The 143,336-nt window shown below is 48.0% G+C and overlaps 4 protein-coding genes across 5 annotated transcripts; 2 read left to right on the forward strand and 2 right to left on the reverse strand.

Annotated features, from left to right (window-relative positions):
• Positions 1–7,858: 7,858 nt before the first annotated feature.
• LOC140190008 (caveolin-2-like) lies at positions 7,859–16,522 on the forward strand. Its single transcript, XM_072246400.1, has 3 exons — positions 7,859–8,111; positions 13,441–13,628; positions 14,145–16,522. The coding sequence occupies exons 1-3, from the start codon at positions 7,965–7,967 to the stop codon at positions 14,293–14,295; spliced, it is 486 nt and encodes a 161-aa protein (XP_072102501.1). The 5' UTR covers positions 7,859–7,964; the 3' UTR covers positions 14,296–16,522.
• A 228-nt stretch (positions 16,523–16,750) lies between these two features.
• On the forward strand, positions 16,751–30,164 carry LOC140190199 (caveolin-1-like). Of its 2 annotated transcripts, XM_072246734.1 has the most exons (3): positions 16,751–16,995; positions 25,127–25,309; positions 29,542–30,164. In XM_072246734.1, the coding sequence occupies exons 1-3, from the start codon at positions 16,888–16,890 to the stop codon at positions 29,617–29,619; spliced, it is 369 nt and encodes a 122-aa protein (XP_072102835.1). In that variant the 5' UTR covers positions 16,751–16,887; the 3' UTR covers positions 29,620–30,164. The 2 variants fall into 2 exon arrangements, with proteins under 2 accessions (XP_072102835.1, XP_072102833.1); XM_072246732.1 differs by lacking the exon at positions 29,542–30,164 and having other exon boundaries at positions 16,758–16,995; positions 25,127–26,689.
• A 2,866-nt stretch (positions 30,165–33,030) lies between these two features.
• Positions 33,031–117,297, reverse strand: LOC140190198 (SLIT-ROBO Rho GTPase-activating protein 3-like). The gene is given in 25 exon segments (XM_072246731.1): positions 33,031–33,888; positions 36,678–36,822; positions 37,448–37,612; positions 39,000–39,077; positions 40,031–40,202; positions 44,791–44,855; positions 49,852–50,079; positions 51,957–52,062; positions 53,784–53,915; positions 57,683–57,760; positions 58,784–58,844; positions 59,052–59,154; positions 63,390–63,417; positions 64,110–64,194; positions 65,203–65,397; positions 66,007–66,108; positions 87,743–87,964; positions 88,290–88,418; positions 89,323–89,472; positions 110,637–110,699; positions 111,759–111,883; positions 111,886–111,920; positions 113,230–113,425; positions 116,192–116,411; positions 116,920–117,297. Coding segments are annotated over 24 exon segments (2,985 nt in total). The 5' UTR covers positions 116,253–116,411; positions 116,920–117,297; the 3' UTR covers positions 33,031–33,627.
• Positions 117,298–132,786: 15,489 nt separating this feature from the next.
• LOC140189934 (U8 snoRNA-decapping enzyme) lies at positions 132,787–142,730 on the reverse strand. Its single transcript, XM_072246292.1, has 3 exons — positions 142,539–142,730; positions 140,608–140,883; positions 132,787–133,849 (listed from the first exon to the last, which is right to left on the reverse strand). Exons 1-3 carry the CDS (start codon positions 142,677–142,679, stop codon positions 133,667–133,669), a joined length of 600 nt encoding a protein of 199 aa, XP_072102393.1. The 5' UTR covers positions 142,680–142,730; the 3' UTR covers positions 132,787–133,666.
• Positions 142,731–143,336: the final 606 nt, after the last annotated feature.

Here is a 143,336-nt window from a genome sequence, read left to right on the forward strand (position 1 = left end):
GAAAGGATGTTTCCTAAAGAGGCAGGGTCTGGGATGAAAGGGCAGCCTCAGAAGGACAAACCTTTAGAACAGAGATGAGGAGGAACTTCTTTAGCCAGAAGATGGTGTATCTGCGGAATTCATTGCCATAGACAGTTGTGGAGGCCAGGTCATTGGATATGTTTAAAGCGGAGATTGATAGGTTCTTGATTAGTCAGGGTGTCAAAGGTTATTGGGAGAAGGCAGGAGAATGGCGTTGAGAGGAATAATAAATCAGCCATGATGGAAAAACAGAGAAAACTTGATGGGCTGAGTGGCCTAATTCTGCTCCTATGTCTTACAAATCACCTCGGCTCCATTTCAAGTGAGGTTGCCATCTTGTTGACTCCATCCTACCAGCCTGAAGAAAGAAAAGTTCAGGAACTTGTACTAGGCCACCTGCTTCACCTCGCTGTGCACCAGGATGGTGTGCCAGTCTATCTTGTAAATGTGTGAACATGGCACTGAGCCCAGCCTGATGCAAATGGCTGAGAAATGTCCACTCTGATGGGTTCCATTGACCATGGTGTGTACATCTCCTTCAGGGGTGACTTCAATTGTACCCTCAAGGAGAGGGATTGCTTCGGTCTCCAGAGTCCCCGAGCGTCAGTGTGGAAGTTAAGGGAACTGGCTGTTTCTTTGTCTTGGTTGATGTCTGGCGGAGCCTTCACCCTGACTCCTGTGCTTTCTCAAGAAGGTCTGGAGGCTTGCGGATTGACCACTTGTATGTATCCCAAGTGCCGGCAGCCTCCCTGTGGCCAGTTCCATGCTCCAATTGCCACATGGTGAGGGGAAGAGCACAACTGGCTGCCTGCACGGGTGGCGTCCGCGTACTGACATTTCAACAACCAGCTGCTGGAGGATGGCCGATTCTGGGATTCACTTCGCCATTTTTGAGGGACTCGGAGGAAAGAACAGGGGAGATCCCCCTCCCTGAGACTCTGCTGCGATGTGGGCAAGGTTCATGTCCAATTGTTATGCCAAGGGTCCACCAAGTGGTAGGTATCTGGGATTGAGCAGCTCAAGAAGGAGCTGATCGATTTAGAGGGGAATCCCACTACACAGGAATCTGTGGGAGGACTTGCCAAAGCTTAGCCCTGGGGGTGCTAAGTGGCAGGATGCCCCACTATCTTTGGAGGAGCTGACCTGTGCCAGTGCCCTCAGCCAGCTGCAGAGAGGCAAGTCCGTGGGATTGGACTGACTAACAGTTGAATTACTCTGGGCCTTCTGGGACATCCTGGGAGGGCGTAAATATATCAGGGTATTGGGAGAAAGCCTGATGACAGGTGAGATGCCATTCTCTTGGCACAGTTGTAACTCTGCTGCCAATGGGGGAACTCCATTGCCTGAGGAATTGGTGCTCACCATCTCTCCTCAGTGCGGAGTACAAGATCCTTGCCCGGGCTCCGTGGCTGGCTCAAGTGGTCCACCCTGACCAGTCCCACATGGTCCCAGGATGGATGATCCAGGACAATGTCCACCTTGTCCACCTGTGGTGGATCTGTTCCCCTGCTGGGCTGTCCGTAGCGTTTCTTTCCCTTGACCAAGAGAAAGCTTTTGACCAGGTAGACCATTAGTACCTTTTGGGATCCTGCATGCGTTTGAGCTCGGACCACATTTTGTGGCCCGTATCTTATTATTCTGTGCTGCAGCGGAGTACCTCATTAAAGTCACTGTTCTTGACAGCGCCTTTGCGCTTCGGGGGGGGGGGGGTTACATCAGGGGCACCAAATGTTGGGTCTGTTGTATTCTGTTTGCATGCATTCCTGCGTCTTCTCCGTAGGAGGTTGATGGGTTTGGTTTTACCGGAACTTGGAAGTTGTCTTTTTGTCTTATGCCAGTCCCATCCTCCTCATGATCACTGACCCTGTTGACTTGCAGAGGATGCGAGACTGCCAGCAGATCTTCTTGGTCGTGTCCTCTGCAAGGGTCAACTGGGAAAAATGTGCTGGGCTCTTGGTGGGTCAGTGGCAGGTGGATTTTTTCTGAGGCAATAGGAGGATCTGGGTCTCTGCTATGGTCCTGAGTCTTCCAAATGCAGAGGGCAGTCAGTCACTGACTTGTGTGTGCACCCAGCTGGCAGTCTTCACCTCAGAACCCTGTGGAGATACCTGTATACTGACCACCCTCAGAGATGGGATGCAAGCACCCGACAGATCACTGATGTGGGGTACCGCGTTAAGGTTACTGGGTCCTTGTGCTCTGGGAAAGGGGTGTGTCGGGGCAGTTGCACTCGGTCTGTGTAGAGCCATTCCTGTGCCTCCTCTGTCAGAGTTGACGGGTTTGTTCTACGCAAACCAGAAATAGAGGTCGTTCTGTCAGCTTATGCCGGTGATCTCCTCCTCATTGTACTGACCCTATTGACCTGCAGAGGATGCAAGACTGCCAGCGGATCTTCGTGCAGGCCTCTTGGTGGTCAGTGGCAGGTGGACTACCTACTGGAGAGGTTGAGGCCATTTGCATGGAGCACCACTCACCTCCTCTACTTGGGGGTCTACCTGAGCTCGATGGAGGAGCCCTGACCAGCGAACTGGCAGGACTTGGAGACAAAGACCTCTGCCTGGCTGGGATGCTGGTCAGGTCTCCTTTGTATGATCTCATACCAGGGTCGCCTCCATGATATGGTACCAGCTGATTACTTTAGTCCCGCCCACTGCTGTAGTCTCCAGGACCCAGAAGACGCTGGTGGACTTCTGGGGTAATAGGAGGCATCGGGCCTTTGCTGTGGTTCTGAGTCTTCTGATCGTGGAGGGCGGTCAGTAACTGGTGGGTGTGCACACCCACCTGGTGGCTCTCCACCTCGGGACACTGCAGAGATACCCGTACTGTGACCACCCTCCAAGATGGCATACATCGCCGATGTGCTTTCTCCACCAGGGACACTGCCTGCAGGAGAGCACTTGGCTTCCAGCAAAAAGCATCAGCTGGGCCGTTCGTAGGGAACTGTCTTGCTTTTACCGCGATCTGTTCAGGGTATGGGGTCTAGTCTCGTTCAGACTGGGTGCTCCTATGCCAGTGGGGGATGGTGCTCTAGCTGTGAGGGGGACTGGTCCCCATCCTACCACGGTGGGTGTCGAGGGGACTCGGGGAAGTAGAGAGGTTCCGGCTACACCACCATCTGATGGGCCAGAAGTGCTCGTTGGACCCAGGCCTCGAGATACCACGTGGGAGACGGTCCCACACAACACGAGCTGTCTCGCACCCATCCTGCCCTTCCAAGACGCACCAAAATGTTTCCTGTACAGGCTGCTCTTGCACATTTTTCACTTCAGCCCCAAGTTCCTCATATACAGGCACCCAGTATGGAAGGGGGGTGGGTCACGAGTAGGATCTACTGGTGGGCTTGCTCCTGGGCCTGGCCAAGGTAGCCATTCACAGGCCCAGGCTGTAGGAGGTTGAGGGCCATGCCCCTCTTCCAAGGATATGTTTGTGCCTGGCTGAACTTGGAGGGGGAACATGCAGTCACAATGGACACAGAGGAGGATTTTCGGGAGCGGTCCCCCCCACAAAAAATTGACTGTTTTATAGACGGTAGTAATCATATTTTAATTGGAACTTATTCACAGTCTTGTAAATACTGAATATTTGTACATTGGGTATTTTTGCACAACAGCACCTTTATTTCCTGCGGAGCATGAAGAAAGCTCACCTCTGTCCCAGGATACTGATGGACTTTTACCGCTGTACCATTGAGAGCAGACTCACCAACTGCATCTCAGTGTGGTATGGCAATTGTTCCGTATCAGACCGCAAAGCACTCCAGCGTGTGGTGAAAACTGCCCAGCGGATTATCGGCACCCAATTGCCTACCATTGAGGACATCTACCATAAACGCTGCCTATGCAGGGCGAAAAGCATTATCAGGGATGCATCTCACCCTGACCATGGACTTTTTACTCTCCTCCCATCGGTAGGCGCTACAGGAGCCTCCGCTCCCACACCAGCAGGCACAGGAAGAGCTTTGTCCCTGAGGCTGTGACACTGCTGAACCTCTCATCACAGCGCTAAGCAGTATTGCATCCGTATTGTACTGTCTCAATACTTTTATATTTGTGTGCTGTAGCACTTTTTTTATTCGCAGTTATTTTGTAAATAATGCTATTCTTTGCATTTCTGGTCAGATGCTAAATGCATTTCATTGGCTTTGTATCCGTACTCGGCACAATGACAATAAAGTTGAATCTAATCTGATAAACTTTTATAGTTTTGCAAAAAAAATGGTCTCATTGTGGAAATGGGCAGTACTGAGGGAAGGTTTCACTGTGGAGGATGATAGTGAGGGAGAATCTCTCTGTGGGAGGGGTGGTACTGAGGGAAGGTTTCACTGTGGGAGGGGTGGTACTGAGGGAGAGTCTCTGTGGGAGGGGTGGTACTGAGGGAGGGTTTCTCTGAGGCTTAGTACTGAGGGAGGGTCTGTGGGAGGGGTGGTACTGAGGGAGGGTCTCTCTGTGGGAAGGTTGGTATGAGGGAGGGTCTACGTGGGAGGGGTGGTACTGAGGAAAGGTCTCTGTGGGAGGGCTGGTACTGAGGGAGGGTCTCTGTAGGGGGTTGTACTGAGGGAGAGTCTCTATGAGAGTGGTGGTACTGAGGGAGGGTCTCTGTGGGAGGGGTGGTACTGAGAGAGGGACTCTATGGGAGGGTCAGTACTGAGGGAGCGTCTCTGTGGGAGGGTCTCTGTAGGAGGGATGATACTGTGGGAGGGGTGGTACTGAGGGAGGGTATCTGGGTGGGGTAGTACTGAGGGAGGGTCTCTGTGGGAGGGGTGGTACTGAGGATAAGTCTCTGTGGGAGGGCTGGTACCGAGGGAGGGTCTCTGTGGGAGGGTGTTACTGAGGGAGGGTCTCTATGAGAGTGGTGGTACTGAAGGCAAACTCCATTCTTGTCAAGCTGCACCTGTTCACTAACATGTTCCCTAACTTCCCATTGGGATTTCGAAAGCACCAATCCTCATTACGACCCTTCTCCAAACACGTGGAGGAGAGAATGTGACATCAGGACAGTGTTTGACCAAGCGTGGCATCAGTTAAAAGGAAGGGCACCAAGGAGAAACCACTTTAATGGCTAGAGTCTCACAGTTGGTCTGGAGATTGTAAACATCAGGGATTCTGCAGGTGCTGGAAATCTTAAACAACACACACAAAAGGCAGGAAGAACTCAGCAGGTCAGGCAGCATCCATGGAGGGAAATAAGCAATCGATATTTGGTGCCGAGATCCTCCACTGGGACTGGAAAGCAAGTGGGCAGAAACCAGAATGTGAGGGAAGGGAAAGGGGTCGATCATGCACATCCCAGAACATCCCTGTGGAACCTCAGCAGTGTCCCAGACATAAGAGTATTACAACACAGTAACGGGCCCTTTGGCCAAGGACCCCATATCGAATGAGTTGTCCCACCAACCCGCACCTGGACCACTGCCCTCCATACCTCTCCCATCCATGTAATTATCCAAACTTCTCTTAAGTGCAGCAATCAAACTCACATACAGCGTTCCACACTCGCATCCGAGTGAAGTTCCCCCTTAGTGCCCCATTATTTCATCTTCCACCCTTCCAGTTGTAGTCTCACCCAAGCTCAGTGGAAAAAGCCTGCTTTAATTTACCCTCTATACCCTTTAACGACCTACTCCCTCAATGGCCTTCCTTCCAACACAAAGTCAGGACTGACGATCATTTCCCTTTTACATGCAATAGTATTCCTTTCGACATGCTGGGTGGGGTGGGGTTACTGAACAACGGGCCACATAAGCACCACGGCTTCTGTTGAGTTGACTCATCTCCTGACACCCATTTTATAAGGCACTGGTCAGCAGTGCGGCGAAATTATTCCACTTGCTGGATAACCACCGTGGCAACAGCTCTCAGGAAACTCCACACTGTCCAGGACAATACACCCTGCCACTCCCCACCGGCCACAAAATGGACCGCAGCTGCCCACCCCGACAGTAACTTTCCGAAACCAACACTTCCTTCCTCCGCGGTCGAGAGCAGCAGGCGCGGGGTAACACCGCCACCTGCAGGCTGCCCGCAAAACTGCGCACTATGATAAACGCGAGATAATCAGCAGACTCTGGAAATCCGAAGTAACACACCCAAAATGCTGGAGGAACTCAGCAGGCCAGGCAGCGTCTATGGAAAAGAGTAACCCTTTTCCAGAGTTGCTGCCTGGCTTGCTGAGTTCCTCCATCACTTCGTGTGTGAAACTGCGCACTATCCTGTCTTGGAAGTACCTCAGCGTTCCTTCATGCCCACGGAGTCTAAGTCCTGGAACTCCCCTTCCCAACAATCAGGATATCAGGAGGGGGACTCCCCACTCATCCACTCACCACTTCAGGGGCACACATAAAACCCTGATCCTTTCAGCGCATCCTGCCAGGTGGAGGACTGGAGACCTCCAGAGGGCAGTGATTCGCCTTATACTGTATTCGAACAGCTCAGTGCACTAGACGGCCCTTGTGTATTTCTGCATCGTTATTGTTTTACCTTATTCTAGCTCAACGCACTGTGTAATGATCTGATCTGTGTAAACAGCATGCAAGACAAGCTCTTCAGTGTATCAATGTTCAAAGTACATTTATTATCAATACATACGTTATACAATCTTGAGATTTGTCTCCTAACAGGCACCCACAAGGCAAAGAAACCCAAAAGAATCCATAAAAAATGTGCAAAGAGAAAAAAACCCACAAATTATGCAAACAATAAGGGCAAGCAAATAGTGTTTTGAACTGAAGTCTGAGACCTATAGTTCAGTGCAGAGTCAAGTAAACCTCACAGAGCAGCAAGCTGAACCGACCCATCTCTTGCCTCAGGTCCCGACACCCTGACCTTTTCAATCTGGCCCGCTGCCAAAATCATTGTCAAAAGATCGGGTTCAGTTGCCTCGATACGCTCTGGGGCCTGGACCCCACCTCCTCGATTCGGCTCGCACTGGGACAGTGATAAACCAACCACCTTAAACAGCTCTGACCAGCTGGGCCGAAGTTTCTGCATTGCATCACCGCTGTGTGAATTAGACAAGCTCCAAATTATTATTGAATAGTGAAAGGCCTAGATAGAGAGAATGTTTCCTATAGTGGGGGAGGGCACAGAAAGAGTGGATGTGGAGAGGATGTTTCCTATAGTGGGGGAATCTAGGACCGGAGGGCACAGATAGAGTGGATGTGGAGAGGATGTTTCCTATAGTGAGGGAATCTAGTACCAGAGGGCATAGATAGAGTGGATGTGGAGAGGATGCTTCCTACAGGGGAGTCCAGGACCGGAGGGACATCCATTTAGAAGAAAGATGAGGGTGAATTTCTTCATCCAGACGGTGGTGAATCTCTGGAGTTCATTGCCACAAATGACTATGGAGGCCCAGACAATGGGTGTATTTGAAGAAGAGGTCAATAGGTTTTTGATTACCCAAAGCATCAAAGGTTACGGGGAGAAGGCAGGAAAATGAGCTTGAGAAGGATAATAATTCGGCATGATGAATGGTGGTGCATATTTGATATGCCAAATGGTCTAATTCTGCTCCATTCTTATGGTCTTGTTGAGGAAATTTAAATTGCACTGAGAAGGTGGTGTAGATATAACCGCTGTCTCTGGCTGGGTCTTTGAGCTTCCAGCCTAGTGTAAAATCATTGCTCCATGATGAGCACGACTCACTCAACAGCAGGGCATCGCCTCCTTGCACCTGATGGAGGAGATCGAGGAGCCAGGCAGTGACGTTAAGTCAAGGGGTGACAGGCTTGGTGGGGGGGGGAGGGAAGGAGGGAGGTGTCCCTTTAAGTGGTCACAGCCCTGGCCTCCATGTCAGCAGAATACTGGGCACGAATTAACTCTGCCTCCCAAAATAGAACGGTCCACTCGACAGGAGACGAGCACAGACAGGCAGGCAGGCAGGGTCGGGCTGGGGGACAACAACAGGTCCAAGTTTGATTTAAGTAACCTTTGCCTCGGAGAGCCATGAACGGAGACTATACGAAGATCGAGCTTGACGACCAGCCTCGGGGCCCTGGAGGCAGTGGGGAGGGGACCCCACAGCCCGCCCCGGCTGACAGCTCGCCAGGCCAGGAGAACAGGGACCCAGAGGGGATTAACCAGCACCTCAAGGTAGTATACTTCAATCTGCCCCCTCCTCCTTAGGGGTAGAGAGCGGGGTTAGCGACTTCACTTGGAGCCTGGGATTTGTTCCCACTGGGATCTGTCTCAGAGCTTGTAAAATATGCAAGATAGCTGCCAGCTTGCGATTCATCTGGGATTGAATGAGAGGCGTTAACTACATTGTACAGCAGGGAAACAGGCCCTTTGGCCCAACTGTTCCATGCTATCCCACCTAACCTAGTTCCACTTGCCTCTGAGCCACTTAAATGCTATTGAAGATGGCACCAGTGATCTGTTGCAGTTTTATGCAATTTTGATCAGGGCGGACTACCACTGTAGGAGACGTGGCACTGGATTGAACTGAAATGAGATGAACAGAATGTGCCAGGAATCTTAAGGTGTCTTTGTGATTTGGTGTGTTGTATCGTGTTTCTCGTTTGTTTTTTCCCTGCCATTTGCGCAATTTGTTCTTTTTTTGCGTGTTGGGGTTTTGATGTTTTTCTGTACCATCATGGTGATCCATGGTGGTTCTTGGTTTCGTGGCTGTCTCTGGGAAAGATGAATCTCAGGGTTGTGTACTGCATACATACTTTAGTAATAAACACAGCTTTGGCTTCAAATCTTTTGACATGCCCGCTTCAACCACTTCCTCTGGCAACTCTCGCAATGTCTGCGTATCTGAGCTTGCTGCAGGCCAGAGGCTGAACAGGGTGGCGGTCCTGGGGCTGTGTGTGTGGGAGGGAGGAACAGGGCTTGTTTCGCTGCTGTTGTTTTGTTGGTGGTTGTGTTCTGTGTGGTTTTGCCGAGCATTGTGGGAATACTGTGTTGGCACCAGAATATGTGGCGACACTTGGCCAGCCCCCAGAGCGTCGTTAGGTTGCGTTGGTTGTTGTCGCAGACGATGCATTTTTCACTCTTAAGTTTCGATGATGTGATAAATCAACTTGAACCTTGAATCAACTTGCTCCACAAATGGACCCTTCTCTGGGTGAAGAATTTACCCCTCAGATTCCAATTAAATCTCACCCTCCCTGACGTAAACCAGTTCTTAACTCCCCAACCCTGGGGAAAAAGACAATTCTCCTTACTATAACCCCTCATGATTTTACACACATTTCCTTGCAGTCTCCCAATGAGAAAAGTCCCAACCTGCCCAATCTCTCTCAATAACTCAGCTCTTTAAATCCTGGCAACACCCTCATAAAATTAAAGAGGCTAGGCGAGAGGAGGTTAGTTCACTACAGGGGGATGGGAACCAGTGCAGAGAGGCAGAGGGGTGTAAAGTGAGGGTAGAAACAAAAAGTACTATGGAGAAAAGTAAAAGTGGCAGGCCGACAAATCCAGGGCAAGCATTAAAAAGGCCACTTTTCAGCATAATTGTATAAGGGCTAAGAGAGTTGTAAAAGAGCGCCTGAAGGCTTTGTGTGTCAATGCAAGGAGCATTCGTAATAAGGTGGGTGAATTGAAAGTGCAGATTGTTATTAATGATTATGATATAGTTGGGATCACAGAGACATGGCTCCAGGGTGACCAGGGATGGGAGCTCAACGTTCAGGGATATTCAATATTCAGGAGGGATAGACATGAAGGAAGGGGAGGTGGGGTGGCGTTGCTGGTTAAAGAAGAGATTAACGCAATAGAAAGGAAGGACATAAGCCGGGAAGATGTGGAATCGATATGGGTAGAGCTGCGTAACACTAAGGGGCAGAAGATGCTGGTGGGAGTTGTGTACAGGCCACCTAACAGTAGTAGTGAGGTCGGAGATGGTATTAAACAGGAAATTAGAAATGTGTGCAATAAAGGAACAGCAGTTATAATGGGTGACTTCAATCTACATGTAGATTGGGTGAACCAAATTGGTAAAGGTGCTGAGGAAGAGGATTTCTTGGAATGTATGCGGGATGGTTTTTTGAACCAACATGTCGAGGAACCGACTAGAGAGCAGGCTATTCTGGACTGGGTTTTGAGCAATGAGGAAGGGTTAATTAGCGATCTTGTCGTGAGAGGCCCCTTGGGTAAGAGTGACCATAATATGGTGGAATTCTTCATTAAGATGGAGAGTGACAGAGTTAATTCAGAAACAAAGGTTCTGAACTTAAAGAAGGGTAACCTTGAAGGTATGAGACGTGAATTAGCTAAGATAGACTGGCAAATGACACTTAAAGGATTGACGGTGGATACGCAATGGCAAGCATTTAAAGGTTGCATGGATGAACTGCAACAAATGTTCATCCCAGTTTGGCAAAAGAATAAATCAAGGAAGGTAGTGCACCCGTGGCTGACAAGAGAAATTAGGGATAGTATCAATTCCAAAGAAGCAGTATACAAATTAGCCAGAGAAAGTGGCTCACCTGAGGACTGGGAGAAATTCAGAGTTCAGCAGAGGAGGACAAAGGACTTAATTAGGAAGGGGAAAAAAGATTATGAGAGAAAACTGGCAGGCAACATAAAAACAGACTGTAAAAGCTTTTATAGATATGTAAAAAGGAAAAGACTGGTAAAGACAAATGTAGGTCCCCTGCAGACAGAAACAGGTGAATTGATTATGGGGAGCAAGGACATGGCAGACCAATTGAATAATTACTTTGGTTCTGTCTTCACTAAGGAGGACATAAATAATCTTCCAGAAATAGTAGGGGACAGAGGGTCCGGTGAGATGGAGGAACTGAGCGAAATACATGTTAGTAGGGAAGTGGTGTTAGGTAAATTGAAGGGATTGAAGGCAGATAAATCCCCAGGGCCAGATGGTCTGCATCCCAGGGTGCTTAAGGAAGTAGCCCAAGAAATAGTGGATGCATTAGTGATAATTTTTCAAAACTTGTTAGATTCTGGACTAGTTCCTGAGGATTGGAGGGTGGCTAATGTAACTCCCCTTTTTAAAAAAGGAGGGACAGAGAAACCGGGGAATTATAGACCGGTTAGCCTAACGTCGGTGGTGGGGAAACTGCTGGAGTCAGTTATCAAGGATGTGATAACAGCACATTTGGAAAATGGTGAAATGATCGGACAAAGTCAGCATGGATTTGTGAAAGGAAAATCATGTCTGACGAATCTCATATAATTTTTTGAGGATGTAACTAGTAGAGTGGATAGGGGAGAACCAGTGGATGTGGTATATTTGGATTTTCAGAAGGCTTTTGACAAGGTCCCACACAGGAGATTAGTGTGCAAACTTAAAGCACACGGTATTGGGGGTAAGGTATTGGTGTGGGTGGAGAGTTGGTTAGCAGACAGGAAGCAAAGAGTGGGAATAAACAGGACCTTTTCAGAATGGCAGGCGGTGACTAGTGGGGTACCGCAAGGCTCAGTGCTGGGACCCCAGTTGTTTACAATATATATTAATGACTTGGATGAGGGAATTAAATGCAGCATCTCCAAGTTTGCGGATGACACGAAGCTGGGTGGCAGTGTTAGCTGTGAGGAGGATGCTAAGAGGATGCAGGGTGACTTGGATAGGTTGGGTGAGTGGGCAAATTCATGGCAGATGCAATTTAATGTGGATAAATGTGAAATTATCCACTTTGGTGGCAAAAATAGGAAAACAGATTATTATCTGAATGGTGGCCGATTAGGAAAAGGGGAGGTGCAACGTGACGTGGGTGTCATTATACACCAGTCATTGAAAGTGGGCATGCAGGTACAGCAGGCGGTGAAAAAGGCGAATGGTATGCTGGCATTTATAGCGAGAGGATTTGAGTACAGGAGCAGGGAGGTACTACTGCAGTTGTACAAGGCCTTGGTGAGACCGCACCTGGAGTATTGTGTGCAGTTTTGGTCCCCTAATCTGAGAAAAGACATCCTTGCCATAGAGGGAGTACAGAGAAGGTTCACCAGATTGATTCCTGGGATGGCAGGACTTTCATATGAAGAAAGAATGGATGAACTGGGCTTGTACTCGTTGGAATTTAGAAGATTGAGGGGGGATCTGATTGAAACGTATAAGATCCTTAAGGGATTGGACAGGCTAGATGCAGGAAGATTGTTCCTGATGTTGGGGAAGTCCAGAACGAGGGGTCACAGTTTGAGGATAGAGGGGAAGCCTTTTAGGACCGAGATTAGGAAAAACTTCTTCACACAGAGAGCAGTGAATCTGTGGAATTCTCTGCCACAGGAAACAGTTGAGGCCAGTTCATTGGCTATATTTAAGAGGGAGTTAGATATGGCCCTTGTGGCTATGGGGATCAGGGGGTATGGAGGGAAGGCTGGGGCGGTGTTCTGAGTTGGATGATCAGCCATGATCATAATAAATGGCGGTGCAGGCTCGAAGGGCCGAATGGCCTACTCCTGCACCTATTTTCTATGTTTCTATGTTTCTATAAATCTCCTTTGCATTCTTTCCGAAGTAATGGCATCTTTCCTCTAGCAGAGCGACCAAAACTGAATGCAGTATTTCAAATGTGGCCTCAACTTCTACAACTGCAACATAACGTCCTAACTTGTATACTCAGTGCGCTGACTGATGAAGGCATGTGTGCCAGAGGTTTCCTTCACCATCCTGTCTACCTGCTGCGTCACGTTCACGCACACCTAGGTCTGTCCATTTCAGGACTGCTGCTCACTGTGACAGTTCGACTTCCTGAAGTGTTACACCGATGTGAAACTTTGGGACTTGAGTTTTAGACAAAGGTTGAACAGGTTCGGACTTTATTCCCTGGAGTGAGGAAGAACAAGGGGAGATTTGATAGAGGTATGCAGAATTATGAGGGGTATAGACAGGGTTTTTGCACTGAGGTTAGGTGACAGTAGAATGAGAGGTCACAGGTAAAGGGTGAAAGGTGAAATGTGCAAGGGGAGAATTTCTTCACTCAGGGTGGCGCAGGCTGAAGTGGTGGATATGGATTGGATTTCAATGTTTAAGAGATGTTTGGATAAGCACGTGGATGGGAGGGGTACGGATGGATTGGATCCAGGTGCAGGTCGATGGGACTAGGCAGAATAACAGTTCGGAACGTGACGAATGGGAGAAAGAGCTGTTTCTGTGCCGTAGTCTCTATGACTCCACATAGGATGTTCCCATTCCTAAATGCATGTAAGATAAGCACATCGATGCTGGGAAAAACTGAAGCATTATGTGTGAGTGGAGGGTTAGAGAAGGCCAAAGAGTCGGTACAACATTGTGGGCCGAATGGCCTGTACTGTGCTGTACGTTCCAAGCTTTAAACACCGAGCTGTCTCCATTCTGATTCTATCCCACCAGTTTGGGAAGGAGGCCCACCCAGTGTTGAGTGAAGCCTCTCCTGCAAGGGTCTCAAGCTAGAAGGAGAAAGGGTGAGGAGCTATCCAGGAGGGCCCAGGTCTGAGAATGCACAATCTGGGGAGTGTTCTGTCTTGGTTGCAGGTGGATTTCGAGCAATTGATCGGAGAACCGGAGAGCGCCCACAGCTTTGACAAGGTCTGGGCGTGGAGCAACATCTCCTTCGAGGTCTGCAAGCTCTGGGGTTACCGTGTCATCTCTCTGCTGTGTGCCATCCCGGCCTCCATCGCTGCTGGCTGCCTCTTCGCACTCGCCAGCTGCCTGCACATCTGGTGAGCAGAGAGGGAGAGGACTGGGACGGGAGTGTGGGTAGGGTGGAGCAGGGAAGGGGAGATGGGACAGGAGTGAGGGAGTGGGATGGGGAGGAAGACGTATGGGAGTGGGAATGGGGTGTTGGTTGAGGAAATGGGAGAGAGGTAATGGGTGGTGAAAGGGGAGGGGGAGGGTGGAGGGGAAGTGGGGAGAGGGAATAGGGAGTGGGGAGGGGGTGAGGGAGAGGGAGAGGGAGTGGGGGAGGGGTAGGAGAGTGGAGAGTGCGAGTGGGGAAGGGGGAGGGGAGGGGAGGGAGAGGGAGAGGGGGTGGTAGAGGGGAGGGAGAGGGGGGGAGGAGAGGGAGAGGTAGAGGAGAGGGGGAAGTAGAGGGGGAGGGAGAGGGGGAGGGGGAGGGGAAGGAGAGAGGAGGGGGAGGGGAGGGGGAGGGGGAGAGAAGGGGGAGGTACAGGAGCAGAGTGGGAGAGGACTTGTTGCCCACCGGCTCTGACCTTTACCTTGCTCCTGCTGCCCACCAGGTGCCTGGTTCCCTGTGCCCGGATGTGCCTCCTGTGCCGGCCCACCTGGCAGAGTTTCTGCCTCATCGTGACGGATGCCGTCGTTGCTCCCTTCCGCACCAGTGTCAGCCATTGCTGCCGCCGTGTCCACCTGCGGCTGGCCCACCTCTAGCCCCAGGCAGCCTCACCCCACCCAGCCCCACCCGCAGTGGGTCTCGGTCAAACAGGCCCTGGGCCCATTACTTTGCGTTGATCTTCTAACCCTCCCCTCCCACATAGTCCTCCCGTTTTCTGTCATCTGTGTGCTTATCTAAGAGTTTCTTAAATGTCCCTCATGTACGTATACCATCCCTGACAGGGCATTCCATGTACTCACCACTCTCTGTGTAAAAAAAAGAACTACCTCTGACACTCCCTCTATACTTGCCTTCAATCACCTTAAAATTATGCCCCTTCTTATTAGCCATTTCTGCTCTGGTAAAAAGTTTCTGGCTGCCCAATCTATCTATGCCTCTTATCGTCTCGTACACATCTGTCAAGTCACCTCTCACCTTCCTTCGCGCCAGGGAGAAAAGCCCTAGACCACTTGACCTATCTGCATAAGACATGCTCTCTAATCCAGGCAGCATCCTGGTGAATCTCCTCTGCACCCTCTCTAAAGCTTCCTGGACACGCTTCACACTTCACACACCCATCTTTGCCCCACCTACTGCCCCTCTGCTGCTCGCAGGAGCACTCACACCCTCCCTCCAAGAACCCAACTCCACTATCCAGTCCCAGCCCCCACCCCCAGTCAGTGCAGTTGCCCCACACGAGGTTTAGCAATGGTCCCAATGTTGAGGCTGGAGGAGTACAGATGATGCTCGTTCCTCAGCCCCCCGCCTCCAACCACTGGAGGCAAAGGGCATCGAAGTGAGAGGCGACAATGAGAGAAGAGAGGCAGCCCCCACCTTCTGGCAGGTCCCTCCATCCTGGGACACCAGTTTCTGCCCACGAACTTTTAGCTTGATGTCACCATGAACCAAAGGGATCATCCTTTCCCTCCCCACCCCTTCCCTCTCCCCCCAATGCTCCTTCCCCTTCACCGCTCCTTCCCCCCATTACCCCCCTCCCCTTCCCCCTCCCTTCACAACCCCTTCCCCTCCCCCTCACCGCTCCTTCTCCCCTCTCACAGTCCCTTCACCCTTCCCTTTGCTGCCCCTATCCCTTTCCCCTCCCCTTTCCCTCACAGTCTCTTCCCCTCCCCACCCACAGCCCCTTCCCCTCCCTCTTACAGGCCCTTCCCTTCTCTGTGTCTTCCCCCACCCCTCGGTGCCCCTTCCCCCTTCCCCACCCCCCACAGTCCCTTCCCCTTCCCCTCAGTGCCATCTCATGTCCCATGAAACCGTTTGGCCTGTCGAGTCTGCTGCTTCATTCACTCAGGATTAGGCCATTCAATCCTTCTCCTGCCCTTCCCCTATAACCTTTAGCGCCCCTACTCATCGTGAGGCAATCAAGCTTGGCCTCCACAGCAGTCCGATACAATGAATTCCTCCTCATCTCGTCTCTGTTCTAAATGGGCGTTCTTTGTTTTCTGAGGCTGTGTCCTTTGGTCCTGGACCCTTGGGCTCTCCCCACAATAAAAATATCCTCTCCATGTCCACTCTATCTCTCCCCTCACTATCCCTTCGCTCTGCTCACCAACCTCATTTCCCTATCCCACCTCTCCCCTCCCTGCCACTCACTACCCCTCTCTTCCTCTCCCCTCCAGCCACCGGCTCGCTGGGCTTGCTCAGGCTCCCTTGGCTGTGCCAAGACAGGAGGTGACAGGGACCCCGAGCCAGTCCAGTTCTGACCCCCAGGTGCCGGGCGATAGAGAGGCTCCCAGTGTAGGATGAACCATGGTGTCAGGGGAACCTAATAAAGTTACTATGATAGTAATTGTGTCTCTGTTACTATTGACAGAACTCCACACAACTGGGGACCAGGATGGGTGCTGCTATTCTCCATCTCCTCACTTTCCCTCTCTCGATCTTCAGTCCTCATTCTCTTTCTTGCAATAGCTTCGTCTCCCTCTCTACATCGCTGCATTGGGATCAGTCGGAACCTCCTTGCTCCCTCTCTCCCACACCCCTCTCTCTCTCTCTATCCCTCTTCCCCCTCTCTCTGCCTCTCTCCTTCTCTTCCCCTCGCCCTGTCTCTCTCTCCCTCCCTGTGTCTCTCCTCTCCACCTCTCCATCTTCTCTCCCCCCTCCTTCTCTGCCTCTCTACTTCATTCTCCCTCTCTCTGTCTCCCTGACTCTCTCTCCACCTCTCTCCCCATCTGTCTCTCTCCTCCTCTGTCTCTCTCCTCTCCCCCTCTCTCTGCCTCCCTCTCCAACGTCATGTCAACTGCAGATCACTTGGTAACTCACGATTCAAGAGTTTGGGGGGGCGGTGGGGTTGCAAAGACGCCAGTTCGGATGCCTGGGCTCGCACCGCGGGAGGGGGCGTTGCGCTGTGGGAGGGGGCGTGGTGAGAAGGGGAAGTGGGGTGAGGAAGGAGGGAGCGCCGTGCAGCCAGGGGGGGCGGGGCAGTGAGGAGGGAGCACCACTTCGCTCTTTCTCTGCCTCTCTCTCTCTCCCTCCCTCCCTCCACCCCCTATGTTTTCACCACACATGTCAGGTTACAAAGCATCCCAGGACTCTTGGCGAGGTTGCTGACGGGGCGGGGAGCAATCGCTGGGCTGTGCTGACCAGCCGGTCTCGCTGAGCCTGAGGGAGGCAGGTGCCCAGCAGCGGGGAGCATGGCCGAGGAGGTGCAGAGGAAGGAAGCCCTCCACGCTGACACCCACACCAAAGAGATCGACTTGGTGAAGAGAGACCCCAAGCACCTCAACGATGAAATCGTTAAAGTAAGTCCTAGCAGTATGACTCAGGCAGGCCGATGACTGGGTCTCGTTCTATATTTAGGTAGCATCTGGCTGGCTTTAAATATATATGTACATAGGATTCATCTATCTAAGGCTGGATGAGGTGGGGGAATGAGAGGGTCGTAACAGTGCAGGGGGGGAAGCTGTTGTAGTCACTGGGGCAGGCCCTTCAGCCCGACTAGTCCGTGATGGAATTCATAAACTGAAGAGATGCTGGAAGCCCAGAACAATACACACAAAATGCTGGAGGAACTCAGCAGGTCAGGCAACTATGGAGGGGAATACACCTTTGGCGTTTCGGGCCGAGACCCTTCATCAGGACTGGACCTGAAACGCCAGCTGCTTGTTCCTCTCCCCGAGATGCTGCCCGACTTGCTGACTTCCCTCAGCGGTTTTTGTGTGTGTTAGTCCATGTTGGCCTTATCTTCTGCCTGGTCCCCCCCCCCGTCCTGCCTTCCTTACCCCTCCCTGTGGCCAGCTGGTGGTGCAGTGAGATCAGCGCCGGATGCCGGAGCGAAGGTTCCCAAGTTCGAATCCTTACCCCTCCTATACATGTAACTATCCAAACTTTTCTAAACATCACAACTGAACCTGTATCCACCTCTCCTGCTGGCAGCTCGTTCCACATTCTCACTACTCATTCTTAAATATTTCACCTGTAACCCTAACCTAGCCCTTTACTTCCAGTAAATGCTGGCTTCTTTTAGAGCAATGTATGAAGTTAAGACATTGTAGCAGAATTAGGCCATTCGGTCCATTGAGTCTGCTCACCATCCCATAATGGCTGACATTGAGATTTCATAAAGCACTGGTGAGGCCTCACTTGGAGTATTCTTGGAGTATTGTGAGCAGTTCTGGGCCCCTTACAAAGGTTTTGCTGAAATTGGAAGAGGGGTCAAAATAGGTTCAAGAAAATGATTCCAGGATTAAACGGCTTGTCATATGAAGAGCGTTTGATGGCTCTAGACCTGTAATCACTGGAATTCAGAAGAATGACGGGTGACCTCATTGAAACCTATCGAATTGTTAAAGGCCTTAGTAGAGTGGATGTTTCCTATAGTGGGGGAGCCTAAGACCAGAGGACACAGCCTCAGAACAGAGGGGCATTCTTTTAGAACGGAGATGAGAAGGGATTTCTTTAGCCAAAGAGTAATGAATATGTAGCATTCATTGCCACTGGTAGCTGTGGAGGCCAAGTCTTTATGTATACTTAAGGCAAAGGTTGATTGATTCAGGGCATGAGGGGATACCAGGGGGCGGGAGAGGGGGGGAAGCGGGAGATTGGGGCTGAGAAGAAATTTTGACCGGCCATGATGAAATGGCAGGGTAGCCTCGATGGGCCAAATGGCCTAATTCTGCTCCTATATCTTGCGGTCTTATTTATTATCTCTATCCCATTCTCCTACCTTCTTCCTGTAACTTTTGATACCCTTATGAACAAGAATCTATTAAACTCTGCTTTAAATATACCCAATGACTTGGCCTCCACAGCTGCCTGTGGTGATGAATTCCACAGATTCACCACCCTCTGGCTAATGAAATTCCTCCTCATCTCTGTTCTAAAGGGATACTCCTCTATTCTGAGGCTGTGCCCTCTGGTGCTAGACTCCCCACCAGAGGAAACATCTGGCCCACAGCCATCAAATGCTGCTGATACATTAACCCTTTAATCCCTGGGATCAAGCTTGTGAACCTACTCTTGATCCCCTCCAATGTTAGCATATCTTTTTTAAGACAAGGGCCCAAAACTGCTCACAATACACCAAGTCAGTCCTCGCCAGTGCTTTATACAGCCTCAGCATGACAACCTTGCTTTCATATTCTGGTCCTCTCAAAACAAAAGCTAACATTTCATTTGCCTCCCTTACTACTGACTCAGATTGCAAGTTAACCTTCAGGGAATCTTGCATAAAGACTCTGAAGTCCCTTTGCACCTCCGATTTATGAATTTTCTACCTATTTAGAAAATTATCTGTGTCTTTCTTCCTTCTACCAAAGTTCATGACCATACACTTCCCAACACTATATTCCATCTGTCACTTCTTTGGTCATTCTTTTATCTGTCCAAATTATTCTGTAGACCCTCTGCTTCCTCAACATTACCTGCCTCTCCGCCCATCATCCAGAAACTTGGCCACAAAGCCATCAGTTCCATCATCCAAACCAATGTGAAAAGAAGCAATCCCAAAACAGGCCCCGATGGAACACCACTTGTCACCGACAGCTAACCAGAAAAGGTCCCCCTTTATTCTGACTCTTCCTCCTGCCAATCAGACACTGCTTTACCCATACTAGTATCTTTACTCCTAATACCCTGGGCTCTAATCTTGTTTAACAGCCACACATGTGGCACTTTGTCAAAGGCCTTCTGAAAATCCAAGTACACGACATCCACTGGTTTTCCCTCAAAGAATTCCAACAGATTTGTCAGGCAAGATTTTCCCTTGAGGAAACCGTACTGACTACAGCCTGATTTATCATGTGCCTCCAAGTACCCTGAGATCTCATCCTTAATACTGGGCTCCAACATCTTCCCAACCATTGGAGTTAGGCTAACTGGCTTATGATTTCCTTTTGCCTCCCTCTCTTCTTAAAGAGTGGAGTGACATTTGCAATTTTCCAGTTCTCCAGAACCATTCCAGAATCTGGTGATTCTTGAAAGATCATTACTCTACAATCCACAGTCTCTTCAGTCACCTTTCTCAGAACCCTGGGGTGTAGTCCACCTGGTCCAAGTCACTTCTTTACCTTCAGACCTTTCAGCTTCCCAAGTACCTTCTCCTTAGTAATAGCAACTACACTCACTTCAGTTCCCTGACACTCTCTAATCTCTGGCATACTGGCAGTGATTTCCACAGTGACGATTGACACAAAATACTTACTCAGTTCATCCGTCATTTCTTTCTCCCTCATTATCACCTCTCCACTGTCACTTTCCAGTGGTCTGATATCCACTCTTACCCCCTTTTCACTCTTTATATCTCTGAGAAAAACTTTTGGTATCGTCTTTTAAATTATTAGCTAGCTAACCTTCATATTTCATCTTTTCCCTCCTTATAGCTTTTTTTAGTTGCCATCCAACACACATAAAAATTGCTGGTGAACGCAGCAGGCCAGGCAGCATCTCTAGGAAGAGGTGCAGTCAACGTTTCAGGCCGAGACCCTTCGTCAGGACTAACTGAAGGAAGAGTGAGTAAGGGATTTGAAAGTTGGAGGGGGAGGGGGAGATCCAAAATGATAGGAGAAGACAGGAGGGGGAGGGATAGAGCCAAGAGCTGGACAGGTGATAGGCAAAAGGGATACGAGAGGATCATGGGACAGGAGGTCCGGGAAGAAAGACGGGGGGGGGGACCCAGAGGATGGGCAAGAGGTATATTCAGAGGGACAGAGGGAGAAAAAGGAGAGTGAGAGAAAGAATGTGTGTATAAAAATAAGTAACAGCTGGGGTACGAGGGGGAGGTGGGGCATTAGCAGAAGTTAGAGAAGTCGATGTTCATGCCATCAGGTTGGAGGCTACCCAGACGGAATATAAGGTGTTGTTCCTCCAACCTGAGTGTGGCTTCATCTTTACAGTAGAGGAGGCCGTGGATAGACATGTCAGAATGGGAATGGGATGTGGAATTAAAATGTGTGGCCACTGCTTTCTCTGGCGGACAGAGCGTAGGTGTTCAGCAAAGCGGTCTCCCAGTCTGCGTTGGGTCTCGCCAATATATAAAAGGCCACATCGGGAGCACCAGACGCAGTATATCACCCCAGCCGACTCACAGGTGAAGTGTTGCCTCAACTGGAAGGACTGTTTGGGGCCCTGAATGGTGGTAAGGGAGGAAGTGTAAGGGCATGTGTAGCACTTGTTCCGCTTACACGGATAAGTGCCAGGAGGGAGATCAGTGGGGAGGGATGGGGGGGACGAATGGACAAGGGAGTCGCGTAGGGAGCGATCCCTGCGGAATGCAGAGAGAGGCGGGGAGGGAAAGATGTGCTTAGTGGTGGGATCCCGTTGGAGGTGGCGGAAGTTACGGAGACTAATATGTCTATCCATGGCCTCCTCTACTGTAAAGATGAAGCCACACTCAGGTTGGAGGAGCAACACCTTATATTCCGTCTGGGTAGCCTCCAACCTGATGGCATGAACATCGACTTCTCTAACTTCTGCTAATGCCCCACCTCCCCCTCATACCCCATCTGTTACTTATTTTTATACACACATTCTTTCTCTCACTCTCCTTTTTCTCCCTCTGTCCCTCTGACTATACCCCTTGCCCATCCTCTGGTTCCCTCCCCTTGTCTTTCTTCCCGGACCTCCTGTCCCATGATCCTCTCGTATCCCCTTTTGCCTATCACCTGTCCAGCTCTTGGCTCTATCCCTCCCCCTCCTGTCTTATCCTATCATTTTGGATCTCCCCCTCCCCCTCCCCCTCCAACTTTCAAATCCCTTACTAACTCTTCTTCAGTTAGTCCTGACGAAGGGTCTCGGCCTGAAACGTCGACTGCACCTCTTCCTAGAGATGCTGCCTGGCCTGCTGCGTTCACCAGCAATTTTTATGTGTGTTGCTTGAATTTCCAGCATCTGCAGAATTCCTGTTGTTTTAGTTGCCATCCATTGGTTTTTAAAATCTTCCTAATCCTCTAACTTCCCACTAATTTTTGCTATTATATGCCCCCTCGTTTACTTTTATGGTGTCTTTGGCTTCCTTCGTCAGCCATGGTTGCCTCATCCTGCTTTCAAAGTACTTCTTCATCTTAGGGATGTATCTACCCTGCGGCTTCTGAATTTCTCCCAGAAACTTCAGCCATTGCCGCTCTGCTGTCATCCCTGCTAATGTCCCTTTCCAACCAGCTTTGGTCAGCGCCTCTCTCGTGCCTCTGTAATTCCCTTAACGCCGCAGTAATACTGATACATCTGACTTCAACTTCTCCCTCTCAAACTGCAGAGTGAATTCGATCATATTATGATCACTGTCTCCTAAAGGTTCTTTACCTTAAGCTCCTTAATCAAATCTGGTGCATTACACGACACCTGATCCAGAATTCCCTTTCCCCTTGTTGGCTCAACCATTAGCTGTTTTAAAAAGGAATCTTGTAGAAATTCCAGAGGTTCCCTCTCTTGGGATCCAGCACCAACCTGATTTTCCCAAGCTACCTGCATATTGAAACCCCCCATGACTATTGTAGTGTTACCCTTTTTTACAGGCCTTTTCTATCTCCCACTGTAATTTGTAGCTCACATCCTGGTTGCTGTTCAGAGGCCTGTATATAACTCCCCTCAGGGTCTTCTTACCCTTGCAGTTCCTTAACTCTACCCATCTTCTGATCCTTTGTCACTTCCTTCTAAAGATTTGATTTCATTTTTTTAACCAATAGAGCCACTCTACCCCCTCTGCCTACCTGCCTGTCCTTTCAAAACAAATGTGTATCCTAGGATGTTAACATCCCAACTATGATCTTCATTCAGCCACTGACCCAGTAATGCCCACGGCATATTCGCCAGTCTCTAACTGTGCTACAATATCATCTACCTTATTTCCGTATACTGCATGCATTCCAATATAACACCTTCAGTCCTGTATTCATCACCCTTTTCAATTTTGCCCCCCTGTTCCACTGCAGCACATATCACAGACCACAATTTTGCCGTCATCTGCCTGTCCTTCCTCACAGTCTCACGACAAACTGGATCAACTTGCACACTAATATCCTCAGCCCCATCACTCTGGTTCCCATCCTCCCACCAAATTAACTTAGACCCTCTGCAACAGTTCCAACAAACCTGCCTGCAAGGATAGTGGTCCAGGTGTAACCCATTCCTTTTGTACAAGTCATACCTTCCCTGGGAGAGATCCCAATGATCCAGAAAGCAACTCCTCAGTCACACATTCACCTGCCAAATCATCCTATTCTTACCCTCACCGGCATGAGGCATAGGCAGAAATCCAGAGATTACTAGCCTTGAGGTCCTGCTTTTCAGCTTTCTACCTAGGTCCCTACATTCTCACTGCAGGACCTCATCCGTTTTTCTACCGAGGCCATTGGTGCCAATATGTACCACGACTTCCGGCTGTTCACCCTCCCCCATTAGAATGGTGCGGACCCGATCTGAAACATCCCTGACCCCGGCACCTGGGTGGCAACATGTGTCTCTTTCATGTTCACAGAATCCCCTGCCTGCTCTTCCAGGAATGGAAACCCCTATCACGACTGCACTCCTTTTCTCTCACCTTCTCTTCTGAGCTACAGCGCCAGAGACAAGGTTGCTGCAGCTTCCCCCCACCAGGTAACCCTCCCACCCCTCCCACAGCAGTATCCAAAGTGGTATACTTATCCCATTCTCTCACCCTTCCACATCTCACCCTGCTCCATTCCATTCAGGGAACTCAAAGAACCCACATGGTACGCTGCAAGTGTTTGATGAGATGGTGTGGAGGGAGCTTCACTCGGTGTCTGACCCCGGGAGTGTGTGATGGGACAGTGTGGAGGGAGTTTCACTCTGTGTCCGACCCTGGGAGTGTGTGATGGGACGGTGTGGAGGGAGCTTCACTCTGTGTCTGACCCCGGGAGTGTGTGATGGGACAGTGTGGAGGGAGATTCACTCTGTGTCTGACCCCGGGAGTGTGTGATGGGACGGTGTGGAGGGAGCTTCACCCTGTGTCTGACCCCAGGAGTGTGTGATGGGATGGTGTGGAGGGAGATTCACTCTGACCTCTGCATACCTTGGCAAGAGACCAGCTGGAGAAACTGATTCCTCCACATAGATGAGATAGATGTGACCTGCCTTGAAAGTGTAAGAGAGGTGTGGGGAGGAGGAGGGGGGAGTGTGATTGAAGGCCACACATGTGAAGCCTCTCAGCAGAACATCACACCAGCTGTGGTCAACTAACTCCCAGTGGGAGCAGCACTAAATGACTGTTAGAGCACTGCAAAGACAGAGGAGCACTGTGTCACGGACACACGGCAGAGAGGAACCCTGTACAGTGTGTGTGTGTGAGTGTGTATTGTGTCGGTATGAGTGGGTATGTTATGCTGTTTGTGTGTGTGAGTGTGTGTTGTGTCGGTATGAGTGGGTGTGTTTGTGTGTGTGTGTTGTGTCGGTGTGAGTGGGTGTGTTTGTGTGTGTGTGTTGTGTCAGTGTGAATGGGTGTGTTGTGTTTGTGTGTGTGTGTGTTGTGTTGGTGTGAGTGGGTGTGTTGTGCTTGTGTGTGTGTGAGTGTGTGTTGTGTCGGTTAGAGTGGGTATGTTGTGTTTGTGTGTGTGTGTATTGTGTCGGTGTGAGTGGGTGTGTTGTGTTTGTGTGTGTGTGTGACTGGGTGTGTTGTGTTTGTGTGTGTGTTGTGTCGGTATGAGTGTGTGTGTGTGTGTGTGTGAGTGGGTGTGTTGTGTGTGTGTGTGTGTGTGTGTGAGTGTGTGTGTTGTGTCGGTATGAGTGGGTGTGTGTGTGTGTGTTTCGGTGTGAGTGGGTGTGTTGTGTTTGTGTGTGTGTGTGTGTGTGTGTGTGTGTGTGTGTGTGAGTGGGTGTGTTGTGTTTGTGTGTGTGTGTGACTGGGTGTGTTGTGTTTGTGTGTGTGTTGTGTCGGTATGAGTGTGTGTGTGTGTGTGTGTGAGTGGGTGTGTTGTGTGTGTGTGTGTGTGTGTGTGTGTGTGTGTGAGTGTGTGTGTTGTGTCGGTATGAGTGGGTGTGTGTGTGTGTGTTTCGGTGTGAGTGGGTGTGTTGTGTTGTGTGTGTGTGTGTGTGTGTGTGTGTGTGAGTGGGTGTGTTGTGTGTGTGTGTGTGTGTGTGTGTGAGTGGGTGTGTTGTGTCGGTATGAGTGTGTGTTTCGGTGTGAGTGGGTGTGTTGTGGGTGGGTGTGTGTGTGTGTGTGAGTGGGTGTGTTGTGTTTGTGTGTGTGTTGTGTCGGTATGAGTGGGTGTGTGTGTGTGTGTGTGTGTGTGTGTGTGTGTGTGTGTGTGTGTGTTTCGGTGTGAGTGGGTGTGTTGTGTTGTGTGTGTGTGAGTGTGTGTTGTATCGGTATAAGTGTGTGTCTGTGTCTGTGTGTGACCCTCCCGGGATGGGATGGAGATTTCGGTGCCCCCGTGTGTGAAGACTCCATTTGCCATGCTCTTTCTCTCTCTCTCCTCGCAGGTGGAGTTCGAGGAGGTGGTGGCCGAGCCCGAGGGATACCACAGCGTGTCACCAGTGTGGCGCCTCACCCACACCACCTTCACGGTCTCCGAGTACTGGTGTTACCGGCTGATGACCGCTATATTCGGAGTGCCAATGGCCGTCCTCTGGGGCTTCCTCTACGCCTGTGCCTCCTTCTGGCAGGTGTGGGCGGCCGTGCCCTGCCGGCGCTGTGCCCTGATCGAGCTGCACTGCCTCGCCAGCACACTACCGGCCTGCCTGCGTGCTGTCTGCGACCCGCTCTCCCACGCGGCCGGAGGCTTGCTGCTCAGTGTCCGTCTGGCCCTAAGGAAGGACAGCTAGGCCAGCCCCACAGCCCCCGCCTGCCAGCGTGGACCACCCACCTTATCCAGGGCTTCCTCTTCAGGTCGCCACCCTCCCACTCCTTCCAATACCCCTCCCAGTCAATTTCCCACCACTGCCCTCTCCCTCCAAAACCTCCCCATTCCCCAGCTCCCTCTCCCTTCCCCCATTCCCCCACCCTTTCCTCCTCCTTGCATCCCTCCCACTCAGCTCCCCTTCCAATTCCCTCTCCCCCTCAATTCTTCACCTAACCCCATCACTCCCTTCTATCTCACCGATCCTCCACAATTGCCACTCTTCCCCAATCTCTTATCCCCTTCCATCCCATCACCCCTCTCCCCTCCCCTTTAATTCCCCACAACCCTCCTTTACCCCTCTCCATCCACATCCCTCAACAATCATCTCTCCCCCTCCCTCCAATGTCACACACATATCTCCTCGCTCTCCAATTCTCTCCACCCCTTCACCTTTCCCTCCACACCCCTCCCCACCTCCCACTCACCCTATTATCACCCCCCCACTCAATACCCCACCTCCCCATCCGTCCCTATCACCTCTTCACCCCTCCTCTCTCCACCCCACTCTACGTCCTACCTTTCCAATCCTCACCTCCCGCTCCACCCCTTTCCCAACCCCTCTTCACTGCTGTCAATATATGTACCGGTGTCTCTCAGCAGCATAACCCTACACTGACTAGTGTCTCAGTCCCTCTCCTTCAGTGGAGATCTGTATACTGACCGGTGTCTCTCAGTCCCTCGCTCTCAGTGGGAGATCTGTATACTGACCGGTGTCTCTCAGTCCCTCCCTCTCAGAGGGAGATCTGCATACTGACCGGTGTCTCTCAGCCCCTCTCTCTCAGATCTGTGCACTGACCAGTGTCTCTCAGTTCCTCCCTCTCAGTGGCTATCTGTACACGACTGGTGTCTCTCAGTCCCTCTCTCTTAGGGGGAGATCTGTACACTGACTGGCGTCTCTCTGTCCTTCTCATTCTATCTCATTAGTTCTCACTAAAGAACCATCAACACTTCAAATAACACATGAACAATCTCACACACTGAAAATGTTTTGTATTTAAAACTCATTATGAGTAAAGACTTGACGATTCTATTAAACTCAATGAATCACTGCACCTTGATGTCATATCAAGGACAAAAGATCACAAGGAACAATGGTCAGAATTGTGGATTTTATCAAAGTCATAGTGAGAGGTGTGGGGTGTGTTGGTGGTACAGTGAGGGGTGTGTGGGGTGTGTCAGTGTCACAGTGAGGGGTGTGTGGGGTGTGTCAGTGTCACAGTGAGGGGTGTGGGGTGTGTCGGTGTTACAGTGAGGGGTGTGGGGTGTGTTAGAGTGAAGGGTGTGGGGAGTGTCAATGTCAGACTGAGGTGTGCGGGTTGTGTCAGTGTTACGGTGTTACAGTGAGGGGTGTGGGGTGTGTCTGTGTTACAGTGAGGGGTGTGGGGTGTGTCAGTGTTACCACGAGTGGTGAGGTGTGTGTCTGTGTTACAGTGAGGGTTGTGGGGAGTGTCAATGTCAGACTGAGGTGTGCGGGTTGTGTCAGTGTTACGGTGTGAGGGGTGTGGGGTGTGAGGGATGTGTAGTATATCAGCATCTCTGTGAGAGAGGGTTGAGTGTTGAGTGTGAGCGTGAGTGGAATATGGGACGTGAATTGGACTGTGTTGGTGCTGGTTTGAAAAGGGGGGGATGATGTTCTGCTTTGATATGTGCCTGCCTCGGCAGACAGGCAAGTTGGTCTAAGATCTTTTACGAGATCATTTGCAGAGCCTATACTGGGGCAGAGAGATGACTGAAGCACATTGACAATGCCAGGGTGGGGGAGGAAGTGCATTCTGGGACTTTCCAGAGACACAAGGATGCTGTACCCAAGTTCCACAATCTGGGCGTGTATGATGTCAACTTCTGGGTGGTAGGGAGAATTTAGGGCAAATGTGTGAGGCTAAGAATATTGGGGGAGGGGGAGTGATAGAGCTTGATATGATATGAGCAGGAAAGGAATGGGAGTGAGGAAGAGAGTGAGAGAATGCACTTTCACCAGTGAGAGAGTCACAGACTACGCAGTGAGGGACTGGTCATTTAACACTGGTGCATGGAGAGATTTCTTTGTGGAATTCTCTGCCATGTGAGAGAGGATGGAGACCAGAGCACTTTCATTTCGAGAGGACGAGAATATACAAGCAAGGATATAATGTTGAGGCATTTTAAGGCATTGGTCAAACCACACTTGGCATATTGTGAGCCGTTTTAGGCCCCTTCTCTAAGAAAAGATGTGCCAGCAATGGACAGAGTCCAGAGGTTTTCGAGAATGGTGCCAGAAATGAGCATTTGATGGCTCTGGGCCTGTATGCCATGGCAATTAGAAGAACAAGGCTGGGGGGAGGTGTAAATCTCATTGAAACCTAGAAAGACCTCGATAGAGTGGGCGTGAAGAGATTTTCCGATAGTAAGGAAGTCTAAGAACAGAGGGCACAGGCTCAGACTAGAAGGACGTCCCTTTAGAAAAGAGATGAAGAAGAATTTCTTTAGCCAGAAGGTGGAGAAACTGTGGAATTCATTGCCTCAGACAGCTGTGGAAGTCAAGTCATTGGGTATATTTAAATCAGAGGTTGATAGGTTCTTGTTCATAAGGATGTCAAAGGTTACAGGGAGAAGGCAGGGACATTGCCTCAAGATTCAGGGGAGAAAATTTAGGACCGAGATGAGGAGAAACTGTTTTTCCCTGAGAGTGTTGAATCTGTGGAATTCTCTGCCCAGGGAAGCAGTTGAGGCTTCTCCACTAAATATATTTAAGAAACAGTTAGATAGGTTTTTACATACTAAGGGAATTAAGGGTTATGGGGAAAAGGCAGATAGATGGAGCTGAGTTTACAAACAGATCAGCCATGATCTTATTGAATGGTGGGGCAGGCTCGATGGGCCGGATGGCCTACTCCTGCTCCAATTTCTTATGCTCTTACGAATGCTGTTGAGAGGGATAATAAATCAGCCATGATAGAATGGCAGAGCAGTCTTGGAGGGACGAATGGCCTAATTCTCTTATGATCGGTGGGGGGGGAGCGCGGTTGGTGTTTGTTCCTTAAGATTGTTGTTATAACTGGGGGTTGTAATGAGTTAAGCTCCCACTATCCAATACTGCATCACAAATAGTCTCCAAGTCCAGCTCCTGGCCTTCATGTGTGGCTTAACTATTAAGCCCAGTGGAACTGTATATCCGACAGGAGAAGGGTTAAGGGTTACTGCACCTTAATATCAGTCACTTCAGGCAGATGGGGATTGTCAGCCATGATTGGCAGATCATCTAGAAGAAAAACTCTGATCTCAAACTTTTGCTGCCTGCAGCTATACCCACTCATGGGGAAGGCTTTGGAAGTAAACCCTATGCTGAGTTCAATGCTGCCTGGCAATTCTTGTGATGCTTTTGGTGCCAACCTGTATTGGTCTTTGTTGTTCCTTTGGATTCATCAGCTGCGTGGAGAGGCAGAGCTTGCTACATGGGCATTGCTTGCTCTGCATATCATACTGCCCTGGCTTACGCATCACATAGACAGCTGGGACACAATATCTATGGTCGACCCTGACCAACAAAGGGCCTCAAGGTGCTGTAGACAAGTTGAGAGCTTGTGGGGAACTGGAACAGGGAGAGTTGAGATGGGTGTATTGGATGCCAGGGCAGGCTTGAGAAACCGTGGCCTTCTCCTGCCCCCACATTTTTTCTGTGTTTTTGTGAGAATGTGTGAAGAGAGAGCGCAAGGAGGGACAAAAGGTGGGGAAGGTGAGAACGGAGTAAGTGAGGAAGGAGGGAGCACAGTGGAGTGAGGAATAGTGTGATGGCACAGGGAGGAAGGGTCCCTGTTCGCCAACTGATAGAATTTTATCCCAAGATTTACAGTGACCGAATTCAACCTGGGACCATAAACCTGGATAAAGTCACAAAGAGATGAGCCGGCGCTGGAAACCATCAAAGACTGGCTAACAGAGAAAAAATTAATTTGGGGCTATGAATCACATGTCTCATTTTAACACACAGAAATTTTATTTTTTATTTATTTTATTAAGAGATACAATGTGGTAAGGCACCCTTCTGGCCCAACAAGACAATGCCACCCATTGCACCCACATGACCAATTAACCTGAACAGCTTTGGGATGTGGAAGGAACCAGTGGAAATGCATGCAGTCGCTGGGAGAACGTGGAAACTTCTCATGGCCAGTGCTGGGAAAGTAACCCCGGTTGCTGGTGCTGTAAAAACGTTATGCTAACCGTGCAGCACTAAACTGGAAAAGTGGCAGGGCTCGGATCCAAGAGTGAGGAACAGGCAATTTAAGCACTGGGCCAGATTAAAAAAGGTCAGTGTGTTGGATGAGCTGGTTCAGCTCGCTGATCCACGAGGTTTACTTGTCTCTGTGCTGAACTCAGACTGACTTCATGGCTGTGGACTCATTTTTGTGAACTTCAGATGTCTGCTCACTTTTGTTGCACAATTTGTTTTTCTTTCTACACGTTGGGTGTTTGGCGGTCTTTATTTTAAATGGATTCTACTGGGTTTCTTTGTTTTGTGGCTGCCTGTAAGAAGGCAAATCTCAAGGTTGTATGTAGTATACATACTTCAATAATAAATGTACTTTGATTTGACTTTGGCTCCACAGTGGCAACTGAGAGAAGTGAAATATATACTGATCGAAGGGAAATTATGGTAATAATCCAGACAGAGCAATAAGCCATGATTGAATGGTGGAGCAGACTTCAATGGGCTGAATGGCCTAATTCTGCTCCTATGTCTCATGGACTGGTTTTGTCTCAAAATGTACAGTTTCAGTTGCCTGATTACAGAAAAGTCCTGGTTAACTGGAAAGAATTCCAGGATGGATATTTCCCAGAACTGATCTGTAAAGGACAATGGGCAAGTCAGGTTTTTCATTGTACCTTGGTACACATCACCACAATAAACAGAGGGATTTAGGTACACATGCATAGCTTGTTGGAAGTGCTGTCACAGGTAGACAGGGTGTTTAGCACATTGGCATTCATCGGTCAGGGGTAGGGACATTATACTGCAGGTTGTAAGTCGGTAGTGAGCACTGTGCATAGTTTTGGTCACAGTGTTACAAGGAAAGGTATGGTCAAACTGAACAGGATTCTCAGGAGATTTTTGAGAATGTTGCCAGGACTTAGGACCTGAGTTATATGGAGAAGCTGACCAGGCTGGATCTTTCCTCTTCAGAGCTCAGGAGACCTGTAAAATTATGACAGGCATGGATAAGGTGGACGGTAACAGTCTTTTCCCCAGGGTGGCAGAGGAGACTAAAATGGGAGGGGGCATGGTTTAGGGTGAGGGGAGAAAGATTCAAAGGGGACATGAAGGCAACCTTTTCACCCAGTGGATGGAACGAGCTGCCAGAGGAAGTGGTTGAGGCATTTAAGAAGCACTTGGATAAGGCATGGAGGGGCAGGACTTATTTATCGAGATAAAGCGTGGAGTAGGCCCCTTCGAGCTGCACTGCCCAGCAACCTTCAGTTTAAACCTAGCCAAATCAAGGGACAATTTACAATGACCAATTAACCTACCAAGCAGTGTGACTTTGGACTATGGGAGCACCCAAAGGAAACCTATGCAGTTACAGGGAGAACAGACAAACTCTTTACAGGTAGTAGCGGGAACTGCTCCCATAAAGTACTGTGCTAACCACTATCCTACTGTGCTGTCCTAATGCAAGCTGAATGCAAGAAATTGGAACTAGCTGGGTGGACTCTATGGTCAGCATGGGCTAGTTGAGCCGAAAGGCCTGCATCCATTCAGGACTGCTCTAATACTGTGATTTGAAGGAAAGCGGGAGTAGAATCTCGGGGTGTTTGAAGTGGGAACATCAAAATATTCTTTAGGAATGTGAAAACATTAAGGGGTTGACCCATCCCATACTGAGAAAAGAGGGATTTTACTGGGAATGCCAGAGGAATTAGGGACAGCACAGTACTGTTACAATGCCAGCGGTGAACCAGGGTGCGGCCGCTGTCGCATGCAAACAGCTCCTTGGAGCCTCAGGTGAGAGCTGAGTGTCCGGTGGGGACCAAAGGTGAGGTGACAAGACAAGCTACCCCTCCCTTCGACAGGTAGGCTAAATCAGGTGAGGGTAGCCAGCAGCCTCATACTACACTAAGATAGGGACATGCCTGTCCTAGAATGTGAAGTCAGCTCCGGATGAGATCTACAGTGAGATCCAACGGCCAGGAAGGAGGCACTGCAACACTTCATGGAGAGTGGAGGGCAGACAAGGTATAGAAGGCATCATGGTCATTCACTGCAACCAAGGAAGATGCCAGCATGTGACGCTTGTTTGTAACACTGGACCTGAACTTCCGAGGTCAGGAGCGTGGAACTGCGCAAGGGCAATGACTTTTCCACTTTAAAGAACTCTCCTGTACAGGTTTCCTGTCATGGTTGGACAGAACGGACAACCACCATTACAATGCCAGCAACCGGAGTTCAAATCCCGCTGCTGTCTGTAAGGAGTCTGTACATTCTCCTCCGGTTTCCTCTACTTTCCACAGACATTGGTTAATTGACCACATGAAAGTACAGTAATTGGAGTCCTTGATCCAGAAGGACCTGTTACAGTGCTGTATCTCTAAATCAAATAAACTATAATAAATCTTAAACCTTACATGTCTGCCTCACAAACTAAGCAGGAGCCTCCCAGAGGTCCAGTGTGAGAGGGACAGATGGGTAGAAACTGGCGTCAGTGAAGCAACGATCTACTGGAAGAACTCAGCAGGTCAAACGGCAGCTATGAGAGGGAAGGAATTGTTGACATTTTGGGTAAAAGCCCTTGAAATGTTGACAATGTCTACCACTCCCCCTGCCCTACAGATGCTGCTTGATCTGCTGAGTTCCTCTAGCAGATTGTTCATTGCTCCAGCATCTGCAGTTTCCTGTGTCTCGCAGTCCTTTGTAAATACTTGGCATGGGAGAAGTAAATGAGAACAGATCCCAAGACCTGAAATGTACGAATTTATGCAATCACGAAGAAGGCTGTTCTTGATTAGTAGTCTGAGGAGATTTGGTATGTCACTAAAGATTCTTGCAAATTTCTACATATGTACCATGGAGAGCATTCTGACCGGTGGTATCTTTTTCTGGTGTGGAGGCGCCAATGCCCAGGAGTATAAAAAGCTTCAGAGGGTTGTAGACTCAGTCAGCTCCATCACAGGCACAACTCTCCCCACCATCAAGGACATCTTCAAAAGGCAGTGCCTCAAGAAGGTGGCATCCATTTTTAAGAACCCTCACCACCCAAGACATGCCTTCTTTTCATCACTACCATTAGGGAGCCTGAAGACACCAACTCAACATTTTGCTGACCAGCTTCTCCCCCTCCACCATCAGATTTCTGATTGGATGATGAACGCTACCTCACTTATTGCACTATTTATTTATATATATATATATATATATATATTTCTTATTGTACCACTGTAATTTTCACCTTGCACTGTACTGCTGCCGCAAAACAACAAATTCCATGTGTCAGTGATAATAAACATGACTGATTCCGATTCTGGTCTTTATTGCAAAAAAAAACTTGAGTACAAGAGTTGAGACATCTTGCTCCGATTAAACAGAGCCTTGGCAAGACCACACGCTTGCCAAGCTTGCTTACTGGGTGTTGATGTCTCCTTGAGATAATATGACAGAGGGATCACTGGCTCAATTCCTTTGTCCAGCGAGGAAAGGTTAAGCAGACCAGGCCTGTGACTCTCTCGAGTTTGGGGGCAAATGAGAGGGGGGTTTCTCATTCTCGTTGTTGCAGAGGAGCATCATTCTGGAACCGGTGTACATGGTATCAGGCAGAGGGCTTGGTTACTCGCAAGGAGAGGTTGCTTCACTTGGAAGGGTGGTGATTTGGCCATCCAAAAGCAGGGGGTCAGAACCGGGTGGTGCTTGGGGGGGGTGCGCCATGAAGAGATTAGCACAGAGGGAAGAGGTCAGCTGCAATCTGATCGAACTGCAGAGCAGGTGACACACAGCCGGGCGTTAGCTGCGGTAAGCACGATTGAGATGCGAGGCAGGATGGCGTCATAGCCCTTGATGTCCGGCGCGGAGGCAAGGGTTAGTGAGCTCTTCGGGACCACCCATCGCCACAGCCCTCAGGAGTTTACCTTGGAGGCGCTGTCCGCAGATGCCCCGCTGCTCGGCTTGAAGAGAGCGGCCGCCCTGGCTTTCATTCCAGATTTGGAGGAGGTACCCTGTTTCTGGGGGGACTTCTCCATCGCCCCGCTGCTGCTCCTCCGCACGCCCAGCTGCGTGGCAGAGGGTGTTCCGGGTTCCCCGGCCGCCTCCGAGGTTGACTTGGCTCGCTTCTGTTGCAGCAGCTCGCGGAACACGTTGTCCATGTTCTTTATGAATTCCTGCAGAAAGGAATGAGTCCCGTGTCAGCGTTCGTACTGCCGTTAACTTTCTGGCCTGGCAAAGGGGGCTGTGCTGCGGAAAGGGTGATGAGGAGGGATCATCACACTGTGGGAAAGGTGGTGAGGAGGGATTGTCATGCTGTGGCAGGGACAGGGAGGAGCAAGTGCCGCTCTGTGGGAGGGGTGTTGAGGAGGGAGCACTGCGCTGTGGGAGGGGTGGAGAGGAGGGTGCGCTGCGCTGTGGGAGGGGTGTCGAGGAGGGAGCACTGCGCTGTGGGAGGGGTGGAGAGGAGGGTGCGCTGCGCTGTGGGAGGGGTGTTGAGGGAGCACTGCGCTGTGGGAGGGGTGGAGAGGAGGGTGCGCTGCGCTGTGGGAGGGGTGTTGAGGAGGGAGCACTGCGCTGTGGGAGGGGTGGAGAGGAGGGTGCGCTGCGCTGTGGGAGGGGTGTTGAGGAGGGAGCACTGCGCTGTGGGAGGGGTGTTGAGGGAGCACTGCGCTGTGGGAGGGGTGTTGAGGGAGCACTGCGCTGTGGGAGGGGTGGAGAGGAGGGTGCGCTGTGCTGTGGGAGGGGTGTTGAGGAGGGAGCACTGCGCTGTGGGAGGGGTGGAGAGGAGGGTGCGCTGCGCTGTGGGAGGGGTGTTGAGGAGGCAGCACCGCTCTGTGGGAGGGTAATGAGGTGGGAGTACTGTGCTGTTGGGGGGGTAGTGAGGAGAGAGCACTGCTCTGTGGGAGGGGTGGAGAGGAGGGAGCACTGTGCTGTGGGAGGGGTAGTGAGGAGGGAGTGCTGTGCTGTGGGAGGGGTGGAGGGGTAGAGAGGAGGGTGCGCTGTGCTGTGGGAGGAGTGAAGAGGAGGGAGTGCCATACTGTGGGAGGGGTAATGAGGTGGGAGTGCTGTGCTGTGGAAGGGGCGGTGAGGTGGGAGTGCCACACTGTGGGAGGGGTGGTGAGGAGGCAGCACTGCTCTGTGGGAGGGGTAGTGAGATGGGAGTGCTGTGCTGTGGGAGGGCGGTGAGGTGGGAGTGCCACACTGTGGGAGGGGTGATGATGAAGGAACGCCTCTCTGTGGGAAGGAGTGCCATACAACTAATTCTGATTTTTTTGGATGTCCTCTCTGCCTTGTGGACAGTGGTGGCAGCCCAACCATTCCATGCCAACTACAGTGCCTACCCACTCGTCCCAATTACCTGCATTCGGCCCATAACCCTCCCCTCCACGTCCCTATTCCAGTGCTTCTTAAATGATACCTGCCTGAACCAATTCTTCTGGCAGCTTGTTCCACACACTCACCACTGTCTATGTGAAAAAGTTGCCCCTCAGATCCCGTAAACATTTTTCCCCTTTCCCCCAGCTTTCTTTCGTCTCTCCTATCCTGGGGAAAAAGTCTATTACCGTTCACCTCTCATAATTTTACACACTTCTCCAAGGTGGCCCCTCATTTTCCTGTGTTCTAAGAAATAAAGACTTAGTCTCAGCAAAACCCTCCCTATAACTCAAGCTCCCTAGTCCTGGCAATATCCTCATAATTCCCTGCACTGAGGAGGAATCTCTTCAGCCAGAGGGTGGTGAAGCTGAGGAATTCCTTGCCACAGGTGGCTGTGGAGGACAAGTTTTTGAGTATATCTAAAGTGGAGGTTGATAGATTCTTGATTGGGAAGTGGCGGTCAAGGGTTACATGCAGAAGACAGGAGAATGGGGTTAAAAAATGAGCCATAATGGAATTATGGAACAGAATTGATGGGTTGAATGGCCCAAATTTTGTTCCTATATCTTACGGTCTAAGGAGAGATTGAATTGATTCATTTCAAATGACACGGGATGCGGATGTAGGGACAGTTTTCAGTAATTAGGAGTGATGAGAGGGTTGAGGGAAATTGGTAAAGAGGAAGGGGTTATAGAGAGATGGCAGGAGAGGGATTGAAAATGTCAGCCATGACTGAAAGATGGAGCTGAATGGTCAAATTGAATGGCCAAACCTTGTGGACAGAGAAGATCTATCCTGGGCACAACATAGTGATGCAAACAGGAAGAAGACATGCCAGCAGCTATATTTCATTAGGAGTTTGAGGAGATTTGGTATGTTACCAAAGACTAGCAAATTTCTACAGATGTACCTTGGAGAGCATTCTGACTGGTTGCATCACTGTCTGGCATGGTACAGGATCAGAAGAAAAGCTGTAGAGGGTTTTAGACTCAGCCTGTTTCACCAGGGATACAACCGTATCTCCACCATCAAGGATATCTTCAAGAAGTGACATCTATCATGAAGGGCCTTCAGCATCTGGGACAGAGCCTCTTCTCATTACTACATTAGGGAAGAGGTACAGTAGGCTGGAGATGCACACTCAATGTTTTAGGAACAGCTTCTTCCCCCCACCATCAGATTTCTGAATGCTGCACGAACCCACCAACCTCTCTTTTTGCACTAATGATTTACTTTATATATTCTTATTGGCTGCAATGCACAGGATTGCAAGAGGCTGCAGAGGGTTGTGGACTCTGCCAGTTCCATCTGTTCCTCTTGCAAAATATTTATTTACTTATTTTTTATTGTAACTTATATTAATTTGTTATGCCTGCACTGTACTGTAGCCGCAAGACAGCAAAGTTTACAATATTGTCTATGACAATAAACCTGATTCTGATTCCGAGGCGGGCAGAGGTCGGCACGAGCGAGGCGAGCTGAAGTGTCTGTTTCTGCTCTGCTTGGGGTGACGGGGCTGGAGTGAGGGGTAGGGCTGAAAGAGAAAATTCAGGCCCAGTGGGGTTGGTCCTGCCAGCTGCTCACCCACCTTGCTGGGTTCAGGGACTGACTTCTCAGAGAATTGGCGTTCAACTTTGCCTGTGGCCAGGTGCACGGGCACAGGACTGTGGGCCGTCTGCACCGAGTCCATGGTGTTTCTCCGCTCCTGTTTGCCCATCCTAGAGGTTGGCTTGCTGTCCAAAAAATCCAGAGAGCAAAGTGAAATATGCAGAGCACAGGGGAAAACTCAAATCCCATCCCTAGCCAGTGGCACAGAAAGCCTGTCTTAAGAGGGCTGGGTTAGAGAGGGGGAATCAGCCAGGGTTCCTGCTCCCCATCACTGTCCAATGACCTCTGGGTTCAAAGGTTCATTTTATTGTCAAAGTATGCATTACAATACAACTCTGATATTTGTCTTCTCCAGATAGCCATGAAATACAGAAAAAACATGGGAGTAGTTGAAAGAAAAGACATCAATCGCCCTCCGCATAAAAAAACAAAAAGAAACAAAACTTGCAATCCCCAACCCCCCCACCTCTCCCTTGCACAAAAACGAATAGATGGTCCACACAGAAAAACTGCAGCTAGAACATCAAACCCAAAATTCCTCCCTTGCATAAATATAGCAACAATAACATCAAATCGCCAACCACCTCACTTGCAAAAAAACAGTGACAACAGTACCAAACCCCCAACCCCCTCCCTCTCACACATAAAGAACTAATAGATCATCCACACAGAAAATCACCAACAAGAACATCAGGTTAGACAGATAAGGCTCCTGTTCCGCTGTGTATTCTCTTCAGTTTGGACACTCACCTTTCCTCCTGTCCCATTGTACGGAGAGGCAGCAGCTTTTGCCCGCCAGGCAAAGTGGCTACACTCCGCTTTGGATTCTCGTTAAACATGCTGGTGATCTTCCTGACAGGACTGCTCCCGCTCCTCTTCCTCAGCAAGGGCTCGTGGTCTGAGTCGCTTAACAGCCTGATCACGTCACAGGAGCAAAGATTACACACAGAGTGAAACTCCCTCCACACCGTCCCATCACACACTCCCGGGGTCAGACACAGAGTGAAGCTCCCTCCACACCGTCCCATCACACACTCCTGGGGTCAGACACAGTGTGAAGTTCCATCCACATCAACCCGTTGTAAATTGTCACGTGATTAGGTTATGGTTAATTGGGGTTTGGGGTTTAACTGGGGCGTTGTGGCACGAAGGGCCTGGAAAGGCTGACTCCACGCTGTATCACCAAATAAATACATAAATGAATAAAAGGACGAAGAACAGGCAGTGGATGTTGTTTACCTGGATTTTCGGAAGGCCTTTTGATAAAGTGCCACACATGAGGCTGCTAAACAAGGTCAGAGCCCATGGTTACAGGAGAGATACCAGCACTGGGACCGCTTATTTTAACATTTTACATCAATGATTTGTATAACAGAATTGATGGCTTTCTGGCCATGCTCGTAGAGAATACGAAGATAGGTGGAGGAGCAGGTCATTTTGTGGAAACGGAGTCTGCAGAAGAGCTTAGACAGATTAGGAGAATGGGCAAAGAAGTGACAGATTGAATATAATGTAGGGAAGTAAATGGTCGTGCACTTTGTCAGAAGGAATAAAGGCACAGACTATTTTCTAAATGAGGAAAATTCAGAAATCAGAGGTGCAAAGGGACTTGGAAGCTCTCATGCAGGATTCCCTAAAAGTCAACTTGCAGAGTAAGATAGAGTAAGAAATGCAAACGTAATGTTAGCTATCACTTTGAGAGGAGTAGAATATGATAGCAAGGATGCAATGCCGAGTTTTATGAGGCATTGGACAGATTGCACCTGGAGTACTGAGAGTAGTTTGGGCCCTTTATCTAAGAAATGATGTGATAGTATTGAAGAGAGCCAGAATGATTCTGGGAATGACAGAGTTACCATGCGAGGAGTGCTTGATGGCTCTGGGCCTATACTCACTGGAGTTTAGAAGAATAGGGGTGGGGGATCTCAGTGAAACATATCGAATATTGAAAGACCTAAAAGAGTGGATATGGAGAGGATGTTTCCAAGGACCGGAGGACACAGCTTCAGAATAGAACATAGATGGGGAGGAATTTCTTTAGACAGAGGGTGATGAATCTGTGGAATTCATTGGGAGGTCAAGTCATTGGGTGTATTTAAATTGGAGGTTGATAGGTTTTTGATTAGTAAGGATGTCAAAGGTTAAAGGGAGAAGGCAGGAGAATGGGGTTGAGAGGGATAATAAATCAGCCATGGTGGAAAAGCACAGCAGACCCGATAGGCCAAATGTCTTATGGTCTGCACTGACCCATCACACAGTGCTGGGATCAGACACAGAATGAACGTCCCTCCCGCTACAATACCTGCAACGCTCTGTCACACCCTCACTGGAGATCAGTTCCTGTCCAGCATCCACCGGTAGGTCCAAGTGACCCTCAGCACTGAGAGAGAGAAGGATTCAATTTCAGCAGGTGTGGCCTGTTGGCAAGAACTTTGAAGCCCGTGGTCAGGGGTTGGGGAGAGAGACGGGATTAAGAAGATATGTAGATTAACGAGGGCAGAGGGACGAAGGGTGATGAGAGGGGATGATCAAAGGACAGGTAGACAGGAGTGACTGGGAAGATATGGATATGGAAAAAGACAATGGAATAACTGGAGAGACAGGGATTGGGGGGGATGGTGAAAAGGGTAGAGAAGAGGGAAGAGGGAGAGATAGGGAGTGAGATTGTGAGTGAGAGAGAGTGAGATTAAGAGTGAGAATGAGAAAGAGAGAGAAAGTGAGAGTGTGTGAAAGAGTGAGAGAGTATGTATGAGAGCAAGACAGTGAGAGTGTGACAGCAAGGTAGAGTGAGAGTGTGACAGTTTAAGAGAGCGAGAGTGAATGAGAGATTGTGATAGAGTGAGTGTGAGAGTGAGAGAGGGGAGTGTGTGAGAGAGAGTGTGTGACAGTGTGAGAGAGCGAATGTGAGAGAGAGCGTGAGAGAGAGTGTGAGAGTGTATGAGAGAGAGTGCGTGAGGGACAGTGTATGAGAGAAATTGTGCGAGTGAGAGTGTGTGAGACAGAGTGTGTGCGAGTGTGTGTGAGGGTGTGCGAGAGAGTGAGTAAGTGTGAGAGAGTGTGAGAGTTTGAGAGAGGGTGAGTATGTATGAGAGACAGTGTGCATGAGTGTGTGAGAGATTGAGAGAGGGAGAGAGAGAGAAAGTGAGAGAAGGAGTAAGAGAGGGAGTGAGAAGGAGAGTGTGAATGAGATACAGAGCGAGAGGGAGACAGAGAGCAAAAGAAAATAGAGCAGAAAATGGAGGCACAGAGAGGAGAACAGAAGACAACCCACAGAATCACAGAAGTTATTTGTGCTGAGGACCCCTCTCCTTTTCTCATAACTCAGTCACTCACCTCTCTGTCAGCTCGATGTACTTGTGGGGCACGAGACCCTTCACCCCTCCGACCTGCCCTGACCACCAGTCCTCACTCGCCCTCTCAAACAGGAGCACCGAGTCCCCTTTCTTCAGGCAGAGCTCCTTCGCAGAGCGAGGTGTGTAATCAAACAAGGCCACCGCTTGTAGCTCTGTGGGGAGGAAAGCAGGCAGGAGCCAGTGTCACTCTGGGTACCTTTGAACCACTCATTGCAGAGCGATGGACAGAGGGAAGGATTCCCCACAAGCCTTGCTGGAAGGAGGGCAGACGTGTAAGAGAGGACAAAGTTGTGGGGTTGAGGTAGAGTTGGGGCGGTGAGATGGAGAAGAGTGAATGGACTGGGAGTATGTGAAAAGGAGAGGAAGAGAGGGGACAGAGATGGCAGAAATAAAAAATGAGGGCAGAGAGAGGGGGAAAATGAGGTTAGGGAGAGAGAGGGAAGAGAGAATGGACAGAGAAAGAGAGGAAGAGATAGGGCAGAGGGAGAGGGGGCTGAGGACAGAGAGAGAGAGATAGAGAAACAGGGAGAGGTAGCGAGACAGAGAATACAGTGTAGAGGGGCAGGACAGAAAGAGCAGAGGGAAGAAAGAGGAGACTCAGGAGAACAGAAGTGAGTGGGGGTGAGGGAACTGTGTATAGAGGAGAATGAGAATGGCAGAGGGAAATAGATCCAAAGCGGGTGGAGATGGATGAGAGAGACAGATGAACAGACAGTGACAGAAAGATGGAAAAATGTGACAAGGAAAGGGAGAGGGGGAGGGGGGAGAGGGGGAAAAAACCAAAGATAGGGAGGGGTGGGAAGAGAGAAACAGTCAAAAAAGAGGTGATGAGAGAGACAAGAGGGATAGACAGATAGAGGGGAAAATAGATGCAGACGGGATGGTGAGAGGGAGTGTAAGGGAGGGTAGGGACAGAGGGAAGAGAAGACGATAGGTGAGGGAGCGAAGGAAAGAAGGGAGATATTGACAGAGTCAGCAGGGAAACAGTAGGAAGGAGGAAGATATAGTGGGAAGGAATTCTGAGAGAAGGGAAAATATGGAGGGAGGGGAGGGGATGTGGCAGAGGAGGAAGGGAATTTGGAGGGGAGCAAGGAGGTGGAGGGAGGGGGTTAATGAAAAGAGAGAAGGGGAGAAGGGAAGGAGAAGGTAATTGAAGGGGGAGTAGGAAATGCAGGGAGGTCCAGGCAGGGGGTATGACACAGAGGGGGAGGGGGAGAAAGGGAAGGAAGAGGAGAAAGGAGAGAGAGAGGAAGAGATGGAGGGAAGGAGGGGAGGGGATATGAAGGTAGGGGGAGAGATGGGGAGAGCTGGGGGAGAGACTGAGGGAGATGTGGCAGGGTGATGCACAGGGGGAGAGACGAGAAGGAGATAGGGGAGGGGGAGATGGGGAGACATGGGGGTGATGCACTGGGGGAGAGCCAGGGAGGAGGGGGAGAGAGAGGGAGGGGGGGGGAGAGAGAGGAGGTGGGGGGAGAGAGGAGGTGGGGGGAGAGAGAGGAGGTGGGGGGGGAGAGAGAGGAGGTGGGGGAGAGAGGAGGTGGGGAGAGGAGGTGGGGGAGAGAGGAGGTGGGGGAGAGAGGAGGTGGGGGAGAGAGGAGGTGGGGAGAGGAGGTGGGGGGGAGAGAGGAGGTGGGGAGAGAGAGGAGGTGGGGGGAAGAGAGGAGGTGAGGGGAGAGAGAGGGAGGGGGAGAGAGAGGAGGTCGGGGAGAGAGAGGAGGTGGGGGGAGAGAGGAGGTGGGGAGAGGAGGTGGGGGGAGAGAGGAGGTGGGGAGAGGAGGTGGGGAGAGGGAGGAGGTGGGGGAGAGAGGAGGTGGGGAGAGGAGGTGGGGGAGAGGAGGTGGGTGAGAGGTGAATGAAGGAGGGTAGGAGGGAGGGGTAGAAAGGTTGAGAGGTAAGAGAAGGAGGTGAGAGAAGGAGGGGTAGGGGAGAGGGAGGGGAAGAGATGGGGTAGACGGAGGGAGGAAGGGGAGGAGACGGAGGGAAGGAGGGGATATGAAGGAATGGGAGTGGGAGAGAGAGGGAGGAGGGGAGGGAGGAGCAGACGGAGGAGGGAGACGGAGGGAGAGAAGCAGAGAGATGAAGAGATGAAAGTGAAGGAGAGAGGGAGGGGAGACAAGGAGGGTAGGGAGACAGAGGGTGGGGCAGACAGAAGGAGGGGAGATGGGGGGAGATGAGGGAGGAGACGGATGGAGTGAGACAAAGGGGGGAGAGATGGGGGTATGAGATGGGGGGTCAAGATGGGGGAGAGACTGGGGAGATGGGGATAGAGATAGGGAAACATGGGGGGTGATGCACGGGGAGAGATGGAGGGGGAGAGAAAGAGAGAGGGAGAGACGAAGGGTTGTAGAGATGGAGTGGGGGAGACGGAAGAGGAGAGTTGCGGGGAGACAGAGGGGGGAGATGAAGGGGAAGTTGGAAGGGGAGACGGAGGGGCTGGAGTGGAAATGGGAGGAGACGGGGTGGAGATAAGGGAGGATTGCAGGCAGTGGGGGGTTGGAGACTGTGAGGGGTTGGAGCGGGGAGGAGGGAGCAGGAGGGGGAAGGCGGAGGGGGCGGCGAAGAGATGGAAGTGAAGACAGAGGGAGGGAAGGGAGACTGAGGGAGGGGGAGACAGAGGAGGGGTGACAAGGGGAGAGATGGATGGAGAGGGACTGATGGAGGGAAGGGTGGAAGGGGAGACAGAAGGAGGGAAGAGGAGTTGGAGAGAAGGAAGAGGACAATGAAGGAAGAGGACAATGGAGGAAGGGAAGGGAAGTTGGAAGGAGGAAAGGTGAGATGTGGGGAGGGAAGGAGAGACTGAGGGAGGGAATGCACAAGACAGATGAGGGGTAGAAAGATGGACGGAGATAGAGAGAGAAATAAGAGAGAGAGAGGAAGGATATAGACACATGGACGTAAGGTTGAGGTAGGGAAGGATGGAGTGAATAAGGTTCAGTGGGGCGTATAAGTGAAGCAGCAAAGAAAAGGAAAAACTGAGGGAGAAAGTATGGCAGAGAGGGGAGGATGGAGACAGTGAGGGAGGGTGAGAGGGAAGGAGGGATGCAGTGAGGGGAGATGGAGACAGTGAGGGAGGGAAGGAGGGATGCAGAGAGGGGAGGATGGAGACAGTGAGGGAGGGTGAGAGGGAAGGAGGGATGCAGAGAGGGGAGGATGGAGACAGTGAGGGAGGGTGAGAGGGAAGGAGGGATGCAGAGAGGGGAGGATGGAGACAGTGAGGGAGGGTGAGAGGGAAGGAGGGATGCAGTGAGGGGAGGATGGAGACAGTGAGGGAGGGAAGGAGGGATGCAGAGAGGGGAGGATGGAGACAGTGAGGGAGGGTGAGAGGGAAGGAGGGATGCAGAGAGGGGAGGATGGAGACAGTGAGGGAGGGAAGGAGGGATGCAGAGAGGGGAGGATGGAGACAGTGAGGGAGGGTGAGAGGGAAGGAGGGATGCAAAGAGGGGAGGATGGAGACAGTGAGGGAGGGTGAGAAGGAAGGAGGGATGCAGAGAGGGGAGGATGGAGACAGTGAGGGAGAGTGAGAGGGAAGGAGGGATGCAGAGAGGGGAGGATGGAGACAGTGAGGGAGGGTGAGAGGGAAGGAGGGATGCAGAGAGGGGAGGATGGAGACAGTGAGGGAGGGTGAGAGGGAAGGAGGGATGCAGAGAGGGGAGGATGGAGACAGTGAGGGAGGGTGAGAGGGAAGGAGGGATGCAGAGAGGGGAGGATGGAGACAGTGAGGGAGGGAAGGAGGGATGCAGAGAGGGGAGGATGGAGACAGTGAGGGAGGGTGAGAGGGAAGGAGGGATGCAGAGAGGGGAGGATGGAGACAGTGAGGGAGGGAAGGAGGGATGCAGAGAGGGGAGGATGGAGACAGTGAGGGAGGGTGAGAGGGAAGGAGGGATGCAGAGAGGGGAGGATGGAGACAGTGAGGGAGGGTGAGAGGGAAGGAGGGATGCAGAAAGGGGAGGATGGAGAGAGTGAGGGAGGGTGAGAGGGAAGGAGGGATGCAGAGAGGGGAGGATGGAGACAGTGAGGGAGGGAAGGAGGGATGCAAAGAGGGGAGGATGGAGCCAGTGAGGGAGGGTGAGAGGGAAGGAGGGATGCAGAGAGGGGAGGATGGAGACAGTGAGGGAGGGTGAGAGGGAAGGAGGGAGACAGTGAGGGAAGGTGAGAGGGAAGGAGGGATGCAGAGAGCGGGATAGAGAGGGAGGAAGAAACAGAGGGTAGGAGAGATGGAGAAAGGGAGATTGATAGCTAGGGAGAGAGGGAAGGTGGGATGGGGAGAGTGAAGGAGGGAGAAAGACAAGAGAGGGACATGGTGAGAAGGATAGATAGAACAGGAGAGAGCGAGGAAGGAATGGAGAGGGAGAGGATGGGATGGAGAGAGAGGATGTGGATGGAAGGAGAGATGGTTACATTGGGAAAGATTGGGGGAGTGGGAGAGAGGACTGGATAGAGAGAGAGGGAGAGAAGGAAAGAGAGATATACAGAGGGAAAGATCGGGAGAGAGATGGATAGAGAGCGTGGGAGAAGGAGGGAATGATGGGGAGAGAGGGATGGATAGAGATTGAGGGAGAGAAGGAGAGAGATAGAGAGGGAAAGACGGAGAGAGGGATGTATGGAGAGAGGGAGGGAGAGAGGAGGAATGAAGAGTGGGAGAGACTGGAGAAGGAGGGAGAGATGGAAAGAGGGATACAGAGGGAAAGACATTGAGAGAGGGATACAGAGGGAGGGAGTGATACACACAGAGCAACTCACCATCCTCATGTAGCTCCCCGATGACATCAGGCTCCTCGATGATCGGCTCTGTCTGGAGGCCGTCACTGTTTCAATGAAACGTGAGAATTCAGACCTGCTTCATCCATCTGGTTTATGCCCTGCACCCCCATAGCTCTCCCCGTTGGTCAAGGGCTGGAATACCATCCAGATATCAGCCTGGCCCACCCAATCCAAAACACACCCACCTCCCCCAGCCCAGTAGCAGCCTCTCGCGTCAGCCTGATATGGCCAGAGCCCCAGTGTTGTAACACCACCCCCTTCCTTATGAAAGAACAGGTGAAGGCTACTGTATTCATCCCAATGAGATTATGCAAGCTCCTTGTGGAGCAACTCCAGTGGCTCCATTTTCCCTCTTCATATTTCCATGCCCTCTGAAACTCTCATCATCTCCCCTCTAGCTTTTTCACCTCACCCATGCGCTAGGGCAATTGACCTACTGACCCCACAAATTGTTCGGATGTGGGAGGGAAACTGGAGCACCCCAGGGGAAACCCACAAGGTCACAAGAATGTCCAAGCTCCATACAGGGACACACACACACACACACACACACACACACAACATAACAACAGACACACTCACAGAGCCACATACATGCACACACACAAACACTCCTCTCTAAACATCCTGCCAAGCAACACACACACACACACACAGTACTGGAGATCGTGATCGAACCTGGCTCTCTGGCAGTATGAGGCTGCAGCATTAACTGTGTTCCATCTCAGCCCACCCCAATTTCACATCGACCCCGCAAACCACACCCCCCTCAAATACCTTGTGGCCATGCTCAGAATCCGTACCATCTCTGATCAGAGCCCGGGCTGGGATTAGGCTGGAGAAGGGTGAATCTCCCACCCCCCACCCCGACCTGAGGAGGGAGGTGGGTGTATTTATGGATTGATACAGTATGGGAACAGGCCCTTCGGCCCACCATCATTGTGCCAACCATTGCACATCTATACCAGTGCCTATGATTTGCACTTGGTTCATAGCCTTCTGTAGCTTGGCAATTCAAGTGCCTCTTGAGCGTTAGGAGAGCACCTGCCTCCACTACCGACTCTGCCCGCCTCTTCCTGAGTGAAAAACTCCTCTCTAAACATCCTGTCAATTTGGCAGGTTCCTATTAGCCCTCACAAATTTTATCATTGCCCCACAGAAAACACCCTATTTGGATGCACCATGGTTTAGTACAGCAAGAAACTTCAGAGAGTTGTGAACACAGAAAACAACAAAACAACTACAGCAAAAACAAGTTCCATTCCTCCCTCCTACTCTCTCACTCATACACATACATACAGGCTGTCTTCCCACACATAACCCTAACCCCTAATCTGACCCCTAGCTCCCCACGTCCCTGTCCCTACACCCTAATCTGACCACTAAATCCCCACATTCCTGTCCTTAAACCCTAAACTGACCTTTAACTCCCCACAAACCTGTCTCTAAACCCCAATATAACCTCTAACTCCCTACATCCTGTCCCTAAACCCTAATCTGACTTCTAACTCCCCACGTCCATGTCCCTAAACACTAATCTGATCTTTAACACCTTTACAATCCTGTTCCTAAATGTTAATCCGACCACTAACTCCCCAAATCCCCGTCCCTAAACCCTAATCTGATTTTTAACTACCCACATCCGTCCCTAAACCCTAATCTGACCTTTAACTCTCCCATATCCCTGTCCCTAAACCCTAATCTGACCTTTAACTCCCCCATATCCCTGTCCCCAAACCCTAATCTGACCTTTAACTCCCCACAACCCTGTCCCTAAACTCTAAACTCTAATGGCGGGAGGAGAAGATGGCAGCGCGCCGCGCGTGCGCAGCTGTCCGGTGAAAAATGATGTCGTATCTGTTAAGTAGGGGCCGTGGACAATTCTAATTTGATGGAGAGTGGACGTGAAAGCACAGAGGAACATCTGGAGAAATTTCTGAAATGCCCATCCACTGCTGTCGTTACTGTGTGATCAGGGATCTTTCGGAGGGTAGGCCTCAAAATCCCTGGCCTTGCCTGCTTTTGGCGACTGAGAAGAAGGTCGAATCGTTCGGCAGAGATGCCGCTCAGTACTCGGTGTCGGAGAGCTGATCAGAGCTCGAAGTTTTCGAATGACTCAGAGTCGGACTGTGGTCGGGCATGGCAGGGAGAGTTTTTCTTCCTTCTCCCGTCTGCGTGAGATGTGGGACATTTGAGAAATTTTGAACTTTACGGTGCTCACGGACTTTCTTCATCAAGTTATGGTATTGTTGCACTGTTTGTAACTATATGTATAATTATGTGGTTTTGTCAGTTTTTTTCAGTCTTGGTCTGTCCTGTGTTTTGTGATATCACACCGGAGGAAATAATGTATCATTTCTTAATGCATGCATTACTAAATGACAATAAAGGGGACTACGTGTCTTCATAATCTAATCTGTCCCCAAAGGCATCCCAAAAACCTAAAAGCTAACCAAATGCACATAAAACAAAATCCATTCTCTGTACATACAAGTGCCTGCCTAAAAGCATCTTAAATGCCTTTATCATAATTCTTCACTTCTGGCAGTACATTCCAGGCACTGGATAAAAATTGCCCCGCAGATCTTCTGTGAATTTACCCCCCTTCACTCTAAAAGTCTGGCAATTAAAGACCCAAACCACCTGAAGGCCCCAGTTTACATTACTGATGATGTGTCCCAGTGCACACCGGGTTAATTAAACCAAGCGGTATTGGACCAGGTTAATGAAAGGCATGGGCCAGATTAAAGTGGCTCAGCAACCTTATCTGCCACAGTCCCACATACCTCACCACACTAAACTCCACAACCCTATATCTCCCAGCTCTAAACTCAAAACTAATCCAAACGTCCAAGGGCTCACACACCCCAACTAATCCTGGCCACACCCCCACAAACCAGCTGACTTGTGTAAGGAGGTGGGAGATCCGATAAAGGCAAGTGTTGGACCTGATTAATGAAGGTGGGGGCCAGATCAAAGTGGTAGGGCTCATTTCAGGGAGGTAGCAACATCAATTTGCGGGAGACTCCCGGAACTTCCGGGAGAGGTGGGATGTCTTCAATAGAGTAGCTCCTTAGCAGCTAGCCAGCTAGTTTAAATAACGTTAGCTATGCTAATGAACGAATGACACTTGTTAAACTCACCTCAACATGTCTTTTACAGTCTTAACCCACCATGGGCAATAGAAAAGTCACTGTTGTAAACAGTGCAGCGAGCAACACTATCATTATTTTTGACCCCTATTAGGCAGGGGTACACTTTAGTGTAGTCTGGGGTGACGTACGTTTTATATTTTCTTTTTTTGGAACACTCTGCCATGGCGCTCTCTCGCTCTCATGGTCGCTCCCGCACTCGCTCTCTCTCGTGCACACACTCTCTCGCTCTCGTGGTCTCTCTCTTGCTTTCTCTCGCTCGCTCTCAAAAAAATTGATTTCCGGGACATTGTATATAATTTGCGGGCATCAGGGAGCCACTATTAATATGCGGGAGACTCCCAGATCTTCCAGGAGAGGTGGGATGTCTGGTGATGATTTTCCCACTGCCCAAATAATCACATCCTAACTGCACAGTAACAACATTTTCATTTCCCTGATCAATGAAACGCCAATAAAAAAGCTGAGATACCAAGAAGATGAGGCGACAAGTTGGGACCACAGAAAACAAGTCCACACTAAACTCAAAGTGACAGAGTGGAGTGACACCGAACCTCTAGTAAAACCTGTTAATTTAACCCATGTAATCCCAGGCATACAGATGGAAGATAAAGACCAGTGTAAATTTAAAGTAGGGAAGTTGAATCTTACTTTGAGATGAAGCCTCAAAACTGGCCTCAAAACATTCCTCTCCCCAGATGGTCAAAATAAAACCAAATAACGAGGTCTAAAATGCCCCACCCCTTGAAATAACATGCCTCTCATTCCTTGGTCCATGGGATAAACATAAGCCAGGCCTGATCGACCCTGGCTGAATCACCTGGGTGAAGGTGTCTCGTGATTAAAGACTCGAAACACTTGCAGAACCCAGGTTACGCTATTGATGACATGTCCCAGTGCACACCCGGGTAATTAAATCAAGTGGCGTTGGACTAGGTTAATGAAAGGCATAGGTCAGATTGAAGTGCCTGCCTAGCCCTATCTGCCACAGTCCCACATACTCCACAACCCTACACACCCCATGACACTACACAACCTTACCTCTCCCAGCCCCACATATATATCCTCCAAACCTACCCTTAACCCTAATCCTAACGTCTAAGGGCCCGCAGACCCCAACTAATCCGAACCGCACCCCGACTAACCCTGGCCACACCCCCACAAACTAACTGATGTGTAAGGAGGGGGAACAATAAAGGCAAGTTTTTGACCTGGTTAATGACTTGGTGCGGGCCAGATCAAAGTGGCAGTGTTGCGTGGCACTGAATCTCAAGTGGCGAGATCAAGAAGCACAAGATCGATGATTTTCCCACTGCCCGCATTATTATATCCCCACATCCCTGTCCCTAAGCCCTAATTTGGCCTCTAACTCCCCCTCATCCATGTCACCAAACCCTAATCTGACCCCTAATGTCCTATTCTGTCCCCAAATCCATCCCAAAACTGAAGGGCTAACCAAATCCATATAAAACACAATACATATCCTTCCATATATTTGCCATTCTAAAAGCATCTTAAATGCCTTCATCATAATTAATGGCACCGCCACCTCTGGCAGTAATTTCCAGACACTGGAAAAAAATTGCCCCACGGATCTTCTTTGAATTTACCCCCCTTCACTTTAAAGGTATGCCCTCTAGTAACAGACATTACTGGTGACAATAATAAACTAACTAACCAATTTATACCACCCCTCCACCATGGGGAGAGATTCATAACATCTACTCCCTCCAATGCCAGCTAGCACATCCCTTCTAAGTTCTGGAGAGCACAATCCCAAGAGCTATCAAACACCCAATGGATCAAAAGGGAGTGGGATGTCCTTCAGTTTGCCGATAACCATGGATTGTCTGGTCATGGCATTCAGCCCACGAGCCCACTGACTCACCAGTAATCACCCTTCTCAGTCATACACTTCTCGTAGGCGGGCCCGTGGAGCTGGTCGTGCCGGGGGAATATCAGGTCGTGGTGAATGATGATGGTCTTCACCACCTCGTTGACCTGTGCCTGGCAGGCGACGGGGTCCTGGCCCTCAGGCACCGTCACCAGGGTGGGTCCAAAGCACACGGCCAGGTTGTAGGGGTCCATCATGTTCTCGTCGCTGAACTGTGACAGGCTGGCAGGGGGATGGGGTAAAAGAGGGAAGAGAGTCAATGCATGAGGGTCAAGAATGTGTTCTTCCTGGTTGGAGGCCACCCTCCAGTCCCATCCACCTACCCTATGTCTCCCCAGTGGCCCCAACCCCCCATCCCTGCCTGAATGTCCTTGCGGAATATGCTTCCAGATCACGGAAACTCCCTGATGGGAGTAGTCAGTTTATCTAGTTTGGCATGGACTAGGTGCTGAGGAGAAATATTCCCCAGCTATATCCAGATCCTCCCACCCCTGGAACAAATCTCTTCCTAGGTACTGTCCAATGTACTTGTCAAGCCTTGCGCCCCCTGTTGGTCTTCCCTTGACCTGCTTGACATCGACTGTTTACTCTTTTCCATAGATGCTGCCTGGCCTGCTGAGCCCCTCCAGCATTTTGTGTGTGGTACTCTGAGGTACGTTGGCATCAGAATGTGGCGACACTTCCACAACACACCCTCAGGAGTTTTGGTGTTTCATGCAAACGGTACATTTCACAGTATGATTCGACGCACATGTGACAAATAAACTTGAATCTTGACTGTGTTTCCCTCCCCACCAATGCCATCTGACCAGTTGAATAATTCTCACATTCTCTGCCTTTATCCCAGATTCGCCAGTCACTCGGTGGGAGAGGAGACACATCCTGGTATGAAAACACCAATTTCTCTCCTCTCCCTCTCTCACCGTTGCCCGGGGAAAAAAGTCTTCAGAATGTGATGGATAAAGTTCAGTCCATCACAAGCAAAACCCTCCCCACCACTGAGCACATTAACATGGAGTGCTGCCACTCACCCTGAACCTTCCCTCTTTCCCCCTCCTCATGGGGCAGAAGATACAAAAGCTTGAAAGCATGTCACACCAGGCTCAAGGACAGTTTCTACCCCACTGTTATCAGACTATTGAATGGTCCCTAGTACAATAAGATGGACTCTTGACCTCATGATCCACCTTGTCATGATGCCTGCAGCTTATTGTCTGCTTGCACTGCACTGTCTCTGTCACTGTAAGACTTTATTCTGCATTAAAGTCATAAAAGTACAGCACAGAAACAGACCCTTCAGCTCATCTAGTCCACACCAAGCCACTGAAGCTGCCTACTCCCATCGACCTGCCCAAGACCATACCCCTCCCATCCATATACCTATCCAATCTTCTCTTAAGCATCGAAGTCGAGCTTGCATGCACCATTTGTGCTGGCAGGGCATTCCACACACACAACCCTCTGAGTGAAGAGGTTTCCCCTCCAATTCTCCTTAAACTTTTCACCTTTCACCCTTAAGCCATGACCCCTGGTTGTCACCCCACCCAACCTGCTTGGAAAAAGCCTGCTCGCATTTACCCTCATAATTTTGTACACATCCATTAAATCTCTTCTCAATCTTCTACGTTCCGAGGAATAAAGCCCTAACTTATTCAATCTTTCCATATAACTCAGGTTCTGCGGTTTCGGCAACATCTTTATGAATTTTCTCTTCACTCTTTCAACCTTATTTACGTCTTTCCAGTAGGTAGGTGACCAAAACTACGCACAATACTCCAAATTAGGCCTCACCAACGTCTTATACAACTTCAACATAACATCCCATTTCCTGCACTCAGCATTTTGATTTATGAAGGCCAATGTGCCAAAAGCTTTCGTTATCACCATTTCTGTTACTGTGCTATCTCAATGCACAGATGAGATTATCTGTATGGATGCCATGCAAAACAAAGCTTTTCATTGTACCTCATTACATGTGACAAAAATAAACTTGCAATAATGATAATAAAGTTCTGACGTAACCGCCTTGCTTTGGGCCAGGGTCTGGTCTCCATGGCGAGCGAAGCAGGCGTGCACCTACAGATTCTCGACTAACTTACTGATTCAGAAACGCAAACAGGTATCGCAGGACGACAATGATACTCGGATCCAGATTGCCCACCACCTCCTTAACCTTGCTGGCACGGTCCAACTGGTCTTCTATCTCTGGAAGAGGAGCAGACACTTCACAATCTGCACAGTGGGCAGAGGCAGAGCTTGGGGGAGTGGGAACGGGAGGGATGTAAATGCGGACTGGAGCTGGATTCATGCCGGCATCTGCAGACCTTGGAAAGGGCCGGGTAAAGCTGTGGAAGTGTTACTTGCTGGGAACGTGAGGAGGGGAGGAGGAAGAGGCAGAGGAGGAGAGGGGGAGAAAGGTGGTGAGAAGTAGGTGGAAGAGGAGGGCAATGTGGTGGGAAATGGGAGAGTATGGGGAGGGTTGAAATGGGGAATGGAGGGAGATACAAGTAATGAGAATGGAAATAGAGTGGAAAGAAAGGAAAAGGAGGAGCAGAGGGGAGGGGAGAGGGACAGAACATGGGAGAGAAAGGGAAGGAAAGGGGAGAGACAGAGGGAGAGGAAGATGAGAGGGAAAGGGAGACAAGAGGGGAGAGGGAGGGGAGGGAAGAGGGGAACGGAGGTGAGTGGGGAGGGGAAAGGGGGGTGGGGAGATAAGAGGGAAGGGGAGAGACAGGAAGGGAGTTAGGGACGGGGAAGAGGGGAGAGGGAGGGGAGAGAGGGGAGGGGAGAGGGAGAGAGGGAGGGGAGATAGGGAGAGGGGAAGGGGAGGGAAGAGAGAGGGAGGACAAAGAAGAGAGAGTGGGGAGAGGAGAGAGAGGGGAGGGGAAAGAGAGGGATGGGAGATGAGGGGGAGAGGGAGGGGTGGGAGGAGGGGAATGGAGGCGAGTGGGAAGGGGAAAAGGGGGTGGGGAGATAAGGGGGGAGAGAGAGGGGAAGGGAGTTAGGGAAGGAAGGGGAGAGAGGGGAGAGGGAGAGGGAGGTGAAGGGGGGAGGGGGAGAGTGAGGGGGAGAGGGAGGGGAGGGGAAAGGGGAGGGGAGAAAGAGGGAGGACAAAGAAGAGAGAGTGGGGAGGGGAGAGGAAGGGGAGGGGGTAGAGGGGGAGGGGAAAGGGGAGTGGGGAGGGGAAGAGAGGGATGGGAGATGAGAGGGGAGGGGAGATGAGAGGGGTGGAAGGAGGGGAATGGAGGCGAGGGGGGAGAGGGAGTGGCGAGATACGAGGGGAAGGGAGAGAAAGGGGAAGGGAGTTAGGGAGGGCAGAGAGGGGAGAGGGAGGGGAGGGGAAGGGGAGAGGGAGGGGGAAGAGGGAGGGGAGGACAAATAGAGAATGGGGAGTAAAGGGAGGGGGAGAGCAAGGGTAGAGAGGGAGGGGGAGAGGTGGGAGGGGAAAGAGAGGGAGGGGAGATGAGAGGGGAGGGGAGATGAGAGGGGAGGGGAGATGGGGGGAGGGGAGATGAGAGGGTAGGGGAGACTGTAGAGAGGGGAGAGAGGGGGCATCTGAGCAAGGGAAGTGAGGGGAGAAGGGAAAAGGGGGAGAGGGAGGAGAGAAGCAAGGAAGGGAAGGGGAGGAGAGAGAGAGGGCAAGGGAAAGAAGAATGGGAGAGTTAGAGGTGGTGGACGATGGGAGGGGAAGAGGGTAGGGGAGATAAGGGGGAGAGGGCAGGGGAAGATGAGAGGGTTGCAGGGTGAAGGGAAGATGTTCTCAGGTAAAAATTTGGGGAGGAGCAGGGGAGGTGAGTGAGGGATATGGGGCTTGGGAGGAGAATGTTCATGACGATGGTAGTGGTGGCTGGAGGCAAGGGAAGGGATGCAAGGTATGAGGGTAGCTGCGGAGGAATGCAGGGGGAGGCTGAGGGTGGGACACTCACCCACACAGGCGATGAGGCCACAAAAGCATTCAGTGGGGAAGATGGGCTTGCTGAGACCCCGGAAGTAGAGCTTGAGAACTCCTGCCACTGAGTCGATGTTGTGGGCGTTCATGGAATCGAGGGGGTCATCACCTGGAGGCAGGAAGGAAAGATAGCATGAGGCAGAGGGAGAGGAAGGAGTGGACACAGAAGAGTCCAACACTGGACAGGCCATTCGGTTCAAAACATTGCGTCATTCTTGTAATCAACACTAATTGTCCTCCAGTATTTCATCCATATATTTCCATGCCTTTAATATCCACGTGCCTACCTAATTGCCTCTTAAAGACTCCACCGAACTGCCTGCTTCCACTGCTACCCCTGGTAAGCCATTCCAGCCACCCACCACTCTCTGTGAAAAATCTTGCCCCTCATTCCACCTGTATGGTTGCAGCCAAATGTCTGTAGGTCCAAGTCTGTGTCTGCTGGAGGCTTGCTCTGGGGGTTAAAGAACCGTATACGTGGGTGTGTGGGAGGGAGGAATGGGGCTTGGTTTCTTGTGTTGCTTTGTCATTTGTTGTGTTTTGTGTTGTCCTGCTGAGCATCATGGGAATGTTATGTTGGTGCCAGAATGCACGGTAACACTTGCAAGCTGACCCCAGCTCACCCTCAGGTTGTGTAGGTTGTTAACATGGCATTTCATTGTATGTTTCAATGTGCAGATGATTAATAAACTTGAAACTTGACTCATTAAACTTCCCCTGTCTAACCTTAAAAGCGTGTCTTCTGGTGTTTTGACACGTTTATTCTGGAGAATAGATTCTGACTGTTTACCCTATCTACACCTCTCATCATTCAAACAAAAATCCTACCAGTCTCTAATGCTCCACAGAAAACAACCCATGTTTGTCCAGCCTCATACCCTCTAATTCAGGCAGCATCCTGGTGAACCTCTCCACAGTCTCCATGCCCTCTTTGTAATGGGGCGACCAGTACAACACACAATATTCCACACTGCACCAGACTGTCTGATTCCAGCACTGCCCCTAGTAACCTACACCAGCCACCCACCACCCTCTGCGTAAAAGACTTGCTCCTCACATCACCTTTAGACGTCTTCCCTCTAATCCTGAAAGCATGTTCTCTGGTGTTGGATATTTCTACCTTGAAAGATTCTGTCTACCCTATCTCTGCCTCATACAATTTTAAAAACTTCTGATGGCTTTGGGAGACCAACCCACATTTGGCCAATCTCTCCTTACAAATCATACTCTCTAATCCAAGGCATCATCTTAGTCAGCGGTTCCCAACCACCGGGCCGCGGACTGGTACCAGGCCACAAAGCATGTGGGCTACCGGGCCGTGAGGAAACGATATGAGTCAGCTGCACCTTTCCTCATTCCCTGTCACACACTGTTGAACTTGAACATGGGGTTGCCAACTGTCCCGTATTTGCTGGGACATCCCGTACATTGGGCTAAATTGGTTTGTCCCATATGGGACCGCCCGTGTCCCGTATTTCCCCCGCTAAGGTAGAGCGTTCCTATGAAACCTTTTGTGCTGAAATGGCGTAAAGCGAAGAAGCAACTACCATTAATTTATATGGGAAAAATTTTTGAGCGTCCCAAGACCCAAAAATAACCTACCAAATCATACCAAATTACACATAAAACTGAAAATAAATAACACTAACACATAGTAAAAGCAGGAATGATATGATAAATACACAGTCTATATAAAGTAGAAATAATGTTTGTACAGTACAGTTGGGAAGATGAAGGCAAAACTGATTTGTGGGGGGAAAAATCGGCACGTACGCGCATGTGCACATCACATGCTCATGTCACGTACACGCACACAGGTGCCCGCGCAAGGCTTCATGGTCATGGTAGTCTTTCCTGGGATAAAGTGTCCTGGGATTTGACTGCTACTTTTGTCCCTTATTTGGGAGTAAGAAAGTTGGCAACCCTAGCTGTAAAAGACATGTTGAGGTGAGTTTAACCCCACTTGAACACCCCTCCCCCCCCCCGGATCGACTGGTCCACAAGAATATTGTCAATATTAAACTGGTCTGCGGTGCAAAAGAGGTTGGGGACCCCTGATCTTAGTAAACCCCTTCTGAGCCCTCTCCTCGTTCTCCCTATAGCAGGGAGAGCAGAAATGTGCACAATGTTCAACTACAGTTTGACTAGTTTTATACAGCTGCAAAATGGCTTCCTTACTCATACTCAACACCCTGACCACACAGCACCACCTTGTTCACTTGTGTAGCCACTTTCAGTGAACTACGGACTTGGACCCCAAAATCCCTCTGAACCTTGATGCTAATAAGGGGACAACCAAATATACCATGTACCAATTTAACTGGTATGGAGGCTCCAATGCGCTGGGTCACTAAAAGCTGCAGAAATCTGTGAACTCAGTCAGCTCCATCATGGGCACTTAGCTTCCCCTGCGTCGAGGACACCTTCAAAGGGCGATGCCTCAGAAAGGTGGCATCCATCATTAAGGACCCACATCATCCACGACATGCCCTCGTCTCATTGCTACCATTAAGGAGGAGGTACAGGAGCCTGAGGACACCCACTCAGTGTTTCAGGAGCAGCTTCTTCTCCACCATCAAATTTCTGAATGGACGGTGAATCCATGAACACTACCTCACTCTTTTTCCTCTCTTTTTGCATTACTAGTTAAACTTAATTGTATTTATTGCAATTTATAGTTTTTAAATTATGCATTGCAATGTACTGCTGTTGCAAAACAGCAAATTTCATGACATTTGCCAGTGATATTAAACCTGATTCTGACTGCTAACTTCCACCTTTTATTTGACCTCGTACTTGCTGGAATTAAACTCCATCTGCAACTTCTCTGCCCACGTCTGTAACTAATCTATATCCCACTGTATTCTGAAAGGGAAAAGGTGAGGAGTGCAGGGGAGTGAGGACAAGAGAGAAATGGGAAAGAGCAACAAAAAGAGAGAATGGAGTGACTGGTAGGGAGAGGAAGAAGTGGAGCCTGGCGAAGATCTCGGAGAGAGCTCAACAGAGGAGGACAGAGGGACAAAAGGGGCAGTGAGAGGAGAAAGTGAAGGGTGGACATAAAGCAGAGGGAGAGAGAAATAGATTAGGGGAGTGAGAGAGAATGAGAGGGAGAGAGAGAGAGAGAGAAGGGAACAGAGGAGGAAAAGGGAGGGGGAGTGGGAGGTAGGGAGAGGAAAGAAAAGAGTGAAAGAGAAAGGGAGAGAAACCCTCAAATAGCAGATCTAGAGATGCCCCATCCCCAATTCTCTCTCTCTTGCTCTCTTCACTCATGATCACTCCAATCCACCCTTCTCTCCTTCAATCTCCCTTGACTAAATTTTCCCTCCTGACACTCACCTCTAGTGTCAATCTCTCCTCCCCCACCTCCTGTCCCAGCTTCCTCAATCTATCACTTCTCTCTTTTTATACTCTTTCCACTCTCCTGTCTCTCCTCTGTTCTCTCTCATCCCTCTAATTCTTATACTGTAATCTCTCTCTCCTTGCCCCATTGCTTTCCCTTCAACTCTCTCCTCCTAGTCTCACCAGCTCTTTCATCCCTCACTCAGACTCTAAGTCTCCACTATCTTGTCCCCAATGCCTCCCCACTGCCTCTAGACCCTTGTCAGTCTCCTTCTGTCTCCACTCTCAATTCTCAATTTCTCTCTCTTCCCCTACCATGTTCGTCCCAGTCTCCCTCTCCAACACTCACTTCCTCTTTCCATTTTAACATTCCTCTTTTGCATCTCACCCCTGCCTCCATTCACCATTCGTTATCCCACCCACCCCTCTCCTCTCCTTCCCACACACCCTTCTCCCATCAAGCGTTTGTTACCCCACCAACCCCTCTCACTCCACTACTCCCCATCACCAGTTATCCCACCCAACCCTCTCACCCACCTCTCTCGAAGGCATTCTTGATGTCGTTGACCTCAGTCTGGGAGCCAGGAATGCGGAAGATACCCTCGTGGTGCAGACCTAACAGGAAGTCCAACGGTGAGTTGTGACTAGAGTGGGATTCAGATGGAATCTATCATATCTCCGGGGAGGGTGCGGGAGTGGAAGGGAGCTTTATTCACTGGGTGTGTGAGGGGGGAAGGAAACAGGGAGGGGAGAGCTGAAGGTGTGAGGGGTTGGGCAGCAGGGGATGGTTGGGGAGTATGGGTGGAGAGGGAAGTGGGGAAAGGAAAGGGAGGCGTGAGGGAAAGAATGAAAGTGGAAGGGGAGGCGAGTCTAGGGTAGTGGAGTACAGGGGAGGGGAATGTAGGGGAGAAGAGGGGAAGGGAGTGTAGGGGAGTATAGAGGAAGGGAAAGGAATGCAGGGGTAGGGAATGTAGCGGAGCAGACTGCATGGGGGGCCGGAGTGCAGTGGAGGGGAGGGGAGTATATGGGGAAAGGAGAGTTTAGAGGAGGGGAGAAGTAGTGGAGGGGAGGGGAGGGGAGTATATGGGGAAAGGAGACTTTAGAGGAGGGGAGGAGTAGTGTAGTGGAGGGAAGGGGAGTATATGGGGAAAGGAGAGTTTAGAGGAGGGGAGGAGTAGTGGAGGGGAGGGGAGTATATGGGGAAAGGAGAGTTTAGAGGAGGGGAGGGGAGTATATGGGGAAAGGAGAGTTTAGGGGGAGTGGTGTAGTGGAGGGGAGGGGAGTATATGGGGAAAGGAGAGTTTAGGGGGAGTGGTGTAGTGGAGGGGAGGGGAGTATATGGGGAAAGGAGAGTTTAGGGGGGAGTGGTGTAGTGGAGGGGAGGGGAGTATATGGGGAAAGGAGAGTTTAGGGGGGAGTGGTGTAGTGGAGGGGAGGGGAGTATATGGGGAAAGGAGAGTTTAGAGGAGGGGGAGTGGTGTAGTGGAGGGGAGGGGAGTATATGGGGAAAGGAGAGTTTAGAGGAGGGGAGGAGTAGTGGAGTGGAGGGGAGGGGTTGGGAAGGTATGGGAGAGGAAGAGATAGGAGTGTAGGGGAGCCGGGGAAGGATGGTGGGGGTGGGGGGTGATGGTCACTCACCATTCAGGTTAATAAATCGGATGCAACTAACCACCACCAGGGGGATGGGCTGCCCGGAACTCTGCACACAATGGAGACGGTTCGTGAAAGTCAGCAAGGACCATGTAGTCTCACCTTCTTGCCTCCCCCCCTCACAAAGTTAACCCTCACCCTTCTGTCTATCCAAACCTGACCCTCACCCCTCCCTCCCACACTTCTCCTGTTCCCCAAGCCCGTGTTCCCGGTGGACACCGAGCCGGAGATTGAGTAGCACCACCCCCCCAGTTACCAGGATGAACATCTGTAAGTCTCCGTTGAACAGCTTCTGGTTGTACTGGGAACATGGCCGCGAACGCCTCTGTCTCTGGGATCGTCCCAGCGTTGCCTGAAACCTGCGGGCGAGGAGGGAGAGGGAGAGGCGTAAAAATTCTATCAGGCTCGTCAGCCATTTCCCACCCTTCTTCATAGGTGCTGCCTGGCCTGCTGAGTTCCTCCAGCATTTTGTGAGTGTCACTTTGGATTTCCAGCATCAGCAGATTTTCTCGTCAATGTAGTAAGCAGCATTGTTTTAAGATGTTATTAAAAATCTATTGATTCCTCAAAATCAACAGAACCCAGACAGCAGAATCAGGTTGTGGGTGCAGCTCTCCTTTAAGAAAAAGGAAGCAGGAAAGGTGTGCTGGGCTACAGGTATGATTGCAATGCAGGGACCTTAGACCCCTACTGCCGACTATCCTGAAGGTAAATGTAGTCTCTGGAAAGTAAAGTTAAAGATCTCAAGACTGTAGCACCAAGAGACATCAGGGACCACTGTGTACTTTGCTCCACAGAAATATGGCTCAGCTCTGCCACTTTGGATGCAGCACTGCAGCCCGATGGCTTCACCCGATGCAAAGGTTGAATCTTTTAAAGGCGGGGGGTGGGGGCGGAAGGAAATATGCCTCATGAATAAGTCATGGTGGTGTACAGATATTAAGGTTCTCTCTCAGTCCTGCTCACTGAACTGAAACATCCAGAGGTCAAGGGTTATCCATTTTATTGGCTAAGTAGTTTTCTGTCATAATCCTGATAACAGTGTGTATTCCACCTCAGGCCAACAATGTCAGACAAGCTCTGGAGGAGCTGAGCACCCATGATCAGCAGTCATGAAATTGTCCACCCTGATGATTTCCCTATCATTGCAGGGGATTTCAACCAGGCAAGCTTGAAAAAGTCTTTGAACAACTACCACCAACATATCAGCTGTGAAACCAGAGGAGCCAATCCACTTGACCACTGTTATAGCACCATCAAGAACACTTACCATGCCCACACTTTGCAAAGTCCGATCATCTAGCTGTACTTCTATTCCCAGCATACAGGCAGAGAACAAAGAACACAAGACCAGTGGTGAGGACCAACAAGGTCTGGTCAAGGGCAGAGAGAAGTACTGACAGGACAGCTTTGAATTGGTGGATTGGACAATATCCAGGGATTCATCTTCAATTCTGAATGAATATACTATAGCTGTCACCAACTTCATCAAGGCCTGGGTGGATGAGTGTCTACCTTCACAAACATACCGGACATACCCAAACCAAAAGCTGTGTATCAGCCAGAAATTTCATAGTATGCTGAGGGCTAGATCTGTGGCATTCAAGACCAGTGATCCAGAATTATACAAGAAGTCCAGGTAAGATATATGGCAAATTATCTTGAGCGAAAAAAAACGAATTCTGATTGAAGTTAGAGGATAGAATTGGAAACACGCCAGCTCTGACAGGGTTTGTAGGCCACTCGTTTCTACAAGGCGAAACCTAACATCATGAATGGCAGTGATGCTTCATTCCCAGATGAGTTCAACGCCTTTTATGCATGCTTTGAAAGGAAGAATAAAACTACACCTGTACGAACCCTCGCAGCATCTTGTGACCCTGTGATCTTTGACTCGAAGGCCAACATCAGAACATCTTTCATGAAGGTGAACCCTCGCAAGGTGTCATGCCCTGATGGTGCACCCAGTAGGGCACTGAAAACCTGTTCCAACCAACTGGCAGGAGTGTTCAACAATCTTTACTCTCTCACTGCTGCAGTCAGAGGTTCCCATCTACTTCAAAAGGGCAACAATCATACCAGTGACCAGGAAGAGCAGGGTGAGCTGCCTCAATGACTATCTCACATCTACTGTAATGAAGCGCTTTCAGAAGTTGGTCATGGCCAGGATCAACTCCTATCTAAGCAAGGACCTGGTCCAGCTGCAATTTGTCTATCGCCACAATAGGTATACAGCAGATGCAATCTCACCAGCCTTCCATTTGGTCTTGGATCACCTGGGCAATAGCAGTACCTGTCAGGCTGCTGTTATTGGTTACCGCTCAGCATTCAACATCATCATACACTCAATATTAATCAACAAGCTCCAAACCCTGGGCATCTGTACCTCCCTCTGCAACTGGATGCTTGATTTCCTCATTGGGAGACCCCAAGCCGGTGCAGATCTGAAATAACATCTCCTTCTCACTGACAACACGGGCATGCCTCAAGGATGCACATTTAACCCACAAATATGTGGCTAGGCACGGATCAAACTCCACCTGCCAATAACACAACCATTGCTGGCAGAATTTCAGATGGTGATGAGAAGGCATACGGGAGTGAGGTAGATCAGCTGGTTGAGTGGTTTTGCAAAAGCTTTGAACTCAACCATCAATTAGACCAAGGAATTGATTGTAGATTTCAGAAAAGGGAAGTTGAGGGAACACACAGGAGTCCTCATTGAGGGATCAGCAGTGAAAAGGTGAGAACTTTCAAGTTCTCTGAAGACTTATCCTGGGCCCAACACATTGATGCAATCACAAAGAAGGCACGACAGCAGCTATATTTCATTTGGAGTTTGAGAAATCTTGGTATGTCACAAAATACTCTCACAGCTTTCTACAGATGAACCGTGGAGAGCATTCTAACAGGTGTATCACCGTCTGGTATGTAGGGGCTATTGCATGGCATTGGAAAAAGCTACAGAAGGCTGAAAATTTAGCCAGTGCCATCATGGGCACTACCTTCTCCGGCATCAAGGACATCTTCAAAAGGCAATGCCTCAAAAAGGCAGCATCCATCATTAAGGACCCCCATCACCCAGGACATGCCCTCTTATTACTACCATCAAGGAGGCGGTGCAAGAGCCTGAAGACATATACGCAATGCTTTAGGAACAGTTTTTCCCCACAGCGATCAGATTTCTGGAATGGATAATGACCCATGTATACCACTTCACATTTTTTCTTTGCTCTCTTTTTGCAGTAATTTAATTTTTAAACTATATATTTCTTATTTCAATTTATAGTTAAACAAATTGTGTACTGCTGCTGCAAAACAACATTTTTCATGACATATGCCAGTGATATTAAGCCTGATTCTGAGTGTCCATCTCTGTCCGCAGACCCCTCCCAACTGTCCCATACTGAACTCCCTCAAACTGAGAACACCTGTCAGAGGCAGTATCCTCCCCTCTTTCCCTCCCTCTTTTATGGAGTCACAGAGCAGTACAGAACAGCAACAAGCCCTTCGGTCCACCTGCTCAGTGCTGAACCCAGCTTCTGCTGAGTCCCATTGACCTGCAGCTGGACCACTGTCTTCCACCCATGTACTTATCCAAAGTTCTCTTAAATGTTGAAATCGATCCCACATCCACCACTTCTGCTGGCAGCTCATTCCACACTGGCACTATCTTTGGAGTGAAGAACTTCCTCCTCATGTTCTCATTAAATATTTCACCTTTTACCCTTAATCTATCATCTCTAGTTCTGGTCTCTGACCTTCTCTCTTCCCACCCCCTTCTTTACCCTCCTCTTTCAGCCTCTACTTTCTCTCTCAGTCTCCCCACTCTCACATCTCCCTCATCTCTCTCCCAATCTCTAGCAGTCCCCCAGATCTTTGTTTCCCCTCTCTCCTAATATCTCCACTCTCTCCCCGGCTCTGCACTCACCCTAATCTGCTACCAACGCAGACTCACCCATATTGCCCCTCCTAGTCCCTCCCTAGTTTCTCCCCACACTCTGTGGCTCTCACTTTTACCCCTCCTGATGTCTGTCTCTCCCTCTTCTCCCCCAATCTCCCCCTTTCCTCCTCCCAGTCTCCATTCCCTCTCCTTCTCTCCTCTCATCCCAGTCTCCTGTCACCTCTCTGTCTCCCCTATGTCTCCCTTCTCCCAGTCTTTCACCCCAACCTGTCTCTATCCTCTCCCTGTCCCCCCTCAGCCTCCAACTCCACTCCCAGTCTCGCCTTCAACTCTGCTCCCAGGCTCTCCCCCACCCCATCTCCCCTCTCTCTGTCACCACCCTCCCAGTCTCTCCCTCCAGCCTCATCTCCTTGTCTCCCCTATCTCAGCATCCATTCCCTCTCCCAGTCTCTTCCCACAATTCCATCTTCCCATCCATCTCTCTCCCACCTGTTTCTCCCTCTCATTCTCCACCCCTTCTCCCTTTCTCTCCTAGTCTCCCCCACCCATCTCCCCTCTCCCCTTGCTTTCACCTCGCTCACACAACCAGCTGTCCTGTCATTCTTGGAGTTTAATTGGTGGGAGTGTCTGTTGCCCCCTCGCGCCTCTGAGGCCACCCTCCCTCTCTGCCCGAGCACTGGGTGCACCTACCTGAATGTGCTGTTATCGTCAACAATCCCTGTGGGTGAGAGATGAGGTGAGGGTTAGCTGCAGGTAAGGACCAGTTCACTGCGACCACAACCGTCACAGGCCTTTCTGAAGACTCTGGCGTTCGAGGGACCATCAGTCGGGGGAGGGTGGAGAAGAGAATGGGGAGGAGAGTCTCCATGGGAACTCGGGATCAAAAGGAATGGAGTTCTGCAGAGCAGAATGGAGGGAGTGCTGCTGCAGGAACAGGAATAGGGTACTTTCATAGGAACAATGGATGGTTCACTTCCATGGGAATGGGAATTGAGCATCTCCAAGGGAATGCTGGTTGGAATGGCCCCGCAGGAACAATGATGAAGAATCTCCATGAGATCATCTTCATGGGAACAACAGATTGAGCTTCTCCATGGGAACAATGCATTAAGCGTTTATGGGAATGATGGATTAAATGACTCCGTAGAAACGATGGATTGAGAGTCTCCATGGGAACAATGGATTAAGCATCTCTGTGGGAATGATGGATTACGCGTCTCCGCGGAAACGATAGATTGAGGGTCTCAATGCGAAACGATGGATAATGCATGCGTCAGAAGGATCATGAGGTCAATAGGAACCAGATTGTTATGGAGATACAGTGGGTGGGGGGAGCGGGACATCTCGTCGGGAATGAGCCGAACCAGTAACCAGCCTTGGACTGCGTCAGGCCGCTGTCAAAGTGCTCACCCTTGTCAATGGCCGATTTCAGTAGTTCATACTTGGCCTTGAGTTTGGTGATCCTGGCATCACCTGTCACCGAATCCTTCAGCTTCTGAGGACAGAGGGTGGGAGCAGTTAGCATGGCTGCAGGGGAAACCCACCCACCCAGCCGGTGCGCGGACTCAAGGGAGCTGTGGTCTCAGGGGCACAATGGACGCCATTCAGTCAACTCCTCCAGCTTCTCGGCTCAGCTCCCAAACCTGACACCATTTTGCAGCAGAATTCCACTTATTCCCTCCTCTCCCTCCTACGAGGGAGGTCTTCCCAGCCCTCCCCTCCCAACTCCTAAACTATCTGCTCCCTCCAACCCAAAATCAGGGAGGGAGAAAGAGAATGACAAGCTGACAGAGAAAAGGGGTGCCACTATAGTGTAGTGATTAGTGTGACACCGTTACAGCTTGGGGTGTTCCAGAGTTCGATTCCAGCACTGTCTGAAAGGAGTTTGTAGAATCCCCCCCATCAACCACATAGGCTTCCTCTGGGTGCTTCCTCCCACAATCTAAAGACATACTGTACTGGATAGGAGGTAAATAGATGGGTTGCTTAGTGGATTGGAAAGGCCTGTTCCACACTGTATTTCCAAATAAAAAAGAAAGAAATACTAATGTTCAGAGGGAAGAATGGAGAGAGAGAGAGAAAAACAGAGAAGGGGAGGGAAGGGAAAGGAAAAGAGAGAGAGAGAGAAGGAGAAAGAGGGAGAGAAGGAAGAGAGGGGGAAGGAGAGAAGGGAGAGAGAAGGAGAGAGAGGGAGAGAAGCAAAAGAGAGGGAGGGAGAGAAGTGAAAGAGAGGGAGGGAGAGAAGGAAGAGAGGGGGAAGGAGAGAAGGGAGAGAAGGGAGAGAGAGGGAGAGAAGTGAAAGAGGAAGAGTGAGAGGGAGAGAAATACATGGAGGGGTCAGAGACTACACAGATGGTGAGAGTGACAGAGAGAGACTTTCTCCTCTATTTATCTCCCTCTCTCTTTCTTCCCTTCCCCCGCCTCACAGTAGCACTGCTCCCCAACAGCTCTGTGCTATGAGGGTCCCAGATGGAGCCCACACCCACAGCCACCCTGCCCGTACGGTGAAGTAGTAGGACTCGGTCTCCTGTTGGTTGGCTCGACGCCGGTTGATGTTGGCCTTGGAGCCGGAATCGGTGCCGGCGGACTTCACCGACTCGAGGGATTGGCTACTCTGAAAGGCGTCGGAGATGTCGAAGTCATCGGCAGGGGTCTGGTTCTGCAGGTTCTGCAGGGTTGTCCGCAGCGTTTTGTTAATCTGCAAGTGGGGGTGGGGGCAGAGAGAGAGCATCAGTGTTGACATAAAGTTAAGCCATGGGGGCGGGAGGAATCAATATCAGCACGGTTAATCAGTGAGGGGGAAACAGGAGGGTTTCTGCATTACAATGCAGTTAATCTGTGGGAGTGGGGGGGGGGTGCATCAGCACAGAACTAACCTGCAGTGGTGGGAGCATAGAGCAAATGGGAGAGGGAGGAAGTGGAGAGTTTTGGTGTTGGCACAGAGTTCATCTGCAGCATCACCCCTGCCCACTCCAATGTGCACATGCGCGCGCGTGCGTGCGCGCGCGCACACACACACACACACACACCCTCGCCAATGGACAGGCCCCAAACCTCTTTTTTTTTCCTTTTCTCTCTCTCTCTCTCTCCCTCTCTCTCTCTCTCTCACACACACACCCAGATCCTCACTAGAGGACAGGGCTCAAACCTTTCTCTCTCTCTCTCTCTCACACACACACACACATACACACACACACACCCACCCACCCACCCACTCTCTTGCTCACACACAATTGTTCATCAGCACAGGCTACGGGAACACCTGTAATCATCCAGGGTTTGGCACAACATTCGAGGCTGCCCTCACCTCCTCCGTCTCCAGCCTGGCAGTAGCTAGTGTCCCTTGGAGGCTCTGGAAGCGTCCCTGCAGCTCATGGTAGACAGCGGATGTGGTCTTCACCTCCCGTACCTAGCCCAGGGACAGCAGACAGCAGTCAGAGCAAGCACTGTGTATTTGTTTGATCAATTCATTGCAACACAAGAACAGAGGTAGCAGGAGCTGTAGTAGTCACTCAAGCCCCAAAGACTCTTGCAAACTATATAACCATATAACTCCTACGGCTGGGAGCATTCTGACTGGTTGCATCATCGTCTGGTATGGAGGCTTCAAAGCAGAGGGTCACAATAGACTGGGGAAGGTTGTCGACTCAACAAGCTCCATCACCAGCACAACCCTCACCAGCATCAAGGACTTCTTGCAATTTTAAGAAGACAGCATTTATCATTGAGAGGCCTCACCATCTGGGTTATGCCCTCTTCTCATTACTACCATCAGAGAGAGGGTACAGCAGCCTGAAGACATACACTCAAAGTTTTAGGAACAGCTTCTTCCCCTTTGCCAGCATTAGGAGTTTGAGGAGATTTAGTATGCAACCAAAAGACTTGAGCAAATTTCTACAGGTGTTCAATGGAGAACATTTTGACTGGTAGCATCGCTGTCTGGTGCAGAGGGACCACCGACAGGACCGGAAAAAGCTGCAGAGGGCTGTAGACTCGGCCAGCTCTATCACAGGCAGTGAGCTCCCCTCCACTGTGGACATTTTCAAGAAAGCAGCATCCATCATGAAGGACCCTCACCAGTTGCTTCTCCCCTGCCACCAGATTTCTGAACAGTCCATGAATGTATGAATGCTATCTCACTATTCCTTCTTTTTGCACTACTTCTTTATTTTTCTGACTTATAGTGATTTTACATTCTTGTACTGTTCTGCTGCCACAAAACAGCAAATTTCACATCATCTAAGTCAGTGATAGTAATTCAGAGGTCTTTGTAAATTCATGGCTGATCCAGTGTCTTAGATGACTTGCCCACCATTGATCTCAGCCTTCAATCTAAATTAAATTTATTATCAAAGTACATATATGTCACCATATACAACCCTGTGATTCATTTTCATGCGGGCATTCACAGTAAATACAAAGAAACACAATAGAATCAATGAAAAAACACACACAAGATGGACGACCAATGAGATGAAGAGTCCTTAAATGAGAACAGTGTTGTGGTGAGTGAAGAGGCTGCTTCAAGAGCCTGATGGTTGAGAGGTAGTAACTGTTCCTGAACCTGGTGGTGTGAGTCCTGGGGCTTCTGTACCACCTTCCTGATGGCAGCAGTGAGAAGAGAGCGTGACCTGGGTGGTGGGAGTCCCTGATGATGGATGCTGTTTTCCTGCGACAGCGCTCCGTATAGAAGTGCTCAGTGATGGTGAGGGCTTTACACATAATGGACTGGACCGTATCCACTACTTCTTGTAGGATTTTCCGTTCAAGGGTGTTGATGTTCCATACCAGGCTATAATGCAACCAACCGTATACATCTATATAAGTTTGTCAAAGTTATAGAAGATATGCTGAATCTTGGCAGACAGTAGAGGCACCTAATCAGGTCCTATTTGGCCCACATCATGCTAAACCGGGGGTTCCCAACCTGGCGAACACAGACCCCTTGGGTAATGGTAAGTCATCATGGCATCAAAAAGGGTGGGAACCTTGCTCTAGACTATGTGCTTTCAGCCTGTCTATGCCCCTTGAGATCTTATATGCCGCTATCAAGTCAGCCCTTAATCTCATGGTCAACGTAACCTCCCCTTGCAACTCTGGCCTGCAAGTCCAGGCAGAATCTTGGCAAACCTTTCATGCACTCTAAGTTCAAAGTAAATTTGTTATCAAAGTATGTATATATTTTGGAATTTGAACTGCAGCCAATCAGTGAAAGGGAATGTGAGAAGAGGAGGTGACTTCGCACAGGTCCGCAATTGAAGATTGAAAAAGCCACTTTTTGCAGCAGTTTTTGGAGTTTGAACTAAGGCCAATCAGTGAATGAAATTCATTAGCAAGAGAGCGGCCATTGTGTGAGTGGGGGGGCTTTGGTGAGATCAGGCTTGGGCGAGGTATGTATCTGGTAAGTTTCTTCTTCTTTATTCCTCATTCCTCGTCTGTTAGTACATAGTTGGTGCAGTGAGAATGGCTCCAGTTGCTGTACTGTGTTCTTTGTGTGAGATGTGGGCTTTCTGGGATTTCTCCAGCATCCCAAGTAATAACATTTGCACCAGGTGCACGAAGCTGCCGCTCCTGAGAACATTTTAAGGAACTGGAGCTACAGCTCGATGATCTTCAACTCATACAGGAGACTGAGGAAGTGATAGAAAGGAGCTCTAGGGAGGTAGTCACCCCTCGGTTGCAGGAGGCAGGTAACTGGGTGATTGTCAGGAAAAAGAAGGGAAATAGGCAGCCAATGCAGAGTACCGCTGTGGACATTCTCCTCAATAATAAGTATAATGTCTTGGATACTGTTGAGGAGGACAACCTACCGGGTATCCAGCATTGAGACTCAGAAGAGAAGAGGAGTGAAGAGGAATAGAAACGAGATTCTGTGGATGTGATAGAGGCACCCTGATGGTATGTTGCCTCCCAGATGTCAGGGTCAGGGATGTCTCAGATCAGGTCCATAGCATTCAAAAAGGGGACGATGAATATCCAGGAGATGAACATCCAATGACATAGGTAGGAAAGGTGAGGAGGTTAGGAAGAGAGATATTAGGGAGCTAGGTAGAAAGCTAGGATAGTAAAATCTGAATTGCTGCCTGTGTCACGTGCCAGTGAGGGTAAGAATAGGAACATTTGGCAGATAAATGTGTGGCTGAGGAACTGATGTAGAGTGCATGGGTTCAGATTTTTGGATCACTGAGATCTCTTCTGGGGAAGGTATGACCTGTACAAACGGGATGGATCACAGCTGAATCTGAGGGGGAATAATATCCTTGCAGGTAGGTTTGCTGGAGCTGTTCAGGAGGGTTTAAACTGATCTGGCAAAGGGATGAGAACCAGACTGATGGGGCTGAGGATGGGCAGTTGGTTTACAAACACAGGCAATGTGTAGTGAGGCTGTTAGCAAGGACAGGCTGACGATAGGGAAAAATTGCAGTCAATGGGATGAGCTGCAGTGCATCATGGGGGCAAAATTGAAGAGTAACGAATACAGGACTGATGGTATTATATTTGAACACATACAATATACAGCATAAAGCAGATGAACTTGCAGCACAGTTATAGATTGACAGGTATGACTTTGTGGGCATCAGTAAATCATGGCTGAAGGAAAATTAATTGCTTGGAGCTTAACATCCAAGGATGTACATTGTATCAAAAGGACAGGTAGGGAGGTAAAGGGGGTGAGGTGGCTCTGTTGGTAAAAAATGAAATCAAATCCTCAGAAAGAGGTGATAAAGGATTAGAAGGGGTAGAATCATTGTGGTTATAGTTAAGGAACTGCAAGGGTAAAAAGACCCTGATGAGAGTTATATACAAGCCTCTGAAGAGAAGCAAAGATGTGGGCCACATATTACAATGGGAGATAGAAAATGCATGTCTAAAGGACAATGTTACAATAATCATGGGGATTCCAATATGCAGGTAGATTGGAAAAATCAGGTTGGTGCTGGATTCCAGGAGGGGGAATTTGTAGAATGTCTTCAAGACGTCTTTCTAGAGCAGCTCCTGGTTGAACCCACTAGGGTATCAGCTAATCTGGATAGGGTGTTGTGCAATAGACCGGAATTGATTAGAGAACTTAAGGTAAAAGGGGCCAGTGATCATAACCTGATAGAATTTACCCTGTAATTTGAGAGGGAGAAGCTAAAGTCAGATGTATCAATATTTCAGTAGAGTAAAGGGCATGGGAGAAGAGCTGGCCAAATTTGATTGGAAGGGGACACTAGCAGGGAAGACGGCAGAACAGCAATGGCTCGTGTTTTTGAGGGCTATTCAGAAGGCAAAGGATAGATACATCCTAAAGAAGTATCCTAAAGGCAGGATGACGCAACCTTGGCTGACAAAGGAAGTCAAAGCCAAGATAAAAGCCAAAGAGAGGGCATATAATTAGTGGGAAGTGAGAGGATTGGGAAGCTTTTAAAAACCAGCAGAAGGCAATTAAAAAGTCATAAAGAGGGAAAAGCTGGAATACAAAGGATTCAAAATATTACAGAGGATGCCAAAAGAAAGAGTAGGAGAAAAGTGAGAATAGATATGGACTGCTAGAAAATGATGCTAGAGAGGTAGTAATGGGGAACAAGGATATGTCAGACAAGCTGAGTAAGTATTTTGTCACAGCCTTCACTGTGAAAGGCACTATCTGTATGGTGGAAGTTCCAGGTGTCAGAAAACACGAAGTGTGGGAAGTTACCATAACTAGAAATAGGGTTCTTGGGAAACTAAAAGGTCTGAAGGCAGGTAAGTCATCTGGACCAGATGGTCTACACCCCAGGGTTCTGAATGTTTGAGAGATTGTGGAGTCATTAGTAATTATCTTTCGAGAATCACTAGATTCTGGCATGGTCCTGGAAGACTGGAAGATTGCAAATGTCACTCCACTCTTCAAGAAAGGTGGGAAGAAGATGTTAGGAAATTATAGGCCAGTTAGCCTGACCTCAATATTTGGGAAGATGTTGGAGTCAATTGTTAAGGACGTGGTTTCAGGGTAATTGGAGGCACATGATAAAATAGGCCAAAGTCAGCATAGGTCTGTTAAGGGAACATCTTGTCCAACAAATCTGTTGTAATTCTTTGAAGAAATAGCAAAAATAACAGAGAAAGGAGAATTGGTGGACATTGTATACTTGGATTTTCAGAATGCCTTTGACTAAGTGTCACATGTCAAACTTCTTAACAACTTAAGAACCATGGTATTACAGGAAAGATACTAGCATGGTTAGGGTGTTGGCTGATTGGCAGGAGGCAAAGAGTGGGAATAAAGGGAGCCTTTTCTGGTTGGCTGCCAGTGACTAGTAGTGTTCACAGGGGTCTGTGTTGGGACCAGTTCTTTTTACGATATATGTCAATGACTTGGATGACAGGATTGATGGCTTTGTGGCCATGTTTGCACCCGATATGATGATAGGTGGAGTGGCAGGTAGTGTTGAGGAAACAGGGAGGCCACGGAAGGACTTAGACAGATTAGGAAACTGGGCAAAGAAGTGGAAGATGGAATACAGTGCCGGGAAGTGTGTGGTCAGGCACTTTGGTAGAAGAAATAAGAGCGTAGACTATTTTCTAAATGGAGAGGAAACTCAAAAATCTGAGTGCAGAGGGACTTGGGTTCCCTAAGGTTAATTTGCAGGTTGAGTTGGTGAGGAAGGCAAATGCAATGTTAGCATTAATTTCAAAAGAGCTAGAGTATAAAAGCAGGACATAATATTGAGGCTACATAAGACACTGTGAGGCCTGACTTGGAATATTGTAAGCAGTTTTGGTGTCTTTAAGGATGTGCTGACATGGGAGAGGGTTCAAAGGACGTTTACGAAAATGATTCCAAGATTGCAAGGCTTATCATATGAAGAGCGTTTGATGACTCTGGGACTGTACTCACTGGAATTCAGAAGATTCGGGGGGGGGGGCGGATTTAATTGAAACCTATCGAATGTTGAAAGACCTTAAAGGAGTAGATGTGGAAGGAATGTTTCCTCTAGCTAGGGAAATTAGAAGGATGTCATTTAGAACGGAGATGAGGAGCAATTTCTTCAGCCAGAGAGTGGTGAATCTGTGGAATTCATTGTTACAGGCAGCTGTGGAGGCCAAGTCCTTCTGTATATCTAAGGCAGAGGTTGATAGATTCTTGATTAGTCAGGACATGAAGGGTTATGGGGAGAAGGCAGGAGATTGGGGCTGAGAGGGAAATGGATCAGCAATGATGAACTGGCAGAGCAGACTCGATCAGCTAAATGATCTAATTTTGCACCTTTCTCTTATGGTCTTATGTTACCATATTCTACCTTGAGATTCATTTTCTTACAGACATTCACTGGAAAAAAATTTAAAATTATACATAAACAAAGACTGACAAACAACAATGTGAAAAAGACAAATTGCGCAAATAAAAAATAATACTGAGAACATGAGCTGTAAAGAGTCCTTGAAAGTGAGCCTGTAGATTGTGGAATCACTTTGGTGAAGTTATCCATGCTGTTTCACTATCCTGATGATTTCAGGGTAATAACTGTTCTTGAACCTGGTGGTGTGGGACCCAAGGCTTCTGTACTGCCTGCCAATCATAGTAGTGAGAAGAGAGTATGGCCTGAACTGCGGGGTGGGGAGGGCTCTTTGATGATAGATGCTTTCTTGTGGCAGCGCTTCATCTAAGTGTGGTCGATGATGGCGAAGGCTTTGCCTGTGATGGACTGGGCTGTAACTACCACTTCCACCACTTTCTGTGGACTTCTCCATTTCTGGGCATTGGTGTTTATACCAGGCCATGATGCAACCAGTGAATCACTATGCATCTATATAAGTTTGTCAAAGTTATAAATGACAAACTTCTAACAAAATAGAGGTACTGTCAGTCCGCCTTTGTGATTACACTTACTTTTTAATAGAGTCATAGTTATAGAATGCAACAGCACAGAAACAAATGGGCCTAGCCTGGATGGGGAATCTAGGTTGGCATGGACTGAATGGGCCGAAGGGCCTGTTTCCCTGCGAAATGATACTATGACAATAAGCCCAACTCATCCCTGCTGACCAAGCCTGTCTAAGTGGCCATTCTTTCACCTATTCCCCTTGAAACCTTTCCTGTCCATCTACCTATCCAAGTGCCTTTTAAGTGTAATAATTGTATCTGCATCTCGCACTTCCTCTACCTACCACTCTCTGTGTGGAAAAGCTGCCCCTCATGTTCATGTTAAATCCCCACCTCTCACCTTAAACTTATTCCCTTGAATTTTGAACTCCTCTACACTAGGAAAAAGACTGTGACCCTTCACCTTATCCACACCCCTCATGATTTTACAAACCTCATTGCTTGGGTTCCTTTGCTCCAGGAGAAAGTAATCCCAGTCTATCCTTATAACTCGAGCCCTCCAGCCCTGGTAACATCCCTGGTGAATCCATCTAGTCTGTGCCAAACCATTTAAACCGCTTACTCCCATCGACATGCACTCTGATTATTGTCCTCCATACCCCTCCCGTCTTAAACATTGAAATCAAGCTCACGTGCACCACTTGCACTGGCAGCCCACTCCACACTCTCACGAACCTCTACGAGAAGAAGTTTCCCCTCATGTTCCCCTTAAAGTTGTTACCTTTCCATCTTAACCCATGACCTCTAGTTGTTGTCCCACCCATCCTCTGTGGAAAAGCCTATCTATACACCATATAAGTTTGTAAACCTCTATCAGATCTCCCCTCAATCTTCTACTTTCCAATCTCCTCAACCTTAACCCTGTGCTGTCTAGTTCTTGATTCCCTGACCCTGGGGAAAAGACTGTGCATTCAGTCTCTCATGTTCCTAGGGAAACAGTCCAACCCTATCAAACCTCTCCCTATAACTTAGTCCCTGAAGTCCTGATGACATTCTTACAAATCTTTCCAATTCAATAACTTATTTTCTGTAACACAGTGACCAAAAGTAAAAATAATTTTCCAAGTATGATCTCGCTAACATCTTGTACAACTGCACCATGACCTCCTAACCTCTGTACTCACACCCTGATTGATGAATCCCAGCATACCCAAAACTTAATTTGCCACACTATGTCCCTGTGACACCACTTTCAAGGAACCGCATACCCAGACATCCCACCTCTCCCGGAAGTTCCGGGAGTCTCCCGCATAGTAATAGTGGCTCCCTGATGCTCGCAAATTATATACAATATCCCGGAAATCAATTTTTTTGATAGCGAGCGAGAGAAAGCAAGAGCGCGACCAAGAGAGTGACAGCAAGAGCACACAATGGCACAGTGTTCCAAAAAAAGAAAATATAAAACGTACGTCACCCCAGACTACACTAAAGTGTACCCCTGCCTAATAGGGGTCAAAAATAATGACAGTGTTGCTCGCTGCACTGTTTGCAATAGTGACTTTTCTATTGCCCATGGTGGTTTAAGACTGTAAAAGACATGTTGAGGTGAGTTTAACAGGTGTCATTCGTTCATTAGGATAGCTAACGTTATTTAAACTAGCTAGCTAGCTGCTAAGGAGCTACTCTATTGAAGACATCCTACCTCTCCCGGAAGTTCCGGGAGTCTCCTGCAAATTGATGGCGCTACCTCCCTGAAATGAGTTCTTGCAGGGTGGGATGTCTGGTATACCTGTACTCCTAGGTCTGTCTGATCTACAGCACTCCCCAGAAACTCTACTGTGAAAGTCCCACCTGGATTTGACTTCCCAAAATGTAACACCTCACACTTAATAGGATCATAGAACATCACAACTCTGTACAGGCCCTTTGGCCTATGACGTAATGCGACCTTTTAATCTATTCTTAAGATCAATCTAACCCTTTCCTCCTACATGGCCTTCTATTTTTGAATCACCCATGTGCCTACCTAAGAGTTTCTTAAATGCCCTAATGTAGCTGCCTCTACCACCACTGCTGGCAGGACATCCCACATACCCACCACTTTCTGTGCACCTCTGATATCCCCCCCAGTACTTCCCTGCAATCACCTTAAATCTATGCCCCTTTGTATTAACCATCTCATCTATGCCTCTCATCATCTTATACACCTCTCATCCTCCTTTGCTCCAAAGAGAAAAGCCCTGGCTTGCTCAAGCTATCCTCATAAGACATGCTCCCTAATCAAAGTAGCATCCTGGTAAATCTCCTCTGTACCCTCTCTAAAGCTTCCACATCCTTCTTATAATGAAGCAGCCAGAACTGAACATAATATTCCAAGTGTAATCTAACTTGGGTTTTACAGAGCTGATGTTACCATGCAGCCCTGAACTCAGTTCCCAGACTAAAGAAAGGCCAACACACCAGACACCTTCTTTACAACCCAATCAACTTGCATCCCTTAGTTCCCCACACTCCACACTCCATACTCCAAGGAATAAAGCTGCAGCCGACCCAACATAATCCCTTGAGATTTGGCAACATCCTCGTAAAACTTCCTTGCATCCCTTCCAGCTTAATATCACCTTTCCTCTAGCAAGGTGACCAGAATTGAACACAATATACCAAGCGTGGCTGGCACAGTGAAAGGGCAATTTTCAGGATTACCACACGGAGAAGCACCACATTGGGAAGGCAAGAGGAGAAAGAGGTGAAGATGGACACCTGAGTAAGAGTGAAACAACTGTCTCCCACAGAAAGGCATAGCTTAGGCCAAGGCATGAGCCTGCAGAGACTCCTTTCATTGGGAAAAAGCGAGTGATTAAAGAATTGCTCAATGTTAGGACCAAGGATTGGTGCAGGAAGGGAACCCACTGGTTCTCTGTTAAGAAGAGACTTCAGACCATCCTGGGTGAGGTGGGAGATGTAGAGGTATCGTACGTCCATAGTTAACAGTGAAAATAGCTGTTTGGGACCAAGAAATCAGCAGAGGGCATCAAAGGTGTCATGGATATAAGACTGGATGCATTGCAGTGTGGTATGGGAAATGCTCTGCAATGACTGCAATGGACTGCAGAGAGCTCAGTGCATCACAAAAACCAGCCTCCCCCCACTTTTCACTGCCTCAGCAAAGCAGCCAATATAATCAATGACCCACCCACCTGGACATTCTCTCTTCTCCTCTCTCCCATCAGGCAGAAGTTAGATAGCATGATTACCAGGCTCAAAAGCAGCTTCCACCCCACCGTTATAAGAACGGTTCCCCAGGACGATAAGAAGGGCTCTTGACCTCACCATCAACCTTGTTATGACCTTGTGCCTTATTGTCTGCCGGCACTGCACTTTCTCTGTAACTTTAACACTTTATTCTCCACTCAGTTCCTCTCCAGAGATACTACTTGACCTGCTGAGTTCCTCCAAAATTTTGTGTGTGCTCCAGATTTCCAGCATCTTGTGAGAATGGGCTTTGGGCAGAAGGGGGGTTGTTGGACAACGAGACCAAATACAGTGGAGGAAGGGATGGTCTCCTGCGAAAACAGGTCAATGGTGCAGGGAGACAATGCTTTAAAGGTGTCTGAGGGCTGACTTTTGTGGGGTGGAGGTCACTGCGTCAAATCACAATTGCACCACCCTTGCATAAATTGGTTTAATGTCGAGCTCTCCCCACCTTTTGAGTTTCTGCTTAGTTCTTTGTTTCTGTTTCTCCAGCTGTTTATTTTTTTTAGTATCCTTGGCAACGCTGGTCTGAAACCTGTCACTTACACTTCCTCTGCTGCCTTCTCCCCTCCAAACTTCCCTAAGTTTTAAAATCCACCAGATCAGACAAAGGGCCCACACTCGAAAAAATTGGCACTGCTCCTTCTTCCCGTGAATGCACCACATCCGCTAAGGCCGTCTGCCATTGGACTATGAACACAAGACATTCTGCAGATGCGAGACATCCAGAGCAATGTACACAAAATCAGCACAACAACTCATTCTTTGGTGATGAAGTGTGAAGTTTAGAAACAGCTCAGAGCTTTCAGCTTTCTTTTGGCAGGCTAAAATCAGTGGGGTGGGGCCCATAAAAAAGGTGTAGGCAGAGCAGTCATTATGTGAGTAGGTCAGTGTTAGATGGTCTAGCGTTGGCTCAACAGGCTTGGGCAGGCACAGGTGGAGGTTCTAAGTTAGTAAGTAAGAAAGTTCCTAGTAAGTTTTTTTTCTGTTAGTTAGTGTGTTGAGAAGAGATCAGGAGGTAGTGTTACACCTGTTGTGTGAGATGTGGGAGATTTGGGAGACCTCCAGTCTTCCCGAAAATACATCCGTACAAAGTGCTTCTAGCTGCAGCTCCTTAGAGACTGTGTTAAGGAATTGGAGCTGCAGCTCGATGACCTTCAGTTCATATTGGAAATTGAGGAGGTAATAGATGGGAGCCACAGTCACCCCTAAGTTACAAGAGGCAGATACCTGAGTGAATGTCAGGAGAGGGGAGAAGGAATAGGCAGCCAGTTCAGCGTACCTCCTCAATAATAAGTATGCCACTTTTGGCACTTTTAGGGGGATGACCTACCAGGCGGAAGCAGCAGCAACCAGGTCTCTGGATCTGTGGCTCAGAAGGAAATGGGGGGAGAAGAGAAGTGCAGTAGCGATAGGGGATTCATAATTAGAGGAGCAAAAAGCAGATTTTGTGGACATAAAAGAACACTTGGATGGTACGTTGCCTCCCAGATGTCAGGGTCAGGGATATCTGGGATTGGATCTATGGCATTCTAAAGCGGGAGGGTGAACAGCTGGAAGTCACCATACATACTGATACCAACTACATAGGTAGGAAAGGGGAGGAGAACCTGAAGAGAGAATATATGGAGTTAGGCAGTAAGCAGAAAAACAGGACCTCCAGGGTTGTAATCTCTGGATTGCTGCCTGTGCCACATGTCAGCGAGGGTAAGAATAGGATGATTTGGCTGTGCAATTGGTGCAGGGGGCAGGGCAGATTTCTGGATCTTTGTGATCTCTTCTAGTGAAAATATGACCTGTACAAAAAGGACAGGGTTACACCTGAATCCAGGAAGAACCAATATTCTGGTGGGCAGGTTTGCTGGAGCTGTTGGGGAGGGTTTAAACTAATTTGACAGGGGTATAGGAACCAGAGTGATAGGGCTGAGGATGAGGCAGTTGGTGTACAAGCAAAGGCAGTGTGCAGTGAGGCTGTGAGGAAGGACAGACAGATGAGAGGGCAAAATTGCAGTCAGTGTGATGATTTAAATTGTAACAGGGGACCAAAATATAAAAGGTTGATGATTTCAGGACTATAGGTGTTGTATTTGAATGCAGAATAAGGTAGGTGATCTTGTGGTGTATTTAAGAGACTGGCAGGTATGATGTTGTGGGCATCTCTAGTCATGGCTGAAAAAAGATCATAGTTGGAAACTTAGATATAGGATAGACATTGTATCAAAAGGACAGACAGGTAGGCAGAGGTGGTGGGATAGCTCTGTTGGTTAATAATGAAATCAGTTCTTGAAAAGAGGTAAGTTAGGATCAAATGTCGTGGGTAGAGTTAAGAAACTTCAAAGCTAAAAAGACTGTGATGGGAGTTATATACAGGCCTCTGAACAAATAGCCAGGATGTGGACTACAAAATACAATAGGAGATAGAAAAGGCATGTAAATAGAGCAATGTTACGCTGGTCATGGGGGTCAATATGTAGGAACGCCTGGTTGGTGCTGGATTCCAAGAGACGGAATTTGTAGAATGCCTATGGGATAGCTTTTTAGATAGCATGTGGTTGAGCCCATGAAAGGAACGACCATTATGGATTGGGTGTTAATGTAATGACCCAGATTTGATCTGGAAGCCAAAGGTAAAGGAACTCTTAGGAGCCAGTGATCACAGTAGGATAGAATTCACCCTGCAGTTTGAGAAGGAAAAGATAAAATTGAATGGTTTAGTATTACAGCTGAGGAAAGGGAATCAAAGAAGCAAGTGACGGAAGCTGGCCAGAGTTGTTAGGAAGGGGACAATATCGGGGGTGACAGCAGAACAGCAGTGGCTGGTGGTGATGGGGGAAATTCAAAGATGCAGGAAAGATACATCCTGAAGATGAAGAAATATTTTAAAAGGATGATGAGACAACCATGGCTGACAAGGGAAGTCAAAGCCAACAAAAAAGCAAAATAAAGGGTATATAATAGAGCAAAAATTAGTGGGAAGTTAGAAGATTAGGGAGCTTTTAAAAACCAATATAAGGCAACGAAAATATAAGAAGAAAAGAAGATGAAGTATGAAGGTAAGCAGCCAATATCATAAAAGAAAATATCAAAAAATGTTTTCAGATATTTTTTCAAAGAGTAAAAGAGAGGCAAGAGTAGATATCAGACTGCTGGAAAGGCAATAATGGGAGGCAAGGATATGGCACAGGAATTTAATAAGTATTTTGGATTGGTCTTCACTGTGGAAGACACTAGCAGAATGCCCAAAATGCAAGAGAAGCAGAGGGTAGAAGTGAGTGTCGTTGCTATTACTATGGAAAAGGTGCATTGGAAGCTGGAACATCTGAAGACCATGAGGTTTCGGAGCAGAATTAGGCCATTTGGCCCATAGAGTCTGCCCCACCATTTTATCATGGCTGATCTATTCCCTCTCAGCCCCAATCTCCTGCCTTCCTCCGTAAGTCTTCATGTCTGACTAATCAAAAATCAATCAACATCTACCTTAAATATAACCAATGACTTGGCCTCCACAGCTGACCGTGGCAACGAATACCACAGATTCACCACTCTTTGGCTAAAGTATTTCCTCTTCATCTCCACTCTAAATGGAAATTCCTCTATTCTGAGGGTGTGCCTTCTTGTTCTAGACTCCTTCACCATAGGAGTCATCCTCTCCACATCCACTATATCCAGGCCTTTCAACATTCAATGAGATCCCCCCCCACCCCATTTTCTGAATTCCAGTGAGTAACGGCCCAGAACTATCAATCGGTCCTCATATGGTAACCTTTTCAATCCTGGAATCATCCTCATGAATCTCCTCTGGACCCTCTCCAATGCCAGCATATTCTTTCTTAGATAAGGGCGCAAAACTGCTCACAATACTCCAAGTGAGGCTTTAACAGTACCTTATAAAGCTTCAACATTACATCCTCGCATTTATATTCTAGTCCTCTCAAAGTGAATGCTAACTTCGAAGTAAATGCTAGCTTTAAGTTCCTCAGCATCCACATCACCGAGGACCTCACGTGGTCTACGCATGCCAGCTGTGTGGTGAAAAAGGCCCAACAGCGCCTCTTTCACCTCAGGCAGTTGAGGAAGCTTGGTATGGCCCCCCAAAATCCTACGAACTTTCTACAGGGGCACAATTGAGAGCATCCTGACTGGCTACATCACTGCCTGGTATGGCAACTGTACCTCCCTTAATTGCAGGATTCTGCAGCAAGTGGTGCGGACAGCCCAGCACATCTGTAGTTGTGAACTTCCCATAATTCAGGACATTTACAAAGACAGGTGTGAGAAAAGGGCCCGAAAGATCATTGGGGACCCAAGTCACCCCAACCACAATCTATTCCAGCTGCTACCATCCGGGAAACAGAACCGCAGCATAAAAGCCAGGACCAATAGGCTCTGGGACAGCTTCTTCCACCAGGCCATCAGACTGATTAACTCACATCGGTTTGAGTAGATTTCTATGTTACATTGATTGTTCTATTTATTATAAGTTACCATGATTGCACATTGCACATTTAGATGGAGAAGTAACATGAAGATTTTTACTCATGTATGTGAAGGATGTAAGAAATAAATTCAATTCAATACATTGCATTTGCCTTCCTCACCACCAACTCAACCTACAAATTAACCTTTATAGAATCCTGTATGTGGACTCTTAAGTCCCTTTGAATGTCCCCTCCATTTAGAAGATAGTCAATGCTTTTATTTCTTCCACCAAAGTGCACGACCACACAATTTCCGGCACAATATTTCACCTGCCACTTCTTTGCCCGTTCTCCTAATCTGACTAAACCCTTCTGCAGCCTCCCTGCTTCCTCACCACTACCCGCCCTCCACCTATCTGGTCCAGATGATAAGTCACTGGATGGACTACACCCCAGGTTTCTGAAAGAGGTAGCTGAAGGGATTGTGGAGGCATTAGTCATGATCTTCCAAGAATCACTAGATCCTGGAATGTTTTCTGAGGACTGGAAAATTGTAAATGTCACACTACTCTTAAAGAAAGGAGGGAGGCAGAAGAAAGGAAGTTATAGGCCAATAAGCCTGACTTCAGTGGTTGGAAGGATGTCAGAGTCTATTATTAGAAATGAGATTTCGGGGTACTTGGAGGCAAATGATAAAAAAGGCAAAAGTCAGCATGGTTTTCTATAGGGGAAATCTTGCCTGACAAATCTGTTGGAATTCCTTGGGGAAATAACAGGCAGGATAGACAAAGGAGAGTCAGTGAATGTTGTTTACTTGAGTTTTCAGAAGGCATTTGACAAGGTGCTGCATATGAGGCTGCTTAACAAGGTATGAGCCCATGGTACTACAGGAAAGATTCTAGCACGGATAGAAGTTTGGCTGACTGGCAGGAAGCAGAGAGTGGGAATAAAGGGAGCCTTTTCTGTTGGCTGCTGGTGACTAGTGGTGCTCTGAAGTGGTTGGTGTTGGGACCTCTTCTTTTCACGTTGTATGCCAATTGATGGTTTTGTGGCCACATTTCCATACGATACAAAAATAGATGGAGGGGCAGATAGAGTTGAGGAAGCAGAGGGGCTACAGAAGGACTTAGACAGACTAGGAGGATGGGCAAAGAAGTGACAGATGGAAAGAGTTGGGAAGTGTATGTTTATGCACTTTGGTATAAGAAATAAAAGTGCAGACCTTTTTCTAAGTGGAGAGGAAACTCAAATATCTGAGGTGCAGAGGACTTGGGAGTCCTCATGCAAGATTCCATAAATGTAAATTTGCAGGATGAGTAGCAAGGGAAATGCAATGTTAGCGTTAATTTCAAAAGGACTAGAATGCTGAGGATGTTCTACGAGTCTGTGGTGGCCAGTGCTATCATGTTTGCTGTTGTGCGCTGGGGCAGCAGGCTGAGGGTAGCAGACACCAACAGAATCAACAAACTCATTCGTAGGGCCAGTGATGTTGTGGGGATGGAACTGGACTCTCTCACGTTGGTGTCTGAAAAGAGGATGCTGTCCAAGTTGCATGCCATCTTGGACAATGTCTCCCATCCACTACATAATGGACTGGTTGGGCACAGGAGTACATTCAGCCAGAGACTCATTCCACCGAGATGCAACACTGAGAGTCATAGGAAGTCATTCCTGCCTGTGGCCATCAAACTTTACAACTCCTCCCTTGGAGGGTCAGACACCCTGAGCCGATAGGCTGGTCCTAGACTTATTTCCTGGCATAATTTACATATTACTATTTAATTATTTATGGTTTTATTACTATTTAAATATTTATGGCGCAACTGTAATGAAAACCAATTTCCCTCGGGATCAATAAAGTATGACTATGACTATGACTATAATACAAAAGCAGGTAATGCTGAGGCCTTATAACACATTGGTCAGATTGCACTTGGAATATTGTGAGCAGTTTTGGGCCCCTCATCTGAGAAAAGATGTGCTGGCATTGGAGAGGGTTCAGAGGGTTCATGGCCTCAGAACAAAGGGACATCCATTTATAACACAGATGAGGAAAAATATCTTCAGTAAGTGGGTGAATCTGTGGGATTCATTGCCACAGACGGCTGCACAAGCCAAGTCACTGGGTACATATAAGGCATAAGCAGATAGGTTCTTGATTAATCAGGGAGTCAAAGGTTACGGGGAGAAGTCAGGACAATGGGGTTGAGAGGAAAAATAAATCAGTCATGATGAAGTACTGGAGCAGACTTGCTGGGCTAAATGGCCTAATTCTGCTCCAATGCCTTATGGTCTTAAAATGCAGGAGGGACTTACCAAGTCAGGCAGCATCTACAGACAGGAACAAACAGTCAACATTTCAAGACAAGACCCTTCATCAGGATCCTTCATTCTCTAGTTCCTACTTCATTCCCCCATCCTCCACCCACCCACCCTTCCCCTCAGCTGGCCTCACCTATCACCAAGAGAGACAGAAGATCATAGATTAGCTTTATTTGTTACATGAACATTGAAATACAGGTGCAAATCAAATTGTGCTGGGGGTAGCCCACAAGTATTGCCACGCACCAAAATAGTATGCCCACCCAATCAGAGAGGGAATGGACAAGCTCCTTACTGGCAGCAGTGGGAATAGAACCCTGATCTGACATCTGAACCTATAAAATGTTGTGCTAGCCGCAGTGTTACTGTGCTGTCCAAATCCTCAAGTTAATGCCCCTCCCCCTCCCCCTCCTCTTATTCTGGCTTCTGCCTCTTTCCTTTCCGGTCCTTATGGAGGGTCTCCACCTGAAACGCCAACTGCTTATTCCCGTCCATAGATGCTGCGTGGCCTGCTGAGTTTTCCAGCATCTTGTATGTCTTTCCATTGGACTAGATTCAAGCACCTGCACCCTGAATCTCAACCCTCAGCTTACACCTCCAGGCACTTCCCAAAGCTTGAAAGTAGAATATTTTAGATCAGTAGCACTTCCCGCTTCATGCACAACACATGACCAGCTGACATGTGCCAAGCTTCCCTTTTACATTGAGAAGAGGGAACTGTCTAATTTTATTGTGTAGAGAACATTCAGAAATGATCTGAAACAGTCATAAAGTTGTACAGCAAGGAAACAGGCCCTTTAGCCCTACTTATCCATGCTGACTGTGTTGATGAACAAGCTGGTCCCATCTACTCATGTACCCTCAAAACCTCTCCTATCCATGTACTCATCTAGGTGGCTTTCAATGCTGCTCATATGCCTGCCAACTATCACTTCAGGCAGCTCATTCTAAATGCGCAGCACCCATGCTGCCCCTGATGTCCCTCTTAAATCTCTCAACTCTGACCTTAAACTTGTGCTCTCTTGTTCTAATCCTCCCCCCAGGAAAAAGACCCTATGTTCCTCACGATCATATGTATGTCTATCAGGTCACCTCTCAAACTCCAATGTTCCAGGGAATAAAATCCCTGTCTACACAAAGCTCAAACCACATTTACTATCGAAGTATGTATACATCATTCAATCTTGAGATTTACCTCCTACCAGGCAACCACAAAACAAAAAACCCAAAAGAACCCATTAAAAAAAATGATAAACATCCAATGAGGGGAGGGGAGGATGGGGAAAAGGAGAGAGGGGGAGGGGGAGAGAGAGGGAGAGGGAAGAGGGGGGAGGGGAGGGGAGGGGTGGGGAGAGGGAGAGGGTAAGGGAGAGGGAGAGGGGAGAGGGGAGGGGGATGGGAAAAAGGAGAGGGGGAGGGGGAGAGAGAGAGGGAGAGGGAAGGGGAGGGGAGAAGGAGGGAGACGGTGGGGGAGAGGGAGAGGGGAGGGGGATGGGGAAAGGGGAGGGGGAGGGTGATGGGAATGGGGAAAGGGGAGGGGGAGGGTGATGAGAATGGGGAAAGGGAGAGTGGGGGAGTGGGAGAGGGGAAGAGGGGTAGGGGAAGAGGTGGGGAGAGGAAGAGGGAGAGGGAAATCATGTAAACAATAAAAGCAAGCAAACGGCATCTGGAATGAAAGTGAATCCTCAGGCATGAAGCCCGGAGTAGCCAAAACAGCTTTCCTTGTAACTCAGGCCCCTGAGTCCAGATAACATCCTGGGTAAATCTTCCCTGGACTCTTTCTAGTTTAATAACAGCTTTCCCATAATGAGGCAACAGAAACCGTACACAATGTCCGAGTGTAGTCTCACTAACATCTTTCTTCTCACGGAGAAGCTTGGCACACATCGGCTGGTCATGTGGTGTGCACAAAGGGAGAAGTGCTACTGAACGAAAATGTCCAACTTTCAAGCTGGAATTCTCCTCGGAGAGGGTCAAGAAGGGCAGATCCTGTGGGATATCTGAAGTAGATGATATTTGGAAGATGAGGATAAATTGGTTTAATATTGTCAGGTGTACCAAGGTCCAGTGAAGAGCTTGTCTTGTACACTGTTCCCACAGATCACTTCATTACCATAGTGCAAGGTAGTACAAGGGGAAACAACAACAGAATGCAGAATAAAGTATTTTAGTTACAGGTAAAGTGCAGTACAAGTAGACAATTAAGTGCAAGGTCTATGATGAAGTTGATTGTGAGGTCAAGTCTATATTATAGTACTAGGGGATTGTTCAATAGTGTTATAATAGCCGAACAGAAGCTGTCCTTGAGCCTGGTGGTACGTACCTTCAGGCCCAATGGGAGATGGGAGAAGAGAGAATGTCTGGGGTGGATGGGATCTTTGAGAACCTTGCTCCTGCCCTGAATAGTAATAACAGAATGCACAGTGACAGTTACAGAGAAAGAGCAGTGCAGGCAGACAGTAAGGTGCAAGATCGTAACAGGGAACTTGCAAATTTCTGGTGGAGACCAGTCTGACTGGCTGCATCACCGCCTGGTGTAAGAGGCTCCAATGCACAGGATCGCAAGAGGGTGCAGAGAGATGTAAACTCAGCCATCTCCATCATGGGCACAACCCTCCCCGCTATCCAGGACATCTTCAAGAGATGTTACACGCAAAATGCAGGAGGAACTCAGCAGGTCAGGCAGTACCTCTGGAAATTAATAAACAGTGGATGTCTTGGGCCGACACCCTTCTTCAGGACTGTAAAGGAAGGGGGAAGACACCAGAATAAAATGTGGGGGGGGGGAGGGGAAGGGGGAATAGCTAGAAGGTGATAGGTGAAGCCAGATGGGTGGGAAAGGTCAAGAGTTAGAGAGGAAGGAATCTGATAGGGGAGGAGAGTGGACTATGGGAGAAAGGGAAGAAGGAGGGGCACTAGTGAGAGGTGTTAGGCAGGTGAGACAAAGTAAGAAGACAAAGTGAGGAATAGAAGAAGAGGGAAAGCAGAGGGAAAAGTATTTTACCAGGAGAAATTGATGTTTATGCCATCAGGTTGGAGGCTACCCAGACAGAATATGAAGTTTTGCTCCTCCACTCTGAGAGCGGCTTCATCATGGCTCAAGAGGGGGCCATGGACTAACAAGTCAGAACAAGAATAGGAATTGGAATTAAAAGTGGTTGGCGACCGGAAAATTTCCGCTTTTGGTGGATGAAAACAAGGTGCTCCTCCAATTTACAACAGGTCTTGCCAATGAGGAGCAGGCCACATCAGGAGCACCTGATACAACAGACGACCCCAACAGATTCGCAGGTGAAGTGCTGTTTGGAGCCCTGAATGGAAGTGAGGGAGGGGTTGAATGAGCAAGTGGAGTACTAGGGATTCAGGGATAAGTGCCGGGTGGGAGATTAGCAGGGAGGGATGAGTGGACAAGGGAATCACGTGGGGAGCAATTCTTGCAGAAGTACAGAATGGGGTGGGAGGTAATGATGTACTTGGTGCTAGGATCCCTTGGAGATGGTGAAGTTGTGGAGAATGATGCGTTGGATACGAAGGCTCAATGGGTGGTAGGTTAGGATGAGAGGAATTCTGTCTGGCAGGAAAATGTGGTGAGCGTGGATGTTCAGGAAATGGAGGAGATGCAAGTAAGGGCAATATCAAAGGTGGAGGAAGGGAAACCCTGTTCTTTGAGGGCAGGATGGAAGTTGGTCAGAAGTTGATGAGCGTGGGTTCATGAAGGAACACCAAAGCAGTCGTCAACGTGGTGCAGAAAGGGTTGTGGAGCTTTACTTCAAGAGGAGGCATCCATCACTAAGGACCCTCACAATCAGGGACAAGCCCTTTTCTTGTTACTACAATTGGCGAGTAGATACAGGAGCCTGAAGTCACACACTCAGTGATTTAGGAACATCTTCTTCCCATCTGCTATTACATTTCTAAACGATCCATGAACTAAGGAACACGACCTCGTTATTCCTTTAGCACTATTTATTTTGTGATTTATGAACACAAGAGATTCTGCTGATGCTGGAAATCTTGAGCCACATAGACAAAATGCTGCAGAAACTCAGCAGGACAGACAGCAACTTATGGAGGGGAACTAACAGTGTAAAGACCCTGATGAACATCAACTGTTTATCCCCTTCCACAGAATCTGCCTGACCTGCCGAGTTCCTCCAGCATTTTGAGTGTGTTGCTCTAAAATGAAGAGCATCCTCTATATTTTCATTCATACACTTTTTGTGTTTGTTGCTCCAGATTTCCAGCATCCGCAGAATCTGTTGAGTGTGTTGAACTGTGAGGAAAGAGTTAAATTTGATTGTTCCTTGTTATATGCTGAAATAAAATGGAAGCTTGAAATAAAAAATATTGTCACTTTGGCCTGTTCTCCACCTCAATGACCAATGTTTGGTCTCTATTTTCAATGCACATCGTTAAGATTAGATACTGGTGAAGAACGTTTTCCCAGTTACACATTTGCTGTGTCTATTTCTAATTTATTAGTCTAGGCCGAAGGTCATAACAGATAAAAAGGGGTAAAAAGGGGTCCTGAAGGAGCAAACTCTTTGTGTGAGGGAATCTTATTTCAAGCTGGTCATGACCAGTGCTAGTGGAGGTGGGGGGGGGGGGGGGGAGAAGATAGAGAGAGAGAGAGAGAGAGAGAGTGAGAGAGAGAGGGAGATAGATGTGAAATGTTGTTGGATCCCCATCAGCGTATATAAGGCATCTGTTAGTCTTGCGAGACCATGGATCTGCGTCTGGAAAGTCTTCACTCTCCAGGGTGCAGGCCTGGGCAAGGTTGTATGGAAGACCGGCAGTTGCCCAGGCTGCAAGTCTCCCCTCTCCACGACACCAATGTTGTCCAAGGGAAGGGCATTAGGACCCATACAGCTTGGCACCAGTGTCGTCACAGAGCAATGTGTGATTAAGTGCCTTGCTCAAGGACACAACACGTTGTCTCAGCTGGAGCTCGAACTCACGACCTTCAGATCGCTAGTCGAATGCCTTAACCATTTGGCCACGTGCCCACACTGTTTTGTGTTTTGTACTACTACCTTATTAATCATTCATTGTTTTTTCTGTATTGTAATCTTTATATAATCGTAATAAAGTGATTTCCTTGGACTTTACACGAGCAAACACTCCTTGCTGAATCAGAAAAGAACACAGAACGAATTTTAAAATATTCCTGTTAAATTAAACACAAGTGTTAGGGATAGGGAAAGCTCAGGAGGGACCAGGAAGGGAAGGCCAGTCAGTGGCAGTAGAGTAGGGCTACAGACCTTGTCCTGTTCTTGAGGCAGGAACTCGAACTTGTTGGGCAGGCAGAAGGCATTGTGGCTGCTGTCCATGATCTTGGTCTTGTCACCCTGCGGATCCAGGCTGCAAATAGCGGTGTCGATGACATCCAGGCCCTGGCGCCAGGAGCTCTCCACGTGGGACTCCGCTGACAGGTACATCTTCAGTGTGTGGGCCAGAGACGTATGGAATCCCAAGTTCCAACACTGTGTTCGCAAGAAGGCTGGGTCAGTGTCAGCTGTGGAGCAGAGTGTCCCACTGTACCCAGCCTGTGTTGCCATGTGTGAGACCCTGTAATATATGTGTGTGTGTGTGTGTGTGTGTGTGTGTGTGTGTGTGTGTGTGTCTTTGAGCCTGTATATGCATGAACGTGTGCGTATCTGTCCCAGTGTGGGACACTGTAGACTATTGGCAGAGAGGGGTGCTGTGCCCTGGAAGAGAAGGAGGACAGTGCCCTGGCTGGGGAACCCCCAATGAAAAAGATCCCTTTCCATCCCCAGAACCCTTCAGACAGTGGAGATGAGCACCTACCTCGATAAGCTGGGAGATGTTGCAGGTGAAGTACGCAGTCAGCATGGCATTGGCTCCTGATAGGTTCAGCAGGTACTCATTCCGAGCTTTTGTACTCTTGAGCTCACCCTCCATGAAACGTTCCTGCCACTGTGGGGAAAGGTGGAAAGGACATCAGCTTCCCCTTGTAGATCTCAGCACATCCCCTACCCACCACTTAGCATGTATACCAAATTCCCACACTCTCCCCCCAACCCCATCACCCACAAACTGCCAGCCCTCCCTATATCATCTCTACACCATCCCAGTCTGCGAGTGTGTGATGGGACAGTGTGGAGGGAGCTTCCCTCTATGTCTGTCCATGGGAATTTGTGATGGGACGGCGTGGACGGAGCTTTACACTGTGTCTGACCCTGGGAGTGTGTGGTGGGACAGTGTGGAGGGAGCTTTGCTCTGTGTCTGACCCTGGGAGTGTGTGATGAGACGGTGTAGAGGAAATCTCACGCTGTCTGACACTGGGGCAGTGCAATGGGACAGTGTGGAGGAAGAGTCACTCTGTGTCTGACCCTGGGACTGTGTAATGGGATGGTATAGAGGGAGCTTCACTTTGTATCTGACTCCAAGTGCGTGTGATGGGACGGGTGTGGAGGGAGCTTTACACCATGTCTGACCCTGGGAGTGTGTGATGAGGTAGTGTGGAGGGAATTTCACTTTGTGTCTGTGTTTTTGCTGATAATCAACAGAGGAACACCTCAGCTTAGCCTGCTGCTCAGCTCTCTCTACATTCATTACTGCTTGGCTAAGCACAGCTCAAACGATGTCTATAAATTTGCAGATGACACCACTATTGTTGGCAAAATGTCAGATGACGAGGAGCTGTATGGAAGTGAGATAGATTGGCTGATTGCATGGTATCGCAACAAAAACCTTACACTCAGTGTTAGTAAGACCAAGGCCTAATTCTGTTCCAATTTCTTATTTGTCTTATGACAAATGTTATGTGGTACAAGTCAGTGATAATAAAGCGGATTCTGATTTGGAAACCAAGCATTACCTTCTCCTTTGTCTTTTCCAGCTTGCGGTTAACATTCCGCTTCTCGCCCTTGCTATCGAGCCCTTGTTTCTCCTCCAGTTTCTCGATCTCCCTCAGTTTGTTCTCCGCTGCCACACACTCCTGCTGGTACACATGGTAGGTCTTCATAGCCTGGGCAACGGTGAACAGGAAGAGACAGATCAGATTGATTGAAAGAGACAGTGAAATGCACTATTTGTATTAATGACCAGCAGAACCTCAGAACAGGAGTGGCATCACAACTAGATAGGGTCATAACGAGATCTTCTGGCTCTGTTGGATTGTGTCACATTTCTTGAACTTGGTTATTATATTGGTTAATTGTTATCAGTGGAATTTACGTTATCAGGAGTTTGGTGTGAGAAACCCATACTACTTTTAGTCTTTCCGTTTCTTCTGTCTCTTGCCATGCTCCTCCTTCCTCTCCTTCACTGCTCTTAATAAAACAATCATAAGCAACAAGTTCTATGCCTCATTCTTGACTTCCGAAGAACCTTTGGATCACAAAAACAATCAGGATCCAACAACGCATTGGCCTTCGTAAATCAGCGTACAAGAGTTGGGATATTAAGTTGAAGCTGTACAAAAAGGTGCTGAGACCAAATTTAGTGTATCGTGTGCAGTTCTGGTCACCTACTGACAGGAAGAGTGCAGAGAAAATTTACAAAGATGTTGCCAGATTTGAGGACTGGAGTTATGGAGGAAGGTTGAATAGCTGATGACTTTATTTCCTGGAGCAGAGGAGAATGTTTGTTAATTATGTGTGGTATTGTATGATGTGGGCAATCATGATCGTTCCATTACCATGATTGTTCTTGACAAATTTTTCTACTGAAGTGGTTTGCCATTGCTTTCTTGGCAGTGTCTTTACAAGACGGGTGACCCCAACTACTATTGATATTCTTCAGAGGTTGTCTACCTGACGACGGTGGTTGCATACCAGGACTTGTGATAATACACCAGCTGCTCGTACAGCTCCCATGGCTTCACATGATGCCATCCGTGGGGGGCTAAGCAGGTGCTAGCTACATCTTGCCCAAGGGTGACCTGCAGGCTAGAAAGAGTGCCTTACACCACCTTTGGTAGAGACATATCTCCATTCATGAAGGACCTTTGGATCACGAAAACTATCAGGATCCAACATTGGCCTTTGTAAACACAGGAGTTGGGATATTATGCTGAAGGTATACAAAATGGTGCTGAAACCAAATTTGGAGTACTATGTGCAGTTCTGGTCATCTATCCTACAGGAAAGATGTCATTAAGATTGAAGGAGTACAGAGAAAATTTACAAGGACTTGAGGACTGGAGTTACGGGGAAGTGTTGAATAGGTTAGGACTTCATTCTCCAAAGCAGAGGAGAATGAGGGGATTCAAAGAGTGGGTGATGGGTGACGGGGTGGAGATACATCTTTACCAAGGGAGGTGTAAGGTGCTCCTTCCTTCTGCTAGCCTGCAGGCCACCCTTAGGCAAGGTGTAGCACCTGCTTAACCCTCCCCCACCACCTATCAGGGTCATATGAAGCCATAGGAGCAGGTGGTGGATGGGTGTACGAGCAGCTGATGCATATAACAAGTCCTGGTTATGCTACCACTGATGCCAGGCAGACAATCACTGAAGAGTAACACACAGAAAATGCTAGAGGAACTCAGCAGGCCGGGTAGCATCTATGGAAAAAAAGTACAGTCGATGTTTTGGACTGAGACCCTTCAGCAGGACTGGAGAAAAAAAGATGAGAAGATTTAAAAGGTGGGTGAGAGGGAGAGAGAAACACAAGGCGATGGGTGAAACTGGGAGGGAGCGGGATGAAGTAGAGAGCTGGGAATTTGATTGGCGAAGAAGATACAGGGCTGGAGAAAGGGGAGTCTGACAGGAGAGAACAGAAGGGCATGGAAGAAAGAAAATGGGGGAAGCACTTCTTCTGGCGAACAGAGCGTAGGTGCTTGGTGAAACGATCTCCCAATCTATGTGAGGTGTCACCGATATACAGGAGGCCACACTGGGAGGACTGGACACAGTATATGTCCCCAACAGACCCACTGAAGAGTATTGATAATGGCTGGGGTCACTGATCTTACAAAGACCCTGCCCAGAAGGAGGCAATGGTAAACTATTTCTGCAATAAAATTTGGCAAGAATAATCATGGTCATAGACACATGACATGGCATATAATGATGATGAAAATGCAAAATATTAAAGATCAAAAGATTAGCTTTATTTATCACATGTATATCAAAACGTGCTGTTGGCGTCAAAACAAATCAGCAAGTATTGTGCTCGGCATCCTGCAAGTGTGACCAACATAGCATGCCACAACTAACAAACTTTTTAACTGTATATCTTCGGAATCTGTGAGGAGACCAACACAGTCACAAGGAGAACATACAGTGGGGTGGGAGTTGAACCCTGATTGCTGGAACTGTAAAGAGTTAAACTAACTGCTACGGTCTAGGTACACAGAGAACTAGAGCAAAGATAGGAATGATCAGGAATGATGAATACAACTAAATACTTCATTAATAGCACTTTTTCCTTGTAAAATTTATGGTAAACAATCACTGCAAACAATGGAGAGGCAAGTGAAGGCGAGGCTGAGTCGAGGATAGAAGCATGTGGGTGCGAGGCAAAGTTCACGCGAGATCAAGGCATGTTCAGGGCAAAGTTGGGGTGTTGTCGAGGCATATTCGAGGCAAAGTTGGGGTGAGTGGAGCTGAGGAGAGGAAGATTCAAGGCCTGCCCACCTATACCAAGAGCGAGATTTCATCGATTCAAACACCAGGTCAATTTGGAAAAGTTGGGTACGAGTCAAAGCGTGGCAGTGAGGTCCAGCCCAGAGCATATTGATGCAAAAGGGCCCAGGTCCTACTGTGAGGAATGACCCAATGTTTGGATGATTTAAATGCCTGGCAAGATAGTTTGAAAAGGCAGGCTGTCAGCCTGTTCTGCTCGCTGCTCCACAACGTTTACTCGGCTCTGTGCTGAACTGAGGGTGAGACTGTGCCCTGCTCCAGGCTCCGTGTCTGAGGGCTAAGCAATGTTTACTCAATTCAACACTGAGGTTGTGGTCTGCTCTGGGCTTCATGTCTATGGACTCACTTTTGTTCTGAATGCTATCAGCTTACTTTTATTGTTTGCACGGTTTTTTTCTCTCAGCATATTGACTGTTTGATAATGATCATTTTTTATGGGTTCTTTTAGGTTTCTTTGTTTTGTGGCTGCCTGTAAGGAGACAAATCTCAAGTTCATATAATGTATACATACTTTGATAATAAATGTACTTTGAAGAGCCAGTTATGCTATAATAAATGAACTTTGAAGAGCCAGTTATGCTATAATGTATCTCTGAAGTATCTAAATAATATCTGGTACAACGTGTGTTCTCTGTGCTGCTGCTACAAGCAAGCTTTTCATTGTACCATGCCTCACTAATCCCATACACGACAATGAACTCGACTTGTTGAAGGAGAGGGTGGAAAATAATTACATATTATCGCCAAAAATCTCAAGGATTTTAAGATACCATGCAATACTTTATAGACTAGATTGGCTTTATGTCACATGTACATTGAACATACAGTGAAAAGTGCCATTTGTGTCAACAATCAACACGGTCCAAGCATGTGCTGGGGGCAGCCCGCAAGTGTTGCCATTCTTTCAGTGCCTAAATAGCACATCCACAACTCACTAACCCTTTCGTAAACCTTCAGTCTGTCTTTTGAACGTGGGAGGAAACTAAAGTACTCAGATGAAACCCATGCGGTGATGGGGAGTACGCACGATTTCCTCAGACAGGAGTGGAAATTGAACCTCGATCTTACAGCGTTAATGAAGGTTGGGAGGTGCTTGTGCGGCTGATCAGAATTCCTGCTGGACCTGACAGCCTCCTTTCTCCTACTGTCCACTTCCGCTACACAACTTTTAAAGAAATCCATCAGTGAATTAGGGCTGAGGCACTGCGTTGTATTTCTGTGATCTGAGTGTATTTCTAGCCAATATCAGTGGCATGGAAGACTCTATGCTAGAGGACAGTACTGGAGTTGGGGGACTGCGTGTGTGTGGGTGGGTGGGACGGAGGAAAGGGGCTTGTTTTGTTGTGGTCTGCGTTGTTCTGCTGAGCACAGTGGGCATGCTGTGAAGGCGTCAGACTATGTTGAGACACATCAAAGTGCAAAGTACATTTATTATCAAAGTACGTATACATTATACAACCTTGAGAATTGTCTCCTTACAGGCAGCCACAAGGCAAAGAAACCCCAAAAGAACTCATCAAAAAAGACTGTCAAACACCTAATGCACAGAGAGGAATAAAATCAGGCAAACAATAAAAGCAAGGAAATAGCACCTAGAACTGAAGTTTTATGAAAGACATGAAGCCAGGCATCACTGCAGCAGGAGCACGCCACAACCTCAGCTCAGCGCAGAGCTGAGTAAACGTCACAGAGCAGCAGAAAGAACCCAGCAGAACCTGGCAGAATTGGCATGTTCCTTGCCTCTGGTCCCAACAGCCTGACCTTTTCGATCTGGCCTGGTGCTTAAATCATCCAAACATCGACCCTAGCTCTCGGACAGCTCTGGGGCCTGGACCCTACCACCACGATTCAGCCTGTACCTGACCTTTCCAATTTGGTCCAGGGCTGAAATTGATCAGACATAGCCTAGCTTTGCCTCTACATTGTTAACATTGATCGTTATTAATAAAGTGTTATTAAAGGATATTTAGTAGTTTTCTTTGTTTTATATTTTGCCGCCAATAAGCAGTTGCTGGGCATCACCAACTGGGTTGACCCTGGTACATCCTTAGTTATAGACAATAGACAATAGGTGCAGGAGCAGGCCATTTGGCCCTTCGAGCCAGCACCGCCATTCACTGTGATCATGGCTAATCATCCGCAATCAGTATCCAGTTCCTGCCTTATCCCCATAACCTTTGATTCCACTATCTTTAAGAGCTCTATCCATCTCTTTCTTGAAAGCATCCAGAGACTTGGCCTCCACAGCCTTCTGGGGCAGAGCATTCCGTATATCCACCACTCTCTGGGTGAAAAAGTTTTTCCTCAACTCTGTTCTAAATGGCCTACCCCTTATTCTTAAACTGTGGCCTCTGGTTCTGGACTCACCCATCAGCGGGAACATGCTTCCTGCCTGCAGCGTGTCCAATCCCTTAATAATCTTATATGTTTCAATAAGATTCCCTCTCAGCCTTCTAAATTACAGAGTATACAAGCCCAGTCGCTCCAATCTTTCGACATATGACAGTGCCGCCATCCCGGGAATTAACCTTGTGAATCTACGCTGCACTCCCTCAATAGCAAGAATGTCCTTCCTCAAATTTGGAGACCAAAACTGCACACAGTACTCCAGGTGTGGTCTGACCAGGGCCCTGTACAGCTGCAGAAGGACCTCTTTGTTCTTATACTCAATTCCCCTTGTAATGAAGTCCAGCATGCCATTAGCTTTCTTCACTGCCTGCTGTACTTGCATGCTTGCTTTCAGTGACTGATGTACAAGAACACCTAGATCTCGTTGTGCTTCCCCTTTTCCTAACTTGACTCCATTTAGATAATAATCTGCCTTCACATTTTTACCACCAAAGTGGATAACCTCACATTTATCCACATTAAGCTGCATCTGCCAGGCATCTGCCCACTCACCCAGCCTGTCCAAGTCACCCTGCATTCTCATAACATCCTCCTCACATTTCACACTGCCACCCAGCCTTGTGTCGTCGGCAAATTTGCTAATGTTACTTTTAATTCCCTCATCTAAATCATTAATATATATTGTAAACAGCTGCGGACCCAGCACTGAACCCTGCGGTACCCCACTGGTCACCACCTGCCATTCCGAAAGGGACCCGTTAATCGCTACTCTTTGTTTTCTGTCAGCCAGCCAGTTTTCAATCCATGTCAGTACTCTGCCCCCAATACCATGTGCCCTAATTTTGCCCACTAATCTCCTATGTGGGACTTTATCAAAGGCTTTCTGAAAGTCCAGGTACACTACATCCACTGGCTCTCCCTTGTCCATTTTCATAGTTACATCCTCAAAAAATTCTAGAAGATTAGTCAAGCACGATTTCCCCTTCGTAAATCCATGCTGACTCAGACCAGTCCTGTTACTGCTACCCAGATGTGTCGTAATTTCATCTTTTATAATTGACTCCAGCATCTTTCCCACCACTGACGTCAAGCTAACCGGTCTATAATTCCCTGTTTTCTCTCTTCCTCCCTTCTTGAAGAGAGGGACAACATTAGCCACCCTCCAATCCACAGGAACTGAATCTATAGAACATTGGGAAATGATTACCAATGCGTCCACGATTTCTAAAGTCACCTCCTTAAGCACCCTGGGATGCAGACCATGAGGTCCCGGGGACTTATCAGCCTTCAGACCCAACAGCCTATCCAACACCATTTCCTGCCTAATAAAAATTTCCTTCAGTTCATCCATTACCCTAGGTCCTTTGGCCACTATTACATCTGGGAGATTGATTGTGTCTTCCCTAGTGAAGACAGATCCAAAGTACCTGTTCAACCCCATTCTCCTGCCTTCTTCCTGTAACCTTTGACACCCTGACTCATTAACAATCTCCACTTTAAGTACACCCAATGACTTGGCCTCCACAGCCGCCTGTGACAATCAATTCCAGATTCACCACCCTCTGGCTAAAGAAATTCCTCCTCATCGCTCTTCTAAATGGATGTCCCTCTATTCTGAGGCTGTGCCCTCTGGTCCTAAATTTCTCCACGATGGTGGAAATACCCTCTCCATGTCCACTCTATTTAGGCCTTTCAATATTCAATAGGTTTCAATGAGATCTCCGCCTCATCCTTCTAAACTCCAGCGAGTACTAGCCCAGGGATTACATTGACATTGGAAGCTGGACTGCAATGTATGAAGTCCATTAATGGCCGCATATAATTTTTTCTTACAAATTTGTTTGTACAATTTCCTGAAAGGCTTCCTTTCTCATTTTTAAGAAGATAGAAAGTTGGAGGATCCCTTCTTGCTACTTCTGCAGGGGATGTGTTTCACACATTCAAACCATAAAACAGCACACAACTTCAGCACACAATTTTCAAGGACATATTCCGAAAGCCTGACAGTCTACTACAGTGTGGGACTTTTTCTACTGATCACCTGGTTGGTAGTTCAGAATCAGGCTTATTATCACCGGCATGTGTTGTGAAATTTGTTAACTTAGCAGCAGCAGTAAATGATAATATAGAAAGAAAATATAAACGAATGAATGAATAAATAAATAAATAGATTAATTAAAGTAATACACACGTAATATACATATGAGTGTGTGTATGTCTGTGTACTGAAGAAATTAAAAATAGTGCAAAATCTAATATGTGAGGTAGTGTTCATGGGTTCAATGTACATTTAGGAATCATCTGGGGATGAAGCTGTTCCTGAATCGCTAACTGTGTGCCTTTAGGCTTCTGCACCTCCTTCCTGAAGGTAATAATGAGAAGAGGGCATGCCCTGGGTGATGGAAGTCCTTAATAATGGACGTTACCTTTCTGAGGCTCCACTCCTTGAAGATGTCTTAGATTAGCTCTGGACAAAGAAAGTATGATGAGTGTTGAAGAAGGTTACATTGCCATTGTCAACGTTCAAACAGTGTTCCATAGAACACTACAGTCCTTCAGCACACAATGTTGTGCCAGCTTTTTAAACTAATCCAACATCAATCTAACATTTCAGTCTCAAATAGCCTCCATTTTTCTTTCATCCACATGCCTATCTATCTGCCTTTACCACTCTCCTGGCAGCATGTTCTATCCACTCACTACTCTGTGTAAAAAACTTAACCGACACCCACTCATACGTTCTTCCATCATCTTAAAATGATGCGCCCTCATATTAGTCACTTCCACCCTGGGAAAAAGTCTCTGATGTATGCCTCTTATCAGCTTGTTCAAAGTTCAAAGTTAAAAGCACATTTATGATTAAAGTATATATATTATATACAATCTTGAGATTTGTTTCCTTACAGGCAGCCACAAAACGAAGAAACCCAATAGGATCCATTTAAAAAAAGACCATCAAACACCAAATGTGCAAGGAAAAAAAAACAGATCATGCAAAGAACAAAACTAAACAAGTTCATGAGTCCACAGCTATGAAGCTATTGAAGACTGCAACCCATCCAGAAGCCAGTTAGTTACAGGCCACACTCTCATTAAACTAGAGTTTCAGGGGGATGGGATTCAGAATGCCAGAACAGTTAGTCGAGAGGTTGTGGAGGCAGATGTAGGTATGACCTCAAAGTTAGGAATCAAAAGGTTGAGCATGGTATGACTAGTGTCCTGAGCTGCCTAAATTTCAATGCAAGAAGTATTGCAGGAAAGACGGATAATAGTCCTGAAGATGAGGTAGCTGGTTGAGAGGCAATGTGTAATGAGGAGAGGCTGTTGATAGGGCAAAATTGAAGTCAATAGGATGTGCTACAACATAAAAGGCGGACAAAATCGAAAAGTGTGAATGCGCAAAGTATAGGGAATGAGGTAGATGAACTTGTAGCACAGTTACAGATTGGTACGTATGATGTTGTAGGCATTGAATCACTGAAAGATTATAGCTGGGAGCTTAATGTCCAAGGATACACATTGTATCAAAAGGATAGGCAGGAAGGCAGAAGGGGAGGCGTTGCTCTGTTGATAAAAAATGAAGACAAATCATTAGAAAGAGGTGACATAGGGTCAGAAGCTGTTGAATTATTGTGGATAGAGCTAAGGAATTACAAGGGTAAAAAGACCCTGATGGGAGTTGTATACAGACCCTCAAACAGTAGTAAGGATGTGGCTTACATATTACAACGGGAGATAGAAAATGAATGCCAAAAGGGCAATGTTACAATAGTCATGGGGGACTTCAATATGCAACAATCAGGTTGGTACTGGATTACAGGAGGCGGAATTTCGAGGGTGCCTACGGGATGGCTTTTTAGAACTGCTCGTGGTTGAGCTCACTAGAAGATCAGTTATTCTGGATTGGGTGTTGTGCAATGAACCAGAATTGATTAGAACCCTTAGGGACAAGTGAACATAATATGATCAAATTCACCCTGAAATTTGAGAAGGAAAGCTAAAGTCAGATGTATTAGTATTACAGTGGAGTAAAGGGAATTACAGAGGCTTGAGAGAGGAGTTGGCCAGAATTGATTGGAAAAGAACACAGGCAGGGATGACAGCAGAGGAGCAATGGCTGGAATTTCTGGAAGCAGTTTGGAAGGCACAGTATACACACATCCCAAAGAGGAAGATATATCCTGAAGGAAAGATGACATAACCAAGGCTAACAAGAGAAGTCAAAACCAACATAAAAGCCAAAGAGAGGGCTTATAATAGAGCAAAAATTAGTGGGAAGTTAGAGGATTGGGAAGCTTCCAAATACCAACAGAAGATAACTAAAAAAGTCATTAAGGTAAAAATAGAATATAGAAACATAGAAACATAGAAAATAGGTGCAGGAGTAGGCCATTCGGCCCTTCGAGCCTGCACCGCCATTAATTATGATCATGGCTGATCATCCAACTCAGAACCCCGCCCCAGCCTTCCCTCCATACTCCCTGATCCCTGCAGCCACAAGGGCCATATCTAACTCCCTCTTAAATATAGCCAATGAACTGGCCTCAACTGTTTCCTGTGGCAGAGAATTCCACAGATTCACCACTCTCTGTGTGAAGAAGTTTTTCCTAATCTCAGTCCTAAAAGTCTTCCCCTTTATCCTCAAACTGTGACCCCTTGTTCTGGAATATAAAAGAAAGCTACCCAATAATATTAAAGGGGATACCAAAAGTTTCTTCAGATATATAAAGTGTAAAAGTAAGATGAGCGTGGACATCGGACTGTTGGAAAATGATGCTGGAGAGGTAGTAATGGGGTACAATGAAATGGCAGATGAACTGAATAAGTATTTTGCACTAGTAGGTGGAAGTTCCAGGTGTCAGGGGTTTTGAAGCGTGTGAAGTTACCATAACTAGAGAGAAGTTTCTTGGGAAACAGAAAGGTCTGAAGGTAGGTAAGTCACCTGGACCAGATGGTATACATCTTAGTGTTCTGAAAGAGGTAGTAGCAATGATCTTTCAAGAATCACTAGATTCAGGAATGGTTCCGGAAGACTGGAAAATTGCAAGTGTCACTTCACGACATTTCAAGAAGGGAGGGAGGCAGAAGAAAGGAAACCATAGCCCAGGTAGTCTGACCTCAATGGTTGGGAAGACGTTGGAGTCAACTATTAGGGATGACGTCTCAGGGTACTTGGGGGCACATGATAAAATATGCCAAAAACAGCATTGTTTCCTCAAGGGAAAATTTTGCCTCACAAATCTGTTGGAATTCTTTGAAGAAACAACAAGCAGGATAAACAAAAAAGAATCGGTTGATGTTGTGTACTTCGATTTTCAGAAGGCCTTTGGCAAGGTGCCACAAATAAGACTGCTTAACAAGATACGAGCCCATGTTATTACAGGAAAGACTCTAGCATAGATAAAGCAGTGGCTGATTGGCAGGAGGCAAAGAGTGGGAATAAAGGGAGCCTTTTCTGGCTGTCTGCTGGTGCTCCAGAAGGGTCTGTGTTGGGACCAATTCTTTTTACATTATATGTCAATGATTTGGATGTTGGAACTGATGGCTTTAATGAAAAGTTTGCAGACAATATGAAGATAGGTGGAGAACAGGAAGCTTTGAGGAAGTAGAGAGGCTATAGGACTTAAACAGATTAGACCATGAGACAAAGGAGCAGAAGCAGGCCATTCGGCCCATCGAGTCTGCTCTGCCATTTTATCGTGAGCTGATCCATTCTCCCATTTAGTCCCACTCCCCCGTCTTCTCACCATAACCTTTGATGCTCTGACTACTCAGATACCTATCAATCTCTGCCTTAAATACACCCAATGACTTGGCCTCCACTGCCGCCCGTGGCAACAAATTCCATAGATTCACCACCCTCTGACTCAAAAAATTTCTTTGCATTTCTGTTCTGAATGGGTGCCCTTCAATCCTTAAGTCATGCCCTCTCGTACTAGACTCCCCCATCATAGGAAACAACTTTGCCACATCCACTCTGTCCATGCCTTTCAACATTCGAAAGGTTTCTATAAGGTCTCCCCTCATTCTTCTAAACTCCAAGGAATACAGTCCAAGAGCAGACAAACGTTCCTCATATGTTAACCCTCTCATTCCCGGAATCATTCTAGTGAATCTTCTCTGTACCCTCTCCAACGTCATCAAATCCTTTCTTAAATAAGGAGACCAAAACTGCCCACAGTACTCCAAGTGAGGTCTCACCAGCGCCTTATACAGCCTCAACATCACATCCCTGCTCCTATACTCTATTCCTCTAGAAGTGAATGCCAACATTGCATTTGCCTTCTTCACTACCGACTCAACCTGGAGGTTAACCTTAAGGGTATCCTGTACGAGGACTCCCAAATCCCGTTGCATCTCAGAACTTTGAATTCTTTCTCCATTTAAATAATAGTCTGCCCGTTTATTACTTCTGCCAAAGTGCATAACCATACACTTTCCAACATTGTAATTCATCTGCCACTTCTTTGCCCATTCTTCCAATCTATCCAAGTCTCTCTACAGGCTCTCCGTTTCCTCAGCACTACTGGCCCCTCCACCTACCTTCGTATCATCAGCAAACTTAGCTACAAAGCCATCTATTCCATAATCCAAATCGTCGATGTACAATGTAAAAAGAAGCGGCCCCAACACGGACCCCTGTGGAACACCACTGGTAACCGGCAGCCAACCAGAATAGGATCCCTTTATTCCCACTCTCTGTGTCCTGCCAATCAGCCAATACTCTATCCATGTATGTAACTTTCCCGTAATTCCATGGGCTCTTATCTTGTTAAGTAGCCTAATGTGTGGCACCTTGTCAAAGGCCTTCTGAAAATCCAAATACACAACATCTACTACATCTCCCTTGTCTAGCCTACTGGTAATTTCCTCAAAAAATTGTAATAGGTTTGTCAGGCAGGATTTTCCTTTAAGGAATCCATGCTGAGTTCTGCCTATCTTGTCATATGCCTCCAGGTACTCTGTAACCTCATCCTTGACAATCGACTCCAACAACTTCCCGACAACCGATGTCAAGCTAACAGGTCTATAATTTCCTTTTTGCTTCCTTTCCCCCTTCTTAAATAGTGGAGTAACATTTGCAATCTTCCAGTCCTCCGGAACCATGCCAGAATCTATTGACTTTTGAAAGATTATCGCTAATGCCTCCGCAATCTCCACAGCTACTTCCTTCAGAACACGCGGGTGCATTCCATCTGGTCTGGGAGATTTATCTACCTTTAGACTATTCAGCTTCCTGAGTACTTTCTCTGTCGTAATTGTGACTGCGCACACTTCTCTCCCTTGCCACCCTTGAGTGTCCGGTATACTGCTGATGTCTTCCTCAGTGAAAACTCATGCAAAATACTCGTTCAGTTCCTCTGCCATCTCCTTATCTCCCATTACAATTTCTCTAGCATCGTTTTCTATTGGTCCTATATCTACTCTCACCTGTCTTTTACTCTTTATATACTTGAAAAAGCTTTTAGTATCCTTTTTGATATTATTTGCTAGCTTCCTTTCATAGTTAATCTTTTCCTCTTAATGACCTTCTTAGTTTCCTTTTGTAAGGTTTTAAAAACTTCCCAATCCTCTGTCTTCCCACTAGTTTTTGCTTCCTTGAATGCCCTCTCCTTTGCTTTAACTTTGGCTTTGACTTCCCTTGTCAACCACGGTTGCATCCTTTTTCCATTCGAAAATTTCTTCTTTTTTGGAATGTACCTGTCTTGCACCTTCCTCACTTCTCACATAAACTCCAGCCACTGCTGCTCTGCCGTCCTTCCCGGCAGTGTCCCTTTCCAGTCAACTTTGGCCAGTTCCTCTCTCATGCCACTGTAATTTCCTTTACTCCACTGAAATACCGACACATCAGATTTCGGCTTCTCTTTTTCAAATTTCACAGTGACTTCAATCATGTTATGATCACTGCCTCCAAAGGGTTCTTTCACCTCAATCTCTCTAATCACCTCCGGTTCATTACACAATACCCAATCCAGTACAGCCGATCCCCTAGTGGGCTCAACAACAACCTGTTCTAAAAAGCCATCTCGCAGACATTCTACAAATTCTCTCTCTTGAGATCCAGTGCCGACCCGATTTTCCCAATCCACTTGCATGTTAGAATCCCCCACAATTATCATAACACTGCCCTTCTGACAAGCCTTTTCTATTTCCTGTTGTAATTTGTAGTCCACGTCCCTACAGCTGTTTGGAGGCCTATAAATAACTGCCATCAGGGTCCTTTTACCCCTGCAATTTCTTAGCTCAACCCATAAAGATTCTGCACCTTCCGATCCTATATCACCTCTTTCTAATAATTTAATATCATTTCTTACCAATAAAGCCACGCCTCCCCCTCTGCCTACCTTCCTATCCTTCCGGGTAGAAGGAGAAATTAGGAGAAATGGTAGATGGTGTTGGGAAGTGTATGGTCATGTACCTTGGTAGAAGAAATGGAAGGGTTGACTATTTTATAAATGGAGAGAAAATACAAAAAAATGAGGTGCAAAGGGATTTGAAGTCCTAGTTCAAGATTCCCTAAAGGTTAATTTGCAGGTTGAGTCTGTGGTGAGGAAGGCAAATACAATGTTTGCATTCATTTCAAGAGCACTAGAATATAAAAGCAAGGATGTAATGTTGAAACTTCATAAAGCACTGGTGAAGCCTCACTTGGAGTACTGTGAGCATGTTCAGGCCCCTTATCTTAAAAAGGATGTGCTGAAACTGGAGACGGTTCAAAGGAGTTTTATGAAAATGATTCCATGATTGAAGGCTTGTCATATGAAGAGCGTTTGATGGCTCTGGGCCTGTATTCACTAGAATTCAGAAGAATGAGGATTGACCTCACTGAAGCCCATCGAATGGTGAAAGGCCTTGATAGAGGAGACATGGAGAGGAAGAGGAGGAATTTCTTTAGCCAGAGTGGTGAATCAGTGGAATTCTTTGCCACAGGAAGCTGGAGGCCAAGTCTTTATGTATACTTAAGGCGGAGGTTGATAGATTGTTGATTGGTCAGGGCATGAAGGGATATGTGGAGAAGGCAGAAGATCGGGGCAGAGAGGAAAATTGGATCAGCCATGATGAAATAGTGGACCTGACTTCAATGGGCCAAGTGGCCTAATTCTGCTCCTATATCTTATGGTCTTAGCAGAGAGACAAGTAAATCTTGTGGAGCAGCGAACTGAACCAGTCTGTCCCTCGCAACCGGTCCTGACACCCTGGTCTTTCCAATTCGGCCTGGCACTTAAATCAATCAAATCTCAGGTCGTTTCTTGCTCTCGGACCCGGGAGCTGCCACTTTGTTACACTCTCAGGCTGGTGTCCCACCCCCTTGAATCGGCCCGAAACCAACACTTCCAATTCGGCCCAGTGCTTAAATTGATCAAACCTTGGGTCTTTCCTTGCACTTGGGGCCCAGGCCCTGCTGACTCAACTCTACTTCGCCTGTATCAAGTCAACTTTCATCCTTCTTTGTTCTGAGGAGAAATGCCCATCTCACTCAATCTACTGTCCAAACACATACTCTTTAATCCAGGCTGCATCCTGGTAAATTTCCTCTGCAGCCTCTCTAAAGCTTCCGCATCCTTCCTATAAGGCGACCAGAATTGAATACAATACTGTGGTCTAGCATAATACTGTGGTCTAACACACTACCGTGGCCTAAGATGATGGTGTGGTCTAACACAATATTGTGGTCTAACCAGGTTTTTAATAGAGCACATTTCTTTATGGCTCTTTAATTCAATCCACCAACCAATGAAAGCCTTCTTAACAATTCTATTAACTTGCATGGCAATGTTGTGGGATCTATGGACCTGGACCCCAAGATCCCTTTGTTCCTCCACACTGCTACGAATCCTGCCATGAACCCTGTACTCTACCTTCACGTTCCAAAGTAAATAACTTCATACTTTTCCAAACCGAACTCCATCTGCCATTTCTCAGACCCAGCTCCGCATCCTATCAATGTCCAACAACGTCTTGTTGTAAACTATGGCAACCTTCCACACTGTCTGTAACTCCACCGACCTTCATGTCATCGGCAAACTAATTATCCTGCTTTTCCAGTTAAAAATGAGTTACACTGATGGTGCTTGTGCTGCAACTTCACACAGAGAGTACAGCATGTGTGGAATGAGCTGCCAGAGAAAATGTTTGAGACAAGTACAGTAACAACAGTCTGGACTATCTGGTCCAAGGGCCGTGTCACGTTTGTGTGCAGCAAACCCACTCCTCACTGACTGACTGATACCACTCCTCCTATTATACATCTAGTTGCTTTCTGAAGACCTTCATTAATTATGCAATGTGACGATTATGGTCTTTCCATGACCATGATAGTTCTTGGCAAATATTTCTACAGAAGTGGTTTGCAGCTGCCTCCTTCTGGGCAGTGTCTTTACATCATCAATACTCTTCAGAGATTGTCTGCCTGGCATCAGTGGGCACAGAACCAGAGCTTGTGATATGCACAAGACCATTCACCATCTGCCCTGTGACTTCACGTGACCCTGATCAGTGGGGTAAGTGGTGCTACACCTTGCCCAAAGGCGACTTGCAGGCTAGCGGAGTGAAGGAGCGTCTTACACCTCCTTTGGCAGAGAAGTATCTCTACCCCACTACTCTACTAAAGACCTTAGGAAACTCTAATCTAATGCTCCTCCCATTCGAGTCATGCAGCGTGGAAACAGCCCCTTCTGTCTGACCAGTCCACACCAACCAGGATTCCCATCTGAACTAGTCACATTTGGCCCAAAAATCCTGTAAACATAGAACAGTACAGCATGGAACCTTTTGGTACACGAAGTTCTGCCAACCTATATAAACCTACTCCACTGCTCTTGCAGTGCACTGCTTACAAAGCTCGGAAGGGAGTTAAACACCTTCTCAAAAGATCACCCGAACTGGAAGCTTTCTTCCAGGTTTTTAAAGAGAAAACGTTCTGAAACTGCAGAAAGTAAAGTAAAACACGTATTAAATTCAATACAGAATCGCCGTACGCCTGAATATACTAATATGATTGATTATTCTCACAACCAGCATTAAACAAGGTAATACACACATACAAGGGTGTCAGGCTGGAGTTACGTCTCTACCAAAGGAGGTGTAAGGCATCCTTCCATCTACTAGCCTGCAGGTCACCCCTGTGCAAGGCGTAGCACCTGCTTAGCCCCCCCAGCCCCCGATCAGGGTCAAACGAAGGCATGGGAGCAGGTGGTGGATGTTTGTATGAGCAGCTGGTGCATATCACAAGTCCTGCTTATGCAACCACTGACGCCAGGCAAACAATCTCTGAGGCTTATTGATCATGGCTGGGGTCACCCATCTTGTAAGGACACTGCCCAAAAGAAGGCAATGGCTAACCACTTCTGTAGAAAAATTTGCCAAGAACAATCATGATGATGGAAAGACCATGTTTGGCTACATCATAACGACATGGCACACATTTAACAAGTGAACATACATTCAACATTGTATAGCCATGCTGTGAACTAGAGCGAACTTGTGGCACGATGATAGCTTAATAGCGATGAACAATAAATGTAATACTTCAAAGCCCATCTACTAAATATTCGCCAACATTAAGAAAGCTTAAGACTCACAGATATTGCTGTTTCAAGGGCAAGTAAAGAGTGGATGGAGATAGATCTCTTTCTATCATGTTGCTCCAAGTCAAAATCCAAATTAACCCGCACAGGAAATGATGTAAAAAACAGCTTACGAGCAGGAAGTGATGCTTGTACAAAACAAACTGCACACAAAAGGAACACTCCCCACCTGACATAAATAATGTCAAATTTAACTATTGGAACTAAAAGTTAAATGATCATTTCATTAAGTCGTTGGCAAAAGAATGGACAATCTCAGAGGACTAGTCTTGAAACAGTCTTTAACCATTCGCGCTTTGAAATGCCATCCTTGATGACATACTTGTTTGTGGTGATGTCTGATGAGGTACCTCTGAAATGAGTTGTGCCTTCTTAATATGCCCTTCCAACTCACTCAGAGTCAAGAAAGGAACAGAGTTCACTGAGGTAACTTTGGATTGGAAGAGGTTCTTGCTTTGTGATGCACTGCACTTCTTCTGCATGCACCTGTCTTGGCCGATTCAGTTGCTTTGCATTGAGAGGTTGCTTACAAACGTGCCAACCACTTCAGAGGCCATCCTTGGTTACTCCTATAATCTTCAGTTTCATATACTCTCTCAGGGTCTGAAATGATTTGGGCGCCCATTCTTCAGGACATTAGTCTTAAATATACTGACAGTGGGCTGCTGAGCACCACTGAGGCAGACTTCGCCGAGTATGACCCAAGCCAAGTCCAGTCGTTGGGCATAAGGTGCATTGTGTCTACTGTTCAGGTACCTTATGTGCATGGATGTTGTCTCTGCCAAGCAACAGCAGAGCCTTCAGCAAAAGAGTCAAGTGGGTGGGGGGGGGGGGTGTGAAGCTTGTCAGCTCTGTCCCTATGACACGAAGGACCAGAAGTAGCTTCAGGGGTTGGGATTTCACCCCAGTTGTTGGAGTATGATTGCAGTCAATGAGAGTTGACAAGGGTAAGTAGACCTCTGCTCCTATTAACTCTCCTTCTGGTAACTCCTGATGTTCCAGAATATGTCTTTAGAGTGTCTGGGGAAGTAGCTACATTAGAAGGATGCTCAGTTGCCTCACCACTGGTGCTTGCTGCACCGTGTGCCCATCTGCGTTCTGCAACATATTGTTACTCTCTGCAGATGCTCCGCCTCTCTCCAGACGAGTGTCTTGTTCACATTCAGACTAACTCTGCCCCAGGGCTTCTCTGGCCAGTCACAAGTAAATCTGCAGATGCTGGAAATCCAAGCAACACACACAAAATGCTGAAGGAACTCAGCAAGCCAGGCAGCATCTATGGAAAAGAATAAACAGTCGATGTTTTGGGCCAAGACCCTACATCAGGACTGAAGAAAAAGATAAAAGTCAGTGGAAGAAGTTGGGAGGAAGGAAGAAAGAAGTACAAGGTGACAGGTGAACCCATGAGAGGAGGAGGGGTGAAGTAAAGAGCTGGGAAGTTGATTGGTGAAAGAGATAAAGGACTGGAGAAGTGGGTATCTGATAGGAGAAGGTAGAGAAAGGGAAGGGGAGGAGCACCAGAGGGAGGTGATGGGTGGGTAAGGAGATAAAGTGAAAGAAGGAAATTGGAATGGCGGAATGGTGAAGGGGTGGGGGGGAGGGTCAATTACCGGAAGTTTGAGAAATCGATGTTCATGCATCAGGTAGGAGACTACCCAGGTGGATTATAAGGTGTTGTTTCTCCAACCTGACTGTGGCCTCATCGTGGTACCATTCAGGGCCCCTATCAGACCTTCCAGGTGAGGCGACACTTCACCTTTGAGTCTGTTGGAGTCATCTACTGGATCTGGTGCTCCCAGTGCGGCCTCCTGTATATTGATGAACATAAGAATTAGGAGCAGGAGTAGGCCCAACATAGATTGGGAGACTGCTTCGCTGAGCACCTACGCTCTGTCCGCCAGACAAAGCAGGATCTCCCAGTGACTACCCATTTCAATTCTACTTCAGCATTCCTAGTCTGACGTGTCAGTCCATGGTCTCTTCTACTGCTGCAATGAGGCCACACTCAGGTTGGAGGAACAACACCTTATATTCCGTTTGGGTAGCCTCCAAGCTGATGGAATAGAAACATAGAAAACAATACAGAACAATACAAGCCCTTCGGCCCACTAAGCTCTGCCGAACATGTCCCTACCTTAGAACTACCTAGGCTTTACCCATAGCCCTCTATTTTCCTAAGCTCCATGTACCTATCCAGGAGTCTCTTATAAGACCCTATCGTATCTGCCTCCACCGCTGCCACCGGCAGCCCATTCCACACACTCACCACTCTGAGTAAAAAACTTACCCCTGACATCTCTTCTGTACCTTCTTCCAAGCACCTTAAAACTATGCCCTTTCATGTTAGCCATTTCAGCTCTGGGGAAAGGCCTCTGACTATCCACACGATCAATGCCTCTCATTATCTTGTACACCTCTATCAAGTCACCTCTCATCCTCGGTTGCTCCAAGGAGAGAAGGCCAAGTTCACTCAACCTATTCTCATAAGGCATGTTCCCCAATCCAGGCAACATCCTTGTAAATCTCCTCTGCACCCTTTCTATGGTTTCCACGTCCTTCCTATAGTGAGGCGACCAGAAATGAACATCAATTTCTCAAACTTCCGGTAATTGCTCCCCTCCCCTTCACCATTCCCCCATTTCCAATTCTCTCTCTCACCTTATCTTCTTTCCTGCCCATCACCTCCCTCCGGTGCTAATCCCCCTTTCCTTTCTTCCATAGTCTTCTACACTCTCCCATCAGATGCTCCACCCTTTATCTCTTTCACCTATCAGCTTCCCAGATCTTCACCCCTCCCCTCTCCCGGTTTCACCTAACACCTTCCTCCCTCACCTTCTTGTTCCAACTTCTCATCTCCCCCCCCCCCCGAGTCCTGATGAGGAGTCACAGTCTGAAACATCAACTATTATTCTCTTCCATAGATACTGCCTGCCCTGCTGAGTTCCTACAGCATTTTGTGTGTGTTTCTCTGGCCAGACTCAGCATCTCACTTGAACTACTTACTGTCCGATGGTGATTTATCCCCCAGTGGTGAAGCCCTTGTCGCACTTATAAAGTGGTGCACACCATGTGTTTACAAGTTGGGTAATATTGAGCACTCCTCAATTTGCACATTAAATGAGGGTTCATGTTTCTTTGGGTTTGCATCTGAAGCAGAGGATGCAAGTTCAGGAGGAGGACTGGGTAAAAATTTGGTGTAAAGCACAACAGGAAGCTGGTTCCTATTTTTGTCTGCTGCTTTGATTCCATTCTCTGTTGAGCAACCATGTCATTTTAGAGGACTTGTACAAATGGCTGGCTCTTCAGTCACCACACCGTCTAAGTCAGCTGCTGCTTCGTACAGCTTTGCTTCTGCTACGGCAGCCTCAGCTTCGCACTCCTCCTTCAGCACACTCGATGTAGTTTCTACCCAAACTTTCTCCAAAGTCTGTGCGTGTTTTCTCCATGTTTACACGAGCGCTTTAGCATACACTGCTTTCATTCCTGCCGTTTCAGCTCTGGGGCTGGCTTACGCTTCAGCTATGTCAATCGTGGTTTTGTTTGAGCGTTGCAAAGACGTGATCGACTGCACCACATTCTGACCTGACTTGCAAGGTTTGGTGATTGACATTGCCAGGGTTGAAAGCTGATGGCATACAGCATTCAGGATCATCTTTGATGCTCAGTTCTCATCTGTGGCCCTAAGTAGCTGTTTGCATGTGACAGCAGAAACTCTCTGGTACAGGCGGGCTAAACCAGATGAGGGCAGTCTGCAGGCCTCTTACCCTGGTGAGATAGGATTACATGCCTGTCCTAGCATGCAAAGTCGTCTCCTGTAGACTGGGCAGATGAGATCGAACAGCCAGGAAGGTGGTGGAGAGTGAAGGGCATGACGAGGCACACAAGAAGTCATAGTCATCCACCACAACCAAGAAAGATTTCAGTTGTGAGACTTACTTGTACCACTGGACCCAGACTCCTGAGCTCAAGGGAGCAGAATTACCTCAGTGCAACTGGTTTTCTACTTTTAAACTCTCCCACACAGGCTTCATCGTGCAGTTCGAACTCATTGTCAGACATATTGGACAACCAATCAATCAAGAGTTGGTGGGCAGGTAGAGCCAAGGATTTGGGAATGGATCCATTGGCTATGAGAAGATGCATGGTGTTGGGAACACATTTTTAAAGAACAAACTGAAAGATAATCAAACAAGGAGGTCTGATTGGCACAGGTGTAGAGTCAGAGTTAAGCAGCACAGAAACAGGCTCTCCGGCCCAATTTTTCCCTGCTGACCAAGATTATCATCTAAGATTTGCCCACATTTTGGCTCATATCCCTCTATATCTTTCCAATCTATGTAACTGTCCAAGTGCCAAGTTGCTCCCAGCAAATCCTTGGACGGTGTTGGTCATTGATGCAAATGATGCATTTCACTGTGTGTTTTGGTGTACTGTGCTGAGAGGCAAGATGAGGGCTGGGGTGGGGGAGAAAGCATGGAAGAGGGAGAATGGGAAGGAGGAAACAGGGTAAGATGTGGAAGCGGAGAGGAGAGGAAAGGGGAGGGGGAGAGTGTGCGGGAGTGAGAAAGCGCCAACTGAATGTGGGTGGACAAAACCATAGTACTCACGGTCTGCAGCTCTGTGGTGACCTTCATCATTTCCTCTTGCATCTGCAGGCCGATCTCTTTACTCTGGGAGAACAACCGCATGGTGTCAGGAAAAGCGGTCACAACCCTATGCCTCCACTACACTTCATCCCTTGGGGGGCACAGGATTAGGGTGGGGGCGATGTGGATGGAGACGCCACTGGTCTGCGCACAGCAAGATCCCACAGTAAATGCCTTGATCGTCACCTGGATCCCTGGGGAATTATTGTAGGGGGCTGGGTATGGGGTCCCTGTCACAACAGGATTGGTGGAGGGGGAGGAAATTGGGTACATGTGACCTTCCAGGGCTAGGGGTAAACACCCAGGGCCAGGGTGTGGGGAGGGGTGTATGGGAAAGAATATTGGGAGGAAGTCAGTGAGGGGGACTGTGAGGGTCTGAGGGCAGGTGACAGGGCAGACAGATGATGAAGAGGGGGAGACGGTGAGGTGGCAGACAGACGGAGGAAAGGAATAGGCAGCGAAGAAAGGAACAAACAGAGGACAGGACAGGTAGTGAGGGGTTGAACAGACAGTGCAGAGGGAGCAACAGTGAGGAACAGAAGATAGAGAGGGATGGGAGACGGAAGATGGTGAGAGACGGGGGTGGTACAGGAGACAGAGGGGTCAGGAGACAGTGACGGAAGGAGGGACAGGAGACGAGGGGAACAGGAGACGGAGGGGGACAGGAGACAGAGGGGGACAGAAGACAGTTGGGGACAGGAGACGGGGGGGACAGGAGACAGAGGGGGACAGAAGACAGTTGGGGACAGGAGAGTGGGGGACGGGAGACAGACAGTGAGGAGATTCACACTGTGAGAGGGGGACATGGAGGAGGCAGACAGACAGATCGAAGACAGTAAGAAGGGGCAGACAATGAGGGGGTGAACGGATAGAAAGAATAAGATGCACTTCCTAGTTCAGTGGACCCAGTGCGGCTGGAAGCCCGAACCACTGACTCCCCTCCACCCCCCCACACCCCGCTCCACTCCCCAAAGGACAGGTTTCTGTCCTCGGCACCCTGTCTGACTGCAGACTCAGACCAGGACTCGGGGGTGGCAATAGGAAGGCCCCGGGACTCACCCCCCCCCCCCCCACCAACCTTACCTTGCGTGCAAGGCGGGTGACATCCTCGCCAAGGTGGGTCAGTTGCAGTGTGAGATGGTTGGTGAAGATGTCATGCAGGGCACCGTGCTTCTTGCTCTGCTCCCGTGTCTGGCCCAGGATCTGGTCCAGCAGTGAACTGGGGACAAGATGTTCTGCTCCTTCCTGCACAGGCAAAGCGGTGCGACAGTGAGCACAAAGCCATTACAGTACCAGCAATCACCGACCGACCTACTACACCACCAGGTTCAGGAACAGGGTAGCATGGTAGCACAGCAGTGGGCACGATGCTTCTCAGCGCCGGATTAATTCCCGCTGTCGTCTGTAAGATTCTTGTATGTGTGTAAGTGTGCCCATGCATGTGAGGGTCCTGTCTCCCAATGAGTGTAGTGTTTTCTTTGGAAAACAGGGAAATCGGGAATATCGTAGCCGAACTGTTAACCGCGAACAATTTCAATTAGTTTTCTCGTTTCACTGGAGCTCCTCGGCCTTTTGGCTAAAATCATGTGCAGCGTAGTACAGAAATGAGTGATTCAATAAATTGCTTGTGAAATTAAGATGCAAATTTTTCGCAGTCAGCATTCAATCCACTTAGCCTGAGAAATCAATTCAATTTAATTTGATAAAGTACTCACTAGGGATCATCCCACTTACTGGTGGCAAGACATAAAAATCTCAACACTAATTGGCTCCTTTTGGGCGGCATATCTCTTATTTTAGCTTTTAAGTGTCCTGTGTCCCAGGAGCGTATGATTCGACAGTGTATCACAGTTCACACTGTGTCTGACCCCGGGAGTGAGTGATGGGATGTTCTGGAGGAGTTTCGCTCTGTGTCTGACCCAGGAGTGTGTGATGGGACAATGTGGAGGGAGTTTTCACCCTGTGTCTAACCCCGGGTATGTGGGAAGGGATGGAGTGCAGGGTGCTTCACTTCGTGTCTTACCTCAGGAATGTGTGATGAAATGGTATAGAGGGAGCTTTATACTGTGTCTGACCCTAGAACTGAGTGATGGGATGTTCCTGCGGGAGCTTCACTCTGTGTCTGATCCCAGGAGTGTGTGATGGGACGGTGTGGAGGGAGCTTCACTCTGTGTCTGACCCTGGGAATGTGTGGTGGGACAGTGTGGAGGACAGTGTGGAGGGAGTTTCACTCTCTGTGTCTGACCCCGGGAGTGTGTGATGGGACGGTATGGAGGGAGCTTCACTCTGTGTCTGACCCCGGGAGTGTGTGATGGGACGGAGTGGAGGGAGCTTCACTCTGTGTCTGACCCCGGGAGTGTGTGATGGGACGGAGTGGAGGGAGCTTCACTCTGTATCTGACCCTGGGAGTGTGTGATGGGATGGTGTGGAGGGAGCTTCACTCTGTGTCTGACCCTGGGAGTGTATGATAGGACGTTGCGGTTGGAGCTTCACCCTGTGTCTGACACCAGGAGTGAGTGATGAGAGTCTGTAGGAACAACTTGAATGTCCTTACCAAAATCCCTGGGGGTCCTTGAAATTACGGATCTTCGAGGAGAATCGGTCTGCGAGCTTTTCCAGTCCCCTGGAATACTCAAGCTCGATCTCTGCCTTCCTGCGGAAGAACTCGGACATGTCCTGTAGGCACTGGCCTCGAAGCTCCACCTGTGTATCCAGACACTTCAACTGGTCCGCCAGCTGGCCGCGGATCTCTGCAGGAGGACCAGAGGGAACCATGCCACAATGACCGCTACTCAGAGGAAATGTCACCAAAGGAGCTTCTCGGGAGTCACCCAACGCACCGCTACCCTGGGCTTCAAGGGCAATTCCCATTGACGTGACTGACAACTCGGTGAATGAACTCAGGTTTGACGCCAAGGGGTTCAGGGATGGAATCTACACCTCAGAGCCCAGATGCTGAAGGCATGGGGTGACCGGGCTCAGAGGAGGAATCAGAGGTCAGCATGGGAGCAGAGCAGAGATCTTGCAATGATGTAGGAGCTGGAGGGAGTTACAGTGGTGGTGAGGGCTGGAGGGCTGGAGGGCTGGAGGACCAGAAGGGTTCACAGAGACAGGGAGGGATGTAGGACCGAAGGAGGGTCACAGAGATGGAGAGGGGTGTGGAGTATGGAGGAAGTCACAAAGGTTGGTTGGAATGTAATGGCCAGAGACAGTCATAGGCAGGGAGAGTGTTGGCATTGAAGGGGATCACAGAGATGGGGAGTGCTGTAAGGAAAAGCCCTACGGTGGAGAGCTTGGCCGCACAGCAGTTGAGGGGTTGGCCTGAAGCCCTGTGGTGGGGCAAAAGGTTCAGGCTATGGGAGAAGACCTGAGTATCTCAGGATCAAACATAAGCTTAAACCTCAGAGAGCAGGAGAGGGTACGTTTGTGTGGGAAAAGGCAGCAGTCCCTTCAGCCCATTACACCACTGAACCAGATCAAGGCTGATCGCCAAACTCCACTGCATTCCTGCCTTATCCCCATTTGCACGTCATTCCTTCCACATCCAGAAGGCTTCCTCAGATTGGAATGAACTCAATAAATAATGTTCTACAGCACTTCAAAACATCCTGCATCCTTTGGGTTTTGCCATTCAGGTGAAGTCCTGAGGTCCCACAGTGGAGGTGAAATGCTGAGGTCCCACAGTGGAGGTGAAGTCCTGAGGTCCCACAGTGGAGGTGAAATGCTGAGGTCCCATGGTGGAGAAGAAACCCTAAGGTCACACAGTGGATAAGGGTCCAGAGTTCACACGGTGGAGGCTGAGCTTTGAGGTTCCACAGTGGAGATTACGCCAAGCTCCCATGGTGTAGGGAAGTTTATAGTCATACACTTTGACAGAGGAATAAAGGCATAGACTCTTTTCTAAACAGGGAGAAAATTCAGCAATCAGAGGTACAAAGGGACTTGTGCAGGATTCCCTCAAGGTTAACTTGCAGTCTGAGTGGATGGTAAATGAATGTTAGCAAGGATGTAGCACTGAGGCTTTACAGGGCATTGGTCAGACTGTATTGATAACAGTTTTAGGTCCCTTATCTGAGAAAAGGTGTGCTGGCATTGGAAATGTCCCAGAGGAAGTTCATAAGGAAGATTCCTGGAATGAAAGGGTTAATATATGGTCCTGTACTTGCAGGAGTTTAGAAGAATGAGGGGGAACCTCATTAAAACCTATTGAATACTGAAAGGCCTAGATAGAGTGGGTGTGGAGTGGACGTTTCCTATAGCAGGAAAGTATAGGCCCAAAGAGCACGGCCTCAAAATAGACTCTGTCCATTTAGAATAGGGATGAGGAGGAATTTCATTAGCCAGAGGGTGGTAAATCTGTGGAATTCACAGATGGCTGTGGAGGCCAAGTCATTGGGTATATTTACAGCAGAGGTTGATAGGTTTTTGATTAGTAATGGTTATGGGAAGAAGGCAGCAGAATGGGGTTGAGAGGGATAATAAATCAGCCATGATGAAATGGCAGAGCAGACATGATGGACCGAATAGACTAATTCAGCTCCTATGTCTTACGATTTTGTGGTCGAGGTTGGGCCCTGAGGCCCCATGGTTGTGGAAGGGCCCTTAGTTCCCACAGTGGAACTTGGTGTCCTGATGTCACATCATGGAGGTTGATAACTGGTCTGAAAATCGGTGACAAATCTGGGTCGATCAGGAAGTGGTAAAGCAGTTGGTAAGAATGGTGCGGGGAGGTTGGGGGGGCTGACATGGGAACACAGAACCAAACACTTTCACATGCACCCAGTTACTGACATACTCACTAATACATACACACACTGACATATGCAGACACACACCTAGTATGCATAGACTCAATGACACACCGGGACACGTACGCAGAGAGTGACAAACATACATTCAGACAGACATGCTCCCCGACACATGCAGACACACAAAACACACACATCCACACAATCACTGATGTATGAACAGACACATTCACAGACACACACTCACATTCATACTTGGACTGTATGCCTACATAGGCACATGTGCACACACACACAAAAGACAGTCAAAGAAGCACACATTCTCTAACATTTGTACACGTGACTCTGATACAGAGCCAGAGACAGAACTCACTGTTGAACACATCAACACACTTACTGTCAACTGAAACAAACAGCAGCACGTACACACACTCACTGTCATACTCACATACACAAATGCACTCTCACTCACATTCACCTGAAACATACTCACTGACACACACTTTGACACACATATTTTCTCAGACACACACAGACACTTTTTTAAACACACATCCATTCTGCCAGATTCTCAGATGCACATAATTTCATTAGCAGTCACAAACATAAATGCACTGACATGATTAAACACATAAGCACATTCTGATTCACATTCGCAAACATAAACACACACTCACTCACTGACATATGCACTCTAACACACCCACACTCTCACTACCTAACATACACCTTCATACACAATGCCACACACTCTCACCCAGCACTAACCTTTCAGTTGCGTGTCGTAATCAGTGACCCCCTTCTCCTTCTTCCTCCCCTGCAGGGCCATACTGGCTCAGCCCTTGGGGTAAACCACAGCAGTGGCGGGACAGTCACAAGCTTTTGAGGCGCTCAACGTCCCTCAGATCCCCCTTCCCTGCTGCCTCAGGGTCCGACGGCGCTCGATGGCTCGATGTTCATCCTCGCCCACTCACCCAGTCTCTGCTCCCTGCCGGAAGAAGTTCAAACCTGTCTTAAAAAGGCCCTGGTTCCTGGAAGGGCCGATTATGAAATTACTAAAACACGGGGATTAGTTTTGGTGTGACGGGAGCAGGACTTCAGGACTCAGATCGTTATCAGACCTCCAATCTGTTGCTGGGGATGTTCCTGACCAGGCTAGCTGGGGAGGGGGGCATGCACGGCAGGGGAAGCAGGGAACACTTGCCAGGAGCTAGCAGCAGGCAGAATGGGCCATATATACTCTTCTTGTCCCTGCACAGATCCTTCAAGCTTTGTTGACAATTTAATTTCTGGTTTTTGGACGGTGATTTAGCTGATCAGCAAATGAGAATGAGAGAGAGAGAGAGATAGAAAGTGAGAGAAAGAACGAAAGAACATGAACGAAAGAGGAAGAGAAAGAGAGGAAGAAAGTAAACGAGACAGAACGAAAGAGAGGAAGAGGTTGAGGCAGGAACAAGAAAGAACGAGAGATAGAGAGGTATCAGACTAGATCTTACCTCTGGGGCAGTGTCTTCAAGGTTCGTAGTCTCCCCTGGAATAAAACTATCTCTGTGGGTTGGCTGAGATGGCAGTAGAGTGAGCCGATTCAAGAGGCTGTGTGATGGAGCAAGTGACTCTGATCTTTCGTACTGACGGGACGTTCTGGGGACAGCAGCTTCCTGGATGCCGTGATCCGGTCTCGATCCACGCACCACCCACCCTCCCCGTTCCTTCATACACTTTGGGCCTTCTCAAGTCAGGGGCAGCCCTGTGCTGTGGCGCAGTCTGGACTTGGAGGCTGCAGACAGCCGGTGAGATTAATGGCAGCTCTCCCTCTGAATCGTTTGCCCCTGCTGCATCAATACTGAGAAGCAGCCGAGTGATCAGAGGAGGAAACCGCAGAGAACTGTTACACCACAGTCAGTTCAGCACTGCCTCCTTCAGCACACAGTGCCAGCACCAATGAACACAATCCATACCTCACAGCTCAGCTCTTCATACAGGTTCACGAGCAATGCGTCTCAGTGTCAATTGATGTACACTCCAATTCTGTGCATGTGTGAGAGAGAGAGACAGACACACAGACCCTATACACCATACATGTTTGAGAGGGACAGAAGGACATCCTGTACAACCTGTCTGTGTGTATGAGTGAGAGAGAGAGAGAGAGAGAGACAGAATCGCCCTGTACACCGTGTGCATGTGTTAGAGAGAGACAGATGCCTGTACAGTGTGTGTGTGTATATGTGTGCGTGTGCGTGTGTGTGTGTGTGTGTGTGAGACAGAGAGAGAAAGACCCTGAACACCATGCATGTGTGAGTGAGAGAGACAGAGACAGAGACAGAAAAGCCCTGTGTGTGTGTGAGAGAGAGAGAGAGAAAGAAAAACGCCCTGTACACTGTGTGTGTGTATGAGAGAGAGAGAGGGAGAGAGACCCTGTGTGTGCATGTGAGAGACAGACATCCTGTATACCCTTTGTGTGTGACAGAGACCCTGTACATTGTGTGTGTGTGTGTGTGTGTGTGTGTGTGTGAGAGAGAGAGAGAGAGAGAGGGAGAGAGAGAGAGAGAGACAGAGCTAGAGAGAGAGGGAGATAGAGCGAGACCCTATATACTGTCTGTGAGAGAGAAACACCGTGTGTGTAATTGAGTGAGTGACAGAGAGTGAGAGCCGATACACCATGTGAGAGAGATACCCTGTACACCCTTGTGTGAGTTAGTGACCCTGTACTGTGTGTGTATGTGAGAGAGACTCAAGAAACAGACAGAGAGCTAGAGAGAGACTGTACACCGTGGGTGGGTGGGTGTGTGCGTGTGTGTGTAAGAGACAGAGAGAGACAGAGTGACACCCTGTACATCATGTGTGTGTGAGGGAGAGAGAGAGAGACAGAGCACCATGCTCCGGGGTAAGTTACTGTACACACACCCTGTGTGTGCTATGTCTCAGTATGGGCTCCTGCACATCTCTCCCCTCTCTCTGGCACCATGCTCCGGGGTAAGTTACTGTACACAGTGCCTCTCAGCGAGCCTCCACCTGAGCCGCTCTAACAGGAAGTAGCAGATTCTGCCTCAACTTCCACTTGTAATGTTCTGTCTCACTGCGGGAGGAGCTCTTAAAAGGGAAGCAGTGGTGGATGATGGGGGGTGGTGGGGGGGGGGTGATGGGTGTGGTAGATCCTGAACTTCCTGAAAACCAGGGGATTGTCCACACTGCACTGTTGCTCGGGCAGGGCGGGGGGGTGGTGTCGCAACTTAAACCTGTCACACACAAAGTAAATGGAGGAACTCAGCAGGTCGACATCAGTGCTACACCACACAAACAGGCCCTTCTGCCCATCTAGTCTGTGTTGAGCTGTAATTTTGCTAAGTTCCATTGACCCATACCTGGTCCATAGCCCTTCATACCTCTCCCACCCTTGTACTTAAATGTTGCAATCTATACCTCTCATCATTTTGTATATGGAAGTCTATCCCTTCATTCTTCTACGCTCCAGGGGAATGAAGTGCAAACCTATTGGACCTTTCCCTATAACCTGGGTCCTCCTGTCCCAGCAACATCCTTGTAAATTTTCTCGGTACTCTTTCAATCTTGTTGATATCTTTCCTGCAGGTACATAACACAAAACTCCAAATTTAAGCCTCATCAACATCTTATACAAGTTCAACATAACATTACAATTCCTGTACTCGATACTTTTATTTATGAAGGTCAATGGGCCAAAAGCTCACCGTAACCTTATCTATCTGGGTGGCCACTTTCACGGAATTGTGGATCTGTATTCCTAGATGCTTCTGTTCTACGTCACTCCTCAGTACCCTACTATTCACTGTATGTCCTACCCTGCTTTGTGTTCCCAAAGTATAACACCTCACACTTGTCTGCATTAAATTCCAGCTGCCATGTATCAGCCTATTTTTCCAACTGGTCCAAATACTGCTACAAGTTACCACACAAGTTGACAGGGTTGTTAAGGTGTATGGCGTGTTGGCCTTCATTAGTCAGGGATTGAGTTCAAGAGGTGTGAGGTGATGTTGCAGCTCTATAAAAACCAGGTTATTAATGTGTTCAGATCTGGTTGCCTTATTGTAGGAGGAATTTGGAAGCTTTAGAGAGGGAGGAGATTCACCAGGATGTTGTCTGAATTAGACAGCATGTCTTATGAAGATAGGTTGAGTGAGCTAGGGCTTTTCTCTTTGGAAAGGAAAGATGAATTGATAGAGGGGTACTTAAGAAACATGGATAGGAAAATAGAGACTATGTAGGAAGAATTAGATTGATCCACTTATCCCCTCCTCCCACCAATCACCCACTAGCATGCTCGTTCCCCTACCCCCAGCTTCTTATCGTGGCTTCTGCCCTCTTCCTTTCCAGACGAAGGGCTTCGGCCCAAAACGTCGACTGTACCTCTTCCTATAGATGCTGCCTGGCCTGCTGCGTACACCAGCATTTTTTATGTGTGTTGCTTTATCTTATTATGTTTTTTTTTGAGCTGGTTTTTCTTGTGTACCGGAAATGACATTAAACAAACTTGAATCTTGAGGTGAGTGAAGTGATCCACACTGGGTCAGGAGCCTGAAATTGTAGAGTAATAACTGTTCCAGAATCTGTCGGTGTAGGACCTAGGGCTCTGTACCTCATGGTGACGGTAGTAGTGAGAAGAAAGCATGGCCTGGATGGTGGGGGTCCTTGGGGATGCTGCTTTCTTCTAGCAACACTCCATGTAAATGTGCTCACTGATGGGGAAGGCTTTGCCTGTGATTAACCACTTTCTGTAGACTTTTCCACTTTGTAGATACATGATAGAGCACAGGGCCAGTTTGGAAAGAATAATGGAAGATCAGATAATTGTTTAAATGTTAACAGATTGCAGCATGCTGCTGTGCAGAGGGACCTGGGAGTGCTTGTGGCTGTACTGGAAAAGGTTGGTTTGCAGGTGCAGCAGGCTATCAAGAAGGCAAATGGAATGTTAGAGGGATTGAATTTAAGAGCAGGGAGGTTATGCTGCAGCTGCACAGGGTACTGGTGAGGTCGCATCTGGAGTACTGTGTGCAGTTCTGGTCTCCTTTCTTGAGGAAGGATATACTGGTTTTGGAGGCGGTGTAGAGGAGGTTCACCAGGTTGATTCCAGAGATGACGGGGTTAGAATATGAGGAGAGAGTGTGTCACCTGGGACTGTACTCGCTGGAATTCAGAAGGATGAGAGGAGATCTTATAGAAACATAAAATTATGAAAGGGATAGATAGGACAGAGGCAGGAAAGTTGTTTCCACTGGGAGGTGAGACTAAACTAGGGGACATAGCCTCAAGATTCCGGGGAGTAAATTTAGGACGGAGATGAGGAGAAACTGCTTTTCCCAAAGAGTGATGAATCTTGTGGAATTCTCTGCTCAATGAAGCAGTGGAGGCTACCTCAGTAATTATATTTAAGACAAAGTTGGATAGATTTTTGCATAGTTGGGGAAAAGGAAGATAGGTAGAGATGAGTCCATGGCTCGATCAGTCATGATTTTATTGAATGGCGGAGCAGGATGATGGGCCAGATTGTCTACTCCTGCTCTTAGTTCATATGTTCTTATGTTGATATGAAGGGATCTTATGGTAGTGAGTAGCAGGGCTTTATTGAATAAATTAAATATTCTGGAGATTCCTAATGATGTACTGTGCACGACACTCCTTTCCATGATCTTCAGGTGCAGCACCTGGTCTGAAGATGTATAACAGTCCAGTGCACAGGCAGAATTTCCCTGTAGCTAATAGCCACCCGCCTTCCTGTTGACATATTTGAAAACAAGATGCAAAGAAACCTTCCCTTTAACGTTTAGTGCAACACTTTATAGGACCAGTGAATGGAATATCGGATTACAATTCATAGCTTTGATCTTTCAGAGCTTCAAGGCATGTTAATGGGTCGCCCGACAATATATCCTCTCTGCTTTGAAACTCAAGTGACTAGTCAATGCTGGAACAGAATTTATCTTCTAAATGAGGACCAAACTCAGAAATCTGAGGTGCATAAGGACAGGGGAGGCCTTAGTGCAGGATTTCCTAAAGGTTGATTTGCTGGGTTGAGTCAGTGGTAGGAAAATACAATATTAGCACTCATTTAGAAAGGACTAGAATATAAAAGCAAGGATGTAATGCTAAGGGTTTATAAGACACTGATGAAGTCTATTGTGGGTAGTTTTAGGCCCATATCTAAGAAAGGATTTGCTGGCATTCTAGAGGGTTTGGAAGGTTTAAGACAATGGTCCTGGCAATGAAAGGGTTAATATGAAGAACGTTTGATGGGTCTGAGCCAGTACTCACTGGATTTGAGAAGAATGAGGAAGATCTCATTGAAACCTATCAAATACTGAAATCCCTAAACAAAGTGGACATGTGGGAGGATGTTTCCTATTGTGGGGGAGTCTAGGACCAGAGGGAACAGCCTCAGAACACAAGGACGCCCCTCTAGAACAGAGATCAGGAGGAATTTCTTCAGCCAGAGGGCGGTGAGTCTATTGAATTCATTGCCATGGACAACTCTGGCGGCTAAGTTGTTGAGTATATTCAAAGCAGAGGTTGATAAGCTCTGGAAGGCGTCAAAGGTGATGAGGAAAAGGTAGGAGATTGGGATTGAGAGGTATGATAAATCAGCCATGATGGAATGGTGGAGAAGACTCAATGGGCCAAATAGCCTAATTCTATTCCTATGCCTGATGGTTAGAAGGAACTGGTACTGGTACTGGTACTGTTGAGTACTGTGCGGTCTTTCGTTACCCAAGCCACATGCAAACCAGAATGTGGATATAGTTGTACAGCAGGGAAACAGACCCATCAGCACAACTTGTCCATGCTGACCAAGACCCATCTAAGTTAGTTCCATTTACTTGTATTTATCTCATATCCCTCTAAATCAGGGGTTCACAGACCCCTTGATTAATAGTATTAGTACACAGTATAAAGGTTGGAAATCCCTGCTTTAAACCTTCACTATTCACATACTTCTTCAAGAGCTTTTTAAATGTTAATAATATTCCAGCCTCACCTACTTCCTCCAGCATCTTGCTCTATACAAGGACCACCCTCTAGATGAAGAAGTTGTCCACCAGATTCATATTAAATCTGTCCCCGCTCACCTTAAACCTGTGTACTCTAGTTCTTGATTCTGGATCCCCAGGGAGTAAGACTGCACATTCACTCTATCTGCAGCCCTCATGATTTTATATAACTCCATAGGAACACCTGTCAGTCCCCCTACAAAGAGAGTCCTAGCTGCTCAACCTCCCTCTGTAACTCGGTCCCTCGCGTTCCAGCAACATCCTTAAATCCTTTCTACACTCCTTCCTAAGTAGCTGCCTCTTTCCTGTATAAGGGTCACCAACCCACTCATCATCAACAACTCGACAGTTAGCAGCGTTTCAACAACATTCAGGCTCCTGGTCTTCGTTATTTCACAGGTCTTCAGGGAAGAACCATAACTCTTCCATTAAAAATAGACTCAGCAGAGAATGTACTTTTTGCAGCAGCTGGTAAAATTCCACCTTCCCCAGAACATACTGGTGCAATTCTACACTGCCTTCATAGAGAGCACCCTCACATCAGCCATTACTGAATAGCTTGGTGCAGCATCCCCTTACAATATACAAAAACTACCTCTTCCTATAGATGCTGCCTGGCCTGCTGTGTTCTACCAGCATTTTGTGTATGTTGCTTGAATTTCCAGCATCTGCAGATCTTCTCGTGTGAACTGTCAGGTCAGCAGGAAACACCTCAGTCTACCGTCACTGCAGAACTTCTATGTACTCAGGACAAAGGAGCAGGCAGGAAAAAAAATATTGTGAACAGCACCCACACTGGCTTTTCCAATAGCTCCCTTCTAGAAAGCGCTGTAGAGCAACTAAAACAAAAACTTCACACCATCTTAAAAGTTTCTTCCTCCAGGCAGTTAATCTGATCAATCTTTTGAGTTACCTCCCCCATCACTGCACTGCAAATACTTTAAACCACTTTTTATAAAGCTGTTTACATTGTAAATTCATGCTGGTATTTATGCATATCGGTACTTTTAACTTTTGACTTATTTTTATATACAGTGAATCCCAGTTAATTAGGCAATTGGTTAATCAGGGCAGCTGTTTATTTGAAACAACTCTTAAAGACCCAGCTGGTGGCGTAGTGGCATCAGCATCGGACTTCGGGATGAAAGGTCCCAAGTTCGAATCCAGCCGGCTCTCTGCACTCTTTCCATCCGTGCTGGGTTACGAACTGGTGATCTCTTTGGAAACTCACCTGGCAGAAGGCAATGGCAAACCACTGCTGTAACTTGCCTCGTACACGGTTCCTCACTACGTCAGAGAGGCGTGGAGGGAAATCGTCCACTAACCGGAGAAACTCTGGATGCAACATACCTTTCCTTTTTCCTCAAAGAACAAAAACTAAATCAAGAAAGTAGCTGGAATTCCCTTTGTTTATTTGGGACAGTATGCTACTTAATTGGGGCAGAAGACTGTTATTGAATAGTTTCTAACTAGCACCTATAAGGTCATTAGACACTACACTGTGCTTAAAACGACCAGTTTTTAAATAGTATCAGTTGGATGTGTTTGTGTTCAAAAAGCAGTGATTTTTGTCACTGATAGTCGGCCTGACACAAGCAGTAAAACAATTCAGAACTGCTCTGCTCACCATGGTTTCAAGCTTTAGAATTGGAGACCAGAAACGGCCGGGAATGAAAATGAAATGAATTTACAACTTCAACAGATTAGGAATTACAGAGGTATCAACAATCATCTTGAATGTTATGATGAAAATGAAGATTGGTAGTGTTCTAATTTCTTCTGTATTTCATTTAACTACATCAATTTTACTTGGTTAAAAAGTATAAAAAAGATAAACTATTTCCATGAAACTTCAGGTAATTAGGGCAGCCACTTAATTGGGCCAAGATCCACTGTAAATCTTTATTTGTGTAAATGTTCAATGTTTATTGTTGTATGTCCTTTTTTTTAAATACAAAATATCTTTATTACAAATTCAGTGCTATAAATATATATACACACACACACAAACCAGTGACTAACAATTTTTTCACTACAAATAGACAATACACATTAAACTAAAATGTTTCCATCGCTGTCAATGATGGCAATTACCCCTCCTGCAGAGCCCAACAGTCCTGGAATGCCTCTATGGTCACCGTGGACTGCGCATGCTCCCTCTCGATATTTACCCGGGTACGAAATACCCCCTAAACATTACTAGGCAGTTTACCTGGGCAGATTCTGTCACCACCCGCTTCCAGGACCCACTGGCTGATTTCGCCAGCCCCAGGAGCAAGTTGTCAAGGACATCCTCATCTCTCCATGTCCCCCTCCTCACTGGATGACCATATATAAGTAGTTAAAAGTTAAAGTCTGTCCCGAGCCTTGTGGCCCATCAGGCCGGCCGGTGCTTATGCCGGTCTCTGTGGTGTGAAGCGACTGAGTACGAGACTACCCCCCCCGCCCAGAAAGGACGCCAGTCTATCGCGAGGTTAACCCCCAGCATTTGCCGGTACCCATTTTCAGCTGGGTGGACTGGAGCAGTGTCTTGCTCAAAGACACAACACGCTGCCTTGGCCGAGACTTGAACCCACGACCTTCAGATCGTGAGCCCAACGCCCTAACCACTTGGTCACGCTATAAATAGGGTGGGGCTAAAGTGCAACCAGAAGGCGAGAAGCAGACCATGCAGATATGCAAAAAGGAGCTGCAGCCTCACCCACTCCATACACATGTGATACAGTCTCCTCCAGCCCGCAGAAGTGACATGCGGCTAGGAGATCCGTGTACGAACTAAAGAACTACTGCAGGGCACCGCTCTGTGCAGCAACCTCCACCCCAGATTCCCCCGTGCACGGGAAGAACTCCTTGTGAAGGGAGTTTATTGTTGCATGTCACGCCCTGACCAGCATACCACAGCAAATTCCAAATAGATTGGAAGTATTCTGACTGGTTGCATCATGGCCTGGTACAGCAATTTGAACACATAAGAACGCAAGAACATAGAACATTTCAGCATGGTACAGGGCCTTTGGCCCACAATGTTGTACTAACCTTTTAACCTACTCTAAAGATTAATCTAATTCCTTCCCTCCCATAGCTCTCAATTTTTCTTTCGTCTATGTGCCTATCTCCTTCTACCACCTGAATAGAGCTCACTGTTCTACTCCCTCTACACCAATGACTGCGTGGCTAGGCAAAGCTCAAATGCCATGTATAAACTTGTCAATGACACAACTGTAGTTGGCAGAATCTCGGATGATGGCGAGGAGGCATACAGGAGTGAGGCAGATCTGATGGTTGAGTGGTCTCGCAACAACCACCTGCCACTCACTGTCAGCAAGACCAAGGAAATGATTGTGGATTTCAGGAAGGGGAAGTTGAGGGAACGCACACCATTCCTCACTGAGGGGGTGAGCAGCTTCATGTTCCTGCAAGGTCAAAATCTGTGAAGATCTATCCCAATGTATTGGTAAAATTACAAAGAATGTACACTGGGCTACATTTCATTTGGACTTGAGGAGATTTGGTATGTCACCAAAGACTAGCAATTTTTTACAAATGCACTGTGAAGAACATTCTAACTGCTGGTATACATGTGTTTGTGTATTTCTTGCATATTTTTATTTATTGCCCTGTAAAGTTGCTGCAAAACAACAAATTTCACAACATGTATTAGTGATGTTAAACCTGACGCCTTAAGTCCTGTACCACCAGGTTCAGGATCAGCTACACCTTATTGGATTTGGCTGTAGAATTTTTATTTTTCTTTTTAGTTTAACTTTCTACTGCTTGCTTGTATTTATATATGTATAATCATCTATATACATACAATGCAATTGTACAGTGAATTTTCCAGGAATTGCATCTTCTGTCAGTATGCTCCATGCATCCATCACTCTGTGTACAAACTTTACCTCTGACACACTCTCTACACTTTCCTCCAATAAGCTTAAAATTATGCCCCCTTGAATTAACCATTTCTGCATGGGTTCAAGAAGGCAGCTCACCACTTCCTTCTCAAGGGCAACTAGTGATGGGCAATAAATGGTGGCTTAGCTGGCGACACCCACATCCCGTAAATGAATAAATTTTAAAAATCACTCAAAGACTCCCACAATCTGGGCCATGCCACCTTCCTCCAGCTCCCATTGGGCAGGAGGTTCAGAAGCCTTAAGTCCTGTACCACCAGGTTCAGGATCAGCAACACCATATTGGACTTGGCTGTAGAATTATTTTTCTTGTAGTTTAACTTTCTATTGCTTGCTTGTATTTATATATGTATAACCATCTATATACATACAATTGTACAGTGAATTTTCCAGAAATTGCATTACAGTTGCTTCTATACTTTTCCAGAAGCTTCTTAATTTTCAGTAGCAGGTGACAGGCTTGAATCTGCCTGTTTTATAAGCTAATTGTTATCACTGGAACTTTGTTGTCTCTCGTCTGAGTACAAGATGACCATGCCTGCTTTTTCATTTATTCTCTCCGGCTCTCTTTCTTTGTTATTGCAACATTAATGAAACAGCCGTAAGCCACAAGTCTTATGCTTTGTTCTTGACTTCCAAAGAACTTTTAGATTGCACAAGCATCAGGATACAACAGCTACTTCCCCTCAAACTATTCAGTTCTTGAATCAGCACATCCCTTATCACAAAAGTTTACCAATAGGACCACTTTGCACTGAAATGAACTTGTTGTTCGAATTGTGTTTTCTTGAAAAAAAAAGTGGTTCATTTATTTTTCTTGTGAACGCTGGATATCTGATGTGATGTGCCTACAAAGCTGTTGCAGGTAAGTTTTTCACTGCACTTCTGAGCATGCTTGCTGCTGAATGACAGTGGACAAGCCACCCTGAACCCAACGAGCTCAGCCAAGATGCAGGAAGTCTGCCTGGAATATTCCCGCAGCTGTGTTAATATCTCCACCGCAGCAAAAGGCACACGTGCAAGCGTTGCCAATATCTGAAAGTGTGGTCACGGTGAGAGAGGAGGGAGTGCAAAGGAAGAGGCCCAAAGAGGAAGCTGCCCAGCTCAGATGTGTACAGAGATGGTATGAAAGAACCAGTCCGAGTGACCGTGTGACACTGGTGTTAGGCAGATGACAAGCAGCGTGCAAGGAGCTGAGGCTGAGGCGTTCAAGTAAGACTGAGAGAGAGGAAGATAAGCATCAGTATCAGCGGATGTTGCTGGCAGCAGACAAGACTAAAAGATCTCACTTGCAGCTTTAACGCTGTATTAACCCTTCACAGACTCCACAGGATGAAACTATCAATACTTCTCAGCACACCCTTGGCAGAATTGGGCTGAAAGAGTTAATGCCTGCCTGACCACAAATCTGCAGCCTCTGCAAGCGCCGCCTCCTTCCGCCACTGTGGAATCAGACAGCCTTGCTACGGAAATCCTCAGCTGTGACTCCACGACCTCCAGCCTCGTGCCCGACTGACAGGGTATTTTCGGTGCCCTGCTCCGTAGACCACAGCCTTCACTATCTCTGTGGCCCCTCCCTGGACCCTATATTCTTCCCCATCTCCACAGCCCCTCTCTGGCCCCTACACTCTTCCCCATCTCCGCAGCCCCTCTCTGGCCCCTACACTCTTCCCCATCTCCGCAGCCCCTCTCTGGCCCCAACAAGACTCTATGACCTACCTCCAGAGCCCGGCGCCATTCCCCGTCTCTGCGACCCGCTTCCAGAGTTTGATGCCCCTCCCTATCTCCGTCACTCCCTCGGGCCCTGACATCTCCCCATCTCTGCAACCCCCTCAGGCCTTCCCACCTCTGCAGTTCCCACTCCCATCCCAATTTGTGACCCCTTCTCTCAGTCTCTGTAACACCTTTCAGCCCTGCACAAGAGAAGTAACTGGAGAGCTTTCTGAGGGACAGGATCTATCAGTATCTTGATTCAGAGGAGTCAGCATGACTTCGTGCACAGAAAGTTTTGTTTGACAGATTTTTTAGTTTTCTTTTGAATAGGTAACCACGAGATAAGTGAATACTGTCTACTTGGACTACAGGAAATCCTCTGACAAGATCTTGTCTGGCCTGTGAGGTTGGGTTGCATGGAGCTAATGGGGGAATTCAAAATTAAGCTCAAAGGTAGGAAGCAGAGGGTGGTGGTTGAAGGTTGTTTCTTTGGAATGAAGGTCTATGACTAGTGGTGTGCTATATGAATTTCTGTTGAGACCCTGTTATTTGGACAAATACGACTGAGCACACCTACATACGGTTGTTGCAGGAAAGCAGCACCCATCATTAAGGACCTCACCACCCAGGTCATGCTCTCTTCTCACTGCTCCGAACAGGAAGGAGGTACAGGAGCCTCAGGACCCACATTATCAGGTTCAGGAACAGTTATTACCCCTCAACCATGAGGCTCTTGAACCAGAAAAGAACTTCATCACCCCAACACTGATCTGTTCCCACACCAAGTGTCTCACATTCATCTCATCTTCTCAATACTTATTGCTCATTTTTCCTTTTTGTAGTCTTGTTCCCATTGGTTGTCTGTCCATCCTGTTGCGTGTAGTTTCTTGTTACTTCCATTGAGTTCCTTTGTATTTACTGTGAATGCCAGCAAGAAAATGAATATCAGCATAGTATGTGGTGACAGAAATGGACTTTGATAATAAATCTACTTTGAAATTTGAACTTCTGAAAAGATTTGGATGCAAATAAACAGGTCTTGACCAGTAAGTTTGTAACTGACATAAAATTGGGAGGTGTTGATAGTGAAGAAGGCTATTGTACATTGGAATCAGAATCAGGTTTATTAGCACCGGCATGTGTCATGAAATTTGTTAACTTAGCAGCAGCAGTTCAATACAATACATAATATAAAAGCAAAAATAATTTTAAAAAAGTTAAATCCTTTCCAAATCTTTTTTTAAAACTTATATTATATGATTAGAGGAGCGGAGTTAACGACATTACTGGACGTGTCTGATACAAGATATTGGTCTAGCCCTGTTTTGTTTTTTTTGGGGGTTTTTTTTCTATTTTTCTTTTGGGGATTTTTTTGTTTATATATTTTTTTTCTTTTTATTTCTTTTTTATGACTAATTTCATTATGAGTTTGGAAGTCTTTTATATCTATGTTACTTAAAATCTGTTTTGTATATGCTGATTAAGATTATTCCAATCTCTTTGTACCAACTTTGTTATTGAGTTTATAATTTTGAAAATTAATAGAAAGATTTAAAAAAGAAAAAATTAAATAAGTAAATCAATTACAGTGTATGTATATTGAATAGATTAAAAATAGCGCAAAGAACATAAATAATATATTAAAACAGTGAAGCAGAGTTCACAGGTTCAATGTCCATTGAGGAATCCAATGGCAGAGGGGAAGAAGCTGTTCCTGTCACTGAGTATGGTGCCTTCAGGCTTCTGTACCTCCTACCTGATGGCAACAGTGAGAAAAGGTCATACCCTGGGTGCTGGAGGTCCTTAATAATGGACGCTACCTTTCTGAGACACCATTCCTTGAAGATGTCCTGGTTCTTTGTAGGCTAGTGCCCAAGATGGAGCTGACTACATTTACAACCTTCTTTCGGTTCTGTGCAGTAGCCCCTTCGTACAGACAGTGATGCAGCCTGTCAGAATGTTCTCCACGGTACAACTATAGAAGTTTTTGAGTGTACTTGTTGACATACCAAATCTCTTCAAGCTCCTAACGAAGTATAGTCGCTGTCTTGCCCTTTTTATAACTGCATAGATATGTTGGGACCAGGTTAGATCCTCAGAGATCTTGACACCCAGGAACTTGGAACTGCTCTCTCCACTTCAAATCCCTCTATGAGGATTGGTATGTGTTCCTTCATCTTACCCTTCCTGAAGTCCACAATCAGCTCTTTCGTCATACTGACATTGAGTGCCAGGTTGTTGCTGCAGCACCACTCCACTAGTTGGCCTATCTCGCTCCTGTATGCCTTCTCGTCACCACCTGAGATTCTACCAACAATGGTTGTATCATCAGCAAATTTATTTGAGCTATGCCTAGCCAGTCATGGGTATATAGAGAGTAAAGCAGTGGGCTAAGCACACACCCCTGAGGTGCACCAATGTTGATCATCAGCGAGGAGATGTTACCACCAATCTGAACAGATTATGGTCTTCCGGTTAGGAAGTCAAGGATCCAATTGCAGAGGAAGATACAGAGACCCAGGTTCTGTAACTTCTCATTCAGGATTGTGGGAATGATGGCATTAAATGCTGAGCTATAGTCAATGAACAGCATCCTGACATAGGTGTTTGTGCTGTCCAGGTGGTCTAAGGTTGTGTGAAGAGCCATTGGGATTGCACCTGATGTTGACCTATTGTGGCGATAGGCAAATTGCAATGGATCAATAGACAATAGGTGCAGGAGTAGGCCATTCGGTCCTTCGAGCCAGCACCGCCATTCACTGTGATCGTGGCTGATCATCCAGGTCCTTGCTGAGGCAGGAGTGCAATCTAGTCATGACCAGCCTCTCAAAGCATTTCATCACTGTAGATGTGAGTGCTACCAGGCGATAGTCATTAAGGCAGCTCACGTTATTCTTCTTAGGCACTCGTATAATTGTTGCTTTTTTGAAGCAAGTGGGAACTTCTGCCTGTAGCAGTGAGAGGTTGAAAATGCCCTTGAACACTTCCACCAGTTGGTTGGCACAAGTTTTCAGAACCTTGCCAGGTACTCCATCGGGACCTTCAGCCTTGCAAAGGTTCACTCTCTTTAAAGACAGCCTAACATCGGCCTTTGAGACAGAGATCACAGGGTCAGGAGGTGCAGCAGGGATCTTCACAGCTGTAGTTATATAGAAGGCGTTCAATTCATCTAGTAGTGAAGCATCACTGCCATTCATGCTATTGGGTTTCCCTTTGTAGAAAGTAATGTCTTGCAAACCCTTCAAGAGTTGTCGTACATTCGATGTCGCCTCCAACCTCGCTTGAAGTTGTCTGTTCACCCTTGAAATAGCCCTCTGTAAATCATACCTGGTTTTCTGGTACAGACCTGGGTCGTCAGAGTTGAATGCCACTGATCTAGCCTTCAACAGACGACGCACCTTCCAGTTCATCCACGGCTTTTGGTTTGGGAATGTACAGTAAGTCTTTGTAGGCAAACAGTCATCCACACAAGTTTTAATGAAGCCAGTAACAGCTGCAGCATACTCATCCAGATTCTAAGATGAATCCCTGAATACAGTCCAGTCCACCCATTCAAAGCAGTCTTGTAAGTGCTCCTGTGTTTCCCTTGTTGGTCCTCACTGCTGGTGCTGCAGCCTTCAGTCTCTGCCTATACTCAGGGAGTAGAAATACAGCTAGGTGATCAGATTTCCCAAAGTGAGGACGTGGAATAGCACTGTAGGCATTCTTGATGGTGGTGTAACAGTGGTCCAGTGTGTTGTTTCCTCTGGTATTGCAAGTGATCTGTTGATGGTAGTGGCTTAGTGATTTTTTCAAACTGGCCTGGTTAAAATCCCCCAAAACGATGAAGGCGTTAGGGTGCGCTGTTTTGTTCACGTTGATCCCATTGCTCAGATCATCCAAAGCCTGATTAACATTGGCCTAAGGTGGAATGTATACTGCTGCCAAAATAATCCCAGAAATCCCAGTAGGTAAAAAGTGGAATCTTGATCAGTTAGGGAAGTGGGGCGAGGAGTGGAAAATGGATTTCAACAAAGATAACTGGGGTCGGCATGAACTGATGAACAAAGGGCCTGTATCTGTGCTGTATTGCTCAAGGACTCGAAGCCTCTACACCACTCCTGATCTCTGTAACCCCTTCTAACCCATAGACCTGCTTCATGAACCCACTACACCCCTCCTGATTGAAGTAGCACCCTCTAGCCCAGGAATTCTCATTTTTAAAAAAAATAACGTGGACCCCAGGCTTTCTAGCCGATACTCACCTTCTCATACCTGTAACCTCCTCTCCTGCCTTTCCCCTTGCTATTATCTAGCCCTAACACTCATCCCCATCCCTGTAACCCCTTCAACCCCCTACATCCCTCTCCCTCACTTCCTCTACTCATTTTTCTCTTTCTAACACTCTCCAGCTGCTCCATCCCTTCCTATCCACATAATCGTTTGACGCCCATCTGTTACCCATTTGGTCAGAAGTTACCGAGCTCCCCTGTGCCCACTTTGTGCTCTGTGGAAAGGGGGGCCTCCAGGACTACACCTCCTTCAAGCTGGTGTTTGCACCCGTCAGTGCTGTCACTTCTCATCCCCGATATTAATTTGCAGTCATCGGAAGAATGTGCAAACTCCACGCAGAGAGCACTAGGAGTCAGGATCAAACCAGAACTTACTAGCTGCCGCGATACGCATTTTGGTCTAGTAAGAGACGTAGTGAAGCAGAGGGTCAATGTTTCCATCTTTATTTCATCTCTCAAGCTTTCACAGAGACACCAAAGTAACAAATTCTGGGCTCACACTCACACTGGTGGCCAACATGCACGGCAACTGCCCCACTGCCAGGCAGTAATCCCCAACACCACTCCCCACCTTCCAAACAGACAATAGAGACAACCGTCTAGCCCCACCCTCCATCACTGTGACACCACGTGCCCTTCGCAGCCCAGCGAGCCAGAAGTATCGGTCACTCAGTCCACTTGCAGGCAGAATGCCCTGTGACGCCCCAACTCTCGGTACATGTTGTAACCCCTCGCTCAGACAAGGCAGGGATAATGATGCAAAAATCAACACACGGATAACTATCCCGATTCACAAGAGTGAACCAACACCGTCAGGAGGGAACGCAAGCCAACACTTCCACGGAAGGGGAGAGGACCACATCTTCAGAACAGCAGTGAGATGATAGATCTGTACCGTGAAAAGGTGGAGGCTGTGGCAGAGTCTCATCAGAAGAGGCAGCGTGGCTTAGTCAGAGTCCTCGTGGTTGAGACCCTAAACCTGACTCCACCTGCCCACTCCTATGGGCATTTAAGATTCAAAGAGGGCAACACTGCAAGTTGGTTCCCCACATGCCCTGCCGTCACCCAGCGGCAGGCAGAGACAGAGACTGTGGAGCATGGGGGCACGTGATGTACAAACATGACCCAGCACCCCCCCCCCCCCCAACTCCCGAGCCTGTACGACTCACTCCCAGCATGTGGCATGCACACAATAGACAAGAGGAAAAGAAACCAACCGCGTTACAAACACTGTAGTTTGCCACAACATGCAGTGTACTGTCCTGGATTTGCCGGAGTGGGGGGGGGGGGAAACAAACATTTGGGGGTACTGCCACCACCAAGCTCCTACCCGACCCGACTGGCGGAGATGGCTGCCTGCAACTCTGGCTCGTTCACCAGTCTCAGCCTGCGCAAGGCCTCGACCAGCTGCTCCTTGGCATTGCCGATGAAAGTGTTGGTCAGGAAAGCAGGCAGTCCCCCGAAGCCATCCCGCAGGGTGTAGAGGGGCACCCGGATGATTCCCAGCACCTGTGGGCACAGGCAGCAGAGGACAGCAGAGTGAGGCAAGGCTCCTAGAAGAGTGGGCGGGGTGGGGAAGGGGTGGAAAGAGTCTGTGGCGGTGCTGAGGGAACACTGCTGCTTCACGGCTTTGGAGACCCCAGTTTGGTCCTGACCTCTAGTGCTGTTCTGTGGTTGGGGAGTTTTCTCATCCTCCCTGTGACCCTGGGGGCTTACCCGACAGATGCTCCAGTTTCCTCCCACATCCACAATGGCTTGCAGGGTCGGTTGGTTATTTGGCTGCTGTAAGTAGCCTCAGTTGACAGGAGTTTTAGAGTAAATAGGTGGTTGATGATTGGCGTGGAATCTGGCTCGAATGGCCTGTAACCCTGCTGTAATTTTCTATGACTACTGAAAGGCCTGGATAGCGCATAACATGGAGATGATGTTTACATCAGTGGGAGTGTCTGGGACCACATGGCACAGCCTCAGAATAAAGGGATGTCTCTTTAGATTACAAATGCTAGAGATTGGTGAATCTGTGGAATTTATTGCCACAAACAGCTATGGAAGCTAAGTCATTGGATATATTTAAAGCTGAAGTTGACAGATTCTTGATTGGCAAGTGGTTTGGTGGGGGGAGTCAGACATGCTTGAATGGCAGACACAGTGGACTAAATGGTCTAATTCTGCTCCTATATCTTATGGTACAGGAATGGTAGAGAGGTAGGTAGGAAGGCCAGTGCTTGGGGCACCTGCCAGAGGCTCAACTTGCTCATGTTCAGTTCAGTCACTATTAGATGCCATTAGAAGTTTGGCTGATCCTTATCCCTACAGAAAGGCCATAAGACATAGGAGATTAGGCCATTCGGCCCATTGAGTCTGCTCTGCCGTTTGATCATGGCTGATTTTTATTTATTTTATTTCAAGATACAGGCCTTTCTGCCCAAACAGTCCATACTGACCACTGTGCCCACCTTGCTACAGCCAATTTCTTGCGTTTGGCCCATATCTCTCTAAACCCCACCTACATGAATGTCTCTTAAATGATGGTATTGGCAGCTTGTATTCTCAACCCTCTATGTTAAGGAAATTTCCCTCGGGTCACTCTTAAATCTTTCCCTCAACCTCATTTTGGAACCACCCCCCCCCTTACCATTCACCGCATCTCATAGGATTAAGATTAGCTTTATTTGTCACATGTATATACAAACACTGAGTGGCAGGTGGACCTACGTCTCTACCAAAGGCGCTTTTTCCCTCTGCCCACCCCCGATCGGGGTCACGTGAAGCCATGGCAGCAGGTGATGGATGGTTGTGGAAGCAGCTGATGCACATCACAGGTCCTGGTTATGTGACCACTGATGCCAGCAGACAACCTCCAAAGAGTATTGATAATGGCTGGGGGAGGGGGGTCACCCATCTTGTAAAGACACTGCCCAGAAGGAGGCAATGGCAAACCACTTCCATAGAAAAATTTGCTAAGAACAATCATGGTCAAGACCATAATCACCTTTGTCATATGACACTGCACATGATGAATATAGGAACATATAGTGTTTCTCTATAGATCTATACATAGTGAAATACGTCAACGACCAACACAGCCCGAGATTGTGCTGGGGGCAGCCCACAACTATCACTATGCTTCCAATTCCAATGTAGCTTGTCCTCAATTTACTGCCCCTCACCGGTATGTCTTTGGAATGTGGGAGGAAACCAGAACACCCAGAAGAAACCCATGCAGTCTTGGGGAGAATGCACAAATTCCTTATATAGAGCGGTGGGAATTAAACTGAGATTGCAGGCGCTGTAAAGCACTATGCTACCCTGTCCTACCACCCCCTATAGCCCTGGCAACATCCTATACGTGACTCCAGTCCCAATAAGGTAACTAGGGCAACAAATGCAACTTTCGCATGTTGAAGTAATTTCAGTAGCAGCAGGCTCAGATCACTGCTAGTATTACATAACCTTGAAAATCAGTGATTATTTTCATATATTCACTGATACAAAAGAGATGCAACCAACTTTACTCTGACCCACCTCCCCAAAATATTCCTCCCCCACCCCCTACTGTGACTCAACACGGAATATGCTGCAGTGTAATCCATGTGATTAAGAACACTGCGGCGTGAATCATCCACTGACACCTCTTCACTTGCACTGGGAAGCTGCTTTCAGTATTTCCACATTGAATACGATCTGAGACACAAACAGAAGGATGAGCAGCAGGATCATTTACTGAGGCAGCAGTGCCAAACACCACACTGGGATACTGCTGCTCAGCTCAGCCCAGCCCAGCAAGCCTGAGATAGCTCTCTCTCCATTTAGACCCACAGCCTGGGACGTTAAATGGACATGGGAAAGCCAGTGGATGTAGTGTACCTGGACTTTCAGAAAGCCTTTGACAAGGTCCCACATAGGAGGTTAGTGGGCAAAATTAGAGCACGTGGTATTGGGGGTAGGGTACTGACACGGATAGAAAATTGGTTGGCAAAGAGTAGGGATTAACGGGTCCTTTTCAGAATGGCAGACAGTGACTACTGAGGTGCCGCAAGGCTTGGTGCTGGGACCGCAGCTATTTACAATACACATTAATGATTTAGATGAAGGGATTAAAAGAAACATTAACAAATTTGCAGATGACACAAAGCTGGGTGACTGTGAAATGTGAGGAGGATGTTATGAGAATGCAGGGTGACTTGGACAGGTTGCGTGAGTGGGCAGATGCAGTTTAATGTGGATAAATGTGAGGTTATCCACTTTGGTGGCAAGAACAGGAAGCCAGATTACTACCTGAATGGTGTCAAGTCAGGAAAAGGAGAAGTACGACAAGATCTAGGTGTCCTTGTTCATCAGTCACTGAAAGTAAGCATACAGGTGCAGCAGGCAATGAAGAAAGCTAATGGCATGTTGGCCTTCAGAACAAGGGGAGTTGAGTATAGGAGCAAAGAGGTCCTTCTGCAGTTCTACAGGGTCCTGGTGAGACCCCACATGGAGTATTGTGTGCAGTTTTGGTCTCCAAATTTGAGGAAGGACATTCTTGCTATTGAGGGAGTGCAGCGTAAGTTCACTGAGTTAATTCCAAGGATGGCGGGAATGTCATATGTTGAAAGATTGGGGCGACTGGGCTTGTAAACACTGGAATTTAGAAGGATGAGAGGGGATCTGATTGAAACATAAGATTGTTAAGGGATTGGACATGCTAGAGGCAGGAAACATGTTCCTGATGTTGGGGGAGTCCAGAACCAGAGGCCACAGTTTAAGAATAAGGGGTAGACCACTTAGAACGGAGTTGAGGAAAAACTTTTTCACACAGAGGGTTGTGGATCTGTGGAATGCTCTGCCTCAGAAGGCAGTGGAGGCCAATTCTGTGGATGCTTTGAAGAAAGAGTCAGATAGAGCTCTTAAAGATAGTGGAGTCAAGGGATATGGGGAGAAGGCAGGAACAGGGTACTGATTGTGGATGATCAGCCATGATCACAGTGAATGGCGGTGCTGGCTCAAAGGGTCGAATGGCCTACTCCTGCACCTATTGTCTATTACTCTGACTCCTCAGCTGAAACTTCTCAGCAATGTATCCCAAACTCTTGTCTGTTCCCTTCAGACTCACCCATTCCTGTGTTCACCTGACCGGGCTCTGTCACTGTCCAAAGACCCACATCCCATGTCCCTGTTTTGTTCCCCCATCACCCAAAAATCACCGAGCCTCACCGCCCTTGGTCTGGCAACATTGAAATTCCTCTTCATTTTAGACTTGCCCCTATAACTCCCATCTCCAAAGACCCTGCAGCCCCTAACCCTACCCTATCTGTCACCAGTACAGCCCCTACACCCCTCTCCATCACCCCTGCAGCCCCTAACCCCACCCGGTCTGTCACTTGGCCAGCCCCTACACCCCTCTCCGTCTCCGTAATGCTTGCAGGCCCAAACTCCACCCGCTGTTGCCAGTCATCCGCTACACTCCCCTCTATCACTCGTGCAGCCACTAATCCCACTACCTATCACCATTCTGGTTCCTACACCCCTCTCTGTCTCAGTCTCTGTAGCCTCTGCAGCCCCTAACCCTATCCTGTCTGTCACTCTTCCAACCCCTACACCCCTCTCCATCTCCAGGAACCCTTGCAGCCCCTATCCTGTTTGTCACAGTCCTGTCCCTACACCCCTCTCCATCTCCATAATCCCTGCAGCCCCTAACTCTCTGGTCGACTGCCACCGACTAGTAGTGTTCCGCAGGGGTCGGGTGTTGGGACCGCTTCTTTTTATGCTGTATATCAATGATTTAGATGATGGTATAGATGGATTTGTGGCTAAGTTCAGAGATAACACAAAGATTGGTGGAGGGGCAAGTAGTGTTGTGGAAACAGGTAGGCTTACAGAAGGAGTCAGATTAGGAGAATGAGCAAGAAAGTGGGAAATGAAATATAATGTTGGAAAATGCATGGTCATGCACTTTGATAGTAGCAATAAATCTGCAATCTATTTTCTAATGAGGAGAAAATCCAAAAATCTGAGCTGCAAAGGGACTTGGGAGTCCTTGTGCAGAACACCCTAAAGGTTAACTTGCAGGTTGAGTCAGTGGTGTGGACTGCAAATTGAATGCTAGCTTTCATTTCAAGAGGTCTGGAATACAAGAGCAGGGATGTGATGCTCAGATTTTATAAAGCATTGGTGAGGCCTCACCTTGAATATTGTGAGCAGTCTTGGGCTCATCTAAGAAAAGATGCGCTGGCATTGGAGAGGATTCAGAGGAGGCTCACAAGGATGATTTCGGGAATGAAAGGGTTATCATACACGGAGCATTTGATGGTTCTGGGCCTGTACTCACTGGAACTTAGATGGATGAGGGGGGGATCTCACTAAAACTTTTCAAATGTTGAAAGGCCTAGACAGAGTAGATGCAGAAAGGATGTTTCCCATAGTGGGGGAGTCTCAGACAAGAGGACACAGCCCCAGGATAGAGGGGTGACCATTTAAAACAGAGATGCAGAGAAATTTCTTTAGCCAGAGGGTGGTGAATTCGTGGAATTTGTTATGACAAGCTGCTGTGGAGGCCAGTTCGTTGGGTGTATTAATGCAGAATTCAATAGGTTCTTGATTGGATTCGGCATCAAAGGAAGAATGCTGGGGAGTGGGGCTGAGAAGGGGAGAAAAAGGATCCAGTATGATTGAATGGCAGAGCAGACTCAATGGGCCAGATGGCCTAATTTTGCTCCTATGTCATATGGTCTAACCCCACCCCATCTGTCACCACTCTGGTCCCTCCACCCCTCTCCATTTCTGGGACCCCTGCCAGCCCTAACGTTATTCTGTCTGTCACCATCTTGCCCCTATACCCCTCTACAACTTTGTCACCCCCACAGTCCCAAACCCTATTCGGTCTATCACCCGCCCAGCCCCTACAACACTGTCCGTACTGTAACTCCTGCAGCCCCCCTAACCCCACCACATCTGTCACCACTCTGGTCTCTACACACCTCTCCCATCTCTGGGAACCCCTGCAGCCCCTACCCCTATCCCCTCTGTCACCAGTCCTATCCCTACACCCCTCTCCATCTCCATTACCCCTGCAGCCCCTAACCCTATCCTGTCTGCCACCAGTCCTGCTCCTACACCCCTCTCCTTCCGTGAACCCCTGCAGACCCTAACCCCACCCCATCTGTCATTCCTCCAGCTCCTACATCCCTGTCTCCATAACCCCCTCTGTAGCTACCTCTTCCTTCCCACTTCCATAAACCCTCTGACCCAGAACACCATGACCTCCTTCATCCACCACTTCCTGTCTCAAAGCTCCTCCTCCCTGTCCCTGCAAACCCCTCCTCCCAATGACAAACCCCCACCCTGTAACACCCCCACACCATCTCTGAGACCTACCTAACCCCATTCCTCTGTCTGTGATACGCTGCAGCATCTAAACTGACTGGTTCCCATCTTCATGACCCTCTCCACCCCAGAAACCCGCTTCCACATTTCCAAGATACCCTTCTATCTCTACTTATCCCTCCTCCTCTCCATGAACCCTTCTGCCCCACCTGTGACATCCTGCAGCCCCTAACCATCTCCCCCCCCCCCGGTATCCAAGGCCCCCTCTGACACCCATGTCCCATGATCCCCTTTCCCTATAAATACCAATGCGGCACCTACAACCCCTTCCCATCTCTGTGACCTCCTCTGGCACATTCTCCAGCTCTGACTCTTACACTGCTTCCTATCCCTATAATACCCATCAAGACCCTACAACCACTGCAGCCACTCCACCCAACTGATGTCCAAAGGTCCAGTCACCTACCGCAACACCGGCTACATCCGACGAACAGTGTCATAACCCTGTCAGCACACAGAACTTGGAGTGGGTTCAGGCCCGATCCCCCCCTGTGGAAGTCGCAACAAGGCAAGCATAAGATAATGTCCAAGCAGGGTAGTTGATAGAGTGCAGTCAGCCCAGGCAAGCACGGCCAATGAAGAGAGGAATCTAGGGTGATACTAGTGGATGTTTACTTATTTTGAAGTATGATTGGCCTTTAACGTGGAGATTCTATTGGCTATTAATATTTGAAATACCATAGTGTGATTGGTGATGCAAATAAGGAATGTGAACATCCCAAAAGGTTAGTCAATATCTATATCCATCTAGTCAATTGCTGGATAAAATATTATTTCTTTGCTCAATCTTCGGGACAGTGTGAAAGGGGCCACGCTGTTCTCCTGGTGAACAAGTGTGTTTGAGGAGCGAGTGTGAAATTTTAGAGTCCAGTTAATCAGTGACAACACCCCCCGCCCCTTACCTCACGCCCATGGTCTTTCGCCTGGACGGCACACATTTCCACCTTGCGTAGTTCCTCCAAAGAGATCCTCTTGGTGAAGAAGTGGGCCACCACCTTCTGGGGGAGTGCCTCAGTGGCGTGGGAGCTGGCATAGTCCACCTCCGTGATCTGCAGACCCTTGCCGTCCCAACCCAGCTCCTCACCCAGCTCGCGGTTCAGTCCTTCCTCCAGGGTGTTGTCCCGCGGGTCCACAAAGCCGCCCGGGAAACCAATCTTCCCGTCGAAACGCATCTGCATCTGTGGGGAGGGAGGGAAGTTACGGTACAGGGCTTCGGGGAAAGGCGGGGTGGGGGGAGACTCCAGGTCTTGGCTGTATGCGTGACTTCACAGAGCTGTCTCTCTGTTCACCGATAATTTTACTATTCTCCAGTCCCTGCCCTTTACTCACCTTCTTCCCTTCAGTATCACCCCCAGCTACTTACAACTTCTTCCCCCTGAGTATTAAGCCCCTCTCCAGGTAATTAGCTCACTATCACTTAGTACTTACACCCACCTCATCCAGTATTTACCCCCTCTCCTGACATCCAACTCATTCTCCTCAGTTGTTTACCCCTATCCTCCCCAGTTATTTGCTGGCTTCTCCCCGTGGCATTTATACTCTCCCTTGCCTCACCCATTTTCTACCTGGGTATTTACCCCCTCCCCAAATATTCAGTCCCTGGATACCAACTGCTCAGCAGTTAAACCCCACACACATACCCTTCTCCCAATTATTTTCCCTGCTCCCCAGGATATTTCCACCTCTTCTAACTTCCCCCAGGATTTATCACACTCCCCCAGGTGATTCACCCTTCCCACCTACCCTGAGTATATTGCCTTCTGGACACAGACTGCTCATTTCCCTAAGATATTCACCCCCTTCCCCAGGGTACTCACCTACTCACTCCTTCCTTCCTGCAGAGATCTATCACCCTATCTACAGGAGAATTACTCTCCATTGTATTTAATCCCTCCTACCTCAGGGATATTTAACCTCCCTCCTCAAGGATACTTACGCACCCTCCCACGGGTAACTTAACCCTCTTTCCTGATGGTACTTACATCCCCCTGGCCTCCCCAGGACATTCACACCCTCCCTACCCTGTGTATCTACACCACTTCCACAGCCCTTTCTCCAAAGAGGTATTTAACCCCTCATATTTATATGCCATCCATACTCCTCCAGACATCTATCACCCTCTCCTCTGCCCTGGTATTTACATTCTCCCACCCGCACCTTCCTGGGGAATTTATCACTTTCCCTTCTCAGGCCATTGGCACCACTTCACCGTCAGTGTATTTAAGTCCCACTCTCCTGGGAATTTGTACAAACCCAAGATTATTTTAGCTCTCTTGTATTTACCCCCTGCTCTCCAGATATTTATCCTCTGGGTATTTAATCTCCCTGAGTTATTTACCCTCTGTAGGGTATATATCTTCTTCCCTTCCTCAGTTATACTCCATCCTCCCATAGGATATTTAAGTCCCTTTGTGATACTTACTTCTCTCCATTTGTTATTTGCCCACACAGAATTTACCCCCAGGGTATTTCCTTCCTCCCCAGGTTATTTACGAGGCACTTATGTCCCAGGGTTATTTAACTGCTCTCCCAGTATTTTATCCCGGGGCTTTTACCTCACTCCTCCGGGTTATTTAAAAACTGGAATTTTCTCCGCTCTCCACAAATATTTAACCTTGGGGGTATTTAGCTAACAACCGCGGGCCTAGGGGCATTTACCCCCCCCACCCCGGGGTATTTTCTCCCCATGTTATTTACACCCCAGAGTTGACTCCAGTTTATTTATCTCCAATATAAACCACCTCCCCGAAGTATTTATTCCTGTTTACTGTCCTTGGTGTACTTACCCACCCCTTAACCCCAGTATTTACCCCTTCCCGGGATATTTACGCACCAACACTGCATATCTGAGGGGGATTTTGCCGAAGAGTTTTCCCGGCTCCGCCGCGTATAACATGGCGTGACAGGCATGCTTGTAGCCGGCCAAGGAGCGAGAGTCACGCCGCGACACCGGCCGATAGCCCGGCTCCGCCATCACCTCAGCCCGGTCAGTCCTCCAGCCGCTTGGCTGCTGCTCAGCGACCGATCCCGCCTCTGCCACCTGCCGCCCTCTCACCCACTCAGCCAATCAAAGCAAACAACTGGCTCAGACAGCCAATCAACAGCCAGAGTACTACCCACGTTAAAATCTCAGTGGCAGCCTCCGGGCCAAGGCAACCAATCAACATCCGCCTCGAGAATCACGCAGATATACACCCGCCTCCCGTCCCACGCGGCCATTCTGGGATGTAGTCACCGCCCCCCTGTGGGTGTAGCCAATCGCACAGCCAAACCGAACCCACGCTCACCGCCTCCTTTCCCGTTGACCAATCGGAAATGAGATCCCTCCTGCGCCCACAACGCCTTGGCAACCGTCGCCCCATGACCCACGCAACCAATCAACAGCCGCTTCCAGCCTCTGAGGCAAGCAAAATACTGCAACCGCTGAGCATCTGAAATAAAACTAGAAATACATACAAAATGCTCGAGGAGCTCAGCAGGCCGGGCAGCATTTATGGAAACAGTTGACGTTTCGGGACGAGACCCTTCATCAGGACTGGTAAAAAAGAGATTAGAAGTCAGAATAAGAAGGTGAGGGTGGAGAGCAAGAAGTACAAGGTGATGGGTAAAACCGGGAAAGGGGGAAGGTAGA

The sequence above is a fragment of the Mobula birostris genome, chromosome 29, assembly GCF_030028105.1.
Source record: "Mobula birostris isolate sMobBir1 chromosome 29, sMobBir1.hap1, whole genome shotgun sequence".
NCBI classification, from domain to species: domain Eukaryota; kingdom Metazoa; phylum Chordata; class Chondrichthyes; order Myliobatiformes; family Myliobatidae; genus Mobula; species Mobula birostris.

Excerpts from the sequence above, each read along its gene's own strand:
- LOC140189934 (XM_072246292.1), bottom strand. The coding sequence starts at position 142,679 with ATGGCGGAGCCGGGCTATCGGCCGGTGTCGCGGCGTGACTCTCGCTCC. Across the intron at positions 140,884-142,538 it reads CCCTCAGATATGCAGTGTTG|ATGCAGATGCGTTTCGACGG; the intron begins GTGCGTAAATAT and ends CCCTCCCCACAG. Across the intron at positions 133,850-140,607 it reads CGAAAGACCATGGGCGTGAG|GTGCTGGGAATCATCCGGGT; the intron begins GTAAGGGGCGGG and ends CTGTGCCCACAG.
- LOC140190008 (XM_072246400.1), top strand. The coding sequence starts at position 7,965 with ATGAACGGAGACTATACGAAGATCGAGCTTGACGACCAGCCTCGGGGC. Across the intron at positions 8,112-13,440 it reads GGATTAACCAGCACCTCAAG|GTGGATTTCGAGCAATTGAT; the intron begins GTAGTATACTTC and ends TCTTGGTTGCAG. Across the intron at positions 13,629-14,144 it reads GCCAGCTGCCTGCACATCTG|GTGCCTGGTTCCCTGTGCCC; the intron begins GTGAGCAGAGAG and ends GCTGCCCACCAG.
- LOC140190199 (XM_072246732.1), top strand. The coding sequence starts at position 16,888 with ATGGCCGAGGAGGTGCAGAGGAAGGAAGCCCTCCACGCTGACACCCAC. Across the intron at positions 16,996-25,126 it reads TCAACGATGAAATCGTTAAA|GTGGAGTTCGAGGAGGTGGT; the intron begins GTAAGTCCTAGC and ends CTCTCCTCGCAG.